This window comes from Haematobia irritans, chromosome 2 (genome assembly GCF_050003625.1).
Source record: "Haematobia irritans isolate KBUSLIRL chromosome 2, ASM5000362v1, whole genome shotgun sequence".
NCBI lineage: Eukaryota > Metazoa > Arthropoda > Insecta > Diptera > Muscidae > Haematobia > Haematobia irritans.
In genome coordinates this window covers 41724683-41868861 of record NC_134398.1, presented here as the reverse complement: position 1 = coordinate 41868861, position 144179 = coordinate 41724683, and the positions used below count along the sequence as shown (strand labels likewise).

The window sequence follows — 144179 nt, the reverse complement described above, 5'->3', positions numbered from 1 at the left end:
TTATTTTTAAAATTTTTTTCCTATAGAAAATTTTGTCAAAATGTCATTTCTATCTATAGAAAATTGTATAAAAATTTTATTTCTATATAAAATGTTAACAAAATTTTACTTCTGTAAAAAATTGTATCAATCTTATTTCTATAGAAAATTTTGTCGAAATTTTATTGCTTTGGAGAATTTTGTAAACATTTTATTTCTTTGGACAATTTTGTCAAAATTTTATTTCTATAGAAAATTTAGTCAAAATTTTATTTCTATAGAAAATTTTGTCAAAATTTTATTTCTATAGAAAATTTTGTCAAAATTTTATTTCTATAGAAAATTTGTGTTGTTCCTTTTAGTTGGATGGGAATATTTTGCAAAATCTACCAAAACATCAAGAATTCGGAAACGAAATCGTTTTTGAACCAATAATACCTATAAATTCCCAATTTCATGCAAATCGCATAAATATTGTGGTGTCTAGAAGCCCAGTAACTCAAATCGGGAGACCACGTTATATGGGGGCTACACAAATACATAAGCCAATATAGACCATCTACGAACTAGACAACAAATAAATCTGTACCAATCCATTGTTGAATACTATAGCGTGATTACAACAGACAGACGGACATAAATAATTCATCTTAGAGTAGTTGGAAGTCGAAATTTTGATGGAATTCACTCCGTTGGTAATATATAATTAGGCTAGGTATAATGACAGCTGCTTTTCTCCTTTATATCATTGAGTGCCAGTATTGTCAGTATTTGGGGATTTTTTTTTCATAAATGGGGATACATTTGTATACCCTAAAAAATATCTGGTAGGCCAAAAAATGTGCCTACCAGATATATTGATTTTAGACTCCGTAAAATATATACCGATCGACTTAGAATCACCTCCTGAGTCGATCTAGCCCTTGGTGTCTATCCGTCCCTCTGTCCATGCATTGTTTGTGCTTTCAATTACTTTAATGATAATGATTCAATTAATTTTTAATTGAAATTTTTTCAAGCACAGAAATTTTGTGATTTATGTTAATTTTATTTCAACTACAAAAATTGTTGAATCAATCAAATTTTTAATTGAACTCATTTAAAATTTTAATAAATTAAAAAATGTTCGTGATAAAAATCTATAATCAATTTCATAGGAAGGTTGCAAATTCCGTTGACTTTTACTGTATTTTTTAGATTTTTTTTATATGGTACATATACCCAAAGCAAAGGGCATCAGCTAGCATAAACAATTTAACGGAGATTGTGTTAAAAAGATACATTTTTTCCTACATTAAAAATAACTAAGGTGAACAAAAGTTGAAGACTTCAAAAAAACTAATTCACAAACACAACGAGATTTACATACGAGATGATGTTAAATTTAATGTCTTTAATTACGGCACTTTTCAAAAAAAAAAAAATCTAAAATAAATGTAGTCTCAGTACCATCGTGTATTTGTAGTTTGGTAGAAAATGTACAACACTTTTTTATGACCCTTCTTTCGTTTTTTTTTGGGAGTTGAAAAGTTTATGTGTGGAAAGTTTTTAACACAGCATCACAAGGGAATCAGTGAACCAAAAATAAATCACCTGTTAAAATGAGCTACATGCATGATTTTGTGTTCTTCGCCGTTGGTTTTTTTTTGTTTTCTTCTGCCATTTTTATGATATTCTGGCCATAGAATTGGCCACTTCTTTACGTTAACTTCTCTTTGTATTTTAAGCAATTTCTTAGAAAGTTGTGCAGGAAATAGACTGTAATTCCAGGAATACATAAGAGTGGGGGAAAATTTTTCTTCGAATTAAGATTTTGTTTTAAGTTAATTTACATTTTTTTTTAACAAATATGCAAATTTTCTTTTGAGTGAAATGTTTAGATGGTCAATGGTTAGAACACAAACCCGTGCTAAAACCGACATTCATCAGGAGAGTGATTATTAATTAATAGTAGCTTAAATATAAAAGAAGTAGATATCTTTCAGCGTTTTGCAGTTTGAAATTCTAAGAAATTAAAAAACAAAAATGAAAAAGAAAAAACTTCAATAAAATTAAATAGATTTATTAGAAATTGAAAATTGTGTCAAAAATTTATTTCTATAGAAAATTTTGTCACAAAATCATTTCTATAGAAAATTTTGTCACAATTTTATTTCTAAAGAAAATTGTGTAAAAATTTTATTTTTGAAGCAATATTTTTCAAAATTTTATTTTTATCGAAAACTTTTTTCAAACTTTTATTTCTAAAGATATTTGTGTCCAAATTGTATTTCTATAGAACATTTTGTCAAAAATTTATTATTTATTTATTTATACTCGTACACGGTTGCCACTCGAGCCAAAAATAATCTACCAAAATTTGGAGAAAATTTTACCACAAACCTACTCAACAAAATTTTTGTTTTGAAATATTATTTCTATAGAAAATCGTGCCAACATTTTATTTCTAAAGAGAGTTTTCTCACAAGTTTGTTTCTAAAGAAAAATTTTCCAAAATTTCATTGCTAACTAGCGTAACCCGGCCCGCTTCGCTGCGCCTTCCAAAGCGTATTTGGAGGAACATTTTGCGTTAACTTAGTCAACTATATCCTTCGTGCTGAAAACAAATTCGAAAAGATTTGAATTCTTTTAAACAAATCGGACTACTTGATTTTTCGTTTATAGGTACAAATACGGCGGGAGTGGGTGTACCCTTTCCTCCAAATTTGTTTAATAATGTTCTGTATTCAAGTAGTTGGACAATCTTCTATATTTCATGTGAATTTTAAGTGTAGTTTGTCAAGGAAAGGTATCCTTCTCCTCAACATATCTGAAAATTAAGCACTATATTATAACATACAAAGTATTACTGTTTCCCATCCAATAAATCGGAAAAATCAAAATTAGTAAAAAATTTTACCACATTAACATTTGCTAAAATGTTGGAAAATGATGCACCCTCTACGTTGGCTGCCAATTTCATGTAAATTTAAGTTCTTTACTAAAAAGAAGTCTGGCAGAAGCCTGTGCCAAAATCATCAAACTATGTACCGAGTTCCCATTTACGAACAACCCTCTACTTTCAATTTAAGAAAAAAAAAACGGACAAAAGGAACCCTCTCCCCACCATCGCTCCACTCCGACCTGATATCGGACTATCACGTGCCCTATATTAATTTCGCAACGACTCAATGGTCCCTATAAATTCTATCGAAGTAAATCGACAAATTTTATTTCAATCCCCAACCAGATATCGAGAAATCATATACTAATTTAAAAATCATGTATAAATTTAATCACCTCCTCCCACGTTCCCTGTAAATTTCAAGTAGATCGGCGATGTTTAAATTTTGCTCTATTGTTTTAAAGGGACGTCACTTTCCCCGATACAATATCGACAAACACCGTAGTGAATAGCACCCCTAACCTTCCCTGAAAATTCTTGAAACTTTCCTTCAAGTGTGGGGCAAGGAAGGGTGCCTCTTCGTTCATAAACTTCCCCCACTGCCTATGTCAATTTCAAGAAAACTTAAGAATTGTTGTTTTTTTGCAGTTTTAGAGGAGGACCTCCTCCCCGACTAAATATCGAAGAGTGATGTAGCGTATCTTTTGTAAACGTCCCAGAAAATGTCAAGCAAATTATAAGCCTAAAAGGGCGGCCTCTCCTCCGTCCAAATATCATAAAATCAGGTATCAACTATTAATATCGTAACCTCTCCCCAGTCCTCTGTAAACTTCAAGTAACTCGGTAAAAGTTTAATTGTTTCTCTGTATGTACTTAAGAGAAGCGGATGTCTCCCTATGCCCTTTAATTTTTATTAAAAAATCAAGAACCTGATATAAATTTCATAACCCATTTTTTCCGTAAAATTTCAGTCGGGGGAGTTTAGTTTTGTTTGTACTTTGAAACTAAAAAATTCGGCAAAGGGGTGGTCCCCCTCCCCGACCAAATATCGAAAAATAATGTAGCGGATTTTTGTCTAGATGCCAACCCCAACATTCAATGAAAATTTCAAGCAAATCGCATAATTTTGTTCCAAGTTTCAAAAAGTAGGGCAAGGGGGAGGTCCCCCTCCCCATCCACATATGAAATCATCGGGTACCCCATATTAATTCCATAACCTCACCACATGTTCTCTGTAAATCTCAGATAATTTAGAGAATTTTAGTTTTTTCACTGTACTTAAAAAAAAGAGTCGAACAAAGGGGAGGCCCCCTCCGCCGCCAAATATCGAAATAAAAAGTCGCGGATCTTTGTCTAGATGCCAACCCCAATCTTCAATGAAAATTTCAAGCAAATCGGTCAACTTTGGTCCAATTTTCAAAAAGTCCGACGAAGGGGAGGTCCCCCTCCGCGACCAGGTGTCAAAAATGAGGTACCCTATTTTCACCACATGAACGCCCCCTACGCAGAGAATGAAGCCGCCGAGTCGCGCCGCCGATTTTAGCCGTCGCCGACCCGTTTTTAGCAGTCGACGCCGCCGCCGAATATGTCGACTCATCTCGGCTCAAATTTAGCCGCCAATTAATCTAAAATATTGATTTATATCAGAAAAATTTAATAATATTTGTTATAGTTTTTGCCTAAATTTTTAACTTTCCACTTTCAATCAATTAGTATCAAGTTGCTATAATAGTTTTACAAAATGTTAGCTCAAAAAATTTTAATGAAATGTAAATTTGATTGTAAGATTGGTTGTACAACTAATCTCATTACAATTCGGAAAACTTCAAATTGATTTTTTAAAAGATAATTTTGCGCCGCCGAAGAGACAATTTTTTATCGGCTTAGCCGTCAAGCCGCCGCCGCAGGAGGCAAAAATGTAGTGTTAGCCGCCGCCGACAAAAATGCGTCGGCTTCATTCTCTGCCCCTACGATCTCTGAAAGTTTCAAGTAAATAGGTTCAGCCGTTTCAGAGCCAACTCGGAACATACAAACAAACAAACAAACAAATAAACAAACATAGATTGAATTTTATATATATAGATTCAAAATTTTAAAATTTTTGTTATACAGAAAATTGTGTTAAAATTTTATTTCTGAAGAAATTTTTTCAAAAATTTTATTTTTATACAAAATTTTGTTAAAATTTAATTTGTGTCAAAATTTTATTTCTATTGAAAGTTTTGTCAAAAGTTTGTCTCTATAGAAAATTTTGCAAAAATGTTATTACTAACGAAAATTGTGTCAAGTTTTTATTTCTAAAGATAATAAAGATAATAATTATTTCTAAAAATAATAATAATCTACCAAAATTTGGAGAAATTTTTACCACAAACCTACCCAACAAAAAAAAATAATTCTATTTCTATAGCAAATTGTGTCAAAATTTTATTTCTATAGAAAGTTTTGTCACAAGTTTGTTTCTAGAGAAAATTTTGCCGAAATTTTATTTCTAAAGAAAATTTTGCCAAAATTTTATTCTAGAAAATTGTGTCAAAATTTGTATTTCTAAAGAAAATTTTGCTAATTTTTTTCAATAGAAAATTGAGTCTAAATTTTATTTCTATAGAAATAAAACCGACATTCATCATGAGAGTGCTTATTAATTAATAGTAGCTTAAATATAAAAGAAGTAGATATCATTCAGCGTTTTGCAGTTTGAAATTCTAAGAAATTAAAAAAGAAAAATAGACAAGTATATACAGAAGTAAGTTCGGCCGGGCCGAATCTTAAACACCCACCACCATGAATCAAATATTAGGGTTTCCTTTGAAATTTCAGAGGGTTTGAGGACAGATCAAGCAGAGCAGTTCAACCAATACACTTCACGAGGATAAATTTAAAGATTTTACCTATGAAGACTATATCAGATTCTGGATTTATAAGAACCATTTTTGTTTGAGTTTTAGAGGAATCATTAACATCTCTTGTAAGTGTGCAAGAAAATTATAAAATAACGTCTTGATTTGAAATCTTAAATCTGTAGATTTTCATCCGAGAAATAAAATCTGTAAATTTTACATTGAGTTTCAAGCAATTTCCATGATCAGTGCGCCTTCTATACTCTCAAGAAGTGAAATCGGTCTATATGAATGCATTACCAAATGGACCGATAAAAACTTAATCCGATACACGCTTTTGAGAGCCTTAAATACCAGAATATTTACAATTTCAGGCAAATCAGATAAAAACTACGGTTTCTAGAAACCTAAGAAGTTAAATCGGGAGATCGTTCTTATGGGAGCTATACTAAAATATGGACCGATATTCACTGTTTTCGGCACACCTTTTTATGGCCCGAAAATACCTCCAGATTTCCAATTTCAGGCAAATTGGATAAAAACTACGGCTTCTATAAGCCCAAGAAGTAAAATCGGGAGATCGGTCTATATGGGGGCTATACCAAAACATGGGCCGATACTCAACATTTTTGGCACACCTCTTTATGGTCCTAAAATACCTCTAGATTTCCAATTTCAGGCAAATTGGATAAAAACTACGGTTTCTATAAGCCCAAGAAGTAAAATCGGGAGATCGGTCTATATGGGGGCTATACCAAAACATGGACCGATACTCACCATTTTTGGCACATCTCTTTATGGTCATAAAATACCTCTAGATTTCAAATTTCAGGCAAATTGGATAAAAACTACGATTTCTATAAGCCCAAGACCCCAAATCGGGAGGTCGGTTTATATGGGGACTATATCAAAACCTGGACCGATATAGCCCATCTTCGAACTTGACCTGCCTGCAGACAAAAGACGAGTTTGTGCAAAATTTAAGCACGATTGCTTCATTATTGAATACTGTAGCGTGATTACAACAGACAGACAGACGGACATCGTTATATCGTTTTAGAATTCCTCCCTGATCAAGAATATATATACTTTATATAGTCGGAAATCGATGTGTTACAAACGGAATGACAAACGTATTATATCCCCGTCACCATTCTATGGTGATGGGTATAAAAAGAAAAAACTTCAATAAAATTAAATAGATTTATTAGAAATTGTAAATTTTGTCAAAATTTTAGTTGTAAAGAAAATTGTGTCAAAATTTTATTTCTAAAGAAAATTTTTAAAAAATTTTATTTTTATACAAAATTTTGTTAAAATTTAATTTGTGTAGAAAATTGTGTCAACACTTTTCTATACTTCTATATTTCTATACAAAGTTTTGTCACAAGTTTACTCTATAGAAAATTTTGCAAAAATTTTATTTCTAACGAAAATTGTGTCAAGTTTTTATTTCTAAAGATAATTGTGTCAAAATTTTATTTCTACAGAAATATTTGTCAATAGTTTAGTTTTTTTTTTTTCAATAGAAAATTGATTCTAAATTTTATTTCTATAGAAAATTTTGTCCAAATTTTATTTCTGTAGACAATTTTGTCAAAATTTTACTTCTAAAGAAACTTTTTTTCAAAATTCTATTTCTATAGAAAATTGATTCAAAATTTTATTTCTATAGACAACTTTGTCAAAATTTTATTTCTATTAAAATTTTCGTCAAAATTGCATTTCTATAGAAAATTTTGTCGCAATTTTATTCCCATAGAAAATTTTTGTCAAAATTTTATTTCTATAAAAAAAATTACAAAACTTTATTTCTATAAAAGGGAGCCATTGTGGTGCAAAGGTTAGCATGCCTTGCATATACAGGGTCGTGGGATCAAAACCAGTTTCGAGCAAACACCGAAAAGTTTATCAGCGATGGATTATTCTACCTCAGTAATGCTGGTGACATTTCTGAGTGTTTCAAAGTTTCTTTAAGTGGTTTCACTACAATGTGGAACGACATTCGGACTCGGCTATAAAAAGGAGGTCCCTTTTCATTGAGCTTAACATAAACTCGGACAGCACTCAGTGATAAGAGAGAAGTTCACCACTTTGGTATCACAATGGACGGAATAGTCTACGTGAGTTTGAAATATCGGGCTGTCACTATATCTAACCTAACCTATTTCTATAGGTCAACATTTTATTTCTATAGAAAATTTTGTCAAAATTTTATTTCTATAGAAAATTTAGTCAAAATTTTATTCCTATAAAAAATTTTGTCAAAATTTTATTTCTATAGAACATTTTCTCAAAATTTTATTTCTATAGAATATTTTCTCAAAATTTTTTTCTATAGAAAATTTTGTCAAAATTTTATTTCTATAGAAAATTTTGTCAAAATGTTATTTCTATAGAAAAATTTAGTTCGATCGCAAAATTTTATTTCTAAAGAAAATTTTGTCAAAATTTTATTTCTATAGAAAATTTTGTCAAAATGTTATTTCTATAGAAACTTTTGTCAACATTTTATCTTTATAAAAATTTTGTCAAAATTTTATTTCTATAGAAAATATTGTCAACATTTTATTTCTACAGAAACTATTGTCAACATTTTATTTCTATGGAAAAATTTTTAAACTTTTTATTTCTATGGAACATTTCGTCAAAAGTTTATTTCTATAAAAAAATTTGTCAAAAGTTTATTTCTATAGAAAACTTTCTCAAAATTTTATTTCTTTAGATTATTTCATCACAGATATTGAATTTAAGAAAATTTTGTCAAAAATGTATTTCTATAGAAAATTTTGCCAAAATTTTAATTCTATGGAAAATTTTGCCAAATTTTATTTCTATAGAAAATTTTGTCAAAATTTCTACAGAAATTTTTTTCAAACTTTTATTTCTATAAAAATTTTGCCAAAATTTTTTTTCAATAGAAATTTTGTCGAAATTTTATTTCTATAGAAAATTTTGTCAAAATTTTATTTCTATAGAAAATTTTGTCAAAATTTTATTTCTATAAAAAAATGTTGTCAAAATTTTATGTCTATAGAAAATTTTGTCAAAATTTTATTTCTATAAAAAATGTTGTCAAAATTTTATTTCTCTAGAAAATTTTGTCAAAATTTTATTACTATCGAAAATTTTGTCAAAATTCTATTTCTATTGAAAATTTTGTCAAAATTTTATTTCCATTAAAAATTTTTGTTAAATTTTATGCCTATAGAAAATTTTTCAAAATTTTCTTTCTATAGAAAATTTTGTCAAAATTTTATTTCTATAGAAAATTTCGTCAAAATTTTATTTCCATAGAAAATTTTCAACATTTTATTTCTATAAAAAATTTTGTCAACATTTTATTTCTATAAAAAATTTTGTCAAAATTTTATTTCTATAAAAAATTTTGTCAAAATTTTATTTATATAGAAAATTTTGTCAAAATTTTATTTCTATAGAAAATTTTGTCAAAATTTTATTTCTATAGAAAATTTTGTCAAAATGTTATTTCTATAGAAAATTTTGTCAAAATGTTATTTCTATAGAAAATTTTGTAAAAATTATATTTCTATAGAATATGTTGTCAAAGTTTTATTTCTATTGAAAAATTTAGTTCGATCGCAAAATTTTATTTCTAAAGAAAGTTTTGTCAAAATTTTATTTCTATAGAAAATTTTGTCAAAATGTTATTTCTATAGAAACTTTTGTCAACATTTTATCTTTATAAAAATTTTGTCAAAATTTTATTTCTATAGAAAATATTGTCAACATTTTATTTCTACAGAAACTATTGTCAACATTTTATTTCTATGGAAAAATTTTTCAACTTTTTATTTCTATGGAACATTTCGTCAAAAGTTTATTTCTATAAAAAAATTTGTCAAACGTTTATTTCTATAAAAAACTTTCTTAAAATTTTATTTCTTTAGATTATTTCGTCAAAGATATTGAATTTAAGAAAATTTTGTCAAAATTGTATTTCTATAGAAAATTTTGCCAAAATTTTAATTCTATGGAAAATTTTGCCAAATTTTATTACTATAGAAAATTTTGTCAAAATTTCTACAGAAATTTTTTTCAAACTTTTATTTCTATAAAAATTTTGCCAAAATTTTTTTTCAATAGAAATTTTGTCAAAATTTTATTTCTATAGAAAATTTTGTCAAAATTTTATTTCTATAGCAAATTTTGTCAAAATTTTATTTCTATAAAAAAATGTTGTCAAAATTTTATGTCTATAGAAAATTTTGTCAAAATTTTATTTCTATAAAAAATGTTGTCAAAATTTTATTTCTCTAGAAAAGTTTGTCAAAATTTTATTACTATCGAAAATTTTGTCAAAATTCTATTTCTATTGAAAATTTTGTCAAAATTTTATTTCCATTAAAAATTTTTGTTAAATTTTATGCCTATAAAAAATTTTTCAAAATTTTCTTTCTATAGAAAATTTTGTCAAAATTTTATTTCTATAGAAAATTTCGTCAAAATTTTATTTCCATAGAAAATTTTGTCAAAATTTTATTTCTATAAAAAAAATTGTCAAAATTTTATTTCTATAGAAAATTTCGTCAAAATTTTATTTCCATAGAAAATTTTGTCAACATTTTATTTCTATAAAAAATTTTGTCAACATTTTATTTCTATAAAAAATTTTGTCAACATTTTATTTCTATAGAAAATGTTTTCAACATTTTATTTCTATAGACAATTTTGTCAAAATTCTATTTCTATTGAAAATTTTGTCAAAATTGTATTTCCATTAAAAATTTTGTTAAATTTTATTTCTATAGAACATTTTTTCAAAATTTTATTTCTATAGAACATTTTTTCAAAATTTTATTTCTATAATAAATTTTGGCAAAATTTTATTTCAAAAGAAATTGTTATCAAAATTCTATTTTTATAGAAAATGTTGTTAAATTTTTATTTCTATAGAAAATTGTGTCAATTTTTTTTCTCTAGACAACATTGTCAAAATATTATTACTATACAAAATTTTGCCAAAATTTTATTTCTATAGAAAATTTTGTTAAATTTTTATTTTTACTAAAAATACCTCTTACTGGTACCTCTTACTTGGAGAAGAATATTTTGTAAAATCGACAAAAAAAACATCAAGAATTCTATCAATCTACCAAACAGTACAAAACCTCCAATTTTTGGAAGAATTCTACCGACTGTGGAAACCATGATTGCCTATCAGCTTCCCATATATCAATGAATGAGGTAGCAAGTTAACGAGAGCTCGCGTTTAAGAACTTAATGAGAAGAAATTACAGATTTCTTTCAGCCTCAAAAGAAGTTCTTTTTAAAATTTTCATTACAATGTAAAGGCTTTAAAAACACACAAATATCACAAAATTTTCCCAATCGGTAAAAGTTAAGAACTCGAAAGTGCCCAAAGAGAAATTTTTCCCACAAAACAAACTAGATGTAATTCCAATTTTTCCAATTATTAATTAGCATCTGTAACAACTCAATGAAAACAAATAAATGCATAGCAATTTCACATGTCAAAAATCCAAAAATGATGGAAACTCCATTTATCTTAAAATGGTTTATATGCTTCATTCACAAAGCTCCATACAGCCATACTTCACAACATCAACTTGCCATGAAATTGGGTTTATGATCATGATAATTGTAGCCACTTTCAAAAATTGAGTTGAAAATTTTAAATTCTCCATAGAAATGTCACGAGTTTCAAATAAATACTTAATTTATTGGCACAACAATTGATTGGCCAAATAGAGATGAAAAATTACACATTAAAAAAAAAAACAACAAAACATATCAGTTTTCAGTTTAAATATTTCTTATTGAAATGTATCACAATTGTTGCCCATTGTTTAGATTGTGCGTTGAGGGCTCAATAGATATCATTTCACTGCAACGAAATTCATTAGCGATACAATAAAACTAAAATTTGTTTAAACAAAAATGTTTTGGAATCAATTTTGCTAAGTGTTTTAATGGATTCATATTTGTAGAAGCTAAATGAATACAGTGGGGTAAAAATTTCACTTTAAACCAAATATCCCGTTGAGTATCACAAAGTCAACTTTTTGACTTATTCAAAATTTTGTAAAAATTGACTTTGAGTTTTTGCGATTATTGAAAAGTCGATATTTCGTAAATAAGGTTAGGTTAGGTATAGTGGCAGATCGATATTTTAGGTTCACTTAGAACTTGACGTGGAAACTTTTGCTGCAGCTTTTGGTGATGAACTTGACAAAGAAACTTTTGCAGAATAAAAATAACAAACTCAAATTTACATTAACAAATAGCTGACCTCACCTTTTCGACTTTTTGGAAGCAAAATCATTTAGTCGAAAAGTCCATTTTCGACTGTTGTATCCCTACTTTCTAAAGAAAAATTTGCCAAAATTATATTTCTATAGAAAATTTTGTCAAAATTTTATACTATAGAATATTTTGTGAAAAATGTATTTCTATGAAAAATTTTGTCACAATTTTATTTCTATAGAAAATTTTTTCAAAGTTTTATTTCTATTGAAAATTTTATCAAAATTGTATTTCTATAGAAAATTATGTCGAAATTTTATTTCTATAAAAAATTTTGTTCTATCTAAAAATTTTATTTCTATAGCAAATATTGTCAACATTTTATTTCTATAGAAAATTTTGTCAGCTTTTTATTTCTATGGAAAATTTTGTCAAAAGTTTATTTTAAAATTTTGTCAAATTTATTTTGTCAAAATTTTATTTGTGTAGAAAATATTGTCAACATTTTATTTCTATAGAACATTTCGTCTAAATTTTATTTCTATAGAAAATTTTATCAAATTTTTATTTGAATAGAAAATTTTGTCAAAATTTTATTTGTATAGAAAATTTTGTCAAAATTTTTTTATATAGAATATTTTGTCAAAATTTTATTTGTAAAGAAAATTTTTTCAAAATTTTATTTCTATAGAAAATTTTGTCAAATTTTTATTTGAATATAAAATTTTGTCAATATTTTATTTGTATAGAAAATTTTGTCAAAATTTTATTTGTATAGAATATTTTGCCAAAATTTTATTTGTAAAGAAAATTTTGTCAAAATTTTATTTGTACAGAATATTTTGCCAAAATTTTATTTGTAAAGAAAATTTTGTCAAAATTTTATTTGTACAGAAAATGTTGTCAAAATTTCTATAGAAAATTTTCTCTAAAATTTGTTTTTATAAAAAATTTTGTCAAAATGTTGTATCTATAGAAAATGTTGTCAAAATTTTATTTCTATAGAAAAATTTCTGAAAATTTTATTTCTATAAAAAATTTTGCCAAATTTTATATCTATAGAAAATGTTCAGAATTTTATTTCTATAGAAAATTTTCTCCAAATTTTATTTCTATAGAACATTTTCTCCAAATTTTATTTCTATAGAACATTTTGTCAAAATTTTATTTCTATAGAAAATTTCCTCAAACTTTTGTTTCTATAGAAAATTTTCTCAAAATTTTGTTTCTATAGAAAATTTTTATTTCTATAGAAAAAATGTCAAAATTTTATTTCTATAAAAAATTTTGTCAAAATTTTATTTCTATAGAATTTTTTTTCAAACTTTTATTTCTATAGAAATTTTTTCCAAACAAAATAGAAAATTTTCTCAAAATTTTGTTTCTATAGAAAATTTTCCCAAAAATTTCTCACTATAGATTGATTATTTTGTCAAAGATATTGATTTTATTTTTCTTTTTCTCTTTATTTGCAATCTATTTAAAATACAATAATAAGCAAATTTATTAATAACTAGGTAACACAAAAATTTAGTTAATCACCATTGCAATTAACATTTCTATAACGTTTTACATTTTTAGCATATACTATACAATATTATATTATTTATTCAAAAAAAGGCAAATCAAGAATATGAGTGCGTTTGAGGCGTCTTTTTTCGTGTCATCTAATAAAGTTATAGCTAAAATATTTGGATGATAGCTAAGTCTGTTTAGATAATTGGTACTCTTAGTGGCTATTACATCTTTAAGAAAGGGGACACCAAGATCTTTGTGTATGTTGCTGTTTTTCATGTACCAAGGAGCGTTTGATATTGTTCGAAGTGTTTTCGATTGATATCTTTGTAAGATTTCTAGGTTGGAGTTGGCAGCAGTACCCCAAAGTTCGATTCCATAAGTCCATATGGGTTTTAAAATAGTTTTATATAGTAGAACTTTATTTTGCAATGACAGCTCGGAGCCAAAACATACTTTTAGTTTTGATATTTAATTGATTTCTTTTTGCTTCTATATGTTTTTTCCAAGTCAGACTGCTATCTATATGAAGCCCCAAGTATTTCACACTAGTGTGTTTAGGTATTAACTCTCCATGAATTTTTAACGTATACAATTCATCTGCTCTCAGGGTATAAGTAACGTGAATTGATTTTTCAGGATTAACTTTGATATTCCACCTTTTTAGCCATTTGCCAGTTGAATTGAGCTGCTTTTGAACACGTTTGGATGCTTTAAATGGAGAAGTATTAGATCCCAATATTGCAGTATCATCGGCGTAGGTGGCAACAGTTACATCATTATTTACAGACATATCTGATGTGTATATAGTGTAAAGAACTGGGCCCAGTACACTGCCTTGTGGTACTCCAGACTTAACAATCCCAATACCAGACTTGACATTATTAACATCAACATAAAAATGCCTATTATCAAGATATGATTTTTTTAAAAGATAGTAAGGAGATGGAAGCATAATCTTGATTTTGTAAAGTAATCCTTCGTGCCAAACACGGTCAAAAGCTTGTTTCACATCTAAGAAGGCGGCAACGCAGTACTCTTTATTTTCTAGACTGGAACGTATTTCTTTCACAACTCTGTGACATTGTTCAGGAGTCCCATGGGAAGTTCGAAATCCAAACTGGTGTTCTGGAATAATATTTAATTTTTCCAATACTGGTAGCAACCGTTTCTGAAAAAGTTTTTCAAACAATTTCGAAACTGTTAGTAGAAGACTTATAGGCCTGTAAGAGGAGACTTCATTTTCTTTTTTGCCGGGTTTTAACACCATGGTAATTTTTGCAAGCTTCCAATGACTGGGGAAGTAAGAGAGTCTTAATATGGAGTTAAATAGGAGAGTTATATAAATTAGCCCTTTTTTGGGTAGCATCTTTATCTCCTTGCCACCTATTAGATCAGCTCCTGGAGACTTTTTTGAATTGAGCTTTTTCACTTCATTCTTTACTTCACAAAATTTAATGGGTTTTATAGGTCGATGCATTTGGCATGCTACATCTAAAAAATCTATGGTTTCTTTTGATTCTGTTGGGTGGCAAAGATTAAATGGAGTAAATGTATCTTCTAAAAAAGTTTTGAATGCATCGGCTTTTTGCTCATCAGATCTGCACCACGATCCAAGAGATTTTCTTATAGGTGGATTGCGTTTTTTGGGCCTTTTCAAATATTTGGTGGCTCTCCATAAGTTACATTCATTCCTGTCACCAGGATTTAAGTTTCTTAAAAAATCATTCAAAGTACCGTTTTTATAATCCTTTATACATTTCTTTAGATGTTTGGTAGCACTATTCAGTGCCGATTTATCTTGAGGTCTACGTGTTCTAAACCAGATTTTTCTTAGTCGGCGCTTTTTTCGTATTAGTTGCCTTATTTCATTCGAAATATTAAATGATGAGCGGTTTTTAGGTTGTGATTGTGGTGTTGATATGAAAGTCGCTTCATGAATTAATGTGGTAAACTTTTCTACCGCTTCATCCAACTCCGAACAGCTCTTGATACTAATATTCAAATTTAAATTATCTTCTATCCACTTTTGAAACTGAGTTAGATCTGTTTGAGGAATACCCCCGTATATAAAGAAATCTAGGAAATCGGGTATTTTATTGGGATCGGTAGGCCAGAAGGTAGGAGTTCCGGTAGAAAGAGTATTGTATTTGTGTTTTATAATACATTTTAACAACTCCTTTCCTTTAGGATTGGCAAGCTGTGAGCCGCACCACTGATGCTTAGCATTAAAGTCTCCTCCTACAATAAACTTTTTTCCGAGTTTAGTGAAAAACCTCTCATACTGCTCACATTTCAGATTGAATTTAGGTGGAAAGTAAACTGAATAAATGGATGTGTTTGTATTGTCGCAAAATATTTTGACACCAGCTGCCTGTAGATAAGGCTGTGATATAGGATCTGCAACTTCGTATTTTATTGTCGATTTGATAATAACTGCAGCACCTCCATGCGCAGAGTTGTCAGGATGGTTAGAATACACTACATCATAACCTCTTATGTTGCAATACGATTTGTTGGTAAAATGTGTTTCCGAGACTAAGAGTATGTCTATAAAGTTATCTTTTAGAAAAATTTCGATTTCATTTAAATGATTTAGAATACCATTGGCATTCCATTCGACAATAACTAAGTCTAGTTGCATATTTTATTCATCAACAGTGACATCATATTCATTAATGTATTTGTTAGCTCAATTTGTTTAGCTAACATTGTTTCAATTTTTTTCTAAAATGCTTTGATTACTTATTGAAGGTTCTTCGCCCCTAACAGCTTGAGAATAAGTCCATGATTGATTTTGGTTCATACCATTGTTTGGTGGAATATATCTTAGATTATTTGTTTGAATTTGACCAAAGTTATTTGTATTTATTTTAGAAGATTTTTCTCTAACTCGTTTTTGGTATTCAATACAACCTTTGTAGTTGGCGGTACGAGACTCTGAGCAAAGAGCACACTTGGGTGGAATTTCAGGGGCTTTTTTACATTCTGTTGTGGGGTGGTCTTGTCCACATTTGACGCATCTAAATTTTTTTTCTGCAATAAGATTTAGTGTGTCCATATTCTTGACACCTGAAGCATTGAACAATATCTTCAAAAATTTTGGGGGGTTCAAATTTTATAATAGCGTTATCGAAAGAAGTTATCTTATAAATATCCTTATTGTTTTCTTTTGGATCCAAATCTATGAAGAACATTGGTAATGGTTGTTTAGATATTTTGCTGATAATGTTACGAATACTACGAACTTGGTGCCCCAAACTTAAAAGCATAGCTTTGATATCAGAGATAGGTGTGGAGTGATGGATTCCCTTTAGTACAACTCTAAACGCTCTCTCTTGTTTCAACTGAAAAGTATGATAGCTTATTTTAACATTATCTAAATGTCGCACTACAGCCCTATATGAATCAACAGTTTTTATCATAAGTCTGACTTGACCATCACGTAAAGATTTAAAGTTAAATTCTGTATTATTAATAACTTTACTTATACTGTTTATCATTTTAGTTATATCATGAACATGGGGAATGAATATTGGTGGGGGTTTAGGTACATTTCTGCTGACAATTTCCCAAAAAATTCTCACTATATATTGATTATTTTGTCAAAGATATTGAATTTGAGAAAATTTTGTCAAACTTTTATTTCTATAGAAAATTTTTCCAAACTTTTATTTCTATAAAGAATATGTCAAAATTTTATTTCTATAGAAAATTTTGTCAAAATTTTATTTCTATAGAAAATTTTCCCAAAAATTTCTCTCTATAGATTATTTTGTCAAAGATATTGAATTTGAGAAAATTTTGTCAAACTTTTATTTCTATAGAAAATTTTGTCTTAGTTCTATAGAACTTTTATTTCTATAGGAATTTTTGTCAAATTTTATTTCTATAGACAATTTTATCAAATTTTGTTTCTATAGAAAATTTTCCCAATAATTTCTTTCTATAGAAAATTTTCCCAAAAATTTCTTTCTATAGAAAATTTTCTCAAAATTTTATTTCTGTAGAAAATTTTCTCAGAATTTTATTTCTATAGAAAATTTTCTCAAAATTTTATTTCTATAAAAATTTTTGTCAAAATGTTATTTCTATAGAAAATTTTGTCAAAATTTTATTTCTATAGAAAATTTCTCAGAATTTTATTTCTATAGAAAATTTTGTCAAAATTTTATTTCTATAGAAAATTTTGTCAAAATTTTATGTCTATAGATAATTTTGTCAAGATATTGAATTTAACTTTTCTTATTTTTATAAAAAATTTTGTCAAAATTTTATTTCTATAGAAATTTTTTTCAAACTTTTATTTCTATAGAAATTTTTTCCAATCTTTTATTTCTATAAAAAATATGTCAAATTTTGTCAAAATTTTATTTCTATAGAAAATTTTCTCAAAATTTTATTTCTATAAAAAATTTTCTCAAAATTTTATTACTATAAAAATGTTTGTCAAAATATTATTTCTATAGAAAGTTTTGTCAAAATTTTATTTCTACAGAAAATTTTCTCAAAATTTTATTTCCATAAAAGATTTTCTCAAAATTTTATTACTATAAAAAAATTTTGTCAAAATATTATTTTTATAGAAAATTTTGTCAAAATTTTATTTTTACAGAAAATTTTCTCAAAATTTTATTTCCATAAAAAATTTTCTCAAAATTTTATTACTATAAAAAAATTTTGTCAAAATGTTATTTCTATAGAAAATTTTGTAAAAACTTTAATTCTTTAGAAATTTTTTTCCAAACTCTTATTTGTATAAAAAATATGTAAAATTTTCTCAAAATTTTATTTCTATAGACAATTTTCTCAAAATGTTGCTTCTATAGAAAATTTTCCCAAAAATTTCTTTCCATAGATAAATTTCTCAAAATTTTATTTCTATAGAAAATTTTGTCAAAACTTTATTTCTATAGAAAATTTTGTCAAAATTTTATTTCTATAGAAAATTTTCTCAAAATTTTATTTCTATAGATAATTTTGTCAAGATATTGAATTTAAGTTTTCTTTTCTTTATAAAGAAATTTTGTCAAAATTTTATTTCTATAGAAAATTTTTCCAAACTTTTATTTCTATAAAAAATATGTCAAAATTTTATTTCTATAGATAATTTTCTCAAAATTTTATTTCTGTAGACAATTTTCTCAAAATGTTGTTTCTGTAGAAAATTTTCCCAAAATTTTTTTCTATAGATAATTTTGTCAAAATTTTATTTCTATAGAAAATTTTGTCAAAATTTTATTTCTATAGAAAATTTTGTCAAAATTTTATTTCTATAGAAAATTTTGTCAAAATTTTATTTCTATAGAAAGTTTTCTCAAAATGTTATTTCTATAGAAAATTTTCTCAAAATTTTATTTTTATAGAAAATTTTTTCAAAAATTTATTTCTATAGAAATGTTTCTCAAAATTGTATTTCTATAACAAATTGAACTACCTCTTAGTTGGAGAGTATATTTGGCAAAATCTAGTTATGAATATCTACTGATATTCTTCACGATGCATTGATTCATAGATTTTCTACATCTGGAATCAAGCTCTTTACATTATGGTTGCTGTCGACTTGGGATTATGTGACCCGAAGGATTGTATAGACTGATGGATAGACAATAGGCCTTGCCTCAAGCTTTCTGATGACTTGGTGTTGCTGCAATTATTGAACAGTCATCTTTACATGTTACCAGGGATCCGGAGCGGTCCATTTTTTTCGCTCCGCTCCGCTCCCGCTCCGAAGAAAAAAAACCGCTCCGCTCCGCTCCTCTTCGAGAAAATTATAGTACAAACATTGTATTATTTGTTCAATTGAGTTTTATTTTATTTAGAAAATTTGGGCGGTACATATATGGGAGCTATAGCTAAATCTGAACCGATTTCGATGATTTTTTGCACATATAGTTAGTGCTATAGAAGATTACATTTCGCCAACTTTGAGCAAGATCGGTTGATAAATAAGGGTTTTATGACCTAATTTGACAAAATCGGGCGATACATATATATGGGACCTATATCTAAATCTGAACCGATTTCAATGAAATTTTCAGACTTAAAGGGTGATACAGAAGATTATTTTGTGCTAAATTTGACGACGATCGGTTAGTAAAAAAAGTGCAACGTGACCCCATTTGTCGAAATCGGGCAATACATATATATGGGAGCTATATCTAAATTTGATCCGATTTCTTCCAAATTCAATAACGTTCGTCCTTGTGCCCAAAAAAACTCCCTGTACCAAATTTCATCAAAATCGGTTAATAATTGCGACCGAAATCCTGTGAACAACAAATACATGGACAGACGGACGGACGCCAAGCGCTAGATCGACTCAGGAGGTGATTCTGAGTCGATCGGTATATATTTTATGGGGTCTAAAATCAATATTTCTTGTAGGCACATTTTTTGGCCGATCAAACTTATTATACCCTGACCACTATGTGGTTTAGGGTATAATGACTTTAAAACAATGTGTTGAAATATTTTATTAATTTTGAAGATTTTTTCAGAAATATTAAATCCATTTTGACTTCATTAAAGGAAGCATTCTAGGAAGCATATGTTAATTTTTCATTTTTTTAGATTTTTTTCGTCAGTTGTTATCAAAATCCTTTAAAAACGAGTTAACGAGTTATTTTTTTTTTCCATATTAAGACTCGACTTCCAGTAGAAATTATGCTATGTTTCAAGTAAAAAGCGTCTTTAAAATAAAGTGTTGAAAAACATGTCTTATTTTTTAACGATTTTTTGCTTTGTAGGCAAGATGCAAAAAGGAAACAAATTTAAAGACAATTTTATTAATTTTAAAGAATTTTTCTTAATTATTAAAGTCACGTTGACCTTACCTCAAAAATTTTATCTTTCATGTTATGATACACATTTTTAAGTAAAATCACTTAATTATAAGAACATTACAACTTCATTCAAAAGTTTATTGCCTTTTGGACAAGAAAACAAGTATATACAGCACTAAGTTCGGCCGGGCCGAACCTTAAATACCCACCACCATGAACCAAATATTAGGGTTTCCTTTGAAATTTTAGGAGGGCGTGAGGACTTGAGGACACTTCCCGAAGATAAATTTAAAGATTTCACCTATGAGGACTATATCAGATTCTGGATTTATAAGAACCATTTTTGTTTGAGTTTTAGAGGAATCATTAACATCTCTTGTAAGTGTGCAAGAAAATTATAAAATAGCGTCTTGATTTGAAATCTTAAATATGTAGAAGTAAAATCTGGAAATTTTACATTGAGTTTCAAGCAGTTCAAGTGAAGTCGGTCTATATGGAGGCATTACCAAATGGACCGAGCCTAAAATACCTGAATATTTACAATTTCAGGCAAATCAGATAAAAATTACGGTTTCTAGAAACCCAAGGAGTTAAATCGGGAGATCGTTCTTATGGGGGATATACTAAAACATGGACCGCTACTCACCGTTTTCGGCACACCTCTTTATGACCCGAAAATACCTCTAGATTTCCAATTTCAGGCAAATAGGATAAAAACTTCGGATTCTAGAAGCCCAAGAAGTAAAATCGGGAAATCGGTCTATATGGGGGCTATACCAAAATATGGACCGATACTCACCATTTTCAGCACACCTCTTTATGGTCCGAAAACACCCCTAGATTTCCACTTTCAGACAAATTGGATAAAAAATACGCTTTCTATAAGCCCAAGACCCCAAATCGGGAGGTCGTTTTATATGGGGACCATACCAAAACATGGACCGATACTCACAATTTTTGGCACACGTATTTGTGGTCCTACAATACCTCTAGATTTCCAATTTCAGGTAAATTGAATAAAAACTGCGGTTTCTATAAGCCCAAGAAGTAAAATCGGGAGATCGGTCTATATGGGGGCTATACCAAAATATGGACCGATACTCACCATTTTCAGCACACCTCTTTATGGTCCGAAAATACCCCTAGATTTCCAATTTCAGACAAATTGGAAAAAAAATACGCTTTCTATAAGCCCAAGACCCCAAATCGGGAGGTCGTTTTATATGGGGACCATACCAAAACATGGACCGATACTCAAATTTTTGGCACACGTATTTGTGGTCCTACAATACCTCTAGATTTCCAATTTCAGGTAAATTGAATAAAAACTGCGGTTTCTATAAGCCCAAGAAGTAAAATCGGGAGATCGGTCTATATGGGGGCTATACCAAAATATGGACCGATACTTACAATTTTTGGCACACGTATTTTTGGTCCTACAATACCTCTAGATTTCCAATTTCAGGTAAATTGAATAAAAACTGCGGTTTCTATAAGCCCAAGAAGTAAAATCGGGAGATCGGTCTATATGGGGGCTATACCAAAACATGGACCGATACTCGCCATTTTTGGCACACCTCTTTACGGTCATAAAATACCTCCAGATTTCAAATTTCAGGCAAATTGGATAAAAAATACGATTTATATAAGCCCAAGACCCCAAATCGGGAGGTCGGTTTATATGGGGACTATATCAAAACCTGGACCGATATAACCCATCTTCGAACTTGACCCGCCTGCAGACAAAAGACGAGGTTGTGCAAAATTTCAGCACGATTGCTTCATTATTGAAGACTGTAGCGTGATTACAACAGACAGACAGACAGACGGACAGACGGACATCGTTATATCGTCTTAGAATTTCTCCCTGATCAAGAATATATATACTTTATATAGTCGGAAATCGATATTTCGATGTGTTACAAACGGAATGACAAACTTATTATACCCCCGTCACCATTCTATGGTGATGGGTATAAAAAACTTTATTTTAGAGAAATGCGTCTTCCATGTTAAGCAAAATTTGCATTCTTATTCTAAGGACATGGAATCTTTGACTTCACGACAATATTTTTTTCAGTGTAGAAAACTAAAAAATTAAATATAAATAAGATCGTTTAATTGCATTTATTTGACGTTCATTACAAACATCTTTGTAGTAATACGGAATGAAATTGATCGAAAGTACTGTTGTTACTTTTACAACACATACTAGAGATATATTTTGACATTTGCCGTTTTTGAAAACAATTACTAAAAAACACGGTGTTTTCCCCAATGTACGTACGTACAAAACTACATATCGTACATTTTAAACGCTTACTCACACTACGCTAAGTACTAGCTAAATTTGAAATTACCTACACAGTGTAATTTCAAAGTTACATATTTCATTCAAGTAATATTTTATTCGGAGCGGAGCGGTTTTTCATTTGGAAACCGCTCCGCTCCCGCTCCGCTCCGGATTTTAGAAATGCCGCTCCCGCTCCGGCAAAAAAAGGGCTTGCTCCGCTCCGCTCCGGATCCCTGCATGTTACCAAGTAGAAATGTGGTAGTGCACGCAGCGAAGGAATATGATCACCTCAAACATGTTTCAAGAGCAAAATGTTATTTTTGTATGGTGACCATTTAACATGTTTGTCACTAAAATGTTATTTTCTCATCAAATATAACCTGCTTGCCGAAATCAGATACATGATTTCCGAAAAAAGAACATGGCTGCGAAAACCATGTTAAATGGTCACCACCCAAAAATAACATTTTGCTCTTAAAATATGTTTGAGGTGATCATATTCCTTCTCTGGGTGTGGAAGAGGAGGCTGAGTCACACAAATTCCGCCTAGAAGCACTCTTTCGAGAGAGTTGAAATGGGGCTTTAATTTTATTATTTTACATTTGTTATAGGCTTTGTGATTTCTTTAATTTTGTTTTTTGTTTGTTTTAATTTCCATCCACTGTTCCATATTTGAAAACGCCACGCGAAACTGGTCTACCGATAGCCACCAATTCATGTTATTTATAAACCGATTGATTTATTAAATTTACTCTGTTTTACTGGCTTCATGGTATTTTTTGAAAATAATTTGTGTGAGAACAAGTGATTCCATTCATTCGAATAAATAAGTTCCCCCACAAATTAAGTAATTAGCATAGTTAATATGGAATTTTTTTTTGGCAAGTGCAAATTTCATTTTACAATCATAAAATTCTCAAATTAATTGATAACATAAAAATATCAACATTTTGGCAAAATCAAAATCAATCGATGTATTATCAGTCTAAGGTGCAATACAAAAATTATTAATTTTAGTGTTGAACCACCATCATCATCCAAATGGATCTCATTTTCTTTGATTTATTAAATGATGTCTTCATAACTCATCCCTTGTGTCAATTTAGAAGACCATTAAACACTTTCAATAATGTTGATTAAAATAATTATAGTAAACGCTCCAATTATAACAACACTCACATTCTTGTCACTTTAATAAAAAAATGTATTGGATTGTGGTAAATATTAATATTCGTCGTGCAACAAATGCCCTATAAGGGATAAACAAAAATTTGTTCTCTGGGCATTTACTGGTTGATGGTATTCAATTTGGAAGAATTCTGGGATATTTTCAATTTGTTTTTTTTTATTGCACAGAAAAAATATTAACAAAATATTTGTAATTAAAAAGCTGATTAAAGACGAAAATGTAATCAATTAAATGAAAGCAAATCAAATAAATGAAAATCTTTACACTTAACGTAATTTCGGATGCCATAAATACATTTTTAATTTTTCTTAATAAATTTTTTAGAAAATTTCAATGTTTGAAATGTTTTATATAGTGAAACAAGTGAAATAAATCACTTCTCCAAGGAGGACATTTTTCATGAGACATTTGCTATATTATCACATTATAGTTAACCCCTGATAAGTACGCACCTATCAAATGTGAACAAAATTTAAACAACTATGGGTATCCACTTCTGAGCAGTTTCATGGTGGATACTCTTGATGTGTGATTTACCCACATTGGGGTTATTCAAGTTTTGATTTCCTAAAATACTAACATTTGATGTATTAAAGTTTGTATCTTAGGTCTTTCATTTCATACCAAACATCTACTAATAATGAATATCTTCAAGTTTGTGTCTTAAGTCTTTATTTTTTCGCCAAATATTTACTATCATTCGACATATTCAAGTTTGTGCCTTAAGTCTTTTGTTTTCCTACAATACTAACCTTGGACGAATTAAAGTTTGTGCCTTAAGTCTTTAGGTTTTCGCCAAAGATTTACTCTCATTTAATATATTCAAGTTTGTGCCTTAAATCTTTTGTTTTCCGACAATACTAACATTGGATTAAATTAAAGTTTGTGGCTTAAGTCTTTAGGTTTTCTCCAAAGATTTACTCACATTCGATATATTCAGGTTTTTTACTTAAGTCTTCGGATTTCCTACAATACTAACATTGGATGAATTCAAGTTTGTATCTCAAGTCTTTCGTTTTTCGTTTCTTAAGTCTTCTTCTTAAAATATCCACTCCAATTAAAAAAAAATAGTTTTGCTAGAAAAATCAATTAAATTTTTAATTAAAATAATTAAAAACAATTATTTCTAATTAATTCCCAAGGAATTAGGTATCCCAAATTCACAGCAGATACTACTCTCTACTATAAACTGAAAGAAAATTTCCAATAGTTGAGCTGATTTAAAAAATTAAAACAAGAATTACTATTGAGTTCCCAGAAGTTATCAATTAACCTGAGATATATGGTTTGGAAAATGAAGCGAGGGCAAGCTTTTGATATCATATTTACTAAAAAATCACAACTATTACCCCTCTTACAAGCAGGGCTGTGGAGTCGTGCCAATTTTTCTCGACTCCGACTGCGACTCAAGCACTTTTCATCAGCCTCGAATCCTACTCCGGGTAATATAACTAAATCTCATTTTAATACCACTAATTTGTAGTTGTATTGTGGGGGATACCGTAAATGCGAGCTATATAAAGGTTTATATTCCCATATGCATGAATTTGAATAACATTTTGACCAAAATATCTATAGAAATAAAATTTTGACAAATATTTTTTAATGGAAATAAAATGTTGACACAATTTTTTATAGAAATAAAATTTTAACAGAATTTTCTATAGACATTAGGTTAGGTTAGGTTAGGTTAGGTGGCAGCCCGATGTATCGGGCTCACCTAGACTATTCAGTCCATTGTGATACCACATAGGTGAAATTCTCTCTTATCACTGAGTGCTGCCCGATTCCATGTTAAGCTCTATCGACATAAAATTTTGACAAAATTTTCCATAGAAATAATTTTTTGAAAAAAAATTATCAATACAAATAAAATTTTACAATATATAGAAATACAACTTTGCAAAATTTTCTATAGAAATAAAATTTTGCAAAATTTTTTATAGAATTAAATTTTACAAATTTTGCAAAAATTGTTATTTCTATAGAAATAAAATTTTAACAGAATTTTCTATAGAACTAAAATTTTGACAAAATTTTCTACAGATATAAAATTTTGCTAAATTTTTTTTGGAATTAAATTTTGCACAATTTTCTATAGAAATAAAATTTTAACTAATTTTTTATAGAAATAAAATTTTTACAAAATTTTCTACAGAAATAAATTTTTTACAAAATTTTCTATAGAAAAAAAAATTTTGACAAAATTATCAATAGAAATAAAATTTTAACAGAATTTTCTATAGAAATACAATTAAATAAAATTTTTACAAAATTTTCTATAGAAATAAATTTTTTACAAAATTTTCTATAGAAATAAAATTTTTACAAAATTTGTTATTTCTATAGAAATAAAATTTTAACAGAATTTTCTATAGAACTAAAATTTTGACAAAATTTTCTACAGATATAAAATTTTGCTAAAAATTTTTTTTGGAATTAAATTTTGCAAAATTTTCTATAGAAATAAAATTTTAACTAATTTTTTATAGAAATAAAATTTTTACAAAATTTTCTACAGAAATAAATTTTTTACAAAATTTTCTATAGAAAAAAAATGTTGACAAAATTATCAATAGAAATAAAATTTTTACAAAATTTTCTATAGAAATAAAGTTTTTACAAAATTTTCTATAGAAAAAAAATTTGACCAAATTACCAATAGAAATAAAATTTTAACAGAATTTTCTATAAAAATAAAATTTAGAAAAAATTTTCTATAGAAATAAAATCTTGAAAAAATTTTCTATAGAAACAACATTATGCAAATATTTCTATAGAAATAAAATTTTGACTAAATTTTTTATAGGAATTAAATGTTTACAAAATTTTCCATAGAAATAAAATTTTGACAAAATTTTTCTATAAAATAAAAATTTGAAAAAAAAGCCTTTCTATAGAAATAAAATTTTAACAGAATTTTCTATAGAAATGAAATTTTTACAAAATTATCTATAGAAATAATTTTTTGAAAAAATTATCAATAGAAATAAAATTTTGCAAAATTTTATATAGAAATAAAAAATTGCAAATTTCCTACAGAAATAAAAATTTGCAAAATTTTCTATAGTAACAAAATTTTGACTAAATTTTATATAGAAATAAAATTTTTCCATAGAAATAAAATGTTGACAAAATTTTCTATAGAAATAAAATTTTGAAAAAACTTTCTGTAGAAATAACATTTTGAAAAAACTTTCCATAGAAATAAAGTTTTGACAAAATTTTGCATAGAAATAAAATTTTGAAAACATTTTGTATAGAAATAAAATGTTGACAAAATTTTGTATAGAAATAAGACTTTGAAAAAATTTTCAATAGAAATAGCATTTTGAAAAAATTTTCTATAGAAATAAAATTTTGAAAAAATTTCTATAGAAATAACATTTTGAAAAAATTTCCTATAGGAATAAAAGTTTGAAAAAAATTTCTATAGAAATAAAATTTTGACAAAATTTTCTACAGAAAAAAAATTGACAAAATTTTCTATAGAAATAAAATGTTGACAAAAAGAAATAAAATTTTTACAAAATTTTCTATAAAAATAAAATTTTTACAAAATTTTCTATAGAAATAAAATTTTTACAAAATTTTCCATAGAAGTAAAATTTTGACAAAATGTTCTATAGAAATAAAATATTGACAAAATTTTTTATAGAAATAAAATGTTGACAAACTTTTTTATAGAAATAAAATTTTGACAAAATTTTCTACAGAAATAAAATGTTGACTAAATTTTTTATAGAAATAAAATTTTGACAAAATTTTCTATAGAAAAAAATTGGACAAAATTTTCCATAGAAATAAAATTTTGACAAAATTTTCTATAGAAATAAAATTTTGACAAAATTTTTTATAGAAATAACATTTTGAAAACATTTTCTATAGAAATAAAATTTTGACAAAATTTTCTATAGAAATAAAATGTTGACAAAATTTTCTATATAAATAAAAGTTAGCAAAATTTTTTATAGCAATAAAATTTTGACTAAATTTTATATAGAAATAAAATTTTTCTATAGAAATAAAATTTTGAAAAAAACTTTTCATAGAAATAAAGTTTTGAAAACATTTTGTATAGAAATAAAATTTTGAAAAAATTTTCTATAAAAAAAATGTTGAGAAAATTTTCTATAGAAATAAAATGTTGACAAAATTTTCTATAGAAATAAGACTTTGAAAAAATTTTCTACAGAAATAACATTTTGAAAAATTTTTATATAGAAATAAAATTTTGACTAAATATTTTATAGAAATAAATTTTTGACAACATGTTTTTTTTTGGAAAAAAATGTTGACAAAATTTTCTATAGAAATAAAATTTTGAAAAAAATTTTCTATAGAAATAACATTTTGAAAAAATTTCATATTGGAATAAAAGTTTAAAAAAAATTTGTATAGAAATAAAATTTTGACAAAATTTTCTATAGAAATAAGACTTTGAAAAAATTTTCTTTAGAAATAACATTTTGAAAAAAAATTTCTATAGAAATAAAATTTTAAAAAAATTTTCTATAGAAATGAAATTTTGACTAAATATTTTATAGAAATAAATTTTTGACATTTTTTTTTGGAAAAAAATGTTGACAAAATTTTCTATAGAAATAAAATTTTGAAAAAATTTTCTATAGAAATAACATTTTGAAAAAATTTCCTATAGGAATAAAAGTTTAAAAAAATTTTGTATAGAAATAAAATTTTGTCAAAATTTTCTATAGTAAGAAAATTTTGCCAAAATTTTCTATAGAAATAAAATTTTGACAAAATTTTCTATAGAACTAAAATGTTGACTAAATTTTTTATAGAAATAAAATTTTGACAAAATTTTTTATAAAAAAAAAAATGTTGACAAAATTTTCTATAGAAAAAAATTTGACAAAATTTTCTATAGATATAAAATTTTGACTAAATTTTCTATAGAAATAAAATTTAGACTTAATTTTTTATAGAAATAAAATTTTGACAAAATTGTCTATAGAAAAAAAAATGACAAAATTGTCTTTAGAAATAAAATTTTGAAAAAATTTTCTATAGAAAAACAAATTTTGACAAAATTTTCTATAGAAATAAAATTTTGAAAAAATTTTCTATAGAAATAAAATTTTTAAAAAATTTTTTATAGAAATTACATTTTGAAAAAATTTTCTATAGAAATAAAATGTTGACACATTTTTCTATAGAAATAAAATTTTGACAAATTTTTCTATAGAAATAAAATTTTAACTAAATTTTTTATAGAGATGAAATTTTGACAAAATTTTCTATAGAAATAAAATGTTGATAAAATTTTCTATAGAAATAAAATTAAAAATAAAAATCTTTCAATATTCAACATATGTATATAAGTATATGGTCTTAAAATAAAATTAAAAAAAATAAAATCGGTTGTTCGAAATATTTCAAATAAATTGTTATGGTGGCGGGTATTAAAATGGATCGATTCAACCCATCTGCTAGTCTAACATTCTAGGAAACATAAAATGATCTCCGTAATTGGAAGTTGCTTTTCATTTATAGTCATACTGTAAATTGATCGAATGAATAACTTAATGGAAACTAATTTGCGTAAAATCTTTACAAAAATGTGAAGCGTTTTAAAACATTTAGTTTATCCGGAGTCGGATTCGAGCAAAATTTTTACGACTCCGACTCCAGCAAAATCTTCAGACTCCGACTCCACAGCCCTGCTTACAATCAATCAAAATGTCATTTTCCCAAGAGACCAACCAAAATGCTCCTCTTTTCTCATATAGTGTACCATTTACTTTGGCTACAATAGAAAAAAAAACTCTGTAAATCCTTTTCTAGCCATAAATCCTCTTAATTCTATAATTGTCAATTAAAACGAATATGAGGAAATATTCCCATTTTTGTTACGAATCAGCACACTCCCCAATGACATGAATGTATTAAGCCCAGCATTTTGTAGACCAAGAAGACCAATTCTTTAGACAAACCAACTAACCCTCACAAATGAGTATGTTTTAAGGCTCGCATGCATCAAAAGGGGGCGAGCGGAAAAAACAAATCGAACGAAAAATGCCGCAACACAAACGTGTTCATAAATATTGACAATTTATAAAGCGTTCGACAGTTAATTGACAAGTGACAAAAATTGCAATCAAACAAATGCTCACACGCCTCAATAACAAGCGCAGCAGCCAAAACGAGCCATGCCGAAACGAAACGAATTGATTGCCTTTGATTCGAATCAATGAGCTTAGCAATTGCAGCAAGGCAGTGTAAGGAAGGGAAAAAAACTCCAGCCTCCAACTACAACAAATTGCGCACGTGATGCCAAAACAACTGTCATTATGACATTCTTTTCTCTTTGACCGGCACTTAACACATCCACTCATCACTTCACATTGGGTACAAACGGAAGCTTCACAAGGTTCGGTTAAAACTGAGAAATACACTGAGACAGACACTGAGAAATATTAAAGGCAGAGTCGGAACGTTGTGCCCTACAATTTTAGGCATTAGTATTAGGTTGTGAACATTACAAAACAAGTAAGTGAAGTAGAAAGTCGGGCGGGGCCGTCTATATAATACCCTAAATCACCCTACACACCTAATACACACTGAATTAGTAAACATAAGCATTTGTGGGTTAATACATACAGGGCAATATAGGGCGATACATATACAAGAGAGCTATATCTAAATTTGATCCGATATTTTCCAAATTTAATAGCAAAAACACGACATATACCAAATTCATTAAAATCGGTTAATAATAGCGACTGGAATCTTGCGAACAACAAATACATGGACAGACGGACGAACGGAAACCAAGAGCTTGATCGACTCTGGAGGCGCCTCTGAGTCTATCTGTAAATATTTTTTGGGGGCTAAAATCAATATTTCTGGTAGGCACATGTTTTGGTAGATTTTACAAACTACTCCTCTCTAACTAAGAGGTACTTCATTAATTTTCAATAGAAATACAATTTTGACAAAATTTTCTATAGAAATAAAATTTTGGCCAAATTTTCCATGGAAATAAAATTTTGACAAAATTTTAGAAATAGAAATTAAAAAAAAAAAAACAAGTAAGGAAAGTCTAAAGCAGGGCGGTGCCGACTATATTATACCCTGCACCACTTCGTAGATCTAAAATTTCGAGACCATATCACATCCGTCAAATGTGTTGGGGGCTATATATAAAGGTTTCTCCCAAATACATACATTTATATATCACACGATCTGGACAGAATTTGATAGACTTCTACAAAATCTATAGGCTCAAAATTTAAGTCGGCTAATGCACCACGGTGGAACACAATGTTAGTAAAAAACAAGTAAGTAAAGTCTAAAGTCGGGCGGAGCCGACTATATTATACCCTTTACCACTATGTAGACAAACATTTGTGTTACCATCTCAACTACTTAAAATTTGCTGGGAGCTATATAAAGGTTTGCACTTCCAGATACAAATACTTTTAATGGAAACATTTTCTTGCACTTCTACAAAAACTCTATAATTAAAATGTAAATCGGCTAACGCCCTGGGATGAAACACAATGTTAGTAAAAAATATGGGAAATATGAAGAGAGAGAAATTTTAATGCAATTGTACAAAAGAGATTTATGATTTTTCAGGCGATACATATGTATTCGAGATATAGGGCAATTAGAGTAATATTTACAAGTTTTGCTACTCAACAGTGGCGATTTTATAAGGATATTGGTTAGATCTCGCCAAGATATGTGGTTAAGTGTGGATTGTGATATATTATTTGGTTTAGTCGGGCGACTTGGAGCCTTATTTAAAACTCATCCGTTCTGTGGAAATTTTGGCATTGCAGTGTGTTGGATATAGCTAAGATATGAGGATATCATCACAGAATTTTGTGTAAAGTGTGAGAATTTTGGCCATATTTGTATTCTCTGTGGAAACTATGCAGTCAATTGGAGGAAAATCCCATTGAAATGGGTCTAAAATATGAAACAGTCTACCATATTTCTCCAACTCTGGTGTACGTATATATGGGAGCTTTATACAATCTGAACCGATTTTGACATGCATAGTTAGAACAATAATTCTGCTATCTATGCGAAATTTCACGTAAATGGGAGTATAACTTTGGCCCCCCTGGTCATATGAGTGCAAATCGGACGGGAGATATATATGGGAGCCATATCTAAATCTTAACCGATTTCAACCAAATTTGCCACAATTAACTGTACTACTAAACGTACTCCTTGTGCGAAATTTGAAGCAAATCACGGCAAAACCCTGGATTTTGAGGCCATATAAGTTCAAATCGGACGAAAGATATATATGGGAGCTATATCTAAATCTGAATCGATTTTGACCATATTTGGCACATACAATAGTATCGTAAAAAGTACCGCTTGTGCAAAATTTGAAGTAAGTCAGGACAAAACTCTGGCTTTTGAGGCCATATAAGTCCAAATCGGGCGAAAGATATATACGTGAGCTATATCTAAATCTGAACCGATTTTAACAAACTTTGACACACTTAACGATACTATTAAACGTACCTCTTGTGCAAAATTTGAAGCAAATCACGGCAAAACTCTGGCTTTTGTGGCCATATAAGTTCAAATCGGACGAAAGATATATATGGGAGCTATATCTAAATTTGAACCGATTTCAATCACATTTACCAAGCATTGACAGAATGTCAATTCTACCCTCTGTGCAAAATTTCACGAAGATCGGTAGTAAACTTTGGCCTCTGTGGTCATGTGAGTCTAAATCGGACGAAAGATATATATGGGAGCTATATCTAAATTTGAACCGATTTGGCTGATATTTTGCAAGATTTTCGAGATTCATAAAATATTTGGATGTACGGTATTTCAAGAAAATCGGTTGATAAACACGCTAACTATGTCCACATCGGGGATAAATATATATGGCAGCTATATCTACATCTGAACCGATTTTTTCCAAAACCAATAGCGATTGTTTCTGTCCCAAGAAACGGCCCAATGCCAAATTTGAGGACGATCGGACTTAAATTGCGAGCTGTACTTTGTGCACAAAATTACATATACAGACAGACGGACGGACAGACAGACGGACATCGCTAAATCGACTCAGAATTTAATTTTAAGCCGATCGGTATACTAAAAGATGGGTCTATGACTACTATTTCTTGGCGTTACATACAAATGCACAAACTTATTATACCCTGTACCACAGTAGTGGTGAAGGGTATGAATATTAAATCTGAAGCAATTTAAAGAAACTTCGCAAAAGTTTATTTATGATTTATCGCTCGATATATATGTATTAGAAGATTAGGAAAATTAGAGTTATTTTTACAACTTTTCGACTAAACAGTGGCGATTTTATAAGGAAAATTTTGATATTTTGACCATTTTTGTCGAAATCAGAAAAACATATATATGGAAGCTATATCTAAATCTGAACCGATTTCAGCCAAATTTGGCACGCATAGCTACAATGCTAATTCTACTCCCTGTGCAAAATTTCAACTAAATCGGAGCAAAAAATTGGCCTCTGTGGTCATATGAGTGTAAATCGGGCGAACGATATATATGGGAGCTATATCTAAATCTGAACCGATTTCAATAAAATTTGGCACACTTGACTACACTACTAATTGTACTCTCTGTGCAAAATTTCAACCAAATTGGGGTAAAACTCTGGCTTCTGGGACCGTATTAGTCCATATCGGGCGAAATATATATATAGGAGCTATATCTAAATCTGAACCTATTTCAATAAAATTTGGCACACTTGACTATAGCACTAATTGTTCTTCTTGTGCAAAATTGTAAGCAAATTAGGGTAAAACTCTGGCTTTTGGGGCCATATAAGTCCATATCGGGCGAAATATATATATGGGAGCTATATCTAAATCTGAACCGATTTCTTCCAAAATCAATAGGGTTCTATTCTGAGCCAAAACACATACTTGTGTCAAATTTGAAGTCGATTGGACTAAAACTGCGACCGAGACTTTGATTACAAAAATGTTTTCACAGACAAACGGAGAGACGGACATGGCTATATCGACTCAGGAGCCCACCCTGAGCATTTTTGCCAAAGACATCATGTGTCTATCTCGTCTCCTTCTGGGTGTTGCAAATATATGCACTAACTTATAATACCCTGTTCCACAGCGTGGCGCCGGGTATACAAATTATGACAAAATTTTCTTTAGAAAAAAAGTTATGACAAAATTTTTATAGAAATAAAATTTTGACAAAATTTTCTATGGAAATAAAATTTTGATAAAATTGTCTATAGAAATAAAATTTTGACAAAATTTTCTATAGAAAAAAAATATGACAAAATTTTCTTTAGAAATAAGATTTTGATAAAATTTTCTATAGAAATAAAATTTTGACTAAATTTTCTTTAGAAATAAAATTTTGACAAAATTTTCTATAGAAATAAATTTTTTACCAAATTTTCTATAGAAATAAAATGTTGACCAAATTTTCTATAGAAATAAAATTTTGACCAAATTTTCTATAGAAATAAAATTTTGACAAAATTTTCTATAGAAGTAAAATTTTGACAAAATTTTCTATAGAAATAAAATTTTGACCAAATTTTCTATAGAAATAAAATTTTGACAAAATTTTTTATAGAAATAAAATGTTGGCCAAATTTTCTGTAGAAAGAAAATTTTGACAAAATTTTCTATAGAAATAAAATGTTGACAAAATTTTCTATAGAAAGAAAGTTTTGACCAAATTTTCTATAAAAATAAAATTTTGACAAAATTTTTGTATTTGGTAGTTTTTGGTAAAATGTTCTCCAAATATTGGTAGATTATCTATGGCTCAAGTAGCAAAGGTATAAAAATTATGACAAAATTTTCTTTAGAAAAAAAGTTATGACAAAATTTTTATAGAAATAAAATTTTGACAAAATAAATAAAATTTTGATAAAATTTTCTATAGAAATAAAATTTTAACAAAATTTGCTATAGAAAAAAATATGACAAAATTTTCTTTCGAAATAAAATTTTGACCAAATTTTCTATAGAAATAAAATTTTGACCAAAATATGATGTAATTTTTTATAGAAATAACATTTTGACAAAATTTTCTATAGAAATAAAATTTTGACCAAATTTTCTATAGAAATAAAATTTTGACAAAATTTTTTATAGAAATAAAATGTTGGCCAAATTTTCTGTAGAAAGAAAATTTTGACAAAATTTTCTATAGAAATAAAATGTTGACAAAATTTTCTATAGAAATAAAATTTTGACCAAATTTTCTATAGAAATAAAATTTTGACTAAATTTTCTATAAAATAAAATTTTGACAAAATTTTTTATAGAAATAAAATGTTGGCCAAATTTTCTAATCAAAGAAAAAATGTAAAATGTTCCCCAACAGTGGCAACACTCTGCATACAAGGTGCAACCCTTTTTTAACAGTTTTTGTCAGTGTATAGTAGAATAGCTCCTTTAACGTCTTCGTTTCCCCCTCTTTTTTTAAAGTAAACCAGATTGATTGGAATTTTTTGTCCCTTTTTTCGTAGCCTTAATAACCAAATCCTTACAAAAAAAAGCGGAGCAGAATCGCTGCAACAAAATAGCAAGTTCTCTTTAAACAAGTTTAATCTTGTTAGCCAACAGTGTGCAGCCAACTGGCCAAATACCAAGCCAAGTTGGCTGTATGGTTAAAATTGCGCCAGCTCAACATCCATAACCAGAGATGTAAGGAAACTGACCATTTGGTCTTCTCTCAACCTACTGATACACACAATAATTGTGTGTGAAGTTAGTAAATTTAATCGATTGCTCCTTTGGGTATTTGATTTGCGGGTTTTAAGCTTCCCAAGAGTGTTTTTGCTTTGCTTTTTTTTTTGTCAATGCAGCTCACTAAACTCTTCACGCCGATAGCCGTTGACGAATGGATGTCTGACTGGCTGATTGTTAAGTTAGCTAGTGGATGATGACTTTTTATTGCAATCGATGATTATTAGTAGCCGTCACAGCATCTAAATGGTGAGAGAATATTTTTCTTAATTGGCTCAATTATTTGTGGTATCTGAAAATGTATGAATGATTGTTGATGATTATGGAGGAGGAGAACGCATGGTACTGCACATAGCCACTTGGTGAAATGACTTGACTGACCATGCCATGAATGGTGTTAGTGGCGTTGGAACTTTAGCACAAAAGTGAAGGTGTGAGTTGGCGCATATTTAAACTTGGCACATACTTGAAATATTCCCACTGCATGGAATGTTTAAGAGAAAAAAACTATCTGTTGTTTCTTTTGAATGTAAGGAGAATTGTTCGAAAGAGAAATGCCCATTGCTATGTGAAAGTCTAAGATATGGTGGAGAATTATGCAGAAAATCTAAGGTAAAGTGACAACAGAGCTAAGGAAAATTAGGTATAAATGAGACCGTTAAGCAATCCAGGGGGAAGAGATTATATCTATGCAGCGTTGCCGCAGACTTTTTTGAAAAAGAGACAAATTTATTAAAAACAAGTATCCTTACTGAATTAGTAATCTTTAGCATTTGTGGGGTAACATATTGCATATATAAGAAAATTAAGGGGTACATGTTTATGGGTGCATTGTCTCAATCTGACTATAGCTCATAGTCAGTGTTGCCGGGGAAAATGTTCGGTTTACCGTACAAGGAAAAAAAAAGTTCCCTACTTTCCCATACATTCCCAAACAATTTTTCCTATAATATTTTTCGTTAAATTTAAACAAATTTTACAAAACAAAAATGGTAAATTTGTATTACCACCACGGTTGCCACAGTTGGTAGAATTCTACCAAAAAATAGTATTTTTGTTGTTGTTAAATCTCTACAGAAATAAAATTTTGGAAAATTTTTTTTCAGAAATTTTTCTATAGAAACAAAAAGTTGGTAATAAATTCTATAGAAATAAAATTTTGAGAAAAAAATCCATAAAAATAAAATTTTGAGAAAATGTTTAATAGAAATAATATTTTGAAAAAAATTTCTATAGAAATACAATTTTGATAAAACTTTCTATAGAAAAACAAGTATATACGGCCGTAAGTTCGGCCAGGCCGAAGCTTATGTACCCTCCATCATGGATTGTGTAGAAACTTCATCTAAACACTGCCATCCACAATCGAATTACTTAAGTTGCGGTAACGCTTGCCGATGGCAAGGTATCTTAAAACTTCCTAACACCATCTTCTAAATTGTATGTAAGTCCATACGTGGTATATATTAAATCAAAAAAGATCGATCCAATACGTATATAATTCAGTTTGACAAAGTAGACATAAAATTTTGACAAAAATTTCTACAGAAATAAAATTTTAACAAAATTTTCTATAGAAATAAACTTTTGACAAAATTTTCTATAGAAATAAAATCTTGGTAGATTATTTTTGCCTCGAGTGACAACCATGATTATGAACCGAATAAAATTTGAACAAAATATTCTATAGAAATAAAATTTTGAAAAAATTTTCTATAGAAATAAAATTTTGACAATGATGAACATTTTATTATGAACCGAATAAAATTTTAAAAACATTTTCTCTAGAAATACAATTTTGACAAAATTTTCTATAGAAATAAAATTTTGAAAAAATTTTCTATAGAAATAAAATTTTGGTAGATTATTTTTGGCTCTAGTGGCAACCATGATTATGAACCGATATGGACCAATTTTTGTGTGATTGGACCAATTTTGGTATGGTTGTTAGCGACCATATACTAACACCACGTTCCTAATTTGAACCGGATCGGACGAATTTTGCTCCTCCAAGAGGCTCCGGAGGTCAAATCTGGAGAATGTTTTATATGGGGGCTATATATAATTATGGACCGATATGAACCAATTCTGGCACGGTTGTTAAAGATCATATACTAACACCATGTTCCAAATTACAACCGGATTGGATGAAATTTGCTTCTCTTGGAGACTTCGCAAGCCAAATCTGGGGATCGGTTTATATGGGGCTATATATAATTATGAACCGATGTGGACCAGTTTTTGCATGGTTATTAGAGACCATATACCAATATCATGTACCAAATTTCAGGCGGATCGGATGAAATTTGCTCCTCTTTGAGGCTCCGCAACCCAAATCTGGAGATCGGTTTATATGGGGTCTATATATAATTATTGACCGATGTGGACCAATTTTTGCATGGTTGTTAGAGACCATATACCAACATCATGTACCAAATTTCAGCCGGATCGGATGAAATTTGCCTCTCTTTGAGGCTTCGCAAGCCAAATCTGGAGATTGGTTTATATGGGGTCTATATATAATTATGGACCGATGTGGACCAATTATTGCATGGTTGTTAGAGACCATGTACCAAATTTCAGCCGGATCGGATGAACTTTGCTTCTCTTTGAGGCTCCGCAAGCCAAATCTGGGGATCGGTTTATATGGGGGCTATATATAATTATGGACCGATGTGGACCAATTTTTGCATGATTGTTAGAGACCATATACCAACACCATGTACCAAATTTCAGCCGGATCGGATGAAATATGCTTCTCTTAGAGGCTCCACTAGCCAAATCTGGGGATCGGTTTATATGGGGGCTATATATAATTAAGGACCGATATGGACCAATTTTTGCATGGTTGTTAGAGACCATATACCAACATCATGTACCAAATTTCAGCCGAATCGGATGAAATTTGCTTCTCTTTGAGGCTCCGCAAGCCAAATCTGGGGATCGGTTTATATGGGGGCTATATATACTTATGGACCGATGTGGACCAATTTTTGCATGATTGTTAGAGACCATATACCAACACCATGTACCAAATTTCAGCCGGATCGGATGAAATATGCTTCTCTTAGAGGCTCCACTAGCCAAATCTGGGGATCGGTTTATATGGGGGCTATATATAATTATGGACCGATGTGGACTAATTTTTGCATGGCTGTTAGATACCATATACCAACACCATATACCAAATTTCAGCCGGATCGGATGAAATATGCTTCTGTTAGGGGCTCCACAAGCCAAATCTGAGGGTCCCTTTATATGGGGGCTATACGTAAAAGTGGACCGATATGGCCCATTTTCAATACCATCCGACCTACATCGATAACAACTACTTGTGCCAAGTTTCAAGTCGATAGCTTGTTTCGTTCGGAAGTTAGCGTGATTTCAACAGACGGACGGACATGCTTAGATCGACTCAGAATTTCACCACGACCCAGAATATATATACTTTATGGGGTCTTAGAGCAATATTTCGATGTGTTACAAACGGAATGACAAAGTTAACATACCCCCATCCTATGATGGAGGCTATAAAAATGTTGATAAAATTTTCTGCAGGAATAAAGTTTTGACAAAACTTTCTATAGAAATATTTGCTTGGTAGATTTGTGGTAATCTGCAAATTTTGTTTGATTTTTTTGGCACGAGTGGTAGCTGTTATTACCACACATTGTTAAAGAACAAGCCTTGCCGGCTTCTAGTTTTCTCCTCTAGAGCCACCAAAATGTAAAAATTATTACAAATTGTGTTGAGTGTTGGTAATAAATCCAAATTTGTAAAAGTCGAGCAATATTCTTATATAGTAGCTACAAGTACGTATAAATACAATCGGCTAGTACAACAAAATTTGAAATTTGAGTAACATTGGTTAATAAATAAGAGTATTATGACCAAATTTGGAAAAATCGAGCAATGCATATATATGGAAGCTATATGTAAATCTGAACCAATTTGCACAATATTTTTCGGATTTGATTAATACCACAAAAGGTTACCTTGTGCAAAGTTTGAGTAAGATCAGTTAATAAATGAGGCATCTATGGTCAAACATAAGGTTATTAGGGGAACTTTTTCAAAATCGGGCGATACATATATGGGAGCTATATCTCAATCTGAATCGATTTCGATGAAATTTTGCGCACACCGTTAGTGCTATAGAAGATTGTATTTGGCTAACTTTGAGTACTATCGGTTGATAAATAAGGGTTTTATAGCCAAATTTACAAAAATCGGGCGGTACATATATATGGGAGCTATAGCTAATTCTGAACCGATTTCTATAATTTTTTGAACATATAGTTAGTGCTATAGGAGATTACATTTAGCCAACTTTGAGTAAGATCGGTTGATAAATAAGGGTTTTATTGCCAAATTTAGAAAAATCGGGCGATACATATATATGGGAGCTATAGCTAAATCTGAACCGATTTCGATGATTCATTGCACATATAGTTAGTGCTATAGAATATTACATTTAGCCAAATTTGAGTAAGATCGGTTGATAAATAAGGGTTTCTTGGCCACATTTGTCGAAATCGGGCGATACATCCAAATTCAATAGTGTTCGTCCTTGTCCCCAAAAACCTCCCTGTACCAAATTTCATCAAAATCGGTTAATAATTGCTACCGGAATCCTGTGAACAACAAATACATGGACAGGCGGACGGACACCAAGCGCTAGATCGACTCAGGAGGTGATTCTGAGTCGATCGGTATATATTTTATGGGGTCTACAATCAATATATCTGGTAGGCACATTTTTTGGCGGATCAAACTTAACATATTATACCCTGACCACTATGTGGTTTAGGGTATAAAAAGCCAACGAAAGAGACAAAAAAGGGAAAAAGAGCCAAACTGAAAAATATGGTGGTGGGTATAAAAACAGTGAACCCACCAGGAGGATAATTTTTAGTTAATTTTAGAAAATTTCGATTATTTGATTTTATATTAGAAAAAATTAGCTAAACAGTAATACAAACGCCTAACATATATCACAAATATTTTTCGTGATATATGAAAAATACAAGAAAATTTATTAGACATAATTATTTTTTTTTTTCACTTGTTAAACAAAATTTTGTAGTTTGAAGGAAAAATTTGGAGTTCAAAATTGCAAGAAGTTCAAGATAGGCGGATTTGTAGTAAAATGTAGAAATTGAAAAAAATAATGAACTATTCTGTGAGAAGTACGAATTTAGAAAATGCTTCATTTGTGTATAATTTTCCCCCGTTTTTTAGTTTATTTAACTAACGTACGCAAAAAAATTATTAAAGTAAATAACACTTTCTCCAAAGCTAATAATTACATTGGTTTAGTGAAATAGAGAGTTAACTTTTTTTAAGTGTAGATACTTGATGTGTAATTTACTCACATTGGGTATATTCAAGTTTGTGTCCTAAGTTGTTTGTTTTCCTTCAAACACTTATGCTATGGTCACACTGGGCGAATATTTGACTGAAATCAAAAAAGAATCCGTCGCCACAGCCAAGCCAAGCTAACATTTTAACTTCATATTGGATATATTACAACATGGTAGGATTATTTTCCAAAAATGGTATTCAGATATTTGGAAAATGGCTCTGGAAAAATGTTTGACACTAATTTTGGTCAAATATTTGCCTGGTGTGACCATAGCCTTACTAATATTGTGAGCATTAAAGTTTGTTTCTTAAGTCTTTCATTTTATACCAAACATCTCAACTCACATTGGATAATCTCAAGTATATGTCTTAAGTCTTTAGTATTCCTCCAAAGGTTTACTCTCATTAGATATATTCAAGTTTGTGTCTTAAGTCTATAGATTTTCTGCAAATTTTTAGTCACATATGCTATACTCAAGTTTGTGTCTTCAGTCTTTAGTTTCCCTTCACACACATAAAAACTACATTTCGTAATAAAAATAATTACCCCGCCTTTTAAATCAAACTACTGCATTTGCCTTTAAACATACGTCTCTTTGATCCTGAAAAAATGTGCGTCCACCTTTTTAGATGTTGATCTCATTTTTTTTTGCTTCGCCTAAATTCTTCATACATGTAATTGTCATAAGCCTTTTACATTTTCTTCTTAAAATATCCATTCCAGTTTCGTTTCGTAGTAATAATTTCGTAATTACACACACCCATAGTAAACTCTATCAAAAAGCGTTAAATGTAAACCTATTTAATCCCTGAGTACTTTGTCTAGCTATGAAAAACAAGAAGAAGGAATGTTAACAAAGCAGCTAAATTGTCGCCGAGATTTAAAAGTTTTGCTCTGAGATGTGGGGTTTTAAATGTTTGTTTCTTCTGAAGGTTTCTTAAAAAAATGTGGCAACAGGTGAACGATTAAAAAAACAATAGAGTTACACAGAAATGAATGAAATGAATTAAAATTATAGTTAAATAAAGAAAAAACAAAAATTTCGCAATATAAAAAAAAAACTTGCGGGTAATTTAGTTGAGAGTTGTTTTAAAAGGAACCATAAGCCAAATAACAAAAGTAGAAAACAAATATGTAGATCAAGGTAGAATTTTATAGATACCCTATATTTTAGATGATCTGATAATGAAGTGGCCTTTTCCATTTCTTTTTTCTTATCATGTTATCAACTACTAGTCCCAACGTCTTCATCGAATAGGAAAGCTGAAAATTTTCATATCGGTCCACCTACTTATTACACTCATACTGTACTCTACGAGCATAGTTATCCAGCTGAAATTCAGCACAAAATCTTTGTGCTAAATTTCAATAAAATGCCCAATTTTGTCATTCAATCATTGTGACCACCGTTGGCACGCGAGATAAAAATAATCTACCAAAATTTCGAGAAAGTTTTACCAAAAAACTACCAAATAAAAAAATCTTATTTTGTAAAATTTCACTTCTATAGAAAATTTCATTTCTATAGATAATTTTGTCAAAATTTTATTTCTATCGAAAAGTATGTCAATATTTTATTTCTATAGAAAATGTTGTCAAAATTTTATTTCTATAGAAAGTTTTGCAAATTTTATTTCTATAGAAAATTTTCTAAAAATTTTCTTTCTATAGAAAAATTTCTCAAAATTTTATTTCTATAGAAATTTTGGTCCAAATTTTAGAAAATTTTGTCAAAGTTTTATTTCTATAGAATATGTTGTCATAATTATATTTCTATAGAACATTTTTTTAAAATTTCATTTCTACATTTTTCCGACAGAAAATTTTGTAAAAATTTGATTTCTATAGAAGATGTTCTCAAAATTTTATTTCTATAGAAAATGTTGTCACAATCTTATTTTTAAAGAAAAGTTTGTCAAAATTCTATTTCTATAGAAAAGTTTACCAAAATTTTATTTCTATAGCAAATTTTGCCAACATTTCATTTATATAGAAAATGTTGTCACAATTCTATTTCTATAGAAAAGTTTGTCAAAATTAGATTTCTATAAAAAATTTTGTCAAAATTTGTTTTCTATAGAAAATTTTGTCGAATTTTTATTTCTATAGACAATTTAGTCAAAATTTTATTTCTTTCGAAATTTTCGTACTAATTTTATTTCTATCGAAAATTTTGTCAAAATTTTATTTTTATAGAATATTTTCTCAAAATTTCATTTCTATATTTTTCCTATAAAAAATTTTGTAAAAATTTTATTTCTATAGAATTTATTCTCAAAATGTTATTTCTATAGAAAAATTTTAAAGAAAAGTTTGTAAAAAAACTATTTCTATAGAAAAGTTTATCAAAATTTTATTTCTATAGAAAATGCTGTCAACATTTTATTTCTACAGAAAATGTTGTCACAATTTTATTTCTATAGAAAATTTTGTCAAAATTTTATTTTTATAAAATACTAGCGTAACCCGGCCCGCTTCGTTGCGCCTTCCGAAGCGTATTTGTAGGAACATTTTGCGTTAACTTAGTCAACCATATCCTTCGTGCTGAAAACAAATTCGAAAAGATTTGAATTCTTTCAAACAAATCGGACTACTTGCTCTTTCGTATATAGGTACAAATACGGCGGATATGCATATGTAAGACGGTTCGTCTTAAAAAATGTTCTGTATTGAAGTAGTTGGACAAACTTCTACATTTCTTGTGAATTTTAAGTGTGGTTTGTCAAGGAAAGGTATCCTTCTCTTCAACATATCTGAAAATTAAGCACTATATTATAATAACATACAAAGAATTACTGTTTCCCATCTAATAAATCGGAAAAAGCAAAAGTAGTAAACAATTTTACCACATTAACATTTGCTAAAATGTTGGAAAATGATGCATCCTCTGCCAATTTCATGTAAATTTAAGTTCTTTACTAAAAAGAAGTCTGGCAGAAGCCTGTGCAAAAATCATAAAATTCCCACTTACGGACACCCCTCTACTTTCGATTTAAGAAAAAAAAAAACGGATAAAAGGGAACCTTCTCCCCACCTTCGCTCCACTCTGACCTGATATCGGACTATCACGTACAATATATTAACATAATTTCATAACTACTCAATGGTCGCTATAAATTCAATCGAAGTAAATCGACAAAGTTTATTTCAATTTTCCCCTTCCCCAACCAGATATCGAAAAATCATATACTAATTTAAAAATCATGTATAAATTTAATCACCTCCTCCCACGTTCCCTGTAAATTTCAAGTAGATCGGAGATGTTTAAATTTTGCTTATTGTTTTAAAGGGACGTCACTTTCCCCGATACAATATCGACAAACACCGTAGTGAGTAGCACCCCTAACCTTCCCTGAAAATTCTTGAAACTTTCCTTCGTTCATAACCTTCCTCCACTGCCTTTGTAAATTTCAAGAAAACTTAAGAATTTTTGTTTTTTTTTTTGCAGTTTTAGAGGAGGACCTACTCCCCGACCAAATATCGAAAAGTGATGTAGCGTATCTTTTGTAAACGTCCCAGAAAATGTCAAGCAAATTATAAGCCTAAAGGGGCGGCCTCTCTTCCACTATTAATATCGTAACCTCTCCCCAGTCCTCTGTAAATTTCAAGTAACTCGGTAAAGTTTAATTGTTTCTCTGTATGTAGTTACTTAAAAGAAGCGGATGTCTCCCTATGTCCTTTTATTTTTATTAAAAAATCAGGAACCTGACATAAATATCATAACCTCACTCATTTTTCCATAAAATTTCAGTCGGGGGAGTTTAGTTTTGTTTTCACTGTACTTTAAAAAAAAAGTCGGGCAAAGGGGTGGTCCCCCTCCCCGACCAAATATCGAAAAAAATGTAGCGGATTTTTGTCTAGATGCCAACCCCAACATTCAATGAAAATTTCAAGCAAATCGCATAATTTTGTTGTAAGTTTACAAAAGTAGGGCAAGGGGGAGGTCTCCCTCCCCGTCCACATATGAAACCATCAGGTACCCCATATTAATTCCATAACCTCACCGAATGTTCTCTGTAAATCTCAGATAATTTAGAGAATTTTAGTTTTTTCACTGTACTTTAAAAAAAGTCGAACAAAGGGGAGGTCCCCCTCCACCACCAAATATCGAAATATAAAGTAGCGGATCTTTGTCAAGATATCAAACCCAACCTTCAATGAAAATTTCAAGCAAATCGGTCAACTTTGGTCCAATTTTCAAAAAGTCCGACAAAGGGGAGGTCCCCCTCCGCGACCAGTTGTCAAAAAATGAGGTACCCTTGTTCACCACATGAACGCCCCCTACGATCTCTGAAAGTTTCAAGTAAATCGGCTCAGCCGTTTCGGAGCCAACTCGGAACATACAAACAAACAAATAAACAAACATAGATTGAATTTTATATATATAGATTTTCTAAAAATTTCATTTCTACATTTCTTCTATAGACCATTTTGTAAAAATTTTATTTCTATAGAAGATGTTCTCAAAATTTATTTCTATAGAAAATTTTGTCACAATCTTATTTTTAAAGAAAAGTTTGTCAAAATTCTATTTCTATAGAAAATTTTATCAAAACGTTATTTCTATAAAAAATTTTGTCGACATTTCATTTGTATAGAAAATGTTGTCAAAATTTTATTTCTGTAGAAAATTTCATCAAAATTTTATTTCAATACAAAATTTTGTGAAAATTTCATTTCTATAAAAAAATTTTGTCAAAATGTCAGTTCTATAGAAAATTTTGTCAAAATTTTGTTAAAATGTTATTTCTATAGAAAATTATTTCAAAATGTTATTTCTATTTTAAAATTTTTTTCTATAGAACATTTTGTCACAATCTTATTTTTAAAGAAAAGTTTGTCAAAATTAAATTTCTATAGAAGATTTTATCAAAATTTTTTTTCTATAGCAAATTTTGTCAACGTTTTATTTCTATAGAAAATTTTGTCAAAATTTTATTTCTATAGAAAATTTTGTCAAAATTTTATTTCTATAGAAAATTTTGTCAAAATTGTATTTCTATAAAAATTTTGTCAAGATTTCATTTCTATAAAAATTTTTCTGAAAATTCTATTTATACCCTGCGCCACTCTGTGGAACAGGGTATTATAAGTTAGTGCATATGTTTGTAACACCCAGAAGGAGACGAGATAGACACATGTTGTCTTTGGCAAAAATGCTCAGGGTGGGTCCCTGAGTCGATATAACCATGTCCGTCTGTCTGTCCGTCCGTCCGTCTGTCTGTGAACACATTTTTGTGATCAAAGTCTAGGTCGCAATTTAAGTCCAATCGCCTTCAAATTTGGCACATGTTCCTAATTTGGGTCAGAATAGAACCCTATTGCTTTTGGAAGAAATCGGTTCAGATTTAGATATAGCTCCCATATATATCTTTCGCCCGATATGCACTAATATGGACCAGGTAGCCAGAATTTTATACCGATTTGCTTGAAATTTTGTACACACATAACATTTAGTCGTATAGTGTAGTGTGCAAAATTTGATTGAAATCGGTTCAGATTTAGATATAGCTCCCTTATATATCTTTCGCCCGATATATATATATGGCCCCAGAAGCCAGATTTTTGGCTGAATTTGGTTGAAATTTTGCACTAGGCGTACAATAAGTAACATAGTCATGTGTGCCCAATTCGATTGAAATCGGTTCAGATTTAGATATAGCTTCCATATATATTTTTCGCCCGATATGGATTTATATGGCCCCAGAAGCCAGATTTTTGGCCCAATTTGGTTGAAATTTTGCACTAGGTGTACAACTAGTAATATAGTCATGTGTGCCAAATTTGATTGGAATCGGTTCAGATTTAGATATAGCTCCCATATATATGTTTTTCTGATTTCGACAAAAAGGTCAAAATACCAACATTGTCCTTGTTAAATCGCCACTGCTTAGTCGAAAAGTTGTAAAAATGACTCTAATTTTCCTAAACTTCTAATACATATATATCGAGCGATAAATAAATGAACTTTTGCGAAGTTTCCTTAAAATTGCTTCAGATTTAAATGTTTCCCATACTTTTTACTAAAATGGTGTTCCAGCCTAGTGCATTAGCCGACTTAAATTTTGAGCCTATAGATTTTGTAAAAGTCTATCAAATTCTGTCCAAATCGAGTGATATTTACATGTATGTCAGCCGGATCGGATGAAATTTGTTTGTGGGACAAACCTTCATATATAGCATCCAACACATTTGACGGATGTGATATGGTATCGAAAATTTAGATCTACAAAGTGGTGCAGGGTATAATATAGTCGGCCCCGCCCGACTTTAGACTTTCCTTACTTGTTTTATACAAAATTTTGTCAAGATTTTATTTCTACAGAAAATTTTGTAAAAATTTTATTTCAATAGAAAATTTTGTCAATATTTCAGTTCTATAAAAAATTTTGTCAAAATTTCATTTCTATAAAAATTTTTCTGAAAATTCTATTTTTATAGAAAATTTTGTGAAAATTTTATTTTCTCAAAATGTTATTTCTATAGAAAATTTTCTCAAAATTTCATTTCTATAGAAAATTGTGTCAAAATTTCAGATCTATAGAAAATTTTGTCAAAATTTCATTTTATAGAAAATGTCAAGATTTTATTTTTATAAATTTTTTTTTAAAATTTTATTTTTATAAAAAATTTTATCAAAATTTTATTTCTATATAAATTTTTGTCAAAATTATATTTCTGTAGAAAACTTCGTCAAAATTTTAATTCTATAGAAAATTTTGTTAAAATGTTATTTCTATCAAAAAGTTTGTCAACATTTTATATCTATAGATTTCTCAAAATTTTATTTCTGTAGAAAGTTTCGTCAAAATGTTATTTCTGTAGAAAATTTTGTCAAAATTTTATTTTTATAGAAAATTTATGTATCTCCTGATCCTAATCCTGATCTCCTGAACTTGTTGATGCATAAAATACTGGTCATCATAACATATAGGGTACATTATTTCAAGTGATATCACATCTAGATGAGTTAAACAAGTGACCAGGCGTTGATGAATTTAATTGAAAAAATTGTTTAAATAAAAATCAACATCATATGGCCCTTCAATACAAGAGAGACATAAAACAAATTGACGCTTTCTATTAATACATCAACAAGTAATAAATTATGCATACATACTTATATACGAATTTACCTACCAACTAGTATGTATTGGAAACTGTTTAATTTTGAGTTATTACACTCTAATAGAATTGATATCATATGAATGGACATCTTGCAGGCAGAAAACCAATGTATGAATGGTGCTAGTACTCTTTGGTGCCTATACGATTGCAGTCGTAAAACGCTAGATCGCAATTCGAAAAATTGCTTTACCTAAGTGTAATTAGGTTCAAACGACAAACAAGTAGTAAATGAAGACAGTATCCTAATGAGGAACAATTGGACCTGATGTGAAGAGAAAAGTTGTTTCCTTAAGTCTTTTGTTTTTGTACAGTCTACTAGTAAATGGGAGTAAAACAAAGTTTTGCAATACGGTTGTAACACATCAAAATCTTGGTTATCGACCCTGTACAGCAAATTTTACTGACGGGGTGAATTCACTAGCTATAGTTAAAAAAATGATTTTTTTTTTTAATTTATTTATAGGCAAATGAAAGTTTTCCCCATTATGGTTGTAATGAGAATCAAAAGATTGACTTCCGACTTTTTAAAATTGTTGACTTTTATTATTTTTTCAAAATTTCACAAAAGCTGACGTTCGACTTTTGCAAAAGTTAACTTTTGCAAAAGTCGAACTTTTTCAATTATTGAAATGTCGACTTTTGGCGACTAACCTTATGTTTTTTTCATTGAATTTTAAGCTGCAATGAACTAAATCCAATTGCTCTTTAAAATATTTCGCCTTTTTCTTTAACTGACTAATCGAACTAGTCGATTCAGTTCAGTACAAAAGTCTATCGACTAGTCGATCTAACTCAATTTAAAATAAATCAAAACTCGATTCTTTATTATGAAAATTACAAAAAGTCAACTTCGAATTCAATCAGTTGATTTTTGACTTTTTTAAACAAACAGTCGATTTTCGCTTTTGTATAACGGTTGCCACAGTTGTTAGAATTCTAGCCAAAGTTGTTGATGTTTAGATTTGCAAAATATATATCTCCAAATAAGTGGTACATCAGTTTTCAAAGAAAAATTTTGACCAAATTCTCTATAGAAATAAAATTTTGACAAAATTCTTTTTGGAAATAAAATTTTGACAAAATTCTCTATAGAAATAAAATGTTGACAAAATTTCTATTGAAATAAAATTTTGACAAAGTTTTCTATAGAAATGTTGACAAAATTTTCTATAGAAGTAAAATAACGACAAAATTTTCTATGGAAATAAAATTTTGTTAAAATTTTGTATAGAAATAAAATTATGACAAAATTTTCTGTAGAAATCAAATTTTGACAAAATTTTCTAAAGAAAAAAATTTTGAAAAAAATTTATATAGAAATAACATATTTACAAAACTTTCTATAGAAATAATATATTGACAAAATTTTCTATAGAAATAAAATTTTGACAAAATTTTTTGTAGAAATAAAATTTTGACAAAATTTTCTAAAGAAAAAATATTTTGAAAAAAAATCTATAGAAATAAAATTTTTACAAAATTTTCTATAGAAATAATATATTGACAACATTTTCCATAGAAATAAAATTTGGACAAAATTTTCTTACAAATACAATAAAAACAAAATTTTCTATAAAAATTAAAATTTTGACAAAATTTTCTTTTGAAATAAAATTTTGACAAAGTTTTCTATAGAAATAAAGTTTTGACAAAATTTTTTATATAAATAAAATTTTGACAAAATTTTCTATAGAAGTAAAATAACGACAAAATTTTCTATAGAAATAAAATTCTGACAAAATTTTCTAAAGAAAAAATATTTTGAAAAAAAAAATTCTATAGAAATAACATATTTACAAATTTTTCTATAGAAATAATATATTGACAAAATTTTCTATAGAAATAAAATTTTGACAAAATTTCTTGTAAAAATAAAATTTTGACAAAATTTTCTATAGAAATAAAGTTTTGACAAAATTTTCTAAAAAAAAAATATTTTGAAAAAAAATTCTATAGAAATAAAATATTTTCAAATTTTTCTATAGAAATAATATATTGACAACATTTTCTATAGAAATAAAATTTTGACAAAATTTTTTATAGAAATAAAATTTTCATGTTAGCCTGATACCGAAACAGGCAATTAACGTCCAAATGCATTATATCTAATTTTACTATTATTAATCGAGCTTTATGGACAGATATAGATTAAGGAACATGAAAAATAGAGTCATTGAAAAGAAAACGCCAGATACAAATCTATACACGCCTCTGCTAAAGACTGTGGAAAGATTCATTCGCCCGATACGAAACATGTACAGTCCAGACGTATATAGATTTGTATCTGGCGTTTTCATTTCAATGTCTCTATTATTCATGTTCCTTAATCTAAATCTGTCCATAAAGCTCGATTAATAATTGTAAAATTAGAAATAAAATTTTGACAAAATTTTCTATAGAAATAAAATGTTAACAAAATTTTCTATAGAAATAAAATTGTGACAAAATTTTCTATAGAAATAAAATTTTGTTACAATTTTCTATAGAAATAAAATTATGATGAATTTTTCTGTAGAAATCAAATTTTGACAAGATTTTCTAAAAAAAAAATATTTAGAAAAAATTTTCTATAGAAATAAAATTTTGACTATATATTCTATAGAAATATAATTTTGACAAAATTTTCTATTGAAATAAAATTTTGACAAAATTTTTGTGTAAATAAAATTTTAACAACATTTTCTATAGAAATAAAATTTTGACAAAATTTTCTATAAAAATGAAATTTTCTATAGAAATAAAATTTTGTTAAAATTTTCTCTAGAAATAAAATTATGACAAAATTTTCTGTAGAAATCAAACTTTGACAAAATTTTCTAAAGAAAAAATATTTTGAAAAAAAATTCTATAAAAATAAAATTTTGACTATATATTCTATAGAAATATAATTTTGACAAAATTTTCTATAGAAATAAAATTTTGACAAAAATTTCTATCGAAATACAATTTTGACAAAATTTTCTATAGAAATAAAATATTGACAAAATTTTATATAGAAATAAAATTTTGATAAAATCACTTATAGAAATAAAACATTGACATAATTTTCTATAGAAATCAAATTTAACAAGATTTTCTATTGAAATAAAATTTTGACAAAATTTTCTATAGAAATAAAATTTTGACAAAATGTTCTATAGAAATAAAATTTTGACAAAATGTTCTATAGAAATAAAATTTTGACAAAATTTTCTATAGAAATAAAATTTTGACAAAATTTTCTATAGAAATAAAATATTGACATGACATGGTCTACGCCACTATATAGTCAATTTATAATTTCTTCGATTGTTTGGGATTTATAATCCTAAAACAACACAAGGTAAACAAAAGTTATGTGACCAGACCCTCATCGTCATCACTTTAACTTGGCTTACCTTCCCATAACTCAACCCACAAGTGTATTTGTTATGCTGCTTTTTCTCCCTTTTTTCCACATAATTTGCTCAGAAAATGTAGCTGAAAAAATATTTATAATAGTTTGTTGTAAAAAATGTTCAGTGATAAGTGAGCGAACTGTCGGCATCAGACGCTATGGGCAATTATATGTATTTTAAGGTAATGTTTCAGAATTTTTATGTCAATCATAATAATTGCTCCTATAAAACAATTTAACAAACATAAAAACTAATTTCAGTATACTTGAAACATACTTGCAACATAAATAGAGAAAGAGAGGCAACATTAAAATAAAAGTGATTCCGATAAAATTCAAAATCCTATTCCACATGAGATCTGTAGCACTTCAATACAAATCCAAGCTCATATGAACGCCATGAATTTGCTGACTTGAAAAACATAATCTAAATATTAAAAACTGAAATAACTAAATTTGAACATCTTCGACCTGATTGGTTTATGGGCCCAACTAAAATTTCAGTCATGTCCGCTCTCTATGAACCGAAGAATCGAGAGATCCGCAAATCGGATCAAAATTTCACCTTCCTTGAGAAGGCGAAATTTCAAGAAGTCAAATTAGGTCTACTAGGGGGCTATACCAGAATATTGACCGATTACAACCAACTGTACCACAGTTCTTTATGAACCTAAAATACGTGTGTATTGTTCTAAAGCTAAAAATGTCAGAAATAACCTCAACTGGTACAATCAGTTTAGATTTGTTAGAATTGGCTAACCTGAGAACTGGCTTTCATATGGCTTTCAAACAATCGACAAAGACACTACACGTTCAGCGAAGATGATTTAGCGTCTTGAAATGATTTACACTCTGGTATTAGTGCCAACCTTACCACGGTTACCACTCGTGCCAAAAATAATCTACCAAAATTTTACCAACAATCTATCAAATTAAATAATGGTGTTTTTGTAGTTAGTATAAAAAATTTTGTTTTATTCGAAAGAAATGTTTTATATTGAATTTAAAGAAAAGTTTGTTAAAATTTTATTTCTATAGAAATTTTGTCAAGATATTATTTCCATAGAAAATTTTGTCAAAATTTTATTTTTATAGAAAATTTTGTCAAAATTTAACTTCTAATGAAAATTTTGTCAAAATTTTATTTCTATAAAAAATGTTGTCAAAATTTTATTTCTATAGAAAATTTGCCAAGTATTCTTTCTATAGAAGATTTTGTCAAAATTTTATTTCTATCGAAAATTTTGTCAAAATATTATTTCTACAGAAATTTTTGTCAAAATTTTATTTCTATAGAAAATTTTTGCAATTTTATTCCTATAGAAATTTATTTCAAAATGTTATTACCATAGAAAATTTTATTTCTATTAAAAATTTTGTCAAAATTTTATTTCTATAGAAAATTTGCCAAATTTTCTTTCTATAGAAGATTATGTCAACATTTTATTTCTATCGAAAATTTTGTCAAAATATTATTTCTATAGAAATTTTTGTCAAAATTTTATATCTATCGAAAATTTTGTCAAAATTTTATTTCTATAGAAAATTTTGTCAAAATTTTATTTCTATAGAAAATTTTTGCAATTTTATTCCTATAGAAATTTATTTCAAAATGTTATTACCATAGAAAATTTTATTTCTATTAAAAATTTTGTCAAAATTTTATTTCTTTAGAAAATTTACCAAATTTTCTTTCTATAGAAGATTTTGTCAACATTTTATTTCTATCGAAATTTTTGTCAAAATATTATTTCTATAGAAATTTTTGTCAAAATTTTATATCTATCGAAAATTTTGTCAAAATTTTATTTCTATAGAAAATTTTGTCAAAATTTTATTTCTAAGAAAATTTTTGCAATTTTATTCCTATAGAAATTTATTTCAAAATGTTATTACCATAGAAAATTTTATTTCTATTAAAAATTTTGTCAAAATTTTATTTCTTTAGAAAATTTGCCAAATTTTCTATCTATAGAAGATTTTGTCAAAATTTTATTTCTATAGAAAATTTTGTCAAAATATTATTTCTATAGAAATTTTTGTCAAAATTTTATTTCTATAGAAAATTTTGTCAAAATTTTATTTCTATAGAACATTTTTTCAACATTTTATTTCTATAAAAACTTTTGCAATTTTTTTCCTATAGAAATTTATTTCAAAATGTTATTACCATAGAAAATTTTATTTCTATTAAAAATTTTGTCAAAATTTTATTTCTCTTTCTGGATGATTATCGTTGACCTTTTTGTTTATGTTTAAGAATTATTTTTCATAGTTTCGGCTATAGGTCGATTAAAAAACATAGATATGATGTTTTTTTTACAGTGTAAAACAGAGTGTGAAGCTGTGTACACCAGAACAAATCCTTGAAAACGGTTTTGACGAAGTCAACCGAAATATTGTAAATAAAAATAAAAGAAAAACATCATATCTATGTTTTTTAATCGACCTATAGCCGAAACTATGAAAAATAATTGTTAAAAATTTTATTTCTATAGAAAATTTTGTCAAAATTTTATTTCTATAGAAAATTTTGTCAACATTTTATTTCTATAGAAGATTTTGTCAAATTTTGTTATACCCTGCGCCACACTGTGGAACAGGGTATTATAAGTTAGTGCATATGTTTGCAACACCCAGAAGGAGACGAGATAGACACATTGGGTCTTTGCCAATAATGCTCAGGATGGGTCCCTGAGTAGATCTAGCCACGTCCGTCTGTCCGTCCGTCCGTCTGTCTGTGAACACATTTTTGTGATCAAAATAGAACCCTATTGATTTTGGAAGAAATCGGTTCAGATTTAGATATAGCTCCCATATATATCTTTCGCCCGATGTGGACTTATATGGACCCAGAAGTCAGAGTTTTACCCTGATTTGCTTGAAATTTTGCACAAACATAACACTTGGTCGTATAGTCAAGTGTGCAAAATTTGATTGAAATCGGTTCAGATTGAGATATAGCTTTCATATATATCTTTCGCCCGATATGGACTTATATGGCGCCAGAAGCCAGAGTTTTTGCCCAACTTGGTTGAAATTTTGCACTAGGAGTACAATTAGTAGTGTAGTCAAGTGTGCTAAATTTTATTGAAATTGGTTCAGATTTAGATATAGCTCTCATATAGCGAAAGATATCGCCCGATTTTCCGTCATGACCACAGAGGTTAAAGTTGTAGTCCGATTTATGTGAAATTTTGCACAAGGAGTAGAATTAAAATACTAAATATGCATGTCAAATTTTGTTGAAATCGGTTCAGATTTCTATATAGCTTCCATATATATGATTTTCCTTATAAAATCGCACTGCGTAGTCGAAAACTTGTAAAAAATACTCAAATTTTCCTTTATTTCTAATACATATCTATCGACCGATAAATCATAAATACACTTTTGCGAAGTTGCTTCAAAATTGGTTCAGATTAAAATATTTCCCATTTTTATACCCACCACCATAGAATGGTGATGGGGTATAATAAGTTTGTCATTCCGTTTGTAACACATCGAAATATCGATTTCCGACTATATAAAGTATATATATTCTTGATCAGGGAGAAATTCTAAGACGATATAACGATGTCCGTCTGTCTGTCTGTCTGTTGTAATCACGCTACAGTCTTCAATAATGAAGCAATCGTGCTGAAGTTTTGCACAAACTCGTCTTTTGTCTGCAGGCAGGTCAAGTTCGAAGATGGGCTATATCGGTCCAGGTTTTGATATAGTCCCCATATAAACCGACCTCCCGATTTGGGGTCTTGGGCTTATAGAAATCGTAGTTTTTATCCAATTTGCCTGAAATTTGAAATCTAGAGGTATTTTATGACCATAAAGAGGTGTGCCAAAAATGGTGAGTATCGGTCCATGTTTTGGTATAGCCCCCATAAAGACCGATTTCCCGATTTTACTTCTTGGGCTTCTAGAATCCGAAGTTTTTATCCTATTTGCCTGAAATTGGAAATCTAGAGGTATTTTCGGGTCATAAAGAGGTGTGCCGAAAACGGTGAGTATGGGTCCATATTTTAGTATAGCCCCCATAAAAACGATCTCCCGATTTAACTCCTTGGGTTTCTAGAAACCGTAGTTTTTATCTGATTTGCCTGAAATTGTAAATATTGTGGTATTTTAGGCTCACAAAAACGTGTATCGGATTAAGTTTTTATCGGTCCATTTGGTAATGCCTTCATAGAGACCGACTTCACTTCTTGAGGGTGTAGAAGGCGCACTGATCATGAAAATTGCTTGAAACTCAATGTAAAATTTCCAGATTTTGCTTCTACAGATTTAAGATTTCAAATCAAGACGTTATTTTATAATATTCTTGCACATTTACAAGAGATGTTAATGATTCCTCTAAAACAAAAATGGTTCTTATAAATCTAGAATCCTCATAGCTGAAATCTTTAAATTTATCTTCGGGAAGTGTCCTCAAGCCCTCCTGAAATTTCAAAGGAAACCCTAATATTTGGTTCATGGTGGTGGGTATTTAAGATTCGGCCCGGCCGAACTTAGTGCTGTATATACTTGTTTTTACTAACATAGTGTACCATCCCAGGGCGTTAGCCGACTTAAATTTTAAGTCTATAGATTATAAATTTTGTTCAGATGGAGTCAGATTTAACTGTATGTATTTGGGACAAAAACTTTTATATATAGCACCCAACACATTTGACGGATTTGATATAGTATCGAAAATGTGGATTTACAAAGTGGTGCAGGGTATAATATAGTCGGCCCCTCCCGACTTTAGACTTTCCTTACTTATTTTTCTCTAGAAAATTTTGTCAAAATTTTATTTCTCTAGAAAATTTTGTCAAAATTTAAATTCTATAAAAAATTTCAAAATTGTTTTTCTATAGATAGGTTAGGTTAGGTTCAGGAAGGTCAAGTTCGAAGATGGGATATATCGGTCCAAGTTTCCATATAGTCCCCATATAAACCGACTTCCCGATTCGGGGTCTTGGGCTTATAAAAACCGTAGTTTTTATCCAATTTGCCTGAAATTGAAAATCTAGAGGTGTTTTAGGACCATAAAGAGGTATGTCGAAAATGGTCCGTATCGGTCCATGTTATGGTATAGCCGCCATATAGACCGATCATCCGATTTTTATTCTTGGGCTTCTATAAACTGTCTTTTCTATCCGATTTGCCTGAAATTTAAAATCTGGAAGTATTTTTGAACCATAAAGAGATGTGTCGAAAATTGTCCGTCCGTATCGGTCCATGTTTTGGTGTAGCCCCCATATAGACCGATCTCCCGATTTTGCTTCTTGGGCGTCTAGAAATTGTATTTTCTATCCGATTTGCCTGAAATTGAAAATCTGGAAGTATTTTTGGACCATAAAGTGGTGTGTCGAAAATGGTCCGTATCGGTCCATGTTTTGGTATAGCCACCATATAGACTGATCTCCCGAGTTTATTTCTAGGACTTCTGGAAACCGGCTGACCACAAATAGGTCAGCCGAATATGGTGTGTGTCGACCCATGTTTTAATATAGCCTCCACATAGACCGATCTCCAGATTTAACTCCTTGGGCTTCTAGAAACCGTAGTTTTTATTCGATTTGCACAAAAATGTAAATATACTGGAATTTCAGACCCTCAAACCTCTGTATCGCATTTACTTTTACCGATCCGTTTGTTAAGGCATCGATATAGACCGATCTCAAAGAAAAAATATTTTTCTCCGGAATGAAATTTTAGACAATGATCATGAAAATTGCTTGAAACTGAAAGTAAAATTTGTAAATACTTGTTTTTTCTTTGCGTGCATATTAGTGGGAGAGGAATATTTTGCAAGAATTCTACCTATCTACCAAACAGTAAAAAATCTACCATTTTTGGTAGAAATCTACCAAAGGTGGCAACCGTGCTCAGGGGCCGACCCTGAGCATTATTGCCAAAGACACCATGTGTCTATCTCGTCTCCTTTTCGGTATTGCAAACATGTGCACTAACTTATAATACCACGTTCCACAGTGTGGCGCAGGGTATAAAAACAAGAAGGTCAATCGGGGGACTTTTCTATTAATCCCAAATGTTTGAGGCTATAAAAAATGTGCTTTAAGTAACGTCATGCCCAACTCAGTGAGTCTACATGCAAAATTATGGGATCATAAGCTATTGTAGGTCGAATAATTTACCGTGTATACTTGTTCAGTTTTTCGTTATAACCACTATAAATTTAATTATGTATATATACATCTGTTATAGAAAGTTTTTTTATTTAAGTATAGTTATCTTTGTTATAATTAAACAACAACAAACACAGCTTAACACCTTTTCAAGAAAGGGTGGAGCTAGTGCTACATTACCATTTCTCACTCTCTCTCTCTCTCTCTTTCTATTCGAAGCCTAGTCTATTTTCATGCTCTCACTTCTCTGTACCAAATCATGTACACAAATACTGACTAACATTCATCTTGCTCTCTGTCTCCCTCTTTTGGTTTTCTTCGCTACAGCAAACATTTTCCATCTCTATTTGTATGTTGGGTTTTTAAAGATTTCTACAGCACCTACCTGCTGGTTAATTTCATGGTAACAGCGCACCTTATATGCGGCTGTATGCAAATCACGTTAAGTTTAAGCGGCACTTGTGTTTCATTCCACCACAACACTCAAAAACAAAGATGGAGAGCTTTGTTTTAAACTGGTTTCGTTATGGCTTGTTTGAATTTCAATTTTCTTCAAACCGCATATACATGAAGTAGCACCTAATGATTTCAGACAATGAGAGGTGGTAATAATCTTTTCATTGGTATAGATTTGAATTGAGAAAACAATAAAACATGGATGATAACTACGATAATGTAGATGTGGTCGTGCAACAATGACCTGGTGAGTAGAGAGTGTATAGATGCAAATGCTTATTTCTATTGGAAGGTAATGTGGCACAAGGGATGAGATTAAAAATGAGGTAAGTATAGGACATTCAATTAACAGGCAAATTGAAGACTCTCCGGCCTTACACATAGAGAGCGGAACTACAATTCAATCCATACACGTATAGAAAATAAATATTTGGGAAACGATTATCACAACCGCTGTTCTTTTGATATTGAAAGTTCAAATTTTTATCACCAAAAATATACTTCAACATTTTTATTCTACCCTTCACCACTACTTTGGTACAAGTTTGTGCGTTTATATGTAACACCAAGAAGGAGCTGTCTGGGACCCATCGTTTAGTATACCGATCGGCTTAGAATTAAATTTTGAAACGATTTTGTGCGCAATTTAAGTCCGTTGATCGTCAAATTTGGCATGGAGTCTATCTTCGGGTCAAAGAAAGTCGCTATTGATTTGGGAAAAGATCGGTTTAGATTTAGATATAGCTGTAATATACATATATTTATCACCGATTTGATCATAACTAACGTGTTTCTGAAGCGATCTTCTTCAAATTTCGTACATCAGAATATTTTGCAAGTCTACAGGACTTGCAAAATAAAAGCTAAATCGGTATGCATATGCATTTATGAGACCCTAGAGGCCGGGATTTTCATACATACACAAGGAGTAAAACTAATAGTATCGCAAGTATGCCAAATTTATTTGATATATATATATATATATATATAATAATCTACATAATTTTATTTCCATAAAAATTTTGTCACAATTTTATTTCTATAAAAATTTTGTCAAAATTTTATTACTATAGAAAATTTTGTCAAAATTTTATTTCTATAGGAAGTTTTGTCAAAATTTTATTACTATAAAAAATTTTGTCAAAATATTGACAAAATTTTTATGGAAATAAAATTATGTAGATTATTTTTGGGAATCGGCTATATGTAACTATAGACCGATTTGGACCAATTTTGGCATGGTTGTTAGCGGCCATATACTAGCGCAATGTACCAAATTTCACCACGTACCAAATTTCAATCGGGTGAATTTTCCTCTTCCAAGGGGCTCCGAAGGTCAAATCTGGGGATCGGTTTATATGGGGGCTACATATAATTATGGAACGATATGGACCAATTCCTGCATGGTTGTTAGAGACCATATACTAACACCACGTACCAAATTTCAACCGAATCGGATGAATTTTGCTCATCCATGAGGCTCCGGAGGTCAAATCTGGGGATCGGTTTATATGGGGGCTACATATAATTATGGAACGATATGGACCAATTCCTGCATGGTTGTTAGAGACCATATACTAACACCACGTACCAAATTTCAACCGAATCATCCATGAGGCTCCGCAAGCCAAATCTGGGGATCGGTTTATATGGGGGCTATATATAATTATGGACCGATGTAGACCAATTTTCGCATGATTGTTAAAGACCATATACTAACACCATGTACCAAATTTCAGCCGGATCGGATGAAATTTGCCTCTCTTAGAGGCTCCGCAGGCCAAATCTGGGGATCGGTTTATATGGGGGCTATATATAATTATGAACCGATGTGAACCAATTTTTGCATGGTTGTTAGAGACCATATACTAACACCATGTACCAAATTTCAACTGGATCGGATGAATTTGGCTCCTCCAAGAGGCTCCCCAAGCCAAATCGTATAGCCCCCATGGTTTATATGGGGGCTATACGTAAAAGTGGTCCGATGTGGTACATTTGCAATACCATCCGACCTACATCAATAAGAACTACTTGTGGCAAATTTCAAGTCGATAGTTTGTTTCGTTCGGAAGTTAGCGTGATTTCAACAGACGGACGGACGGACAGGCTTAGATCGACTCAGAATTTCACCACTACCCAGAATATATGTACTTTATGGAGTCTTAGAGCAATATTTCGATGTGTTACAAACGGAATGACAAAGTTAAAATACCCCCCATCCTATGGTGGAGGGTATAATAATTCTCGTATGTAAATTTCATAAGAAATTAACGTAAAAGAACCAGATTAAATCATCTCACCCGGACAGATCTCGCTAAAGACTATGGAAATGTGTAGTGGCCAACACTGAAACATATATGTATAGTCAGGCTTGCGAGATGGGTATCTGGCATTTTCTTTTCAGTAACTTAATAATACCAATTCCCTTAATCTTCCTGTCCAATAAGCTCGAATAAATATTGTTATAATTTCTAGTTTAAATGATTTGGACATTGAACCGGTCTGCATTGATATGAGGCTAACATAAAAATAAACAGTTTTTAATCCGATACAATAGAACATTACTGGTAACGACCTCCGAATATTACTGGTAATGTCCTGGTAATAACAAAGTCTCCAAAAACACCTCATCACACAAACCGTAAAACATAGAGGGGGAAGATTCATGACATGAGGATGGTGACACACTTGGTCGTTGGTAAGTGAAAAGGAATCATGAAAAAAGGAGACTACCTTAACGATGTGCAATCAATGCAATTTGCCTGAGTTTGTAGAGGTTTGCGCCTACCTTGAGGATCAAGTTGCTTTTCAAAAAGATGGCATAGTTTGTCGGAGCACAGTTCTCAAATTCGCAACCACATTCTCAAATTCTCTACCACAAAGCCCCGATTTCAATCCCATTGCGAATTTATGGTCTCTGGTTAAAATGTGTTTGAGAGCATCAAAAAATAGCGATGAGATCTAGAGCCAAGTTCACCACAATTAGTCGGATATTCAAAAAAAAAAAAAAAAAAAAAAACAAGTAAGGAAAGTCTAAAGTCGGGCGGGGCCGACTATATTATACCCTGCACCACTTTGTAGATCTAAATTTTCGATACCATATCACATCTGTCAAATGTGTTGGGTACTATATATAAAGGTTTGTCCCAATTACATACATTTAAATATCACTCGATTTGGACAGAATTTGATAGACTTTTACAAAATCTATAAACTCAAAATTTAAGTTGGCTAATGCACTAGGGTGGAACACAATTTTAGTAAAAAAATATGGGAAACTTAAAATCTCAAGCAATTTTAAGGAAACTTCGCAAAGTTTATTTATGATATATATGTATATATATATATATATATATATATATATATATATATATATATATATATATATATATATATATATATATATATATATATATATATATATATATATATATATATATATATATATATATATATATATATATATATATATATATATATATATATATATATATATATATATATGTATTAGAAGTTTAGGAAAATTAGAGTCATTTTTACAACTTTTCGACTACACTGAAAAAAAAGCATACTCGGTTCCAAAGATTTTGTCTTTACTTTAAAAAATTTGGTATTGATTCCGAGCCAAAGAAGCGGAGAATACAAGTAAGGATACTTTTAAGACACAATTCTCTTTTAAATTTAGGTTTTGTGTACTTGCTTCTAGGAAGCAAATTTTAATTTTTCGCTTTCTCAACTTTTTTTCTTCATATGCTATCAAAGTCCTTTAAAGACGAGTTAACGACAACTTTATTTTCCAAATTAAGACTCGACTTTCAGTAGTAATTATGCTATGTTTCAAGTAAAAAACGTCTTTAAAATAAAGTGTTGAAAAACATGTCCTATATTTGAACGATTTTTTGCTTTGTAGTCAAGATGCAAAAAGACAACAAATTTTAAGACAATTTCATTAAATTTAAAGAATTTTTCTGAATTATTAAAGTCAAGTTGACCTTAGCTCAAAAATGTTTTCTTTCATGTTATGATCATTTAATTATAAGGACAAAACGACTTCATTGAAAATTTTATCGACTTTGGGACAAGGAAAAAAACTTTATATTAGAGAAATGCGTCAACTATGCAAAGAAAAATTTGCATTCGTATTTTAAAGACATGAAATCTTTTACCTCACGACAATATTTTTTTTCAGAGCAGAAATTAAAGTATACATGTAATACATTTTGTAGCAATTGGACATACTTCTAAGTGGTCAACATGCAACATAAGAAAACATTTTTTACTTTAAAAAATGCATTTGTTTGCATATGAGTACCTTTATTAATAAAACACGAAAAGAGAATTAAAATTTGATAAATGACATCTGTATCCTAATTTTAATTTTATTGGTCCTAGATTTAAAGCCAGATAGGTCTCTAAAAAAATGTCTTTATTTTAAAGAAGCCGCATCTTTGGCTGGGAATCAATACCAAAATCCTTAAGAGAAGGTCAAAATCTTTGAATCCGAGTAAGCTTTTTTTGAGTGTAGAATATTTCATATTTTATACCCATTTTCAACGGGATTCTACTCCAATTGTCTTGATATTTTACACAGAGAATAGATTTAACATTATATTTAAGTGTCTCGAATTTCATCCAATTGATTTCAGTTTTCTTTTTTCCTTAACGTAAAGAAGCATATTTTTCATTTAAAGAAATCGTCCTTAAATTAACTGAAAAATTGAGTCTTTAGATTTAAGATAAAAATGCTTCCAATATAGTCTTAGATTTATTTTGAGGATTTAGCATTTACAGTCTTTTGGAATTAAGAAAAGATTTTTTACTTTGAAGTGGCCGTTAGACTTTGGATTTTTAAACCAAAAAATTTTGACAAAACTTTCTAAAGAAATAACATTTTGACAAAATTTCGATAGAAATTAAATTTTGACAAAACTTTCTATAGAAATAAAATTTTGACACAATTTTCGATAGAAATAAAATGTTGACAAAATTTTCTATAGAAATAAAATGTTGACAAAATTTTTTATAGAAATAACATTTTGACAAAATTTTCTGTAAAAATAAAATTTTGACAAAATTTGCTATAGAAAAAAAAAATTTGAAAAATTTTCTATAGAAATAAAATTTTGAGAAAATTTTCTATAGAAATAAACTTTGGAGAAAAATGTCTATAGAAATAAAATTTTGACAAAATTTTCTATTGAAATAAAATTTTGACAAAATTTTCTATAGATATAAATTTTGATAAAATCCTCTATATAAATAAAATTTTGACAAAATTTTCTATAGAAATAAAATTTTAACAAAATTTTCTATAGAAATAAATTTTTGACAACATTTGTTATAGAAATAAAATGTTGACAAAATTTTTTATAGAAATAACATTTTGACAAAATTTTCTGTAAAAATAAAATTTTTACAAAATTTGCTATAGAAAAAAATTTTTCTATAGAAATAGAATTTTGAGAAAATTTTCTATAGAAATAAACTTTAGAGAAAAATTTCTATAGAAATTTGTCTATAGAAATAAAAATTTGACGAAATTTTTTATAGAAATAAAATTTTCTATAGAAAGAAAATTTTGACGAAATTTTTTATAGAAATAAAATTTTGACAAAATCTTCGATAGAAATAAAATTTTGGCAAAATGTTCTATAGAAATAAAATTTGGCAAAATTTTCTAAAAATATAAAATTTTGAGAAAATTTTCTATAGAAATAAACTTTAGAGAAAAATTTCTATAGAAAGTTGTCTATAGAAATAAAATTTTGACAACATTTTTTTATAGATATAAATTTTGATCAAATTTTCTATAGAAATAAAATTTTAACAAAATTTTCTATAGAAATAAAATAAAATATAGGAATAAAAAAAATTAGACAACTTTTTCTATAGAAATAAAATTTTGATAAAGTTTTCTATAAAAATAAAATTTTGATAAAATTTTCTATAGAAATTAAATTTTGAGACAATTTTCTATAGAAATAAACTTTAGAGAAAAATGTCTATAGAAATGAAATTTTTACAAAATTTTCTATTGAAATAAAATTTTGACTAAATTTTCTATAGAAATAAAATTTTAACAAAATTTCCTATAGAAATAAAGTTTTGACAAAAATTTCTATAGAACTAAAATTTTGACAAAATTTTCTATAGAAATTTTGACAAAATTTTCTATAGAAATAAAATTTTGACACAATTTTCGATAGAAATTAAATTTTGACACAATTTTTATAGAAATAAAATTTTTACACAATTTCCGATAGAAATAAAATTTTGGCACAATTTTCGATAGAAATAACATTTTGAGAAAATTTTCTATAGAAATAAACTTTAGAGAAAAATGTCTATAGAAATTTGTCTATAGAAATAAAATTTTGACAAAATTTTCTATAGAACTAAAATTTCGATAGATAGAATAGAAATTAAATTTTGACACAATTTTTATAGAAATAAAATTTTTACACAATTTCCGATAGAAATAAAATTTAGCAAAATTTTCTATAAAAATAAAATTTTGAGAAAATTTTCTATAGAAATAAACTTTAGAGAAAAATGTCTATAGAAATTTGTCTATAGAAATAAAATTTTGACAAAATTTTCTACTGAAATAAAATTTTGACAAAATTATCTATAGATTTAAATTTTGATAAAATTTTCTATTGAAATAAAATTTTGACAAAATTTTCTATAGATATAAATTTTGATAAAAGTTTCTATTGAAATAAAATTTTGACAAAATTTTCTTTATAAATAAAATTTTGACAAAAATTTCTATAGAAATAAAATTTTAACAAAATTTTCTATAGAAATAAAATTTTGACAACATTTGTTATAGAAATAAAATGTTGACAAAATTTTTTATAGAAATAAAATTTTGACAAAATTTTCTGTAGAAATAAAATTTTGGCCAAATTTTCTATAGAAATAAAATTTTGGCCAAATTTTCTATAGAAATAAAATTTTGACAAAAATTTTCTATAGAAATAAAGTTTAGAGAAAAATTTCTATAGAAATTTGTCTATAGAAATAAAATTTTGACCAAATTTTTTATTGAAATAAAATTTTATATAGAAAGAAATTTTTGACAAAATTTTCTATAGAAATAAAGTTTTGACAAAATCTTCTATAGAAATAAAATTTTGCCAACTGCTCTATAGAAATAAAATTTTTACAAAATGTTCTATAGAAATAAAATTTTGCAAAATTTTCTATAAAAATAATATTTTGAGAAAATTTTCTATAGAAAGTTGTCTATAGAAATAAAATTTTGACAAAATTTTCTTTAGAAATAAAATTTCGACAAAATTTTCTATAGATATAAATTTTGACAAAATTTTCTATAGAAATAAAATTTTGAGAAAATTTTCTATAGAAATAAAATTTTGACAAAATTTTCTATAGAAATAAAATTTTGACAAAATTTTCTATAGAAATAAAATCTTGATAAAGTTTTCTATAGAAATTAAATTTTGAGAAAATTTTCTATAGAAATAAAATTTTGACAAAATTTTTTATGAAAATGAAAATTTTGAGACAATTTTCTATAGAATTAAAATTTTGACAAAATTTTCTATAGAAATAAAATTTTGACAAAATTTTTTATTGAAAAGAAAATTATGAAAATGTTTCAGTAGAAAAGAACATTTTCTTTAGAAGTAAAAATTAAACAAAATAAAATTTTGACAAAATTTTCATTAAAGTCAATATTAAATAATAAAGCCTAAAAAGCATTTTTCAAACACTGCAAAATAAGATTTTTTTATTTGGTAGTTTTTTGGTAAAATATATTAACAACATTTTTGTTGGGCATCTCTAGCCGGAATATTGCTGACAATTCTATATATTTGGACATGGTGTTGTGGACAGCTGCTTGTGAAACACTACCTCTAATTGTTCCATCATTTTAAATTCCAATACAATATTGGAGTTCACATTTAACATGATCCTTTAAGGCATCCCTTTCCTTGGGCAATATATCCATAAAATCAACCATCATCCAACGTTTTTTCATATAAGAAGTTTCCTCGGTAAATTTCTTATTCCATTCTCGCATAGCTACAATTTCTGAATTCAATTGGGCATCATTGATGAATGTATCGATTTCAGTTGAAACCATCGAAAAATAATCATCAAAGGATTTTTTCAAAAGTTTTTGTGTAGCCCCAGCAAACTTAGAATATTTCTCGAGCCAAATATTACCAACTTCTTGATTTTCAGGAGAATTGAGCAAAGATCTAATCGCAGAATGTTCATTTCTTAAAGCCCATTGATTTTCACAATTTCCAGGATCTGCAATGAGTCGCTGTAAATAACTTAGACAATTGTCAATGTGCTCTGTAAGGCTTTCATAAATCTTCGATTCTTGAAGTTTTTCATCTGTGGACGACCAAGTTTTGATTTCATTTAAATAGTCCTTAATATTATCCACAACCTCATGGGACCAAAGAGTTTTTTGTAAATTTTCGTAAACTTTTTGCACAAGTTCCAAGGACATTTCATGACTCTCACTGTTTAGAGGAGCATTTAAGGCTAGCTGTAATAATAATTTTAATTAGAAATAAATATTCTTTTTTTAGAATATCCTTATAATTTACCTGAACAGCTAAGGCCAGTACTATGACTGCAGAAAATTTCCTCATTGCGCTCAGTAAACCGTTTCTCTTGATGTTTGTAACCACACTAATTTTCAACTGAGAGTAAGGAACATATTTATAGCACAATAAATTTTTGAATTTTCTTCTTATCAGTGATGATCTTATATTAATAAATAATAAATGCGCTCCAAACCTGGCCCTCAACCCGATTTTTGTAATGAGATTTTTCAGGTTCATCCCCGTCAATAATACAGTTAAAAAAATATGGCTTTAATAACCATACAATATTAATTTTTTATATTATATATTGCATTTCATGGAAAGGAAATTTCTTTAGTGTCGAAAGGCCAAAGAAAACTCATTGAGGACTAGGTTAGGTTAGGTTAGGTGGCAGCCCGATGTATCAGGCTCACTTAGACTATTCAGTCCATTGTGATACCACATTGGTGAACTTCTCTCTTATCACTGAGTGCTGCCCGATTCCATGTTAAGCTCAATGACAAGGGACCTCCTTTTTATAGCCGAGTCCGAACGGCGTTCCACTTTGCAGTGAAACCACTTAGAGAAGCTTTGAAATCCTCAGAAATGTCACCAGCATTACTGAGGTGGGATAATCCACCGCTGAAAAACTTTTTGGTGTTCGGTCGAAGCAGGAATCGAACCCACGACCTTGTGTATGCAAGGCGGGCATGCTAACCATTGCACCACGGTGGCTCCCTCATTGAGGACTAACGTGGGTATCATAAACTTTTCCATGGAAAAATTTGTAATTTAATAAAAAAATATAATAATACAATAATTAAAAACAAATTGGTTATTTAATCAAGGACATAGACTTTAAAACAACAAAAAGCTTTTTTTCAGTGTTTACATATTTGCTCTACTGAAAGATGGTCTGTGATTCCCATAACTGATGATTACGAGTGGATCGAAAGTACTGCTGTTGTTGTTTTTTTTTTTATTATGGCTTATCTGGTGTGTGGGAAGTACCAGTCACCGTTACCCGGTAAACAATTTGGAAGTTGTTCTAAAGGCACAACTTTAAAAGCACTTCCAAAAATCTCCTACCAAAGATCTTCTTTATTTTAACTACACAGGAAGTTCTTTTAATATAATTTTTTAGAAATAGCTTTTTTCATATTTTTAATGGGCAAATTAAACTTTTTTTATTTCAAAACAGAGAAAGAATTAATACAATGCTATAAATTATTTAAATTTTTGTCAAAAAAATGCTAAGTCCATTCAAACGTGTCAGACAAGCGCTAGAATGCATTAACCTTTAAATGCACAAAATCATCGATTCTTTCGAAAAAATTATATAATATCCCAGCCAGGGCTATGGAGTCGAGCAAAATTGAAGAAATTTTCTACAGAAACAAAATTTTGACAAAATTTTCTATAGAAATAAAATTTTGGAAAAATTTTCTATAGAAATCAAATTTTGACCTATATAAAATTTTGAATAAAATTTTTATAGAAATAAAATTTTGCAAAATATTATATAGAAACAAAATTTTGATTAAATTTTCTATAGAAATAAAATTTTGACTAAATGTTATATAGAAAAAATATTTCTATAGTAATAAAATTTTGAATACATTTTTTATAGCAGTGAGTATCAGTGAGCATCAGTAAGAAAAAAAATTTGAGAAAATTTGCTATAGAAATAAAATTTGACAATTTTTTCTTATAGAAATAAAATTTTGAAAAAAATTATCAATAAAAATACAATTTTAGAAAAATGTTTGTGTAGTAAATAAAATTTTGCAAAATATTCTACAGAAACAAAATTTTGACTAAATTTTCTATAGAAATAAAATTTTGACAAAATTTTCTATAGAAATAAGATTTTGACCAAATTTTCTAATAAAAAAATCTATTACTATACAATTTTGGCAAAATTTTCTATAGAAATAAAATTTTGACTTAAATTTTTATAGAAATAAAATTATCAAGAGAAATAAAATTTTAAAAAAATTTTTATGTAACAAACAAAATTTTGCAAAATTTTATATAGAAATAAAATTTTGCAAAATATTCAATAGAAACAAAATTTTGACTCAATTTTCTATAGAAATAAATTTTTGACTAAATTTTCTATAGAAAAAAATATTTCTATAGTAATACAATTTTGAGTAAATTTTTTATAGAAATAAAAATTTGATAAAATTTGCTATAGAAATAAAATTTTGACAAAACTTTTTATAGAAATAACATTTTGACAAAATTTTCTATAAAAAACAACTTTGGAAAAAATTTCTGTCAATATTCCACATATGTATATGGCCTTAAAATAAAATTAAAATAAAAATAATATCGATTGTTCGAAATATTTCAAATAAATTGATATGGGCATTAAAATGGATCGATTCAGCCCATCTGCCAGTCTAACATTCTAGGAAATATAAAAAGATAGCCGTAATTGGAAGTTGATTTTCATTTACAATCATGCCGTACATTGATCGAATGAATAACGCAATGGAAACTAATTTGCGTAAAAACTTGCTTAGTTACAAAAATGTGAAGTGTTTTAAAAAATTTGGTTCAGCCGGAGTCGAGCAAAATTTTTACGACTCCGACTCCAGTAAAATCCTCAGACTCCGACTCCAAGACTCCGACTCCGGCTCCACAGCCCTGATCCCAGCAAAAAAAGAGCTTCCAAAAAAGTAGTTTGGATCCCCAATTTGTGATACGGAAGTAGTGCAAAATTTGATCATCTCCAATGAATTTTACATGGGCTTGTCATAGGATGGAAGTACTCCATTTTTGTATCCTTTGCATTGCTTTAGAAGTTGTGCCTTGGAAGTTCATTTGGATGAAAACATTTTAAAAACTAACAAGTATATACGGCCGTAAGTTCGGCCAGGCCGAAGCTTATGTACCCTTCACCTTGGATTGCGTAGAAACTTCTAAAAACTTCTTAACATCGTTTTCTAAATTGTGAGTTAGTCCATACGTGGTATATATTAGACAAAAAGGTATGTATAGGTAAGTCTACAAATAATTACGAATCGATATGGACTTTTGCACGGCACGTAGAGAGCCAGAATTGAAATATGGGGGTCGCTTATATTATGAACTTGATATGGACCAATTTTTGTGTGATTGGTGATCGATTTATCTGAGGGCTATATATAGCTATAGACCGATATGGACCAATTTTTGTGTGATTGGGGATCGGCTATATATAACTATAGACCGATATGGACCAATTTTGGTATGGTTATTAGCGGCCTTATACTAACACCACGTTGCAAATTTCAACCGTATCGGATGAATTTTGCTCCTCCAAGAGACTCCGGAGATCAAATCTGGGGAACGGTTTATATGGGGGCTATATATAATTATGGACCGATATGGACCAATTCTTGCATGGTTGTTAGAGACCATATACTAACACCACGTACCAAATTTCAACCGGATCGGATGAATTTTGCTCCTCTAAGAGGCTCCGGAGCACAAATCTGGGGATCGGCTTATATGGGGGCTATATATAATTATGGGTCGATGTGGACCAATTCTTGAATGGTTGTTAGAGACCATATACTAACACCATGTACCAAATTTCAGCCGGATCGGATGAAATTTGCTTCTCTTAGAAGCTCCGCAAACCAAATCGGAGGATCGATTTATATGGGGGCAATATGTAATTATGGACCGATGTGGACCAATTTTTGCATGGTTGTTAGAGACCATATACGAACACCATGTACTAAATTTCAGCCGTATCGGATAAAATTTGCTTCCCTTAGAAGATCCGCAAGCCAAATTTGGGGTCCGTTTATATGGGGGCTATACGTAAAAGTGGACCGATATGGCCCATTTGCAATACCATCCGACCTACATCAATAACAACTACTTGTGCCAAGTTTCAAGTCGATAACTTGTTTCGTTCGGAAGTTAGCGTAATTTCAACAGACGGACAGACAGACGGACATGTTCAGATCGACTCAGAATTTCACCACGACCCAGAATATATATATATATATATATATATATATATATATATATATATATATATATATATATATATATATATATATATATATATATATATATATATATATATATATATATATATATATATATATATATATATATATATATATATATATATATATATATATATATATATATATATATATATATATATATATATATATATATAAATATATATACACCCCAAAAAATAATTCCTTCCTCCCAAACGAAATTTTAGATAAACAAAGTTCTTTTCTCATTTGCTTTTCGCTGTAAGGAAGTGTATTTGGAAGAAAAGTATATACTTTTTGTGATAAACGTTTATTCTTTTCCAGGATGTAAAAATAATTTCATAAAGACAAACTAAAAAAAAAATAGTTTTCTTGCTAATTGCATTTTCCCTCACATCCACGAGGTTTTTTAGTTCTTAACACCTTTTCCTGTAATACCAACAATGTAGAAGAAATTATACGATTTAATAAATTTTAAAATTTTTTTTACCTTTCGCCTGGACGGAGAATCGAACCGCGGACCATGCACTTTGTAAGCCAACACACTAACCACTGAGCTATGTACCTGCTATGGTCATCAATAGATAAATATCCATATAAGTTATATTTATATAGCATAGCTTGCGGCGCCCTCGAACCGAATAAACAAAGTTTATTTAACAGAAACAAACATTTAGTTGGGCACCGTGGAGCAGTGGTTGCTACGTCCGACTTGCAGCCAAGGGTCGTGGGTTCGATCCCTGCTTCGACCAGAGTTTTTTTATTTTTTTTTTAACATATATTCCAGATATGTTCGGAAGTTTTCGAAAAAATGTTCAACATTTTATTGTAGTATATTAAATTTTGAACTGTAAAATGTGTCTTATTAAAGACCTAAATTCAGAAAAGAACAGTGTTTGATATAAACGAAATGGACTGTGTTGTTGTTTCAAAAATATTTTTTTTTATTGAAAAAATAAAAATTTTGTAACAAACGAATTTTTTTGATCATAAAAGTTTAAAATTTTCGAAGCAATTCAAAAAACTCTAACAAATGAAAAACGTTTTCGGTACACGTTTTCCAAACGTTTTTATACCCTGCGCCACACTGTGGAACAGGGTATTATAAGTTAGTGCATATGTTTGTAACACCCAGAAGGAGACGAGATAGACACATGGTGTCTTTGGCAATAATGCTCAGGGTGGGTCCCTGAGTCGATATAACCATGTCCGTCTGTCCGTCCGTCCGTCCGTGAACACATTTTTGTGATCAAAGTCTAGGTCGCAATTTAAGTCCAATCGCCTTCAAATTTGGCACATGTTCCTACTTTGGGTCAGAATAGAACTCTATTGATTTTGGAAGAAATCGGTTCAGATTTAGATATAGCTCCCATATATATGTTTTTCTGATTTCGACAAAAATTGTCAAAATACCAACATTTTCCTTGTTAAATATCCACTGCTTAGTCGAAAAGTTGTAAAAATGACTCTAATTTTCCTAAACTTCTAATACATATATATATACATATATATCATAAATAAACTTTGTGAAGTTTCCTTAAAATTGCTTGAGAGTTAAATGTTTCCCATATTTTTATACCCTGCGCCACACTGTGGAACAGGGTATTATAAGTTAGTGCATATGTTTGTAACACCCAGAAGGAGACGAGATAGACACATGGTGTCTTTGGCAATAATGCTCGGGGTGGTTCCCTGAGTCGATATAACCATGTCCGTCTGTCCGTCTGTCAGTCTGTCCGTCTGTCAGTCTGTCCGTCCGTCCGTCCGTCGGTCCGTCCGTGAACACATTTTTGTGATCAAAGTCTAGGTCGCAATTTAAGTCCAATCGCCTTCAAATTTGGCACATGTTGCTACTTTGGGTCAGAATAGAACCCTATTGATTTTGGAAGAAATCAGTTCAGATTTAGATATAGCTCCCATATATATCTGTCGCCCGATATGCACTTATATGGACCCAGAAGCCAGAGTTTTATCCCGATTAGCTTGCAATTTTGCACAAGGAGTACAATTGGTAGTATAGTCATGTGCGACAAATTTGATTGAAATCGGTTCAGATTTAGATATAGCTTCCATATATATTTTTCGCCCGATATGGACTTATATGGCCCCAGAAGCAAGAGTTTTGGCCCAATTGGGTTGAAATTTTGCAGTAGGAGTAAATTAGTAATATAGTCATGTGTGCCAAATTTGAGTGAAATCGGTTCAGATTTAGATATAGCTCCCATATATATGTTTTTCTGATTTCGACAAAAATTGTCAAAATACCAACATTTTCCTTGTTAAATATCCACTGCTTAGTCGAAAAGTTGTAAAAATGACTCTAATTTTCCTAAACTTCTAATACATATATATACATATATATCATAAATAAACTTTGCGAAGTTTCCTTAAAATTGCTTGAGATTTAAATGTTTCCCATATTTTTATACCCTGCGCCACACTGTGGAACAGGGTATTATAAGTTAGTGCATATGTTTGTAACACCCAGAAGGAGACGAGATAGACACATGGTGTCTTTGGCAATAATGCTCGGGGTGGTTCCCTGAGTCGATATAACCATGTCCGTCTGTCCGTCTGTCAGTCTGTCCGTCCGTCCGTCCGTCGGTCCGTCCGTGAACACATTTTTGTGATCAAAGTCTAGGTCGCAATTTAAGTCCAATCGCCTTCAAATTTGGCACATGTTCCTACTTTGGGTCAGAATAGAACCCTATTGATTTTGGAAGAAATCGGTTCATATTTAGATATAGCTCCCATATATATCTTTCGCCCGATATGCACTTATATGGATCCAGAAGCCAGAGTTTAATCCCGATTTGCTTGAAATTTTGCACGAGGAGTACAATTAGTAGTGTAGTCAAGTGCGCTAAATATTATTGAAATCGGTTCAGATTTAAATATAGCTCCCATATATATCTTTCGCCCGATATTGACTAATATGGTCCTAGAAGCCAGAGTTTTGGCCCAATTTGGTTGAAATTTTGCACTAGAAGTACAATTAGTAGTGTAGTCATGTGTACCAAATTTGATTGAAATCGGTTTAGATTTTGATATAGCTTCCATATATATTTTTCGCCCGATATGGGCTTATATGGCCCCAGAAGCCAGAGTTTTGGCCCAATTTGGTTGAAATTTTGCACTAGGAGTACAATTGGTAATATAGTCATGTGTGCCAAATTTGGTTGAAGTCGTTTCAGATTTAGATATAACTCACATATATATTTTTTCTGATTTCGACAAAAATGGTCAAAATACCAAAATTTTCCTTGTAAAATCGCCACTGCTGAGTCGAAAAGTTGTAAAAATGACTCTAATTTTCCTAAACTTCTAATAAATATATATCGAGTGATAAATCATAAATAAACTTTTGCGAAGTTTCCTTAAAATTGCTTCAGATTTAAATGTTTTCCATATTTTTGTACTAACATTGTGTTCCACCCTAGTGCATTAGCCGACTTAAATTTTGAGTCTATAGATTTTGTACAAGTCTATCAAATCCTGTCCAGAGCGAGTGATATTTAAATGTATTTATTTGGGACAAACCTTTATATATAGCCCCCAACACGTTTGACGGATGTGATATGGTATCGAAAATTTAGATCTACTAAGTGGTGCAGGGTATAATATAGTCGGCCCGCCCGACTTTAGACTTTCCTTACTTGTTTTTACTAAAATTGTGTTCCACCCTAGTGCATTAGCCAACTTAAATTTTGAGTCTATAGATTTTGTAAAAGTCTATCAAATTCTGTCCAAATCGAGTGATATTTAAATGTATGTATTTGGGACAAACCCAACACATTTGACATATGTGATATGGTATCGAAAATTTAGATCTACAAAGTGGTGCAGGGTATAATATAGTCGGCCCCGCCCGACTTTAGACTTTCCTTACTTGTTTTTTTTTTTCTTTGCGTGTACTTTATGGGGTCTTAGAGCAATATTTCGATGTGTTGCAAACGGAATGACAAAGTTAATATACCCCCATCCTAAGGTGGAGGGTATAAAAATCAAAATCAAATAAACAAAGGTGTTTTAAATCAAAGATCAAAAAAGGCAAAGTGTGGTAAAAAATCGGACGGACATCAGTGACATTTACAGAGGTCAAAGTCGACCTCATATATATATATATAGTGAAAAATTGAAAGGTCTATACCGACCTAAATTCCAACCCCACAAAACCCCATATAAACTTAGTGGGAATTTACGCCCCCACTGAACAATTACAGCGTCACCAGAAGAGAATAATTCAATAGATCAAATCAGAGTTTTTAAGAATGTATTTTTATTTTCTTTCGCATGTAACAATTTTCTTTTTTGTTTTTTGCTACCACATTACACGGATGTATTTCGTTTTAATTTACAATCCATTTGAATATTGAACTTCACATTTGGCATCCAAAACTTGTCTCTCATTGGGAAATAGAGCCAATAATTCCATAACCAGCTTTTGTTTCTTGACATGATCAGTTTGCCTTTTGAATTTTCCAAGCCATTCGCGTAGCTCATCCTTTGAGGAAACATTTGCCGAAGATAAATAGCTTTCCACTTCACTGGTCAAATGTGAATAGAATTTCTCATAGGCGGATGTGACCTCCACACGTAAAGGTGTAACAAAATTCATGTATTTTTCCACCCATCCACGACGAAGTTTTGCATCATCGACCGAATCAAATAATTGCCGGATCTCATCATGTTCCTTTTTCAAAGACCATTGTTTCTTGCAATCCTCTGGATTGGCCGAAAGCTCTTTTAGAAGATTCAAACAGTTATCCAAGTGTTTTTGTAGATCACCATAAATCGAAGATTCCTTTAGTTTTTCATTTGATTGAGACCAAGATTTCACTCCTTGTAGATATTCAGAAGCTTGTTCATAGATGGCCTTAGACCATACAGTATTTTGTAGATTTTCATAGACATCTTCGACAAAGTCAAAACGTTGGTTACTATTCACATCTCCTGATTCGGGGGAAATGACATTTGATGTATGCACAGCGGTACGAGGGGCTCCCAAAGTCACCTGTGTTAAAAAAAAAAATATATGTGAATCGGGATTTCAAGTTATATAATTTAATCGAATGAATTACCTGTACGGCCAAGGCAAGCACTAAAATAATGAATGATTTATTCATGATTTTAATTTTTAAAATTTTCCGATTGTATTGCTGTTTAGTGTTTAAGATTTGCCAACGATGTGTTTGAAATTTCTGATTTGCTCGTTTTATTTATAGTGAGAAGAAATTTCGATGATTTTTCTTATCATCTTTCTCTCTGTACACAAATTAATCTCTCTTTTTGTGAACTGTATCACCTTAAAATTTCATTTTCATTCGAATATCAAAATTGAAAACAAACAAAAATGCATTCTTCTTATCACCATAAGCATGTACCCCCACCAATGGTCATCAGAATCAATCATTAAGAAGGGAATACCAAAAGATTTCTTTTCAGAATTTACGACGATTTTAATCGATCAATTCCAAAGAAATTTAAACGAATTAAGTATACATTTCGGACGAAAATTATTGAAAATAATTCTTGGAATATATAAAAGGTTTTTAATCCAAACAGTTAGATTGGTAATTTTTGTTGTATTAATCTCTGGGAATTGTTTGTTTTTAAGAATTTAGGAAATTACTAAATTCTAAGGATTTTTATTTGCATTACTCGAATGAGTTCGAGAACAAAAAACCGGGAACTTTTATGTAGATTTTGCAAAGAGGTACTTTATAAATATTTTATAGAAAAAAAATTTTCACAAAATTTTCTATAGAAATAAAATTTTTACAAAATTTTCTACATAAATAAAATTTTGACAACATTTTCTACAGAAATAAAATTTTGACAAAATTTTCTACAGAAATAAAATGTTGACAAAATTTTCTATAGAAATAAAATTTTGACAAAATTTTCTATAGAAATAACATTTTGACAAAATTTTCTATAGAAATAAAATTTTGACAAAATATTCTATAGAAATAAAATTTTGACAAAATTTTCTATAGAAATAAAATGTTGACAAATTTTTTTATAGAAATAAAATTTTGACAAAATTTTCTATCGAAATAAAATATTCGATATAGAAATAAAATTTTGACACAAGAAATAAAACTTTTTATAAGAATAAAATTTTGACAAAATTTTCTCTAGAAATAAAATTTTGACAAAATTTTCTATAGAAATAAAGTTTTGACAAAATTTTCTATAGAAATATAATTTTGACAATATTTGCTATAGAAATTAAATTTTGACAATATTTTCTATAGAGATAAAACTTTGACAAAATTTTCTACAAAAATAAAATGTTGACAAAATTTTCTATAGAAACAAAAATTTTGACAAAATTTTCTATAGAAATAAAATTTTGACAAAATTTTCTATTGAAACAAAAATGTTGACAAAATTGAAACAAAAATTTTGATAAAATTTTTTATAGAATTTTATTTTCTTAAGAAATAAAATGTTGACAAAATTTTCTATAGAAATAACATTTTGACAAAATTTTCTATAGAAGTAAAATTTTGACAAAATTTTCTATAGAAATAAAATTTTGACAAAATTTTCTATAGAAATAAATCACCTGATTCTATAAAAATAAAATTTTGACAAAATTTTCTACAGAAATAACATTTTCACATAATTTTCTATAGAAATAAAATTGTGACGCAATTTTCTATAGAAATAAAGTTTTGACAAAATTTTCTATAGAAATTAAATTTTGACAATATTTTCTACAGAGATAAAACTTTGACAAAATTTTCTATAGAAATAAAATTTTGACAAAATTTTCTATAGAAATAAAATTTTGACAAAATTTTCTATAGAAATAAAATTTTGACAAAATATTCCATATAGAAATAAAATTTTGACACAAGAAATAAAATTTTTTATAAAAATAAAATTTTGAAAAAATTTTCTATAGAAATAAAATTTTGACAAAATTTTCTATAGAAATAAAATTTTGAAAAAATTTTCTATAGAAATAAAATTTTGACAAAATTTTCTATAGAAATAAAATTTTGACAAAATTTTCTATCGAAATAAAATTTTGACAAAATATTCTATAGAAATAAAATTTTGACAAAATTTTCTATAGAAATAAAATTTTGACAAAATTTTCTATAGAAATAACATTTTGACAAAATTTTCTATCGAAATAAAATTTTGACTAAGTTTTCTATAAAAATAAAATTGTGACAAAATTTTCTACAGAAATAAAATTTTCACAAAATGTTCTATAGAAATAAAATTGTGACACAATTGTCTATAGAAATAAAGTTTTGACAAAATTTTCTATAGAAATTAAATTTTGACAATATTTTCTACAGATATAAAACTTTGACAAAATTTTCTATAGAAATAAAATTTTGACAAAATATTCCATATAGAAATAAAATTTTGACACAAGAAATAAATTTTTTATAAAAATAAAATTTTGACAAAATTTTCTCTAGAAATAAAATTTTGACAAAATTTTCTATAGAAATAAAGTTTTGACAAAATTTTCTATAGAAATATAATTTTGACAATATTTGCTATAGAAATTAAATTTTGACAATATTTTCTATAGAGATAAAACTTTGACAAAATTTTCTACAAAAATAAAATTTTGACAAAATTTTCTATAGAAACAAAAATTTTGACAAAATTTTCTATAGAAATAAAATTTTGACAAAATTTTCTATTGAAACAAAAATGTTGACAAAATTTTCTATTGAAACAAAAATTTTGATAAAATTTTTTATAGAATTTTATTTTCTTAAGAAATAAAATTTTGACAAAATTTTCTATAGAAATTAAATTTTGACAAAATTTTCTATAGAAGTAAAATTTTGACAAAATTTTCTGTAGAAATAAAATTTTGACAAAATTTTCTAAAGAAATAAATCACCTGATTCTATAAAAATAAAATTTTGACAAAATTTTCTACAGAAATAAAATTTTCACAAAATTTTCTATAGAAATAAAATTGTGACGCAATTTTCTATAGAAATAAAATTTTGACAAAATTTTCTATTGAAACAAAAATTTTGACAAAATTTTCTATTGAAACAAAAATGTTGACAAAATTTACTATTGAAACAAAAATTTTGATAAAATTTTTTATAGAATTTTATTTTCTTAAGAAATAAAATTTTGACAAAATTTTCTGTAGAAATAAAATTTTGACAAAATCTTCTATAGAAGTAAAATTTTGACAAAATTTTCTATAGAAATAAAATTTTGACAAAATTTTGTATAGAAATAAAATTTTGATAAAATTTTCTATAGAAATAAAATTTTGATAAAATTTTCTATAGAAATAAAATTTTGACTAAATTTTCTATGGAAATAAAATTTTCTATAGAAGCAAAAATTTTGACAAAATTTTCTATTGAAACAAAAATTTTGACAAAATTTTCTATTGAAACAAAAATGTTGACAAAATTTTTTATCTAGAAATAAAATTTTGACAAAATCTTCTATAGAAGTAAAATTTTGACAAAATTTTCTATAGAAATAAAATTTTGACAAAATTTTCTATAGAAATAAAATTTTGATAAAATTTTCTATTGAAATAAAATGTTGATAAAATTTTCTATAGAAATAAAATTTTGACAAAATTTTCTATAGAAATAAAATTTTGACAAAATTTTCTATAGAAATAAAATTTTCTATAGAAGCAACAATTTTGACAAAATTTTCTATTGAAACAAAAATGTTGACAAAATTTTCTATTGAAACAAAAATGTTGACAAAACTTTTTATCTAGAAATAAAATTTTGACAGAATTTTCTATAGAAATAAAATTTTGACAAAATTTTCTATTGAAACAAAAATGTTGACAAAATTTTGTATTGAAACAAAAATGTTGACAAAATTTTCTATTGAAACAAAAATTTTGATAAAATTTTTTATAGAATTTTATTTTCTTAAGAAATAAAATTTTGACAAAGTTTTCTATAGAAAAAATTTGACAATATTTTTTTTATAGAAAAAAATTTGAAACCTTTTTTTTACAAAAAAATGTCTATATAGAAATAAAACTTTGACAAAGTTTTCTATAGAACTAGATTAGGTTAGGTTAGGTGGCAGCCCGATGTATCAGGCTCACTTAGACTATTGCATTGTGATACCACATTGAACTTCTCTCTTATCACTGATTGCTGCCCGATTCCATGTTAAGCTCAATGACAAGAGACCTCCTTTTTATAGCCGAGTCCGAACGGCGTTCCACATTGCAGTGAAACCACTTAGAGCTTTGAAACCCTCAGAAATGTCACCAGCATTACTGAGGTGGGATAATCCACCGCTGAAAAACTTTTTGGTGTTCGGTCGAAGCAGGAATCGAACCCATGACCTTGTGTATGCAAGGCGGGCACCACGGTGGCTCTATAGAACTAAGATTTTGGCAAAATTTTCTATAGAAATAAAATTTTGGCTGAAATGTTTTTGTCTGCCGGCAGGTCACCTTCCTATCCCCTTTTGACTTCTTGAGCATTAACCCTCTAATGCCCCAATTTTTTCCCAGCTGATTAAATGTTCAATGTTAACGACACAAAAGCAAGAGAACTAAGCAAAAAAAAATTATACCGTAAAATTCAGCATATGCTGCAAAGCCTCTTGAATAGTTTCAAATAAATTTTCTTTTTATTTTGTCCATTTTTGTTGTCTTAAGGTGTATTTTACTAAAAGCTTCCTTATTAAATGAAGACCGCCTAAAGGCGGGCTTGGGCATTAGAGGGTTAAGTTGCCGCTACTTTTATTCCATGTTCGTGACATTGGAAATCTAGTATTTTCTGTCCGTAAAGAGATCAGCCATATTTTGGTATACATCCACGGTATAGAATTCTACCAAAAATGGTAGATTTTTTATTGGTAGAATTCTTGATGTTTTGGTAGATTTTTCAACTAAGAGGAAATAATATATTTACAAAACTTTCTATAGAAATAAAATTTTGAAAATTTTTTCTATAGAAAAAAAATTTGACAAAATTTTCTCTAGAAATAAAATTTTGACAAAATTTTCTCTAGAAATAAAATTTTGACAAAATTTTCTCTAGAAATAAAATTTTGACAAAATTTTCTCTAGAAATAAAATTTACAAAATTTTCTATGGAAATAAAATTTTGAGTAATATTTCTCTAGAAATAAAATTTTGACAAAATTTTCTTTTAGTAATTTTTTGATAAAATTTTCTCAAAATGTTGGTAGGTTACTTTTGGTTCGCATGGCAACCATGGTCTAGATGAATTCAAGAATTCAAACTGGCAAAGCTCATGAAACCAAATCAAGGTCACCTCGATTAGACGTAAATCGAGCTGATTGACTATCCCAAGGGGCTAGTAAGACTATCCCAAGAGGCTAGTAAGAAATTTGACATTTGTTGAAAATTTTTGATATTTACGAAATCACATGGTTTAGTTTTATTGTGAAAGAAATGAGTACAGCAAACTAGCAATTTTTTCTCACCATAGTAAATTTATATTTCACCATAATTATGTTAGGTTAGATATAGTGGCAGCCCGATGTATCAGGCTCACTTAGACTATTCAGTCCACAGTGGTGAACTTTTCTCCTATCACTGAGTGCTGCCCGTTTCTGTGTTGAGCTCAATGACAAGGTACCTAAAGTTGGATCCCTGGTTATGCCAGCCTTGTATGAAAACGGTCATGGGTTCAATCCCATTTCCGATCGAACACCAAAAAGTTTTATAGTTGTAGTTTATCCCCTCTCAGTGATACCAGATTATCACAATGGACTGAATATATCGGGCTGCCACTATACCTAACCTACCCATGGTGATTTTCCTTCCACTACAACACTGCACTGTTATTTATTGCTTTCTGATACACCGAAACGTATGCGTCGCCTCCAATGGCGCTCTTATTCTGTCATCACTGGTGTTCCTGATCAGGCGATGGACATTCATTTGGTATCCTTTCTAAAATCGAAGTGTGACATTAGCGCAATCAGAAGCTGTCCACTTTGAGGTTTGGCAGTAATATTAAAATTTTTGCAAAAAAAAATAAAATCTTTGCTGCAAATATAATATGTTTGTAGTAAAAATAACATGTTTGATGCAAAAAAAACAGGTTTGCTGAAAAATAATACGTTTGCAGTAAAAATAACATGTTTGGTGTAACGAAAACATTTTTGCAGTAAAAATAATATACTTGCTTTAACAATAAAATGGCGCTCTTATTCTCTCATCACCTGTGTTCCTGGTCAGGCGATGGACATTCATTTGTATCCTTTCTAAAATCGAAGTGTGACATTAGCGCAATCAGAAGCTGTCCACATTGAGGTTTGGCAGCAATAATAATAATAATAATATTTTTGCAAAACAAAATAACATATTTGCTGCAAACATAACATGTTTGTAGTAAAAATAACATGTTTGGTGCAACAAAAACAGGTTTGCTGAAAAATAATACGTTTGCAGTACAAAATAACATGTTTGGTGTAACTAAAATCTTTTTGCAGTAAAAATGATATACTTGCTTTAAAAAGAAATTTTTTGTAATAAAAATAGCATGTTTGTTGCAAACATGTTTGTAGTAAAAACAACATGTTTGGTGTAACAAAAATATTTTTGCAGTAAACATAATATGTTTGGCGTAAAAATAACATTTTTTTTATTTATAAAGCAAACATCTGAATCAATTGCTCTCTGCGGTCTTTATCGCCAGGAATTCATTCTCCTAATGACCATATGAAGGCTATCTTGTCTGAACTGAAGTACACGGAACATTCGCCTTCTGCTCGACCTGCAATCTGATAATGCTTGACAAATTGTCTGCAGAAGACATTGGCCGTTCGGATATCCGCCATCGGAGAAAGGGAGGGTGTTCTCCTTATGTTTTGGGTGTGAAAGACTCTGAATCATATTAATATGAGATCGAATCTCATATTGATAAATAGAACTTTTCAATTTCACAAACGTCTTAACGTTGTACGTTGTACTAAATAAAACCTAGACTATATAAATTTTGTGTATCAATATTTTTATTAAAAGAAAAATATCGATATTATAACCTAATTTATAAATAGCATTGCACTTATCTTTCCATTAAATTTAAATCATTGGCAATTGTTTTCACCTTATGATCCATTAAATGATCCGCTGGTAAAGATATATTAAATATGTATTTCTGTAACAAGAACCATGGTTTTTGCGATGCATAGGGATATTCTAGTTTTAGGGCTATGTATGCGGCTAGAGCTCCTTTCAAACAGGAACCAATGTCATTAAATGAATACTTAGTGGAACCGACGACAAGCCAAGAAATTGTCACTGGTGAGCCTATAAAAACGATGAAAGGTCTTAAACCTTCGGTTTGCTTGGATAAAATATTTGTAACTCCAATTTCTGCCGATTCAACGTCCTGTAAAAAAGTAAAACATATGAAATACATTAAATTTTTTTATTAACTAGTTTTTCAAATTCAATTAAGATTTTAAATGAAAAAATTTTGGTGATATTATTTTTTGTGTGTATAGAACATAAAGCAACAAATAATAATTTTAAACGATATGTTCTTATTGAACTGGAATATGGATTACTATTGTTAGAAATACAATACATACCTCAAAATGATTTATAAACGAATCCATGCACTCCGTTTTAGTCAATTTTAATGGACCATTTTGACATTTTACAATTGGCGGTGGGAATAGGAATGGTAATAGCGCAATAGATACCAAAGATTTTCTATATTCTGAAAGCGAAAAAAGGCATATGGTATATAGTAATCGTCGGAATTTTCAATTCCCATTTGTAACATACCGTTATCATCATCGGCGATAGCTTTCAATATGGCACTGAAAGACTCTCTTCGTGTCTTTACCAAACTAATCATGGTGGATACAAATGTAGGAGGTAAATCCAATATAAGTGGTTTATTAATGGAAAGTTGTACATCTAACATATACTAAAAAGTGAAAAAGAAAAAAAAAACAATAAATTATACTAAGAAGTGAAAAGAAAAAATTAAATTACCAACTCATAGCCATTTGGTTGTGCTAGCACTGGATATTTCTTAATATATAGTTCTGGCGATTTTAGGTCTTTTAGCTGCTGGCGTCTTTGTGAATAGGTTTCTCTCCATGATTCCTTACAATGATCGACATTTAGTTCGGTAGATAATAATTGTTCCGCCCTGCTAACTTCCCCGGTCTTCTCTTTGCAATGTGCTTTTTCAGAAACTGTAACAAAATTAATTTGTTTACTATTTGAATTTTTGTCAAATTTAAATACATTTGGGACCCCTATCACGGTTGCCACAGATGGTACAATTCTACCAAAGTAGATTTTTTTACTGTTCCGTATATTGGTAGAATTTTTGATGTTTTGATAGATTTTGCAAAATATTCCTCTCCAACAAAGAGGTACTTTATAAATTTTCTATAGAAATAAAATTATGAGAAAATAAATAGAAATAAAATGTTGACAAAAATTTTCATGGATGAAATTTTGACAAAATTTACTATAGAAATTAAATTTTGGCAAAATTTTCTATAGAAATGAAAATTTGAAAAAATTAAATTTTTACAAAATTTTCAATAGAAATGAAATTTTGACAAAATTTTTAAATTTTTATAAAATTTTCTATAGAAATAAAATTTTGACAAAATTTTCTATAGAAACAAAATTTTGACAAAAGTTTCTATAGAAATGAATTTTTACAAAATTTTCTATAGAAATGGAATTTTGACAAAATTTTCCATAGAAATGAAATTTTTACAAAATTTTCTATAGAAATGAAATTTTGACAAAATTTTCCATAGAAATGAAATTTTTATAAAATTTTCGATATTAATGAAATTTACTATAGAAATGAAAATTTGACAAAATTTTCGTTGGACATGAAATTTTGAAAAAATTTTTTATAGAAATGAAATTTTGACAAAATTTTCGATATTTATGAAATTTACTATAGAAATGAAAATTTGACAAAATTTTCCATGGAAATGAAATTTTTGAAATGAAATTTTTAAAAAATTTTTGTATAGAAATGAAGAAATAAAATTTTGACAAAAATTTTCATGGATGAAATTTTGACAAAATTTACTATAGAAATGAAATTTTGGCAAAATTTTCTATAGAAATGAAAATTTGAAAAAATTAAATTTTTACAGAATTTTCAATAGAAATGAAATTTTGACAAAATTTTTAAATTTTTATAAAATTTTCTGTAGAAATAAAATTTTGACAAAATTTTCTATAGAAATGAAATTTTGACAAAAGTTTCTATAGAAATGAAATTTTTACAAAATTTTCTATAGAAATGAAATTTTGACAAAAGTTTCTATAGAAATGAAATTTTTACAAAATTTTCTATAGAAATGAAATTGTGACACAATTTTCTATAGAAATGAAATTTTGACAAAATTTTCGATATTAATGAAATTTACTATAGAAATGAAAATTTGACAACATTTTCGATGGACATGAAATTTTGACAAAATTTTCTATAGAAATGAAATTTTGACAAAATTTTCGATATTTATGAAATTTACGATAGAAATGAAAATTTGACAAAATTTTCCATGGAAATGAAATTTTGATAAAATTTTCTATAGAAATTAAATTTTTATTGTTGTTTTTTTTTTTATCTCAGCTTAAAGCCAAGCATTGACTAAACTACAAGTGTAGCTTAACCAACAGAGGAAAAGTATGCTTGTCAAATTTATTTGGGCAAAGCCCTATAGACTGCAAGATGGTTGGATGTACAGCTGTTTCGGAATTACCAAATTCCTCATCAGCATCCTCTACTTGCAGCAAAACTATCAACCAATTATCAGAATAAATTCGGGTAATTCACTCAACCCAAAGTGAACTACACTTGAACCTCCCGAAAAAGGGTTTGATAGTCGGCTACTGCCTAAACAAATTTGCCAGCATATCTCTTTTCCTTTGCCAAACTCAAATCATCGATTTGAATATATTTGGCTGGGTTTGTTTTTGAGCGTGCTTCCTCTATCTTCATTCGTTTTGTTTGTTATTGTTGGCTTCTCTTCAATCGTTATTGTTTTTTTTTTTTTTTTTTTTTTTTTTGATCTCAGCTTAAAGCCATGCATTGACTAAACTACAAGTGTAGCTTAACCAACAGAGGAAAAGTATGCTTGTCAAATTTATTCGGGAGGTTCAAGTGTAGTTCACTTTGGGTTGAGTGAATTACCCGAATTTATTCTGATAATTGGTTGATAGTTTTGCTGCAAGTAGAGGATGCTGATGAGGAATGTGGTAATTCTGAAACAGTACATCCAAACATCTTGCAGTCTATAGGGCTTTGCCCAAATAAATTTGACAAGCATACTTTTCCTCTGTTGATTAAGCTACACTTGTAGTTTAGTCAATGCATGGCTTTAAGCTGAGATCAAAAAAAAAAAAAAAAAACAACAATAACGATTGGAGAGAAGCCAACAATAACAAACAAAACGAAATTAAATTTTGACAAAAGTTTCTATAGAAATGAAATTTTGATAAAATTTTCTATAGAAATTAAATTTTGACAAAAGTTTCTATAGAAATGAAATTTTTACAAAATTTTTGTATAGAAATGAAATTTTGACAAAATTTTCTATAGAATGAAATTTTGACAAAATTTTCTATAGAATGAAATTTTGACAAAATTTTCCATAGAAATGAAATTTTTCGATATTAATGAAATTTACTATAGAAATGAAAATTTGACAAAATTTTCGATAGACATGAAATTTTGACAAAATTTTCTATAGAAATTAAATTTTGACAAAAATTTCCCTGGAAATGAAAATTTGACAAAATTTTCGATAGACATGAAATTTTGACAAAATTTTCTATAGAAATGAAATTTTGACAAAATTTTCGATATTTATGAAATTTACTATAGAAATGAAATTTTGCCAAATTTTCCATGGAAATGAAACTTAGATAAAAATTTCAATAGAAATGAAAATTTGACAAAATTTTCCATGGAAATGAAACTGAGATAAAAATTTCAATAGAAATGAAAATTTGAAAAAAATCTCCATGGAAATGAAATTTTGATAAAATTTTCTATAGAAATAATGTTTGTCAAATTGATTTTTATTTTTTTTTTTATTTTTAAGCTGAGATCAAAACAACAAATGTGATTGAGGTATAAACCAACAATAAAAAAAACAATACGAAATAAAATTTTGACAAAATTTCTCTAGAAATGAAATTTTTACCAAATTTTCTAAGAAATGAAATTTTGACAAAATTTTCTATAGAAATAAAATTTTGCATGGATGAATTTTTTTCCATGGAAATGCAATTTTTATAAAATTTTCTATAGAAATAAAAATAAATTTTTCTATGAAATGAAATATCTGTAGTTTTGATTTCAGCTTAAAAACCATTGCGTTGACTAAACTATAGAAATAAAATTTTAACAAAATTATCTATAGAAATGAAATTTTGATAAAATTATCTATAGAAATAAAATTTTGCATGGATGCAATTTTGATACAATTTTCTATGGAAATAAAATTTTTGACAAAATTTTCCATGGATGAAATATTGACGAAATTTTCTATAGAAATAAAATTTTGCAAAATAAGTTTTTTTCTTTGGTAAAATTTTCTCCATATTTTGGCAAATTATTTTTGGCAACAGTGGACCCTATACTTCACTTACTTCAAGAGTGAATGTTTTACACAAAATTGGGTTCACTTGTAACGTAAATTTGTAAATTTCAAGAACATTTTTCCAATTAAAATTTTAATTGAGTTTTAAAACATATTCAATTAAAAATTTAATTGATTCAACAATTTTTTTAATTGAGACAAAAATCAATCACAAAGTTAATAGTATCAATTAATTTTTTAATTGGATCAATTAATTTTTTAATTGAACTTCAATTAATTTTGATACTATCATTTCCGTTCTTGAAAACATTTCAATTAAAAAATCAATTGATTGAATCAGATTGAATCAGAATTTTTTGTGTGTGTCAGAATCACAAAACTCATTAATGAACAATTAAAACAATTTTTAAACACATATCATTGTAACAGGGTAGCCTAAAAATTAAACAAAACAAATTCGATTTCATTTGAAGTGAAAAAGTTTCTTTTGAATTGAAAAAGTTTCATTTGAAATGAAAGATGCTTCATTTGATTTGAAAAAAAAAATTCATTTGATATGAAAAAGGTTATATTTGATTTTAAAGAGGTTTCATTTGAAGCGAAAAGGCTATAACCACACAGTTTCACTCTTGAAGTAATTTAATCTTTTACAGTAGTATATCTTAATTTTAATAATTACCACGATCCGAATCTGCTTCACTTTCGGAACTAGCTTTTACAGTCATGGTTTTTGAACGTCTTTGAATAATTCCCGATCGTGCCAAATGTGATCTATAGTTGTTATAAGCATCATGTATTTTTCCACTTGCGTGACGTCCTTGTGAGAATTTTCTATAGTACGTTGAGGGTATTTCTCCTTCAAATACCTCACAAATCAATTGGCTAATATGCTCCAGTTCTTTGGTTCTTAAACTAAAATATACAAAACATCTTATTGAGAATAGTGAATAGAAAGTTCTCGCGAGTAACCCATTATATTACAGAGAGATTATGATGGCCATCAGAGAACGGTTGCGATCTACCATATCCGACCAGTGTATTTAGTAAGAACCAATATTTGTAATCTTAAAATACCAATTGTTAAAGTGAATTTCAACCACAAATATTAAATTTTCTATAGACATAAAATTTTGAGAAAATATTCTATAGAAATAAAATTATGAGAAAATTTTCTACAGAAAAATAAATTGACAAAATTTTCTATAGAAATAAAATTTTGACAAAATTTTCTATAGAAATAAAATTTTGACAAAATTTTCTATAGAAATAAAATTTTGAAACAATTTTCTATAGAAATAAAATTTTGACAAAATTTTCTATAGAAATAAAATTTTGACAAAATTTTCTATAGAAATAAAATTTTGACAAAATTTTCTATAGAAATAAAAATTTGACAAAATTTTCTATAGAAATAAATTTTTGGCAAAATTTTCTATAGAAATAAACTTGTGACAAAATTTTCTATAGAAATAAAATTTTGACAAAATTTTCTATAGAAATAAAATTTTGACAAAATTTTCTATAGAAATAAAATTTTGACAAAATTTTCTATAGAAATAAAATTTTGACAAAATTTTCTATAGAAATAAAATTTTGAGAAAATTTTCTATAGAAATAAAATTTTGAGAAAATTTTCTATAGAAATAAAATTTTGACAAAATTTTCTATAGAAATAAAATTTTGACAAAATTTTCTATAGAAATAAAATTTTTACAAAATTTTCTATAGAAATAAAATATTGACAAAATTTTCTATAAATAAAAATTTGACAAAATTTTCTATAGAAATAAAAATTTGACACAAATTTCTATAGAAAGAAATTTTTGGCAAAATTTTCTATAGAAATAAAATTTTGACAAAATTTTCTATAGAAATAAATTTTTGACAAAATTTTCTATAGAAATAAAATTTTGACAAATTTTTTATAGAAATAAAATTTTGAGAAAATTTTCTATAGAAATAAAATTTTGAGAAAATTTTCTATAGAAATAAAATTTTGAGAACATTTCTATACAAATAAAATTTTAAGAAAATTTTCTATAGAAGTAAAATTTTAAGAAAATTTTCTATAGAAATAAAATTTTAAGAAAATTTTCAATAGAAATAAAATTTTAAGAAAATTTTCAATAGAAATAAACTTTTGAGAAAATTTTCTGAAGAAATAAATTTTAAAAAATTCAATATAAAACGTTTTGATCAACATCTTCCTAATAAGATTTTTTAGTTTGGGAAATTTGTGGTAAAATTTTCTTCAAATATTGGTAGATTATTTTTGGCACAAGTGGCAACCGTGATTGCAATATGAAAAAAACCATCAGTTGCAGTTCTCTGATGGCCACACTTCGCAAAAAAAAAATCATTAGAAAAAAATGTTATATGGAACTTATATCTAAAATGAAATCTTGGAAAAGTGGCCTTTCGAATTTTGTAAAGGTCAACTTTTTCAAGATTCGTCAAATGTTAAGATTCAATTATATTAAAATTTGGAAAATTTGGATTGTAATTTATCTTGCATCGGCCTTACGGCTTCAAATTACAAAATTGAGCAAATAAATGAATATGAAATGAAAAGTCGACTTCGCGCCTTTTTAAAATTTTGGAAAATCAACTATTTCTGTGTTAAAATTGTCTGACTGGCTTATTTTTAATTTTTCTTTCTTTACTTACATTCTGGTTGGGTTAGTCAACAAATACTGTACTATAGCTTTACTTAGTTTAACTCTTTCGATATTTGTCAGCTTCTTTTTTGCTTTAAAGCTTCCAATAATCACTTGATGATTATTTTCCAAAAATTCTTGTAACTCCTATAAAAAAGAAAAAAAAAACGAATTCGACATTTAGGCAAACATTTTTATTAACTGATTGAATGATAAGAAGAAAACACAAATTACTTACCTCTTTGGTGTAAAAGTTTTCATTTCCTGAGGAGTATGGCCATGCAACAAGATTTTGTTGAAACATTTCGGAAAGACCTGATGATGCCCTTGGGTGATATCTCTTCATGTCATAATCGTTCTTTTCTAAAATAATGAAAAAAATACTTTTATAGTTCGTGGCGAAAAATATTCGTGAGTTATATAATAGAGTCTATTAAATTTTTGGTCACAAGTTTTGAGTCACAACTAAACAAGATCTTGGCCACGTATTCGGGAAATATCTTGCAAATGATTGTAATAGCATCATACCGCTGGTGTCTATGACCGTGGCAGAGTCTGGTTCATAACCACGGTTGCCAATCGAGACAAAAATAATCTACGAAAATTTTTTGGAACTTTTTACCAAAAATTAAAAAAATTAAAAAAGTAAAAAAAAAACAAATTTTTGAAGTTTTTAATCAAAATTTCACCAAAATATTACAAAATATTAGAAAATGTTGTCGAATTGTTATATCTCTAGAAAATTTTGTCAAAAATTTTGCCAAAATCTTATTTCTCTAGAAAATTATGATAAAATTTTATTTCTCTAGAAAATTTTGTCAAAATTGTATTACTCTAGAAAGTTTTCTCAAAATTTTATTTCTATAGAAAATTTTATTTCTATAGAGAATTTTCTTAAAATTTTATTTCTATAGAAAATTTCTCAAAATTTTATTTCTATAGAAAACTTTGTCAAAATTTTATTTCTATAGAAAATTTTGTCAAAATTTTATTTCTATAGAAAATGTTGTCAAAAATTTATTTCTCTACAAAATTTTGTCAAAAATGTATTACTCTAGAAAATTTTATTTCTATACAACATTTTATTTCTCTAGAAATATTTGCCAAAATTTTATTTATATAGAAAATTTTGTCAAACCTTCATTTTTATAGAAAATTTTGTCAAAATTTTATTTTAACAGAAAATTGTGTCAAAATTTTATTTTTATAGAAAATTTTGTCAAAATTTCATTTTTTTAGAAAATTTTATCAAAAATTTATTTTTACAGAAAATTTTGTCAAAATTTTATTTTCATAGAAATTTTTGTCAAAATTTGATTTATATAGAAAATTTTGTCAACATTTTATTTTTATAGAAAATTTTGTCAAAATTTAATTTTTATAGAAAATTTTGTCAAAATTTAATTTTTATAGAAAATTTTGTTTTTATAGAAAATGCCAAATTTTATTTTTATAGAAAATTTTTTTATAGAAAATTTTGTCAAAAATGTATTTCTCTAGAAAATTTTGTCAAAAATGTATTACTCTATAAAATTTTGTTAAAATTTCATTTTTATAGAAAATTGTGTCAAAATTTTATTTTTATAAAAAAATTGTGTCAAAATTTTATTCATGTTGAAAATTTTGTCAAAATTTTATTTTTATAGAAAATGTTGTCAAAATTTTATTTTTATAGAAAATTTTGTCAACATTTCATTTATATAGGAAATTTTCTCAAAACTTTATTTTTATAGAAAATTTTGTCAAAACTTTTTTCTATAGAAAAATTTGTCAAAATTTTATTTCTATAGACAATTTTGTTAAAATTTTATTTTTATAGAAAATTTTGTCAAAATTTTATTTTTACAGAAAATTTTGTCAAAATTTTATTTCTATAGACAATTTTGTTAAAATTTTATTTTTATAGAAAATTTTTCAAAATTTTATTTTTATAGAAAATTTTGTCAAAATTTTATTTTTACAGAAAATTTTGTCAAAATTTTATTTTTATAGAAAATTTTATCAAAATTTTATTTTTATAAAAAATTTTGTCAAAATTTTATTTATATAGAAAATTTCGTAAAAATTTTATTTTTATAGAAATTTTTTTCAAAATTTTATTTTTATAGAAAATTTTTTCATAATTTTTGTTTTATAGAAAATTTTGTTAAAATTTTATTTTGATAGAAAATTTTGTCAAAATTTTATTTATATAGAAAATTTCGTCAAAATTTTATTTTTATAGAAAATTTTTTCAAAATTTTATTTTTATAGAAAATTTTTTCATAATTTTAGTTTTATAGAAAATTTTGTCAACATTTTATTTTTATAGAAAATTTTGTCAAAATTTTATTTCTATAGAAAATTATGAAGTACCTTTTAGTTGAAGAGGAATAGTTTTCAAAATCTACCAAAACAACAAGAATTCTACTGTTCTACCACACAGTAAAAAATGTACCATTTTTGGTAGAATTCTACCAACTGTGGTCACAATACGGATGTCCATAATTTCACTAGTCGTTGCACTGAATTCACAACATTATATATATATTTGTTTTTGCCAAATAAAAATGTTTATAATTTTTAATACATTCTAAAGCTTGTCTGAAACTTCGACCTCAAATATTTTCAAAAATTGGCAATTGTTCGGGAATGGAATTAGCATTTTTTCGACAACTTTTAAATAATTTCAGACATTTTATTAATTCTACTCTGTTTTTAACGTATATGAAACAAAATAAAAGATTTATAGTTAAAATAAAAAATAACTTTGGGAGGACATTTTTGGAAGTGCTTTTAATGTTGTGCCTTTAGAACAACTTCCAAATTTTTTGTGCTGGGATATAGAGGTGCCGAACTGTATTAACAGAATTTTTACATATTTTTCCCCCAGAGATTTTATTTTTAACCAAGTATATCAGGTAAAACCTAAGCTAAATTGGTGTTGCTCTTGCTCTTTTTATATACCATCCATAAGTTAACTTTATTTTTAATTTAGATGGGTGACATTCGCTTGAAGTCTTTGCCACATTTGCAATTCATCGCTCGTACATTCGCTTTTAAACAACCTCCTCACGCTCTACCTAAAGCCATACCATGAAATTCGAATTCTGCCCCTTGGAATATATAAGATAGATCCCAGCCTTCCTAAACGATCCGCTGTGCGGGTCTCTTATGTCTTGTCGTCAACATATCTTCGAAAGATATTTTAACTAAAACAATGAATTTTATTATAACTATAAATAAACTAATTATACCATTTTTTCTTTAAAGAAAATTAGGATATATTTGTACATTACCTAATGCGCAATTTAATATATGTTCATTCCAAAGATCAATATTTGCCAGTGTTTTTCCACAGACTTGACAAGGAATACTTCCATCTTCATTCGTATTAGCCGGATGTTCATCTAAAGCAATCGATCCTCTTTGATTGGATTTATTTTTATCGATAGTTTTCCGTTTTCTGCAAAGAAAAGAAAACACGAATAAGGATTTTTTTTTATCGACAAAAAAAAAGAAAAACTAAATGAGACACTTTGTCTATATCTAGATTTATATAAACTTCTGTACTTGGAGTATAATCCATTGTTATATATAAAAGATAAATGAATAATAGAAATTTTATTTTATTGAATGCAAATACATATACATACGAGGGCGGTTCGGAAACTTCTTAGCCTATCAATGAAAGAGAATATTTAGTTTTTCAAAAATATTTTTATTTTTCAATATAATCTCCTGAAACTTCAATACACTTAGTCCAACGCTTTTCTAGCAATTCTATCCCTTGATTAAAATAGTTTTCCTCAAGGTCTTCAAAATAGTGGTTTACATCTGTAATTTAAGGCAATTATTCATTTGAGGTAAAACGCTTGCCAGCAAGGATTTTTTTTAGATTTGGGAACAAGTAAAAGTCACTGGGAGGGAGAATAAGGTGGATGGTCATGCAATTCGTACCTTAATTCGTTGATTTTAGCCATTGTTAAAACACTCTTGTGCGCTGGTGCGTTGTCTTGATGAAAAATTATTTTTTTGTTTTGTAAGCCAGGACGTTTTTCTCGAATTTGTTCATTTAATTGATCCAAAAGGTTGCAATAGTACTCTGAATTTATTGTTTTACCCTTTTGCAGATAGTCAATCAACAAAATACCTTTTAAGTGCCAAAAAACCGTTGTCATAACCTTACCAGCCGATTAAATTCTTTTTGCCTTCTTTGGGGCACTTCCTCCAACTTCAGTCCATTGTTTGGATTGTTCTTTTGTCTCTGGAGTATAGTGGTGGATCCATGTCTCATCAACAGTTATGAAACGATGCTTAAAATCCATTTTACTCGCTTAAAATGATCCAAACAAGCTTGAGAAATGTTCATTCTTATGCGTTTTTGATCGACTGTTAACAAATGCGTCACCCATCTTGCAGAAAGCTTTTTCATCTGTAGTTCTTAAAATTAAATGGACTCGATCATTTGAGATGCCCTTGATATTAGCAATTTCACGCACTTTTTTTCGTCGATTTAATACCATATCATGCACTAAAATTTCTGTTGTTGTTGCTGTTTTTGGTTCATCTTCAATGCTTGTACGATCACGTTTAAATTCAGCAACCCAATTTTTTACTGTTGCATATGAAGGAGCACTTTCACCTAACACATTCACCATATCATTATGAATTTCTTGTCCCGATAAACCTTTTTTATGTAAATATTTAATGACAGCACGCATTTCTAATTTTTCCATTGTAAAAAAAATGCGGATGCGTCTTTTTTGGACACCTGTTTCTATATGAAGCAGTTGCCAGATCGAAACAAAATTTAACATATGTTCATAACAGAGATGGAAGTTTCCAAAACACTTAACTTTTTTCTGTTTATACCGCGCTTTTTGTGCTAGGCTAAGAAGTTTCCGAACTGCCCTCGTATATAACATTACGACTTTTTCCGAAATCTAAGGGCGTTTTCGTTTTGCAAAAAATATGTTTCCTTGGTGTTACACTACTTTTTTCCTCATTGTATTTTCGCTCAAATAATAGTGTCATTCCAAAGTTATTGTTAATTCATAATATTGGGAGGGATACAGGATCCAAATATGACCCCAGAAGCCAGATTTTTGGTTGAAATTTTGCACTAGGAGTACAATTAGTAGTATAGTCAAGTGTGCAAAATTTGATTGAAATCGGTTCAGATTTAGATATAGCTCCCATATATATCTTCCGCCCGATATGGACTAATATGGTCCTAAAAGCCAGAGTTTTGGCCCAATTTGGTTGAAATTTTGCACAGGGAGTAGATTTAGCATTGTAGCTATGCGTGCCAAATTTGGTTGAAATCGATTCAGATTTACATATAGCTCTTATATATATCTTTCTCCCGATATGCACTTATATGGACCCAGAAGCCAGAGTTTTATCCCGATTAGCTTGAAATTTTGCACAATTCAATTAAATTTGGCACACATAACTATACTACCAATTGTACTCCCTTGGTAGTATAGTCATGTGTGCCAAATTTAATTGAAATCGGTTCAAATTTAGATATAGCTTCCATATATATTTTTAGCCCGATATGGACTTATATGGCCCCAGAAGCCAGAGTTTTGGCCCAATTTGGTTGAAATTTTGCACTAGGAGTACAATTAGTATTATAGTCATGTGTGCCAAATTTGATTGAAATCGGTTCAGATTTAGATATTGCTCCCATATATATGTTTTTCTGATTTCGACAAAAATGGTCAAAATACCAACATTTTCCTTGTTAAATCGCCACGGCTTAGTCGAAAAGTTGTAAAAATTACTCTAATTTTCCTAAACTTCTAATACATATATATCGAGCGATAAATCATAAATAAACATTTGCGAAGTTTCCTTAAAATTGCTTCAGATTTAAATGTTTCCCATATTTATACCCTTCACCACACAGAAAAAAATTTCACGAAAAATTTTCCAATTAAAATTTTAATTGAGTTTTAAAAAATATTCAATTAAAAATTTAATTGAATCAACAAACTTTTTAATTGAAACAAAAATCAATCACAAAAATTAATAGTATCAATTAATTTTTTAATTGGATCAATTAATTTTTTAATTGACCTTCAATTAATTTTTTAATTGATACTATCATTTCTGTGATTGAAGACATTTCAATTAAAAAATTAATTGGATCGATTAATTTCGTGATTGAATCAGAAAAAAATTTTTTTGTGTGCACTACTGTGGTACAGGGTACAATAAGTTTGTGCATTTGTATGTAACGCCAAGAAGGAAAAGTCTGAGACCCATCGTTTAGTATACCGATAGTCTTAGAATTAAATTCTGAGTCGATTTAGCGATGTCCGTCTGTCTGTCCGTCTGTTGGTGTATTTTTGTGTGCAAAGTACAGCTCGCAGTTTTAGTCCGATTGTCCTAAAATTTGGTATAGGGTCCTGTTTCGGCTCAAAGACGATCCCTATTGATTTTGGAAAAAATCAGTTCAGATTTAGATAAAGCTGCCATATATATTTTTCACCGATCTGGTCATAATTGGCGTCTATATCAACCGATCTTCCTCAAATTCCGTACACCCGAATATTTTATGAGTCTCGAAAAACTTGCAAAATAACAGCCAAATCGGTTCAGATTTAGATATATCTCCCATATATAGCTTTCGCCCGATTTACACTCATTTGCCCACAGAGGCCAATTTTTTCTCCGATTTAGTTGAAATTTTGCATAGGGAGTAGAATTAGCATTGTAACTATGCCTGCCAAATTTGGTTGAAATCGATTCAGATTTGGATATTTCTCCCATATATAGCTTTCGCCCGATTTGTACTCATATGACCACAGAGGCCAATTTTTAACTCCGATTTAGTTGAAATTTTGCACAGGGAGTAGAATTAGCATTGTAGCTATACGTGCCAAATTTGGTTGAAATCGGTTCAGATTTAGATATATCTCCCATATATATTTTTCGCGCGATTTACATTCATATGACCACAGAGGCCAATTTTTAACTCCGATTTAGTTGAAATTTTGCACAGGGAGTAGAATTAGCATTGTAGCTATGCGTGCCAAATGTGGTTGAAATCGGTTCAGATTTAGATATAGCTCCCATATATATGTTTTTCTGATTTCGACAAAAATGGTCAAAATACCAACATTTTCATTGTAAAATCGCCACTGCTTAGTCGAAAAGTTGTAAAAATTACTCTAATTTTCCTAAACTTATAATACATATATATCGAGCGATAAATCATAAATAAACTTTTGCGAAGTTTCCTTAAAATTGCTTCAGATTTAAATGTTTCCCATATTTTGCTACTAAAATTGTGTTCCACCCTAGTGCATTAGGCAACTAAATTTCGAGTATATAGATTTTGTAAAAGTCTATCAATGTATGTATTTGGGACAAACCTTTATAAATAGCACCCAACACATTTGACGGATGTGATATGGTATCGAAAATTTAGATCTACAAAATGGTGCAGGGTATAATATAGTCGGCCCCGCCCGACTTTAGACTTTCCTTACATCTTAATATTTATAAATAATTAATTAAAGTATAGCTTATAAAATCATAGAATTAAATTAAAATTTTTTATAATCCGTTACTATTCCCTCGGTCGTTGATACTTTGATCGAGAATTTCTTTTGTAGCTAGTGCTATTAATTAATTCTCTGTATGGTATATATCAAATCGTTCACAAAATCTTCGTAAACCAATTAAAATTTCTTCGCTGTTTTTACATAAACAAAAGGAAAAATGGTTTATTAACAAGTAAATTATTAATTATTTATTTCAATTAAAACGAGTTATTGCAATTCAAATGAGTATTTTAATATTTCTATTATTATTATTTTTTACTCTAAGCCAACTTTGATCTGCAAAAAAATTATCTACCAGAAATATTAATTTTAGACCCCATAAAATATATACCGATCGACTCAGAATTAGTCGATATCTAATCCATGGTGTCTGTTGTTCGCAGGATTCAAGACGCAGTTATTAAAAGATTTTGTGAAATTTTGAACAGGGTGTTTTTTGGCACAAGAACAAACAAAACTAATATATACACACAAAAAATTATCACCAACATTTTTTCAATTAAAAACTTAACTAAATTTGGAAACGGATTCAATTAATATGTTAATTGATTCAATTAATTATTTAATCAAATCCGAATAAAAACCAATTAAAAAAAATGATTGATATTTGTTACGTTTCCAATTAAAATATTAATTGATTCAATCAATTTGTTAATCAATTCGGAAATAATTTTGAATTACAAACGTGATTGAAAATTTTCCCGTTTCCAATTACACATGTGATTGATCCAATCACCTTTGTGATTGAAATTGAATAATTTTGAGCAATGGAAAAAGCGAAAAGAGAACAAGAGAATGGGTATTTATTCAACAATGTATGATGGAGAGATCAGTCTGTGGAAGTAACTCGTAACGAACGGGTGGGTTTTTGTTTTTCGCGTAAATTGAAAAACATGATTGGCGACATTCTGTCTGCTGCATTCAAAATGTGTGCATAAATATTTTGAACGCAACAACAAATCATAGCAAAGGGTTGAAATAAATAAAGTGTGCAACAACAAACGTCCACGTGTTTTGTGGTATTGTAAAATGGAAAACAAACTACGTTTATTGGTAAGAAATTGTGAAATGTGAATACCGTTTTCCATTGAAGCCTGTTTACATTAAACGGACTAAAATAATATATTTTTTTATTCATTTCTTTTAGTGAAAAATATCCGAAAATAATAAAAATATGTATTTTCCATTTATATTTTTCCTATTTCCAGAATTTGCAAAGTATCATCAATATAATACCAAATATTACATTGCTTTCCCATTATTTTTGTCTTTGAGTGGTTCAAATTTTAATAGACGATTTCAATGTGTGGAAATTTTGGAAAGGAATTGTTACTAAAATTAAATTACCGAGCTCCTTAATACACCTTTTTATGCTAAAAGACTACCACTGTAAAAGAAGATTATAAATCTGCAACCTGGAACTAAGAATTGAACTTGATATTCTATGCAGGTAATGTTTAACAAAATTAACTTTTAATTGAACAAAATTAAATTCGAATTATTTTGTTTACTTTCAGAAAAACTAAGGCTGCTGATTTATTGGAAATCTAGGCGCATCTACATATTAGAAGGAACATGCTAACATGGTTATTATTATAAGGAAGATAGTGATTTATATAATTTATTTTTTTCACCCTATAGTTGTTATTGATAGTAATTGTATTTGTAAGTTATGTTAGAACAAAACACAAATGACAAGAACCAAATTTATTTGTCTATTGCATAATTCAAAAAATAATAAAATATTAAATATGTTTTATGAGAAACACACATTTTCTTTTATTTCAAATAAAACTAAATACGATTTTGGGGTCGCAATATATAAATTTGTTGATCGAAATTTATAGCCAATTTCAATTAATTATTTAATTAAATGAATCAAATAGTTGATTGATTTTTGTCGCGTAATTAATTAAAATTTTAATTGATTCAATTAAAACTGTGATTGAATTTTATGTTAAAAATCAATCACGTTTTTAATTGATTCAATCACACAATTAATTGATTCCGTGACAAAAGTCAATTAAATTTTTAATTAAAAATCGTGTTGGTTTTCAATCAAAATGGGTGATTGATACTATCATTTTCGTGATGGAAGACATTTCCATTAAAACAAGTATATACGGCCGTAAGTTCGGCCAGGCCGAATCTTATGTACCCTCCACCATGGATTGCGTAGGAACTTCTACTAAAGGCTGTCATCCACAATCGAATTACTTGGGTTGCAATAACACTTGCCGATGGCAAGTTATCGTAAAACTTTTTAACACTGTCTTCTAAATTGTAAGTTATCCCATACGGGGTATATATTAAACAAAAAAAGGCCGATTAAATACGTATATAATATAGTTTGACAAAAAAAAAAAAATTGACAAAATTTTCTATAGAAATAAAAACTTGACAAAATTTTCTATAGAAATAAACGTTTGACAAAACTTTCTATAGAAATGAAATTTTGACACAACTTTCTTTAGTAATAAAATTTGACAAAATTTTCTATGGAAATAAAGTTTTGGTAGATTATTTTTGGCGATATGGACCAATTTTTGTGTAATAAGTCATCGGCTATATATAACTAAAGACCGATATTGACCAATTTTTACATGGCTGTTAGAGGCCATATATTGACAAAATGTACCAAATTTCAACCGCATCGGATGACTTTTGCTATATATAATTATGGACCGATATGGACCAATTTTTGCATGGTTGTTAGATACCATATACCAAACACCATGTACCAAATTTCAACTGGATCGGATGAATTTCGCTCCTCCAAGAGGCTCCTGAGGTCAAATCTGGGGATCGGTTTATATGGGAGCTATATATAATTATGAACCGATATGGACCAATTTTTCCATGGTTGTTAGAGACTATATACTAACACCACGTACTAAATTTCAATTGGATCGGATGAATTTTGCTCCTCCAAGAGGCTCCGGAGTTCAAATCTGGGGATCGGTTTATATGGGAGCTATATATAATTATGAACCGATATGGACCAATTTTTGCATGGTTGTTAGAGGCCGTATACTAACATCAGGTACCAAATTTCAACAGGATCGGATGAATTTTGCCCCTCCAAGAGGCTCCGGAGGTCAAATCTGGGGATCGGTTTATATGGGGGCTATATATAATTATGGACCGATATGGACCAATTTTTGCATGGATGTTAGAGACCGTATACTAACATCGGGTACCACATTTCAACCGGATCGGATGAATTTTTCCCCTCCAAGAGGCTCCGGAGGTCAAATCTGGGGATCGGTTTATATGGGGGCTATATATAATTATGAACCGACATGGACCAATTTTTGCATGAGTGTTAGAGACCGTATACTAAGACCACGTACTAAATTTCAACCGGATCGGATGAATTTTGCTCCTCCAAGAGGCTCCGGAGGTCAAATCTGGGGATCGGTTTATATGGGAGCTATATATACTTATGGACCGATATGGACCAATTTTTGCATGGTTGTTAGAGGCCGTATACTAACATCAGGTACCAAATTTCAACCGGATCGGATGAATTTCGCTGCTCCGGGAGGCTCCCCAAGCCAAATTTGGGGATCGGTTTATATGGGGGCTATACGTAAACGTGGTCCGATATGGCCGATTTTCAATACCATCCGACCTACATCAATAACAACTACTTGTGCCAAGTTTCAAGTCGGACATGCTTAGATCGACTCAGAATTTCACCACGACCCAGAATATATATACTTTATGGGGTCTTAGAGCAATATTTCGATGTGTTACAAACGGAATGACAAAGTTAATATACCCCCATCCTATGGTGGAGGGTATAAAAATGATTGAATCCGCGATTTTCGTGATTGAAATCAAAAAAATTTTTTTTGTGTGTACAGCAGTAAGTTCGGCCGGGCCGAATCTTAAGTTCATGGTGGGGTTAATTACAAATGTCTTAAGCAGCACTGTATGTGTCCCCAAATTATCAAGAAACAGTCATGTAGTAACCGGTCTTATTGAAATTTAGCACAGGGTAATACTTTACAATACCACATGGATTTGAAAAATATCAAACATATCGTTTCCGATTTAGAAAAACTCCCATAAATATCTAACGCTTAATTTTCTTAAATACCGACATAGATAGAATTGCGAAGCACCACATCGTATACGATTTATTTTAATAATAGCTAATTCAGTAGGACTGGTTTAGGGTATGATATAGACGACTGTCTACTTTACTCACCTTCGATATAACTAAATATATTCCGCTATATAATAATAATTTTCTTTTTACGAAAAACTCTGTTTTGTTTTGTTGTCTAATAGATTTCACCATTTATTTCAATGTCAAATGGCAATGTTATAGAGTACTAAAACTTAAAACTACGAAAAATGTCATATACAATTCCTATAAATTAGTCAATTGTTAGGAATCGCTTAACAAGTCTTTGCCATTAGTTCTTTCCAATTAATTATTTACCATCGATCGAAATTGGGAGGTAGTTGTATTTGTTCATCACTATTTCGAATTAATGGCGAAATTTGTAAACTAAATTAAAAAATACTGATAAGTTCAATATATAAATTTTATATCAAATATCTCACTACTTTTGTCGTTTAATCTCGCCCAACCGTTGAGACATTGCACGTTCGATTTCTTTTAAATTTTGTGGCTCCCATCCTCTTTGTTGTGCCAATCTTATAGAGAAATCTAAAATTGTCAGTAAATAATTGAAGAATTATTTACAACATAGTTTGTCAAATTTACCTATAATAGCAGCCCTTGCTTTGTAACACAAAGGAATAACAGGTTCTTGCTGTCGCTCTAGACCCTGTGCCCTAGGTGATTGTCCGGTAAGTGTGGCTTTCAGAAGAAAATCTTTTTTGAATACACCCTCCAATAGTTTCCTTGCAATACGAGATGCTTTCTGGGTAGAACTTAATGCCATTTCATAGATTATCTTACGACAATACACATCTCCTCCAATACAAATCATCTGTAAACAGACCGACAAAGAAAAGTCATCTTAATCTAAAAGTGTGAAAAATATTTTCTTACATTTTCCTCATAATCTGGACCATACAATTGGTCGTCTGTCGAATTTAAGTTTTCTTCGCGTCTGGATGGTATTCGGGGTTCTGTGGCCAAATTGGGCCCTCTTACTAAATGTTGTTCAGGTGGTTCCTTTTTTATAGGACATTGCTGCAAAATTAATAGTGATATTATTACAGATTGTAAAGGTCCATTGACAGCACAAACACGTTCTGCGCAATAATTACCCAATTCCTAAACGCTTGTATTGTAGATTTCAACTAAAAACGACAGTTTTCTTTACGCGAAGTTTTCTATAGATATTTTACTAAAACAGAAAAAAAGTTTTTCTCTACCATCACTCTCAATTTCTTGGATGTCTATGAGTTATTTTTGCGCAGAACCAATTAAAATATGAACTTACCCCTGTATTAACAGTATTAGCCATTTGTTGCATTTGATTTTGAAGCAGCCACTGGTGATTCCTGTTATTTATTGAAATTTATTACTTAACTTGTTTTAATACACGTTTTATTATTTTTTCATTCTACTCATAATGTGAAATAAACTAAATATACGTCTCACTCTTAGTAAATATTTGAGAAACGAAACAAAATACGTCTTTTCCATTATTAAACCAATCGAATATGTTTTTGGTTATAATAAGCAGAGTATTTATTTATTTTGGGTTTAAAAATGGACACCGAAAATGTTTAATGATTTATATCAATCAAATATTTACCAGTGTGACAGGGAGTAACTCAAATTGTATGCCCTAAATAAAATTTTGATTTCCATTTTCATAAGTCTTTTCTAAAGAAACTATAATCCCACGTGTCTCTCGATTATGTGACAACACCTTCATCCTTCGGATATGAAAAATTATTAAAAAATTTCTATATAAATAAAATTTTGACAATATTTTCTATAAAATAAAATTTTAACCAAATTTTCTATATAAATAAAATTTTGACAAAATTTTCTATATAAATAAAATTTTGACAAAATTCCCCCAAGAAATAAAATTATTACAAAGTTTTCTATAGATATAAAATTTTGGCAAATGAAATTTTGACAAAATTTTCTATATATAAAATATATAGAAATAAAATATATATAGAAATAAAATTTTGACAAAATTTTCTATGGAAATAAAATTTTTACAAAGTTTTCTATAGAAATAAAATTTTGACAACATTTTCTATAGAAATAAAATTTTGACAAAATTTTCTATAGAAATAAAATTTTGACAAAATTTTCTATATAAATAAAATTTTGACAAAATATTCTATATAAATAAAATTTTGACAAAATTTTCTATATAAATAAAATTTTGACAAAATTTTCTATATAAATAAAATGTTGACAAAATTTTCTATATAAATAAAATTTTGACAAAATTCCCCCAAGAAATAAAATTTTTACAAAGTTTTCTATAGACATACAATTTTTAAAACATTTTCTATATAAATAAAATGTTTGCAAAATTTTCTATAGAAATAAAATTTTGACAAAATGTTCTTTAACGGCCATTTTCATGTAGCTCCGTTAGTGCTACGTTAGCTAACGAACTTTTAAACCGTACTATGGACATGTCTGTCATCTTGTCTATATATTCCATATGCCAGTTAGGAACTTAACTGCTAAAAATTTCTCAGTTAAAGTTAACCGGATAGAAGATATTTCGATTTTACTTTCTTTTAACTGAGAGTTAAATTCTAACGGAGATACATGAAAATGGCCGTAAATTAAATAAAATTTTAACCAAATTTTCTATATAAATAAAATTTTGACAAAATTTTCTATGGAAATAAAATTTTTACAAAGTTTTCTATAGAAATAAAATGTTGACAACATTTTCTATAGAAATAAAATTTTGACAACTTTTTCTATACCCGTGTAAAAATTGAGAGATCTAGTCATGTCTAATAATATCAAATTATATATAATTATATCTGCTCAGATATGGTTGTAGATATAAATAGATCTACGGAGATATGTTATGTATAGTGCTATATATGATTAGATCTGATTCAAGATCTCATTATATATGTTGTTATATCTATTTATATCAGTCATATCTGGTAAGATCTAATTATATATCTTCATATATGACATCATATCTAATTATATATACTATATATAGCTCCATATCTAATTATATATATCGCGTTAAATCATGAACCAGCTGTGTAACACGGATAAAAAAATATTTGAATATGTTTGTGTGTAAAAATAATGTGTTTGTTACGAGAATACTAACGTGATATACTTGGTTACAAGCACGTATGTTTCGCACATCAAACAAGTGGTGAACATAATCAAACAATCTTTATATGTTGTGACAGTTTCAAGAAACCCTTTTAAATATCATTTTGAAGTGTCTTCATAAAATGCTTAACTTTCAGACACAACTGTCTTTTTGTTTTCAAAAATGTAACCCCATAACTATCACCATTAGCAACGCCTGTTGTTATTAAATTTGGAAAAAAAAAATATATCAAATATTTGATAATGCGAGTTTCATATTTTTATTTCATATCAAAATCTCATTTTTCGAGGAAGATAAAGGAGTATGAGAAGGTAAGTTTATTGTTTTGTTCCTATTTTTATATATTGAATATTTTCTCTGTTTTAGGAGGATGAATTTGTGGTAGTCCAGGAAAAGATTAAAAGAAGACAGCGGAGCAATGTAAAGATTTGTGACCAGGCCATATCCGAAGTTGCGATAGAAGGAAGTATTATCCAATTTCAAAAGAATACAAATTTGGAGATGATTTCGATTGTGAACCGGATACATTCCCGTGCAATTATTCATAGTATGGTATTTGGAGCTTCGCACAAACCATTCAATACAGCGCTGGTTTAAATTATTGGGTACGAGAAGCATATTTTGGTAAGTATATGTATTATTTGCAAATATATCTTTAAATATGTTAGACTGATAATTCTTCTGTATATTTTATATTTTTCAGAGTTTTCATACCGAGTAGTCAAATAAAGGAATTGCGAGACTCATTTAAAGAAATGTTTGCAGAGAGCAATGTACTAACGCCTTGGGAAATTTAAATGCCAGAACCCTTGGTGGCTATGTATATATATTTTGTTTTTGCTGTTGTTGTTTTTTTTTTTAATTCGTAGACTTTTATAAAGGGTGATTTGTTAAGAGCTTGATAACTTTTTTTTTTAAAAAAAACGCATAAAATTTGCAAAATCTCATCGGTTCTTCATTTGAAACGTTAGATTGGTCCATGACATTTACTTTTTGAAGATAATTTCATTTAAATGTTGACCGCGGCTGCGTCTTAGGTGGTCCATTCGGAAAGTCCAATTTTGGGCAACTTTTTCGAGCATTTCGGCCGGAATAGCCCGAATTTCTTCGGAAATGTTGTCTTCCAAAGCTGGAATAGTTGCTGGCTTATTTCTGTAGACTTTAGACTTGACGTAGCCCCACAAAAAATAGTCTAAAGGCGTCAAATCGCATGATCTTGGTGGCCAACTTACCGGTCCATTTCTTGAGATGAATTGTTCTCCGAAGTTTTCCCTCAAAATGGCCATAGAATCGCGAGCTGTGTGGCATGTAGCGCCATCTTGTTGAAACCACATGTCAACCAAGTTCAGTTCTTCCATTTTTGGCAACAAAAAGTTTGTTAGCATCGAACGATAGCGATCGCCATTCACCGTAACGTTGCGTCCAACAGCATCTTTGAAAAAATACGGTCCAATGATTCCACCAGCGTACAAACCACACCAAACAGTGCATTTTTCGGGATGCATGGGCAGTTCTTGAACGGCTTCTGGTTGCTCTTCACTCCAAATGCGGCAATTTTGCTTATTTACGTAGCCATTCAACCAGAAATGAGCCTCATCGGTGAACAAAATTTGTCGATAAAAAAGCGGATTTTCTGCCACTGATTTTGGTAATAAAATTCAATGATTTGCAAGCGTTGCTCGTTAGTAAGTCTATTCATGATGAAATGTCAAAGCATACTGAGCATCTTTCTCTTTGACACCATGTCTGAAATCCCACGTGATCTGTCAAATACTAATTCATGAAAATCCTAACCTCAAAAGAATCACCCTTTACCTAGACTTACATATAATGTACATATGTTTGATCCAACTTATAATATTAAATACTCTTTCATTATAAAACCATTAAATAAATCTTTTTTATTAATTACTGTAATTTCACTAATTTTGGAAATTTGTAGATAAAATTATATATAATTAGATATATTAACATCTAATTATATCAAATTAGATATAATTAGATGTGGGCCAAATTTGAGATCTGGTCAGATCTAATTCCTTTAGAATTAGATCTGATCAGATATTACCATTTTTCGGATCTGTCCAGATCTGCCTACATATACTATCATATCTAATCAGATATGGCAGAAGATCTAATAATATCTGGCCAGATCCACCAATTTTTACACGGGTAGAAATAAAATTTTGACAAAATTTTCTACATAAATAAAATTTTGACAAAATTTTCTATAGAAATAAAATTTTGACAAAATATTCTATATAAATAAAATTTTGACAAAATTTTCTATATAAATAAAATTTTGACAAAATTTTCTATATAAATAAAATTTTGACAAAATTTTATATAGAAATAAAATTTTGACAAAATTCCCCCAAGAAATAAAATGTTTACAAAGTTTTCTATAGACATACAATTTTTAAAACATTTTCTATATAAATAAAATGTTTGCAAAATTTTCTATAGAAATAAAATTTTGACAAAATGTTCTTTAAATAAAATAAAATTTTAACCAAATTTTCTATATAAATAAAATTTTGAAAAAATTTTCTATAGAAATAAAATTTTGTCAAAGTTTTCTATAGAAATAAAATTTTGACCAAATTTTCTACAGAAATAAAATTTTGACAAACTTTTCTATAGAAATAAAATTTTGAAAAAATTTTCTATAGAAATAAAATTTTGACAAAGTTTTCTATAGAAATAAAATTATGACAAAATTTTCTATAGAAATAAAATTTTGACAAAATTTTCTATAGAAATAAAATTTTGACAATGTTTTCTATAGTAAAAAAATTTTGACGAAATTTTCCGTAGAATTACATTTTTCCAAAACTTTCAATAGAATTAAAATTTTGACAAAATTTTTTATAAAAATAAAATGTTGACAAAGTTTTCTATAGAAATAAAATTTTTACAAAATTTTCTATAGAAATAAAATTTTGACAAAATTTTCTATAGAAATAAAATATTGACATAATTTTCTATGAAAATAAAATTTTGACAAAATTTTCTATAGAAATAAAATGTTAACCAAAATTTCTATATAAATAAAATTTTGACAAAATTTCCCCAAGAAATAAAATTTTTACAAAATTTTCTTTAGAAATTAAATTTTGACAAAATTTTCTATAGAAATAAAATTTTGACAAAATTTTCTATAAAAATAAAATTTTGATAAAATTTTCTATAGAAATAAAATTTTGATAAAATTTTCTATAGCAATAAAATTTTGACATAATTTTCTAAGAAATAAAATTTTGACAAAATTTTCTATAGAAATAAAATTTTGACAAAATCTTCTATAAAAATAAAATGTTGACAAAGTTTTCTATAGAAATAAAATTTTTACAAAATTTTCTATAGAAATAAAATTTTGATAAAATTTTCTATAGAAATAAAATTTTGATAAAATTTTCTGTAGCAATAAAATTTTGACATAATTTTCTAAGAAATAAAATTTTGACAAAATTTTCTATAGAAATAAAATTTTGACAAAATTTTCTATAGAAATAAAGTTTTGACAAAATTTTCTTCCATTGGTAGAATTTTTAACGTTTTGGTAGATTTTGCAAAATATTCCTCTCGAACTAAGAGGTAAATTCATAACTAGAAATAAAATTTTGTCAAAATCTTCTGTAGAAATAAACGTTTGACAAATTTTCTATAGAAATAAAATTTTGACAAATTTTTCTATAGAAATAAAATTAAAAAAAAAATATAAAAATGAAATTTTGACAAATTTTTCTATAGAAGTAAAATTTTGACAAAATTTTCTATAGAAATAAAAATTTTCTATAGAAATAAAATTTTGACAAAATTTTCTATAGAAATAAAATTTTGACAAAATTTTCTATAGAAACAAAATTTTGACAAAATTTCCTATAGAAACAAAATTTTGACAAAATTTTCTATAGAGATAAAATTTTGACAAATAAATTTTTGAAATAAAATTTTGACAAAATTTCTATAAAAATAAAATTTTGACAAAATTATCTATAGAAATTAAATTTTGACAACATCTTCTATGGATATAAAATTTTGACAAAATTTTCTATAGAAATAAAATTTTGACAAAATTTTCTATAGAAATAATATTTTGACAAAATTGTCTATAGAAATAAAATTTTGACAAAATTTTCTATAGAAATAAAATTTTGACAAATTTTTCTATAGAAATAAAATGTTGACAAAATTTTCTATAGAAATAAAATTTTGACAAAATTTTCTATAGAAATAAAATTTTGACAAAATTTTCTATAGAAATAAAATTTTGACAAAATTTTCTATAGAAATAAAATTTTGACAAAATTTTCTATAGAAATAAAATTTTGACAAAATTTTCTATAGAAATAAAATTTTGACAAAATTTTCTATAGAAATAAAATTTTGACACAATTTTCTATAGAAATAAAATTTTGACAAAATTTTCTATAGAAATAAAATTTTGTCAAAATCTTCTGTAGAAATAAACGTTTCACAAAATTTTCTACAGAAATAAAATTTTGACAAATTTTTCTATAGAAATAAAATTAAAAAAAATATAAAAATGAAATTTTGACAAATTTTTCTATAGAAGTAAAATTTTGACAAAATTTTCTATAGAAATAGATTTTTGCATAATAAGAATTTTGTTTGTTAGCTTTTTCGAAAAATTTTCTCCAAATTTGAGTAGTTTATTTTTGGCTCGAGTGGCAACCGTGTGCAAAATACATTACTTTACGCTAAGTAAATACGAAGAAAAATCAACCTATATTGCTTCGTATTCGTGTGTAACTTTTCTAGTCTACCATAGGTGGCGTTGATGACGAAAATTTCTATACTGATTTATGTTCATATACATTTTTATACCCTGCGCCACACTGTGGAACAGGGAATTATAAGTTAGTACATATGTTTGCAACACCCAGAAGGGGACGAGATAGACATATGGTATCTTTGGCATTATTGCTCAGGGTCGGCCCCTGATCCTGCCATGTCAATCTGTCCATCTGTCTGTGAACACACTTTTGTGATCAAAGTCTAGGTCACAATTTTAGTCCAATCGACTTCAAATTTGGCAAAAATATGTGTTTGGGTCAGAATAGAACCCTATTGATTTTGGTATAAATCAGTTCTGTTTTAGATATAGCTCCCATATATATATTTCGTCCGATATCTACCAATATGGCCCCAGAAACCAGATCATATGCCTGATTTGCTTTAAATTAGGGACAAGGAGTGCAACTTATAGTGTGGTAAAGTGTGCCGAATTTGGTTGAAATCGGTTCAGATTTAGATATAGGTTCCATATATATCTTTCGCCAGATATACACTTATATGGCCCCTAAAAGTCCTTACTTGTTGATATTGCATTTATTCCAGTCTTCTTAGACAATTAGGATGCCATAAATCTAACTAATTGCAGTACTAATTACCTAATATTGACTTCATGTCTTACATTTATAATTTAGGATTCTCAGGACATTGCGAGTCCGTGATAGCAAACAATATATATTTGTTAGTACGCGACATTACATTTCCTTTTAATTAATTTATTTGTTTTATTCTATTATTAGGACTGAAAGCTGATTGAACAAAATAAGTTTAGATTTATGTTCCACGTAAAAGTTCGGATATACGGTTGGCAAAACTTTGAAGAACTTCGTTCACAAATATTCACATTCTTGATCAAATATTTTTGAATACAAGACTAAACACATACCTTTTTGCAGGTGGTCTCCAACTTTCATCGCCCCCGTCACCACCATCTTCGCTTTCCTCACTTTGGCCACATGAAGGAAATCTTTCATGATCATTCATACCACTAGTACTTGGTAACGATTCTTTATCCATTAGAGAATGTTCTCCTTTATCCATACTAATTTCAAACTGACTGTAGGCATTACAATCCATTGTTTCCTCTTTAACAACTGTAAGAGGATAGTCTACGTTAGCACTTATTACATGATGATCCGTTATGTATTCTTTTTCCGGTGGTGCTGCCCTGTGAACTGGAGTTGATGTCGCTGCCGTTGTTTTCGGTAACAAAAGTTTACGAAACTGTCGCTCAGATTCCTGACACATTTTTAGATACTCATGTGCGGCTTGTAATTGATCAATACACCTTAAGCACATTACTTGCGGCAATTTATCCTCATGCTGAGAATAAATATCGGGACGAACTGACTGCAAGAGTTCAAGCAATGAAAATTGGGATACCTTTCCCGCAGTAGGTTTCTCATACAGGTATTGTTTAAAAATTGATGTGTTCCTGGCTACATCAACGGTAGCATTTGCATTCATACAAGTCCTACACAGACTTCTTATAAATGCTGGTGATTGTTCACTTATATTCATTGTTAATCACTGAAAATATAAATTCGAGTGCGAAAAAAAGTGAAAAACGGTGATTTTCGTTCCCAACGGTGAGGAATTAAAATTTAAATGCAAGCTATATTTCCTCGATTTGTGTTTCAATTAATCACTCATGCATTTAAGTAGAATAAAGTCTTTTAAAACACTGGATTTGTTAATTTATTGTCGATGCCGTAGTAAAATTTTCCTTTTTTTGTTTACCAGGCAGCTGTAAATTAGTTCCGACAAATATTGGGTATTTACATTCACGATAGTGAATACCGGGTAATAGACTTTAGGGATGCCAGTTTCAGAATAATTGTTTAATTAGTTAGATATGTAAGGTAGCATATAATATTGCCAGCATCAACAATTTTATGTTATTTCCGAACAAATGACCGGGGTCAGTAACAAGTGGGTACTATCCCGACTAGAGCTGCAAAAATATCGATAGTTTTGTAAGTTAATGTAGGTAAAAATACACCAAAAATGAACAATTCCGATTTATTTAAATGTCTAAAAATTTATTCTTTTAAAAACAGATTATTTTTTTCGGTAGATGACGACTTATACTACTCCTCTTATTTTGTAGTATAATTTTATATTTTTTATACCCTCCACCAACCCTGCCAGCATTTCAAAGTTCCATTTCATCCTCATCGCTACCACAGACTCGTAAATGTCACCACAACCATCGCGAACTGTGATGGGGGAAGCATATCAAAAAGTACAAAATGTACATGAAAGTATTTTGCCATCACTACTGTTAGAAGAGCCATTTTATTTTTTGTGAAACGCCAAGCGCAACCAGCTTGTTATATTTTATTTAAATAAAAACGAAAATAAAGTTCTGAAAACATAGATATTACGCTTAAAATTGTGAAAGGTATATCGTGAACAATTTTCGACTTTCCAAATAGAATAAAGTGATCGTTTTTCAAATATTTTTCCAAGCACGCTGTCTTCATCGAAAATAAACAAACTGGGTGATAGACGCTGCAATATGTAACTTTCTACTTAAAACTCAACATCTTTCTTCTATTAATGCAAAAAATTATGTTAAATGTGACGAGATAAACCGAAAAATCTTATATTTATAAGAAATTATAAATGTTTAATCAAATCAATAAACATCTACACAATCGTGTTTTACGTGACCACAATGATTCTTCTACAATTACCTTAAAATGCACTTTTTCTGATAGTTTGCAGGGGTTCTTATTGGCGTCCTTCGAAATTGATCTAAATAGGCACCTAATAATTGCACTGATGAGAAACTTTTTCGTAGTAACTTGGCGTGGTACAACTTCTCAATAGTGACGCTTTTCCAACGAGTTTTTGATGTCGTATATGATTGTTTTCGACGTAGTGGGGATTCTCAGAAGCGCCCCCAAATTCAAAAAATGTTGGCAGGGTACAGACTACAAGTTTTTCCGGACGGAATGTATGTGTTTGTGAAGAATCCTTCAGTGTATCGAATCGATACCACAATTCGTTGATGACTAAATAATCGGTAAATGTGTTATCGATCCCATAAACATGCAGCAGTATCGATTATGCCTTCGGAGTTAATATGGCCAATATATGGGATATGTTCGACACGATCACTTTCGTCCGGATAAACTTATAGTCTGCGCGGCGCATACGATTTTTTACAAACACAGACATTCCGTCCGGAATAACTTATAGCCTGGTCGGCGCATTACTCTCTGGATATTTTTTTACTGGAACGCGAACAGTCCTAATTTAGCACTAAATTTTGAAGTGTGGCGTTCCCATTCGGTATGTTATCATTCCAATGTGCATGCAAATTTGCCACAGCATTCCATCTGTTGCTGTTTTGAATTTACACTTGTCCAGTGACCAAACACCGGTAACTATTATCCGAAATAAGACGATGAATTTATCACCACAGAAAAGTAAGTTCAACCGACGTTGCTCCGATCTTTGTAAAATATTAAAATAAATTGGCATATCTTGCGTTAAGAACTAGGCGCGAAAAAATGTAAAATTCCCTGCTACCGGTTTCCATCTATTCCCAGCAAAGTCGTTGTATTATTAACTTGGTTATTAACTTCTACTTACTTTGCGGAAAGCATGTACAATTCGATATTTTATTTTTAACTTAATTGATTTTTTTAGATGAATCTAAAAGGCTATTGGTGAAATGTGAGGATGAAGAAGAAGGCGACATTTATCCCCATTGTTCGCACGGACCAACGGTTTTATTTTACTATGAAAATAAAGGACCTCAATATGGCTACTATGCCTGTTCCGCTCATCGTGACAAGAGGCAATGTTCATTTCATGTAGCCGTTGAAGATTTGACCATGAAACATTTGCAAAGAAAATACAATGATGCTTCAACAATCTATCGCAATTTGAGACAAAAGGTTTGTATTGGAGGGGAATCATTATTCGATAATAATGTTGAATATTAAAGCCTATCATAATTTAGTTTCAGGAAGTGACTCAAAATAAACATTTTTGCCTCTCTTGTAATGTACTATTAAATGATAATGACGTAGAATCCCATTTTGGTCATAAGATGAAAAAACATTTAAACACAAAAGACATGAGGAACCCAACCAGTTTTTTACCACCACTCGATAATGATAAAGTTCAAGCTCAATATTTCTTTGATGAAAAATCTTTAAAATTTTTTGTAAATACTCTACACGATTTGCGAATAAGGTAAGTTTTACAATGGGATACCATTTAAGTTTTCGAGCATCGTGTACTATTTAGACATTAAAAAAACGAAACAAGTATATACGACCGTAAGTTCGGCTAGACCGACTCTTATGTACCCTCCACCATGGATTACTTGGGTTGCGGCCGATGGCAAGGCATCTTAAAGCTTCTTAACATCATCTTCTAAATTGTAAGGTAGTAAATGTGGAATATAAGAAATGTTTATTAAATACGTATATATTCAATTCTTGACCGGTATATACAGGAAAGAAATAATTACGAACCGATATGAACTTTTGTGCGGTAATTATAGAGCCAGAATTGAATAATGGGGGTCGCTTTATATTTATTTTATTTATTTATTTATTCAATCGTAAAGTAATACCAAGCCTTCCAGGCCAATAAATATATTACTCTTAGCAATTACCTGAGCATTAAATAATTCTGTAATAAATCTAATATTTAATGACTATTTTTAGTCTAATACTAAAACTAACGCGGCTCCCCAGCCATACAACAAAAGTTTATGATATTAAGATAAAAAGGGGTGAAGTCCCATAATTAGATGGCCCAATATAGTAACCAGTTCAATTAAGAGAATGGAAAGGTAGGCATACTAAAAAAAAAAAGACTTGAAACACATGTTTATCCACTGCTAGCGACGTTAAGTGACATTAGCTTCACACGAAAAACATTGCTACAATGTGAGAAAATCCTCAGTTCATGAGGCAGCACATTCCACATTCTAGCAATTCTCACAGTAAATGATCTAGAATATATACTCCTCCCAATTCGAGGAATGAATATTTGCACATTTCTCGTAGAACGTGAGAATGTAATTAAATGTCGCAAAACCAAGGGTCTAGATCTAACAATAACCTTGTAGAATGTTAAAAGGTTTCGACATACAACAAATTCCTTGAAGGAACAACCTAGAAAGCGTTTAACAGATGGAGATATAGATTGCCTACGGCGAATGCGGTACACAAATCGCGTGATCATATTGACAATGAGCTTCACTCTATTAAGATTCTGCATTGCCGTCCCGGAAAAAACCTCAATACCAAACAAAACTTGGGGCATGAGAAGAGTATGTGCCAGCATTCTTCTCACATGTAAATACAAATTCGATGCAAATATACGTCGCAAACTCGACAAAACTCTACCGGATATTATATCAATATGATGGCGAAAAGAAAGATCACTATCGATAAAAACACCCAAGCATTTATGATAATCAACAAATCGGATACCATGATTTCCGAGAAAATTTTCAAGTGGAGCTATATACAATTATGAACACGAGTCTACAAAAAATGGCAGATTTTTTACTGTTTGGTAGATTTGGTAGAATTCTTGATGTTTTGTAAGATTTTGCAAAATATTCATCTCCAACCAGGAGGTGTTTCATAAATTTTCTATAGAAATAACATTTTGACAAAATTTTCTACAGAAATAAAATTCTTCCGTTTTTGTTTTTATACCCTAAACCACATAGTGGTCAGGATATAATAAGTTTGATCGGCCAAAAAATGTGCCTACCAGAAATATTGATTTTAGACCCCATAAAATATATACCGACCGACTCAGAATCACCTCCTGAGTCGATCTAGCGCTTGGTGTCCGTCCGTCCGTCTGTCCATGTATTTGTTGTTCACAGGATTCCGGTCGCAATTATTAACCGATTTGGATGAAATTTGGTACAGGATGTTTTTTGGGCACAAGGACGAACGCTATTGAACTTGGAAGAAATCGGATCAAATTTAGATATAGCTCCCATATATATGTATCGCCCGATTTCGACAAAAGGAGTCACGTTGCGCTTTTTTTCAAACCGATCGTCATCAAATTTTGCACATAGTAAACTTTTTCATCACCATTTAAGTCTGCAAAATTTCATCGAAATCGGTTCAGATTTAGATATAGCTCCCATATATATGTATCGCCCGATTTTCCCAAATTTGGCCATAAAAACCACGGTAATGATAATATCTCTATCCGAACACGTATGAAAATCCTAGGAATTATCTTTACTACGAATCTGTTATGGAATGATGAGATAACATACTTAGTAAGTAAATTGACAAAGGTCAATAACTTATTGAGAATTATCTGCTCTAGAACCAAGGGTCCTCATATGGACGTTGCGATCCATATATGTAGGTCACTCGTATTAGGAATTCTCTCACATGGTATAACAATAATGGATGGACTTTGCGGTCCAACATTTCCAAACTTGATGTTTCCATTAATAAGTGTTATCGAACGGCTACTGGATACAAACGGTTCCTTTGATGGACTTCGTACTGGGTTTTCAGTCTTAAGCATATCTGATCAAGACTTCTGCATTATAAAGGAATGTCGACTACCAGACAAAGTGGACATATTCTCTGCTGAGTTAGCTGCTATTGCATCTGCTGTAGCATATACTCAGGGGCAACTCGGCAGAACACTAATCTGTGCCTTAGTGTGTTAAAAGCCATTCAATCCAACAAGGCTCAAGTTTTCGAGCACTTAATTTTCCACGCTTCTCGATCTGACATTGTAATAATGTGGATACCTTCCCACGTCGATATAAGCGGTAATGAATACGCGGACGATATTGCAAAGAGATCCTTGAATTCGAATCAAATTGTCACTCCACCTTGCTTCCACAAGGATATAACAACACCTTTTTTTTGTCCAAAAAGGACTTCATTAACACTCAGAACTAGTGCGATTCCAGTGTTTTTCTTAGATTGATAGACCCTACTGTAACTAGATCTAACTACAACTCCCGCCTTAGTAGATCGGAATGCATATTTCTTGCTCGTCTTAGGGTGAATAAAGCGCTTTTCAATACACAACACTATTATGATCAAACTGAACCCGCCAAATGTAGTTTTTGTGACGATTACCTCTCTGTGAAACATATTCTTTCCGAGTGTCCATCATCCAGAATAAATAAACCTATAAGAGCATCCTTGACAGCTCTTTAAAAGTAATGATCCCGAAAATACGAGAATCCCTTAGTATTCTCAAACATCTACACTTGTTTTCTTTTTATATTATAATCAAAAACCGTATTAATATCGTTATCAATTAAAGATTGTTCATATTATTTACATAAGTAAAATTTAAACCAATAATTCAACTATACAACATGCACAAATGATCTGTGCTATCCGGTGCTTATGGCAATAAAATTTTGTTAGATTATTTTATGGCTCGAGTGGCAATCGTGATTTTTCTGTAATTGGGGATCGGTTTATCTGGGGGCTATATGTAACTATAGATCGATACGGACCAATTTTTGTATGTTTGTTTGAGACCATATACTAACACCATGTACCAAATTTCAGCCAGATCGGATGAAATTTGCTTCTCTTTGAGGCTCCGCAAGCTAAATCTGGGGATCGGTTTATATGGGGGCTATATGTAATTATAGAACGATGTAGACCAATTTTTACATGGTGGTTAGAGACCATATACCAACACCATGTACCGAATTTCAGCCAGATCCGATGAAATATGCTTCTCTTAGAGGCTTTGCAAGCCAAATCTGGTGATCGGTTTATATGGCAGCTTTATATAATTTTGGGTCGATATGGACCAATTTTTACATGGTTGTTAGAGACCATATACCAACATCATGTACCAAATTTCAGCCAGATCGGATGAAATTTGCTTCTCTTTGAGGCTCCGCAAGCTAAATCTGGGGATCGGTTTATATGGGGGCTATATGTAATTATAGAACCATGTAGACCAATTTTTACATGGTGGTTAGAGACCATATACTAAAACCATGTACCAAATTTCAGCCAGATCGGATGAAATTTGCTTCTCTTTGAGGCTCCGCAAGCTAAATCTGGGGATCGGTTTATATGGGGCTATATAACATATAATTATGGGACGATATGGACCAAATTTTGCATGGTTGTTAGAGACCATTTATGAGAGCTACCGTGGTGCAATGGTTAGCATGCCCTCCTTGCATACACAAGGTCGTGGGTTCGATTCCTGCTTCGACCGAACACCAAACAGTTTTTCAGCGGTGGATTATCCCACCTCAGTAATGCTGGTGACATTTCTGAGGGTTTCAAAACGTCTCTAAGTGGTTTCACTGGAATGTGGAACGCCGTTCGGACTCGGCTATAAAAAGGAGGTCACTTGTCATTGAGCTTAACATGGAATCGGCCAGCACTCAGTGATTGTGGTATCACAATGGACTGAATAGTCTAAGTGAGCCTGATACATCGGGCTGCCACCTAACCTAACCTAGAGACCATATACCAACATCATGTACCAAATTTCAGCCAGATCGGATGAAATATGCTTCTCTTAGAGGCTCCGCAAGCCAAATCTGAGGGTCCGTTTATATGGCGGCTATATATAATTATGGGACGATATGGACCAATTTTTGTATGTTTGTTAGAGACCATGTACCAAATTTCAGCCGGATCGTATGAACTACGTTTCTCTTAGAGGCTCCGCAAGGCAAATCTGGGGGTCCGTTTATATGGGGCTATACGTAAAAGTGAACCGATATAGCCCATTTGCAATATCATCCGACCTACATCAGTAACAACTACTTGTGCCAAACTTCAAGTCGATAGCTTGTTTCGTACGGAAGTTAGTGTGATTTAAACAGACGGACGGACATGCTTAGATCGACTCAAAATTTCACCACGACCCAGAATATATATATACTTTATGGGGTCTTAGAGCAATATTTCAATGTGTTACAAACGGAATGACAAAGTTAATATATCTCCCATCCTATGGTGGAGGGTATAAAAATCGGCTAGTTGAAAAGATGACATTTCTAAAATCACAAAAATATCGGGGTCGCTATGGATCAATTTAAAATTTCCAATTTATTAACACATAGATTAGTACAGTTTGGCCAAAGTCAGCAGTAAGTTAGAAATCATAGAATGGAAAAATCGAATTTGAAAGCCATAAAAAGTTTATTATTCTATTTTTACTATTCCGAAAAGTCAATTGAGTCCTTTCTTCAAGGTATCCGATCTGTTTTTACCACCACTCGATTATGATAAAGTTCAAGCACAATATTTCTTAAATCGGCTTGTCGAAATATAGAGAATCGGGATCCTTAAAATCGCGGTAACGTCATGCATCGACCTGTATTTTATTAGAGATTATTGTTAAATTCTAAAAAGAAATAATAAAATTTTAAATATGTTTTAACCCATATTAAATGAATGGACATAATTTTTGTTAATTTTCAGTAAAGTTATTTGCATAGGCGCTCCCCGTTTACATGCCCATCTACTGAATCAATGGCCAAATAATATTAAAAGTTTTCTTTTGGATTTTGATCATCGCTTCTATTACTTTTATCCTGATACCCAGTTTTGTTGGTATAACATGTGTAATAATCATTTCTTCGATGACTTACAGAGACAAGAGTTTGTGAAATTCTTAAAATGCAAAAAGTGAGTTGACTTTGTAACAAAAAAAAATATAGCATTTCCTTACTAACAATTGTTCTCCATTACAGCAATGAAAGGTTACTGATTTTCACCGATCCCCCGTTCGGTTGTCGAACAGAACTAATAGCCAATACATTGCAGAAAATAACAAGACTCCATAATAGGATAAACGGATTGCCCTATCAACCTTTGCCCATATTTTGGATATTTCCCTATTTTTCAGTTCATTACTTGCAACAAGTATTACCCTCGCTTCAAATGTGTGATTACAAAATCAATTACACCAATCATGAGTCCTACACAGATATTGGAAAAATGGCACGCAAACAAGGGTCACCGGTTCGTTTATTTACAAATGTACCATTGGAACTGATAAAACTGCCAGTACAAGAGTTATACAAATATTGTTCGAAATGTGAAAAGTATACTGCGTTGGAAAATCGTCATTGTGATAAGTGTAAATGTTGTCCCTCGAAAAATGGATCCACATATGTACACTGTGAGCAATGTGGTTTGTGTGTAAAACCCACTTACGTCCATTGTCAGAATTGTCGTCGTTGTACCCAGAGTGAAGGGCATAATTGTATTGAATATCAATCGAAACAAAAATGTTTCATATGTCGTCGAATAGGTCATATTGAAACACGTTGTGAATTTTGGAAAAAGAAAACCATTTTATTTCCTACCGCCAACGAATATACCGCAGGTAAAAAAGCAATTATTTGCCTCCTGTGTAATGGTAAGGGTCACAATGAATTGCATTGTGACAAACGTTCCTTGTACTTGAAGGAATCTACATTTATGGGTGAGACACATTTATGCGAATATGTCAAATAAACTAATTGTAATACAAGCAAAAAAATTATGTAAGGATTATTTAATAAACATTAAGTTTAGCTAAATTTTTGGAAAAGTATATAAAGGGTATAAATAAATCTTTAGGACCTTAATTTGGTAAGGTAAAATAAATTGTAAGAATTTTATTTCCGTACAAAATATTATTCTGTAGAATATTTTGTCAATTTTTTTTTTCCTATAGAAAATTATGTCAAAATTTTATTTCTATATACAATTTTGTCAAAATTTTATTTCTATAGAAAATTTTGTCAAAATTTTATTTCTATAGAAAATTTTGTCAAAATTTTATTTCTATAGAAAATTTTGTCAAAATTTTATTTCTATAGAAAATTTTTGTCAAAATTTTATTTCTATAGAAAATGTTGTCAACATTTTATTTCTATAGAAAATTTTGTCAAAATTTTATTTCTATAGAAAATTTTGTCAAAATTTTATTTCTATAGAAAATTTTGTCAAAATTTTATTTTTATAGAAAATTTTGTCAAAATTTAATTTCTATAGAAAATTTTGTCAAAATGTTATTTCTATAGAAAATTTTGTCAAAATTTAATTTCTATAGAAAATTTTGTCAAAATGTTATTTCTATAGAAAATTTTGTCAAAATTTTATTTCTATAGAAAATTTTGTCAAAATGTTATTTCTATAGAAAATTTTGTCAAAATTTAATTTCTATAGAAAATTTTGTCAAAATTTTATTTCTATAGAAAATTTTGTCAAAATGTTATTTCTATAGAAAATTTCGTCAAAATTTTATTTCTATAGAAAATTTCGTCAAAATTTTATTTCTATAGAAAATTTTGTCAAAATTTTATTTCTATAGAACATTTTGTTAAAATTTTATTTCTATAAAAAATTTTGTAAAAATTTTATTTCTATAGAAATTTTTGTCGAAATTTTATTTCTATAGAAAATCTTGTCAAAATTTTATTTCTATAGAAAATTTTGTCAACATTTTATTTCTATAGAAAATTTTGTCAACATTTTATTTCTATAGAAAATTTTGTCAACATTTTATTTCTATACAAAATTTTGTCAACATTTTATTTCTATAGAAAATTTTGTCAACATTTTATTTCTATAGAAAAATGTGGAAAAATTTTTTTCTATAGAAAATTTTGTCAAAATTTTATTTCTATAGAAAATTTTGTCAAAATTTTATTTCTATAGAAAATTTTGTCAAAATTTTATTTCTATAGAAAATTTCGTCAAAATTTTATTTCAATAGAAAATTTTTGTCAAAATTTTATTTCTATAGAAAATGTTGTCAAAATTTTATTTCTATAGAAAATTTTGTCAAAATTTTATTTCTATAAAAAATTTTGTTAAAATTTTATTTCTACAGAAAATTTTGTCAAAATTTTATTTCTATAGATTTTTTTTCAAAATTTTATTTCCATAGAAAATGTTAACATTTTATTTCTACAGAAAATTTTGTCAACATTTTATTTCTATAGAAAATTTTGTCAACATTTTATTTCTATACAAAATTTTGTCAACATTTTATTTCTATAGAAATTTTTGTCGAAATTTTATTTCTATAGAAAATCTTGTCAAAATTTTATTTCTATAGAAAATTTTTTGTCAACATTTTATTTCTATAGAATTTTTTTTTCAAAATTTTATTTCCATAGAAAATGTTAACATTTTATTTCTACAGAAAATTTTGTCAACATTTTATTTCTATAGAAAATTTTGTCAACATTTTATTTCTATACAAAATTTTGTCAACATTTTATTTCTATAGAAAATTTTGTCAACATTTTATTTCTATAGAAAATTGTGGAAAAATTTTTTTCTATAGAAAATTTTGTCAAAATTTTATTTCTATAGAAAATTTTGTCAAAATTTTATTTCTATAGAAAATTTCGTCAAAATTTTATTTCAATAGAAAATTTTTGTCAAAATTTTATTTCTATAGAAAATTTTTGTCAAAATTTTATTTCTATAGAAAATTTTGTCAAAATTTTATTTCTATAGAAAATTTTGTCAAAATTTTATTTCTATAAAAAATTTTGTCAAAATTTTATTTCTATAGAAAATTGTATCAACATTTTATTTCTATAGAACAATTTGTCAAAATTTTATTTCTATAGAAAATTTTGTCAAAATTTTATTTTTATAGAAAATTTTGTCAAAATTTTATTTCTATAGAAAATTTTGTCAACATTTTATTTCTATAGAAAATTTTGTCAAAATTTTATTTCTATAGAAAATTTTGTCAAAATTTTATTTATATAGAAAATTTTGTTAAAATTTTTTTTCTATCGAAAATTTTGTCAAAATTTTATTTCTATAGAAAATTTTGTCAAAATGTTATTTCTATAGAAAATTTTGTCAAAATTTGATTTCTATAGAAAATTTTTGTCCAAATTTTATTTCTATAGAAAAATTTTGTCATTTTTTTTTCTATAGAAAATTTTGTCAAAATGTTATTTCAATAGAAAATTTGTTGTCAAAATTTTATTTATATAGAAAATTTTGTTAAAATTTTATTTCTATCGAAAATTTTGTATTTTATTTCAATAGAAAATTTTGTCAAAATTTTATTTCTATAGAAAATTGTATCAACATTTTATTTCTATAGAACAATTTGTCAAAATTTTATTTCTATAGAAAATTTTGTCAAAATTTTATTTTTATAGAAAATTTTGTCAAAATTTTATTTCTATACAAAATTTGTCAAAATTTTATTTCTATAGAAAATTTTGTCAACATTTTATTTCTATAGAAAATTTTGTCAAAATTTTTTTTCTATAGAAAATTTTGTCAAAATTTTATTTTTATAGAAAATTTTGTTAAAATTTTTTTTCTATCGAAAATTTTGTCAAAATTTTATTTCTATAGAAAATTTTGTCAAAATGTTATTTCTATAGAAAATTTTGTCAAAATTTGATTTCTATAGAAAATTTTTGTCCAAATTTTATTTCTATAGAAAAATTTTGTCATTTTTTTTCTATAGAAAATTTTGTCAAAATGTTATTTCAATAGAAAATTTTTTGTCAAAATTTTATTTATATAGAAAATTTTGTTAAAATTTTATTTCTATAGAAAATTTTGTAAAAATTTTATTTCTATAGAAATTTGTTGTCAAAATTTCATTTCTATACAAAAATTTGTCAAAATTGTATTTCTATAGAAAATTTTGTCAAGATTTTATTTCTATAGAAAATTTTGTCAAAATATTTCTATAGAAAATTTTTGTCAAAATTTTATTTCTATAGAAAATTTTGCTAAAATTTTATTTCTATAGACAATTTTGTCAAAATTGTATTTCTATAGAAAATTTTTGCTAAAATTTTAATTCTATAGAAAATGTTTGTTAAAATTTTATTTCTATCGAAAATTTTGTCAAAATTTTATTTCTATAGAAATTTTTTGTCAAAATTTTATTTCTATACAAAAATTTGTCAAAATGTTATTTCTATCGAAAATTTTTGTCAAAATTTTATTTCTATAGACAAATTTGTCAAAATTTTATTTCTATAAAAATTTTTGTCAAAATTTTTTATCTATAGAAAATTTTTGTTAAAATTTTATTTCTATAGAAAATTTTGTCAAAATTTTATTTCTATAGAAAATTTTGTCAAAATTTTATTTCTATAGAAAATTTTATCAAAATTTTATTATGTGAGTTTGACAGCAAATTTGTTGCTGTTTTTGCAGGGTTTTCTGCTGTGTGTAAGTGCAATAGATAACGTGTTCGGGGATGGGGAAATACATTTTCTATGTGAGTTATTACTTTCGCGACATTTCCGAGTGTCTTGCAATCTGAAATGTACAAAACTTTTCAGAGATGTATTTCCCAATCACATTACCTTTACCCCTGTATGGATCTCAAGGTCTCAGATAATTTGCTCAAGGATGACACGAACTGAAGTTCGCAAATAAAAAAAATTTGTTGATTTTAGGATCTTTATGTGTATTTTTTTGGAAAATAAGAAAAAATATGTTCCATGATTTGAATCAACAACTCGTTTTTAACGGCATATACGTAATATCTATCACTTAGTCTATCGGTAACTCATAAAGGACGATCTGAAATTGATAAGAAAAGAAAAAACATAGTAAAACATTTTTTTTCGGAATGAAAACCTAGAAACAACATACCCTCCAAAAGCAGGCTTTTGTTGATTGGGAGGTTGAGTCGATTGAGCTAAATTGCCAAATGACAAGCCAGAATCAGTCGAACCCAAAGTTTCAAATATATTGCCCTTGGGTGCTTGTGAGGCTGCAGCAGCATTACCAAAACCAACACTGGCTGCGGGTGATGTGGCCGCGGCGGCAAATGATCCGAAACCTTTAGGACTACCAAATGTTGGAGCCCCGCCAAATGTCGGTTGAGCCCCAAATGCGGGGGGACTACCAAATGTGGCTGGGCCTCCAAAAACAGGTTTGGCAAAAGCTGACTGTTGCTGTGGAGAGCCAAAGGCATTTGTAGGTTGTGCTGCCCCAAAAGCTCCTCCAGGAGATCCAAACGATGGGGCATTTGAGGGTTGTGAAAAAGATCCAAAGCCGGGCGAAGCAGCCGCCGAACCAAAGCCAGGAGTTGTCGATGCTCCACCAAATATGGAACCTCCTGATGTGTTATTTGCTGCTGCCCCACCAAATATGGACCCCCCTGATGGGGCTGGGGCTCCAAATGGACTTGATGCTGAACTTTGACCACCACCACCAAATATACTGCCCGTGGACGGTGCGGCTGATGTTTGACCAAATGTACTTTTGCCAAAAATGGAACCCCCACTTGAAGCGGATTGTTGAGTGGGAGAGCCGAAAATGTTGCCTCCCTCGGCGGGCTTAGCAGCGGCAGCCCCGCCAAATATTGAGCCAGATGTGTTTGCTGATGCGGGTGCACCAAATGGACTTGTGGGAGCAGCAGCTGAACCACCAAAAATAGAACCACCGCCAGCAGCAGCACCGAATCCACCTGTATTTGTTGCCGCTCCACCTCCAAATAAATTGGTCCCTGGTGGCTTCGTAGCTGCAGCCGCTGCCGCAAAAAGTCCAGTAGCTGGTGGTGAGGTACTACCGGAATTACCAAATACCGATTGATCGGGCTTGGGTATACCTCCAAAAATGCTACCACCAGTCGGTGGAGCTGGACTTGTTGCAGCTGTTGCCCCGAAAATGGATCCCGTATTGGGGACGGCAGGAGCTGTTGAACCAAACAATGATGGGCCCGATGTGGCTGCAGAACCTCCAAAGACATTAGGTGTTCCAGTTGCAGATGTAGTTGTGGAAGTGGCTGTGGCAGCAGCTTGAGCAAAAATAGAAGTTGCCGCACCAGCTCCACTAAAAACATTTCCAGCGGAAGTTGTATTGGTAGATGTAATAGAAGAGGCAGAGGTAGTAGTAGCTGCAAGTGACATTGAACCAAACATTGACGATGTATTCGTGGGAGCTGTAGCAGAGCCAAATGAAAACGTCGACGTTGTTGCAGCATTTGAGATGGTGGTCGAAGATACAGTTGTTGCTGTAGTTGTAGTACTTTCTGTTGTTGTTGCTGTTGCTTTTGCAAATATATTCGTTGTTGTGGTTGTTGGTGTGGACCCAAATGCAGCAGTTGGGGCTGATGTTGTTGTTGCTCCCGAAAATGGTGATGGCTTATCCCCAGCTCCACCAGTAGCAAACGAAAATGGCGAAGAAGCTGCCGAAGAGACGGCGGTAGCGGCACCAAATCCAGAGAAAATATTTGCTGAGGGTTTTGCTGCTTCACCTGAATCCTTGGTGTTTGGTTTGCATATGCTCAACGAACCAAACAGAGAATCTCCTGAAACAGTGGTAACAGATGATGAAGTAGTGGCAGGAGGAGGTTTTGGTGTTACAGCTGCTGTCGTACTTGGTATACCCGATGAGGTGACGGTTACATTTGGTGGAGCGGCACTACTGCTTTGTGTTGTTGTTGTTATTGGCTTGGATGCTGCACTTCCCAAACCAAAGCCTCCAAAACTAACACTATTTCCATATTGGGAGAAAGATAATTAGGTTTAGTAAAGAAGATTTTAGATTTCCGGATATTCATACCTTCCAGTGGAATTGCTTCCAGCCTTTACTTCAGATGATGTCGTTTTGTTATCGCTAAGTTTAGTGGCTTCTGCACCAGAGGCTGGCTCATTTCCTTTTGTCGTGCTTGTTGTCGTAGTACTCGTTCCACTTGTTGCTGCCGTGGAAGCGGCCAATGCACTATTAAAACTAAAAGGTGTCGATCCACTTCCAAAAGGAGTTGACGACGATGATGACAAAGTGGCAAAGGTATTCGTTGGGGCGTTGGTACTAGTCGCACTAGTCCCAAATATTGATGAAGAAAATATACCACCACCAGATGATGAAGACACTACTGGGGCAGCTGCAGATGTTCCTTTAGGTTTCGCAAGAGCACCGAAACCTCCAAATGTAGGAGTTTCCGACCCACCAAAGCCAAAGGTTTTTGAAGTCTCTTCAGATTTTTTATTATCCTTTTCGGTCGTACTTACCACAGGTGCTGGTTTGCTAGCACCCAAGGCAGCGAAACCTTGATTATTTGTATTGGCTTCAGGCTTTGAAGCCATAGATGAGGCTGTATTTGTTTTATTGCCAATATTTCCAAGGGGAGTTTTGGCATCATTACCTCCTACGACTTTAGCTGAAAATGAAATGGGCATTGTACCTGCTTGATTCTCCTTGCTCTCCATATTGGGATTGATATTTGTGACATTGGATTTATTCTGACCAAAAGTTAGACCACCCACAGGTGTAGATCCAAATGATGGAAAAGGTGTAGATGTTGAAGAGGAGGAGGATGAAGAGGGTGGTACAAATTTTGTGGCCTCATCATGTTTAGTACTAGCCATCGAAGTTTTTACAAAAGAGCTCTGATTTCCAAATGATAATGTACTGGGAGCTACCGTGGATGGGGTCATAAAAGTGGCCGGTTGACTTGTGCTAGGCAGTAATGGAGGTTTAGAAGCTGTGGGTTTGGCTAAAAATGTTTGCTGTTGCATTGGTTGTTGTTGCGCTGGCTGTATAGAGGGTATTTGCTGCTGTGAAGGAATTGTAGGTTTTTGTGAGGCAAATTGTGATTGTTGCGTCGGTATTACTTGCTGCTGCTTCTGTATTTGCTGTTTTTCCTTGGCCAATTCTTTCTGTTTACGTTCCGTTTTTAGTTTCGTTTCCAAAATCACTTCGGATTTGAGACCAATGCGATCCGGTCTCTTTGGTTTAATTATAGTTATCTGCTGTTGTTGTCTTGTGAAATTTCGAATAGCAGTCAATTTATTTTCCGAAAGTTTGGCATGCGTTTGAGCAACTACTTGCGATAAACTCATGGAGAGTATAGAGTCTGCCAATGATTCCATGGTACTAAAAAGGATAAAGAAGAATTAGCCAATGATCTGATCTAGGAGTTTTAAAAGCAAAATTCTTATTTTGATATAGAATATAGAAAATTTTATTGATATAGAAAATTTTATATCTATAGAAAATTTTGTCAAAATTTCATATCTATAGAAATAAAAAATAAAATTTTGAAAAATAAAATTTTGAAAAAATTTTCTGTAGAAATAAAATTTTGAAAAAAAATATATAGAAATAAATTTTTTATATGTAAAGTTTGTAAAGCTTGAGGCCATGTTGTTGTCATATCAGGGAAATTAAATAATTTAATAAGTCAAAGTGACTTGCTCCCCACTGCGTTTGAGTTTAAACTTGAGTTTAAAACTTGAGTTTAAACTCAAACGCAGTGGCGAGCAAGTCACTTTGTCTTATTAAATTATTTAATTTCCCTGACATGACAACATGACCTCAAACCTTACAAACTTTACATATCAAAATTTTATTTCTATAGAATATTTTGTCAAAATTTTATTTCTATAGATTTCTTTTTTCAAAATTTTATTTCTATAGATTTTTTTTTTTTCAAAATGTTATTACTACAGAAAATTTTTTCAAAATTTTTTTCAAAATTTAATTTTTTTTCTATAGAAAATTTTGTCAAAATTTAATTTTTATAGAAAATTTTGTCAAAATTTTATTTCTATAGAAAATTTTGTCAAAATTTTATTTTAATAGAAAATTTTGTCAAAATTTTATTTCTATAGAAAATTTTGTCAAAATTTTATTTCTATAGAAAATTTTGTCAAAAATTTATTTCTATAGAAAATTTTGTCAAAAATTTATTTCCATAGAAAATTTTGTCAAAAGCAGGTGCAATGCCCATTTCATTTTCAGCTAAAGTCGTAGAAATAAAATTTTGACAAAATTTTCTATAGAAATGAAATTTTGACAAAATATTCTATAGAAATAAAATTTTGACAAAATATTCTATAGAAATAAAATTTTGTCAAAATTTTATTTCTATAGAAAATTTTGTCAAAATTTTATTTCTATAGAAAATTTTGTCAAAAATTTATTTCCATGGAAAATTTTGTCAAAATTTTATTTCTATTTTCTATTTTGTCAAAATTTCATTTCTATAGAAAATTTTGTCAAAATTTTATTTCTACGACTTTAGCTGAAAATGAAATGGGCATTGCACCTGCTTTTGACAAAATTTTCTATGGAAATAAATTTTTGACAAAATTTTCTATAGAAATGAAATTTTGACTAAATATTCTATAGAAATAAAATTTTGACCAAATAGAAAATAGAAATAAAATTTTGACAAAATTAAAATAAAATTTAGACAAAATTTTATTTCTATTTTCTATTTGGTCAAAATTTTATTTCTATAGAATATTTTGTCAAAATTTCATTTCTATAGAAAATTTTGTCAAAATTTTATTTCTACGACTTTAGCTGAAAATGAAATGGGCATTGCACCTGCTTGATTCTCCTTGCTCTCTATATTGGGATTGATATTTGTGACATTGGATTCATTCTGTCCAAAAGTTAGACATTGGATTCATTCTGTCCACATTTTATTTTTTATTTCTATAGAAAATTTTGTCAAAATTTTATTTCTTTAGAAAATTTTGTCAAAATTTTATTTCTATAGAAAATTTTGTCAAAATGTTATTTCTATGGAAAAATTTTTAAAAATTTTATTTCGATAGAAAATTTTTTAAAAATTTTATTTCTATAGAAAATTTTGTCAAAATTTCATGTGTATAGAAAATTTTGTCAAAATTTTATTTCTATAGAAAATTTTGTCAAAATTTATTTCTATAGAAAATTTTGTCAAAATTTTATATCTATAGAAAATTTTGTCAAAATTTTATTTCTATAGAAAATTTTGTCAAAATTTTATTTCTATAGAAAATTTTAGCAAAATTTTATTTCTATAGCAAATTGTGGAAAAATTTTATTTTCATAGAAAATGTTGTCAAAATTTTATTTCTATAGAAAATTCTGTCAAAATTTCATATCTATAGAAAATTTTGTCAAAATTGTATTTCTATTGAATATTTTGTCAAAATTGTATTTCTATAGAAAATTTTGTCAAAATTTTATTTCTATAGAAAATTTTGTCAAAAATTTTATTTCTATCGCAAATTTTGTCAAAATTTTATTTCTATCGCAAATTTTGTCAAAATTTTATTTCTATAGAAAATTTTGTCAAAATTTTATTTCTATAGAAAATTTTGTCAACATTTTATTTCTATAGATTTTTTTTTTTAAATTTTATTTCTATAGAAAATTTTGTCAAAATTTTATTTCTATAGAAAATTTTGTCAAAATTTTATTTCTATAGAAAATTTTGTCAAAATTTTATTTCTATAGAAAATTTTGTCAAAATTTCATATCTATAGAAAATTTTGTCAAAATTTCAATCTATAGAAAATTTTATTTATATAGAATTTTTTTCCAAAATTTTATTTCTATAGAAATTTCTTTCAAAATTTTATTTCTATGGAAAATGTTGTCAAAATTTTATTTCTTTAGAAAATTCTGTGAAAATTTTATTTCTATAGAAAATTTTGTCAAAATTTTATTTCTATAGAAAATTTTGTCAAAATTTTATTTCTATAGAACAGTTTGTCAAAATTTCATATCTATAGAAAATTTTGTCAAAATTTTATTTCTAGAGAAAATTTTGTCATAATTTCAATCTATAGAAATTTTTATTTCTATAGAAAATTTTGTCAAAATTTTATTTCTATAGAAAATTTTGTCAAAATTCTAGAAAATGTTGTCAAAATTTCATATCTATAGAAAATTTTGTCAAAATTTCAATCTATAGAAAATTTTATTTCTATAGAAATTTTTTTCAAAATTTTATTTCTATAGAAAATGTCAAAAATTTATTTCTATAGAATATTTTGTCAAAATTTTATTTCTATAGGAAATTTTTGTCAAAATTTTACTTCTATAGAAAATTTTGTTAAAATTTTTTTTCTATAGAATATTTTGTTAAAATTTTACTTCTGTAGAAAATTATGTCAAAATTTTATTTCTATAGAAAATGTTGTCAAAATTTTATTTCTATAGAAAATTTTGTCAAAATTTTATTTCTATAGAAAATTTTTTAAAAATTTTATTTCTATAGAAAATTTTGTCAAAATTTTATATCTATAGAAAATTTTGTCAAAATTTTATTTCTATAGAAAATTTTGTCAAAATTTTATTTCTATAGCAAATTGTGGAAAAATTTTATTTTCATAGAAAATGACAAAATATTCTATAGAAATAAAATTTTGTCAAAATTTTATTTCTATAGAAAATTTTGTCAAAATTTTATTTCTATAGAAAATTTTGTCAAAAATTTATTTCCATGGAAAATTTTGTCAAAATTTTATTTCTATTTTCTATTTTGTCAAAATTTTATTTCTATAGACTATTTTGTCAAAATTTCATTTCTATAGAAAATTTTGTCAAAATTTTATTTCTACGACTTTAGCTGAAAATGAAATGGGCATTGCACCTGCTTTTGAGAAAATTTTATTTCTATAGAAATTTTTTCAAAATTTTATTTCTATAGAAAATGTCAAAAATTTATTTCTATAGAATATTTTGTCAAAATTTTATTTCTATAGGAATTTTTTGTCAAAATTTTACTTCTATAGAAAATTTTGTCAAAATTTTTTTCTATAGAATATTTTGTTAAAATTTTACTTTTGTAGAAAATTATGTCAAAATTTTATTTCTATAGAAAATTTCAAAATTTTATTTCTATAGAAAATTTTGTCAAAATTTTATTTCTATAGAAAATTTTTTAAAAATTTTATTTCTATAGAAAATTTTGTCAAAATTTTTTAGACAATTTGCAGAAGATAAATTTGCAAAATATATTAAAACTGTAAGAATTCTACCAAGTTTAACAATTCTATGAAGTTTAACAATAACATAAAATAGTCTTTCTTACTTTTGATTTTTTGTCAATGCTCCTATGGCTGCTGTTTTTACAGAGTCCGTGTCATTAACAGGATTGTAGTTCAAACCCTTTTGCCTTAATTTACTTTTGATGTGATTCATTTTGGTTCGTTGTCTTGACAGCATATCCTTTAATTTAGACATACGTTGATAGATACCATCCAAGCAGGGAATATGCATTTGATTTTTTGTATTGCGTCGCACAATATCCTGATACTGGGACCATTGGGCATCTATTAGATTATTAACTTGAGTCATTTGTGCCTGATTTGTGGCCAAATAAGCTTGTAATTTGGCTAATTGTCTACGACTTGTGGGATCCGATGTGCAGCCTGTGGTCAACCGTGAAAGGCTAGAGAAAAAGTTGGAAGAAAACAATTGTCAATTTTATGTAAGATTCTAATTGGCCTCGCTGGCATATTGTACGCACTTAGGATTGTTATACATTTCCAATTTTGTTCGACATTCAGCTAGCATAGCATATGACTCATTCATGGAATGTCTTAGACTTTGTACATCCTGTTCGAATTCATGATCATCAGCCTGTTCAATTATCTCTTGGAGATCATTGAGATGTTTTGTATACGATTTAATTTCTTCGGGGGAACCAATCTGGAAAACCATTAAAAATTGGTAAACAAAAGCAATTTTTTTGGAGTCACTTAGCCTACATTATCCATTAACTTTTTGGATTGTGCCTGTATGTGCCGCATTTCGGTTTCAAAGGCTTCTATTTGTATGGCTATCATTTGTTTAACCAATTCATCAATTTCTCCCGTATTCATATTTATTTTTGGCACATTCGTTGAAGATGTTTTTGTGGGTTGGACGGTTGGGGGAGGTTTAAAGGTTGGTGGTACTGTATATAGAGGCTTATTAGTATCAGCGGGTTTTTGAACAATTGCCGCTGATGCTGGAGTGGGACTATTACTGGCAACTGATTTTTCCGGAGCTTTAGCTGGAACAAAACAAAAGAAATTTACACAAAACAGATGGTCTCAACTTTGTCTTTACATACCTCCTACACCGAAATTTTGGTTTGCTCCAAATCCTCCAAATGCTGCCGACGTTTGTGGGGCCCCAAAACCTATGGAAGAGGTAGTAGGTGGGCCCATTTGATTAGATGCATTATTAGTGCCCAAACCAAACCCTGCTGCCGGCTTATTAGTGGTAGTAGGTACAGCTTGTGTTCCCATTCCAAAGCCACCAATATTTGGTTTTGCTGTACCCGCAGTAAGAGACCCAAACATTGGTACAGGTTTGTCCTTCTGAAAGAATATTAGTTTTCATTTAGATATGAGACATTGGGGCTTTTGGTTATTAACCAATCTTACAATAGCCGGTGTTGAGGTGACCATATTTGATCCCAGAGTAAATGTTGCATCACCAAATCCACTTGCAGTTGACTGTGGCAAAATTGTAGCCGCACTTTCTTGTTTCTTTTGTTGGTTTGTCCCATCATTAGCACCCGATGATGACAAAGTTTCATGTAAAGGCCTAAATTGGCCCGAAACATCATTTAGGGGAGGAGGAGGCGAACATACATCAACACGATTAGGAGACAAATTCAGAAAATTATATGATACCAAATGACCCTGCGTTGATAAAACATGAATCATAGGCATAACCGGTAATAGTTGTTCACCCATTTTCACTTGATGCGATGAGGCTGTATCGAAAACAAATCCCATGGGAAAAGTTTCATCTTTAGATTCGGTTAAAGGCATTTCGATACGTGCTTCATCCAACAAAGTATATTGAATCCAGGTGGGATTTTCTCCAGTCTCCTTTGTACCTAATACACCAACTTCAACCCCATTGGCCGAGGAAACCAAAAGGAGATTCCATGGAGATATATGATTAAATGTTAGCTGTTGTGTTCGAGGTCCTGAAGCACTATAACAAACATCATAATAGTTGATGTATGAAGGGTTGCCAGTTTTTGGTGCATTCACAATAAACATTGAAGGACACATTTCGTTGCCTCTCTGGAGAAATATTACAGCAAATTGATATGTGGATAACCATTGCACAGCAATACAATCGAATGGTCCTGGATGTATACCTGGTGGACATGGTATAGCACGGGCAGGTTGTAAATTTGGTTTAAATTGTTGCAATTTTCCTTCGGCAAAACCAAAAACAATTTGTTTTCCCTTTGGTGACCAACAGCCAGATTTCACTTGATTCTCTTTTCCCAAGGTAACCTTATCATATTGGCCTGCCGAGTTCAGGGTGAACATGGTAACTGAGCCATCGTTCAATATCAAAGCTATATTATTGGCTATAACCGGGTTCCATAATAATTGTAAAGCGAAAACATAGCTTTCGGGAGAAATGGGAACATTATAAGAAGGGTTGATGTTCTGGAAAATTAATGGAGACCATGGAAACAAATTAACCTATTGATCATCACAATTAAAAAAGACATTCTTACTGTTGTCAAAAAACAATCCACTGGATATATTTGAAGAAATCCTGTATTGTTTAGCAAGTAGTTGATCGCCAACATGGAACCATCACAACTACAGGCCAAAGCCTTGGGTTCACCTGGTAAGGATATTACACGTACCGGTAGGTCTTTAGGTGATCTCGAATCCACTGCATCTTTTAACTTTATAACTGCAATGGAGATGTTTATTCAAATCTAGATATTTATACAATTTGTTTATTTACTAACCTTTTATTTCTTTAGCATTGGGGTTACCGGCAAATAGCAGACCCTTCGACGAAGACACAGCCAATAAACTAACCAAACTTTTTGCCTCATTAGATTCTGGAAACAGCGCAAATTTTCCATGCAATTTAAATTGTATGTCCTGGACGATATTAATTATTATTTCAAATATACATAAATTAATTTAATCGGCAATGTTCGACATATCCTCACTATGCTTACCTGTACATCTATCGATGTTGGTGCATTTTGTGCCATTTTTAATCTCGGCTTTTAGCGTTTCAAAATATTTTACTTGACTAAACAATTGGATTTATGGTTCTTGGCCAAACATATGTAATACACAATTTACGAAAATTAACGCACAATAGACCTAAAAACTAGAATAGCTTCACCGATGTTGCTATAAATGTGAGCGCAAAATAAGATTGCAAAAGTATGCTTCTTCTTAATTGCCATTCACTTGTAATTGATATCCAGTATTTGCTTTGAAAGTGGTGGCAACTCTCATTTGATGAAATAATAAGGTAACAACACCTAAAAGAACCCCAACCCAATAAACACAGGATGAGCGTTTTTCAAATGCAACAACTTTTCAGTTTGAAGGCCGGTATGCACCTCTAGCGAAAAATTTCATTCCCATAAGAAATGCATTGCTATTTATGCTAACGAAATTTTCGGTAGCGTTCAATTTCGTAAGCTGGTACGCACCTCTAATGAAAATCACAGGGTTGTCAAAAGCATTTTTTGGCAGCAAACATTTAATTTATTACAATCATTGTGTGCGTAAAAGTTTTAAAAGGTCTGTAAATAATAAACAATTTATTTGAGGAATATTTGGTACATATATTAACAATTTTTAAAAGCGATTAGCAGGTTTAAAATTTATGTACACAGCCCTGTTTTTTTTTTGTAGACTTAAATAAATTTTTGCTACCGAAAATTTCGCTAGAGGTGCATACCGGCCTTGAGGGTAAATATAATTTTCAACATAAATTCAACTTGACTTGAAAAAGCTCATCTTCAATTCATCTTCAAATTGTTTGCGAATTACAACCAATTTGGCAAAATGTTGACGAAAACTTTGAAAATGTGTTGAAGATAATTGGAGAAAACTTTGACAAAACACTACCCTGAAATGCAACGAAAAAACCACATGGTTTTCAATACTACTTTGGACAACAAAGTTCGTAGAAGAAATACAAAAATGTGGAAATTTTTTAATAATCAATTGAAATTGCTTATAATAATTGGTAAGTAAAACTAAAACACGAAATGAAAACTTTAAGGAAGTCACTAAACTCAAATCTCTTTGCAGACAACTAAAATATTTGCATGCTGATTCTTGGACACATTAAGAGGCTGGCCGGTGAAAAATGGTAGTGGCTTATCGAGAAGAGAAAGTTTCCATAAATCAAAGTGCAACCAAAAAAACTTGGTATTTATGCTTTTCCATATCAACAACTACTGGATGATAATTCGCATCACATCGATAGTTTAATTTATATCGCATCATCGGTTTAATTTGTTATTTTGTGAATTGAAATTGCTGGAAATTTATTCCAATTATCTGGCCATCAAGTTCCTGAAAACTGCCAGTATTTTAATAACAACAATTTTGTAACACCAACGTTCTTGAGGAAATCACGAAGTACCTGGTCAGTTGGAAGAAATACAAATTGGTAAGTCAAAATAAAAAGTGAAATGAAAACATAATGGAAATCACAAAATTCGATTGTTTTGCAGAAAACTAAAATCATTGAATGGTATATTCTTGGAAGATGTTGGCCGATGAAAAACCGATGAAGGAAACAACAAAGAAAAGTTTTCAGAAAACTTACAAAGTGCAACCAACTAAAACAAAGTGCAACAATTCCTATATCAAGAACTTCTGGATGAAAATGTGCATCATCGGTTTAATTTGTTATTTTGTGAATTGAAATTGCTGGAAATTTATTCCAATTATCTGGTCATCAAGTTCCTGAAAATTGCCAGTATTTTAATAACAACAATTTTGTAACACCAACGTTCTTGAGGAAATCACGAAGTACGTGGTCAGTTGGAAGAAATACAAATTGGTAAGTCAAAATAAAAAGTGAAATGAAAACATAATGGAAATCACAAAACTCGATTGTTTTGCAGAAAACTAAAATCATTGAATGGTATATTCTTGGAAGATGTTGGCCGATGAAAAACCGATGAAGGAAACAACAAAGAAAAGTTTTCAGAAAACTTACAAAGTGCAACCAATTAAAACAAAGTGCAACAATTCCTATATCAAGAACTTCTGGATGAAAATGTGCATTACATCAATTTACATCCCGTCATCAGTTTGATATTTTGTGATTTCCTCTTGCTGGAATCTATTCTAACACACAAGCCAGCAAGTTCCTCGATAGTAATTATTTCAAATTGCCAGCATATTAATGACACCAACATTATGGATTAAATGGAATTATACATGTAAAAATGTTTAAGATATTTAAAGTTGTATTCATAGTTTTATTTATTAATACGTTTAATAAGATAATTACATTTTGATTGGTATAATATTATTATTTTTATATATTATTAATGTCATTTTTAAGATTATTATATTTGTTAACGAAAAAATAATAAAATTTACAAAATCCCTAGAAATTTAGTATTGACTTTCAGTTAGAACTAGGATTGACTTTCATACAAATTGTGGTTTGAAAGTATTCGCAACAATGCTAATTTTTTATTTTTCTCACATTGAAAACTGTTTGAGAAATTATTGAGTAGCGATGCATTTCAATTTGAGGATTACAATTGAGAAATTATTGCTATTGTGTTGAATTTTACTGTTGAGGGTAATGTCTGTTTTTTGTTGAGAACGCGATTTTCTCAACAATTTCTCAACTTGAATATTACCCTAATCCTTTGAAAAAATGTTTGAAAAATACTAAAATTCAATAATTTTTCAAACATTTTTTCAAAGGATTAGGGTAATATTCAAGTTGAGAAATTGTTGAGAAAATCGCGTTCTCAACAAAAAACAGACATTACCCTCAACAGTAAAATTCAACACAATAGCAATAATTTCTCAATTGTAATCCTCAAATTGAAATGCATCGCTACTCAATAATTTCTCAAACAGTTTTCAATGTGAGAAAAATAAAAAACTAGCATTGTTGCGAATACTTTCAAACCACAATTTGTATGAAAGTCAATCCTAGTTCTAACTGAAAGTCAATACTAAATTTCTAGGGATTTTGTAAATTTTATTATTTTTTCGTTAACAAATATAATAATCTTAAAAATAACATTAATAATAAAGGGTGATTCTTTTGAGGTTAGGATTTTCATGCATTAGTATTTGACAGATCACGTGGGATTTCAGACATGGTGTCAAAGAGAAAGATGCTCAGTATGCTTTGACATTTCATCATGAATAGACTTACTAACGAGCCACAACGTCGAATTTTCAGTGAATGGGCCCTAGAAAAGTTGGCAGAAAATCCGCTTTTTTATCGACAAATTTTGTTCAGCGATGAGGCTCATTTCTGGTTGAATGGCTACGTAAATAAGCAAAATTGCCGCATTTGGAGTGAAGAGCAACCAGAAGCCGTTCAAGAACTGCCCATGCATCCCGAAAAATGCACTGTTTGGTGTGGTTTGTACGCTGGTGGAATCATTGGACCGTATTTTTTCAAAGATGCTGTTGGACGCAACGTTACGGTGAATGGCGATCGCTATCGTTCGATGCTAACAAACTTTTTGTTGCCAAAAATGGAAGAACTGAACTTGGTTGACATGTGGTTTCAACAAGATGGCGCTACATGCCACACAGCTCGCGATTCTATGGCCATTTTGAGGGAAAACTTCGGAGAACAATTCATCTCAAGAAATGGACCGGTAAGTTGGCCACCAAGATCATGCGATTTGACGCCTTTAGACTATTTTTTGTGGGGCTACGTCAAGTCTAAAGTCTACAGAAATAAGCCAGCAACTATTCCAGCTTTGGAAGACAACATTTCCGAAGAAATTCGGGCTATTCCGGCCGAAATGCTCGAAAAAGTTGCCCAAAATTGGACTTTCCGAATGGACCACCTAAGACGCAGCCGCGGTCAACATTTAAATGAAATTATCTTCAAAAAGTAAATGTCATGGACCAATCTAACGTTTCAAATAAAGAACCGATGAGATTTTGCAAATTTTATGCGTTTTTTTTTTTTTAAGTTATCAAGCTCTTAACAAATCACCCTTTATATGAAAATAATAATATTATACCAATCAAAATGTAATTATCTTATTAAACGTATTAATAAATAAAACTATGAATACAACTTTAAATATCTTAAACATTTTTACATGTATAATTCCATTTCCTCCATAATGTTGGTGTCATTAATATGCTGGCAATTTGAAATAATTACTATCGAGGAACTTGCTGGCTTGTGTGTTAGAATAGATTCCAGCAAGAGGAAATCACAAAATATCAAACTGATGACGGGATGTAAATTGATGTAATGCACATTTTCATCCAGAAGTTCTTGATATAGGAATTGTTGCACTTTGTTTTAATTGATTGCACTTTGTAAGTTTTCTGAAAACTTTTCTTTGTTGTTTCCTTCATCGGTTTTTCATCGGCCAACATCTTCCAAGAATATACCATTCAATGATTTTAGTTTTCTGCAAAACAATCGAGTTTTGTGATTTCCATTATGTTTTCATTTCACTTTTTATTTTGACTTACCAATTTGTATTTCTTCCAACTGACCACGTACTTCGTGATTTCCTCAAGAACGTTGGTGTTACAAAATTGTTGTTATTAAAATACTGGCAATTTTCAGGAACTTGATGACCAGATAATTGGAATAAATTTCCAGCAATTTCAATTCACAAAATAACAAATTAAACCGATGATGCACATTTTCATCCAGAAGTTCTTGATATAGGAATTGTTGCACTTTGTTTTAGTTGGTTGCACTTTGTAAGTTTTCTGAAAACTTTTCTTTGTTGTTTCCTTCATCGGTTTTTCATCGGCCAACATCTTCCAAGAATATACCATTCAATGATTTTAGTTTTCTGCAAAACAATCGAGTTTTGTGATTTCCATTATGTTTTCATTTCACTTTTTATTTTGACTTACCAATTTGTATTTCTTCCAACTGACCAGGTACTTCGTGATTTCCTCAAGAACGTTGGTATTACAAAATTGTTGTTATTAAAATACTGGCAATTTTCAGGAACTTGATGGCCAGATAATTGGAATAAATTTCCAGCAATTTCAATTCACAAAATAACAAATTAAACCGATGATGCGATATAAATTAAACTATCGATGTGATGCGAATTATCATCCAGTAGTTGTTGATATGGAAAAGCATAAATACCAAGTTTTTTTGGTTGCACTTTGATTTATGGAAACTTTCTCTTCTCGATAAGCCACTACCATTTTTCATCGGCCAGCCTCTTAATGTGTCCAAGAATCAGCATCCAAATATTTTAGTTGTCTGAAAAGAGATTTGAGTTTAGTGACTTCCTTAAAGTTTTCATTTCGTGTTTTAGTTTTACTTACCAATTATTATAAGCAATTTCAATTGATTATTAAAAAATTTCCACATTTTTGTATTTCTTCCACGAACTTTGTTGTCCAAAGTAGTATTGAAAACCATGTGGTTTTTTCGTTGCATTTCAGGGTAGTGTTTTGTCAAAGTTTTCTCCAATTATCTTCAACACATTTTCAAAGTTTTCGTCAACATTTTGCCAAATTGGTTGTAATTCGCAAACAATTTGAAGATGAATTGAAGATGAGCTTTTTCAAGTCAAGTTGAATTTATGTTGAAAATGATATTTACCCTCAAACTGAAGAGGTGTTGCATTTGAAAAACGCTCATCCTGTGTTTATTGGGACGGAATGAAAATCGGCATATTCCATGCCAACATTTTTTGAATTTGGGGGCGCTTCTGAGAATCCCCACTACGTCGAAAACAGTCGTATACGATATCCAAAACTCCTCGGAAAAGCGCCGTCACTATTGAGAAGTTGTACCACGCCAAGTTACTACAAAAAAGTATCGCATGAGTGCAATTATTAGGAGCCCTTCTGGATACATTTAGAAGGACTCCAATAAGAGCCCCTTCAAACAATCAGACAAAGTGCATTTTAAGATAGTTGTAAAAGAATCATTGTGGTCAAGTAAAACACGATTGTATAGATGTTTATTAATTTTATGAAACATTTATAAATTCTCATAAATATAACATTTATACGGCTATCACATCACATTTAACACATTTTTATGCATTAATAGGAGATTGATGTTGAGTTACAAGTTGTAAGTTAAATGTTGTAGCGTCTATCAGCCATTACTTTTATTCCCAATGGAGACAGCGTGTCTGGAAAAATATTTGAAAAACTATCACTTTATTCCATTTCGAAAGACAAAAATTATTCACCAATTTACTTTTCACAATTTTAAGCGTAATAACTATGTTTTCAGCACTTTATTTTCGTTTTCGTTGAAATAAATTATAATAAGCCAGTTGCGCTTGGTGTTTCACAAAATATAAAATGGCTCTTGTAACAATAGTGATGGCAAAATACTTTCATGCGAATACCCTACCAAAATTTTTTGAATTTGGGGGCGCTTCTGAGAATCCCCACTACGTCGAAAACAGTCGTATACGATATCCAAAACTCCTCGGAAAAGCGCCGTCACTATTGAGAAGTTGTACCACGCCAAGTTACTACAAAAAAGTATCGCATGAGTGCAATTATTAGGTGCCTTTTTTAATAAATTTAGAACGACGCCAATAAGAGCCCCTTCAAACAATCAGAAAAAGTGAATTTTAAGATAGTTGTAAAAGAATCATTGTGGTCAAGTAAAACCCGATTGTTTAGATGATTATTAATTTTATTAAACATTTATAAATTCTCATAAATATAACATTTATACGACTATCACATCACATTTAACATATTTTTATGCATTAATAAAAGATTGATGTTGAGTAACAAGTTGCAAGTTACATGTTGTAGCGTCTATCAGTCAGTGCTTTTATTCCCAATGGAGGCAGCGTGTCTGGAAAAATATTTGAAAAACTATCACTTTATTCCATTTGGAAAGTCAAAAATTATTCACCAATATACCTTTCACAATTTTAAGCGAAATAACTATGTTTTTAGCACTTCATTATCATTTTTATTTAAATAAAATATAAGAAGCTAGTTGTGCTTGGTGTTTCACAAAATATAAAATGGCTCTTGTAACAATAGTGATGGCAAAATACTTCCATGTACATTTTGTACTTTTTGATATATTTACCCCCATCACAGTTGGCGATAGTTGCAGTGTCACTTACGAGTCTGTGATAGCGATGAGGATGAAATGGAACGTTGAAATGCTGGCAGGGTAGTGATGTCAAAATACTATCACAGTTGGCGATTGTTGCAGTGTCACTTACGAGTCTGTGGTAGCGATGAGGATGAAATGGAACATTGAAATGCTGGCAGGGTATGCACCTCTAGCGAAATTTTCGGTAGCAAAAATTTATTTAAGTCTACAACAAAAAAACAGGGCTGTGCACACAAATTTTAAACCAGCTAATCGCTTTTAAAAATTGTTAATATATGTTCCAAATATTCCTCAAATAAATTGTTTATTATTTACAGACCTTTTAAAACTTTTGCGCACACATATATAATAACAAATAATAATAATAAATTAACTGCCTGTTCATGGAATTTTCGTTCGCCTCGAGACGAACGATTCCCCAAAAATCACATATTGATATCTCGAAAACCAGGGCCTGTGGAATCACAGTTTTTTCGGTGTTTGATAGTAAATCATAAATAATGAGTTCAGGAAAAAATTCAGAATTTTCTAGAAAATATATCCAAAGTTATTTTAGTTTGAATCTAGACGAACGATTCGTCTCGAGTCGATTTTGTGTTTCATGAACAGCAGTAAATGTTTATGCTTTTGACAACCCTGTTATTTTCATTAGAGGTGCGTACCAGCTTACGAAATTGAACGCTACCGAAAATTTCGTTAGCATAAATAGCAATGCATTTCTTATGGGAATGAAATTTTTCGCTAGAGGTGCATACCGGCCTATAGTAGCAGTGTTGCCAACTCCCCATGTCAAAAAGTACCAAAAATATTTTATAAATTCTAACATACCATCTTCCACCACAAAATCGAAAATTAAATGCTCTACTAAAAAAAAAAAAAGCTTCCGAAGATGTATTATAGAACTTTTGTGAATCGAATTTTATGATGTTAAGGTGGATATTAAGATCGAGTTTACTTTTCTTTAATAGTTCATTTTAAGGAATACAAACTTTGTGAAAATTTGCTTTTGGCTATATCCCATCAAGTTATTGTGACGAATTTGATAATTATAGACATAAGTTTATTTAAATTAGTTTCCGTTAATTTAAAATTTCAAATTGTAACGATAAAATTTCGCTATCACTTCTTGGAATCATCTATTCATTTTCTAGTATTTTCCTGAATTTCTTTTATGTTCTTTTGTTTGCTTACCGAAATGTTAGTTCTTACTCTCTCATAGAATAACAACCCCTTTGCTTTGTTATTTTGCTTTCTCATTTCATCTCATTGTCTATTGTCATTGTTGTTGTAGTAATGCGAGCATATATCTATGTGAGTGTGTATGTGTTTGGCAGCCACCAGACGAATAACTTAATGGTCGTAGATCCTTCTAGCCTTGTCTAAGAATGTTATGGCGTTGCCAGAATATTGTAGTGCTACCAGAATGTTCTCGTATTGCCACACCGTCATATATAAAAGCGCTCACATGCTGCTAACGAGTCAGTCTTAATTAAAGCGTCAAACGAATAACTTCAGTGTGAACGAATTGTAAAGTGTGAAGTCATAGTAAATAAATTGTAGATTGTCGTTATTTAAAAGAACTGTGTTTTAATTGTCGGGTAATTAAAAACGCCTAAATATAAAAACGTAACAATTGGTGTCAGAAGTGGGATAACGAAAAAAAAAATCTACAATGAAGTTTAATGAGCTTCGTGTGGAAGACTTAAAAAAGGAATTGAGCAAACTGGAGCTGCCGACAACAGGCAATAAGGCCCAGCTTCAAAAGCGTCTACTGGAAGAGTTTGAACGGCGTAATATGGACATTGCGACGCATGAGTTTGATTATAAGGAAGACATTGATGAATCAATACTCGTCAATACAAGCAGTGTAGAAACTCCATCTGTGGCTTCGAGTGTTGTGGATTACACATCAATGCTCAATGTTTTGAGCAAAATGATGGAAGAAAACTCTAGAAAAATCATGGATGAGAATTCTAGAAAAATGGAAGAAAATTTTAGAAAATTGCTGAAAGAAAATGCCCTACAAATGGAAACAAATTCTAGAAAATTGGAAGAAAAATTCGACGAAAATTCTAGAATTCTCAACGAAAAATTACAACAAATTTCTGAAGGCATGGAGAAACGTGTGGACCATATAGAAAATCAAATTGTGGAATTGGATAAGAAAGTTCTTTCCGTGGATGAGAAAATTATGGTTCATGATGAGAAGTTTCTGCACATCGAGAAAAAAATGTCAGAGCTGGAAATTAAAGGTGGTCCAGTGCGCGTCATCGAGGGCTCAAAAATCAAAACTCCTGTTTTCGATGGCTCAACGTCATTTGATGTCTTCAAATTTCAATTCGAAATGGTTGCTTGTAGAAATTTGTGGAATGACGATGATAAAGCAATTGAACTTCTATTGGCATTAAAGGGCAATGCTGCTGATGTGATACAAAGCATTCCCGCTGCTTCTAGAAATAACTATAATGAAGTAATAGCGGCACTTCAACGCAAGTATGGTGGAGAGCACAAGCAGGACATCTTCAGAATGGAATTGAGAGGAAGAATCCAGAAATCGAATGAAACCCTACAAGATTTCGCAACAGAAGTTGAGCGGCTAGTGCTTTTGGCATACCCTGGAGAGAATCATCCTCTTATAGATCGTATCAAGATTGAGACATTTGTGAATGGCATTCGAGACCCTGAGATAAAATGTGCAACATATACCGCACAAAAAGCTACATTCACAGAAACAGTAACATTTGCACTTGTACAAGAGACTGCGAGATTGCTGGCACGGCCTCAAATTCACAAAGTACGCAGAGTAGAGACCGAGTGTGAAGAATTGAAATCGGTCATTGAATTGGTAAAAGAGGCTCTAAAGCAGATAATGCAAGAAATGAAGCAGCAAGCAAATAAATCTAGAATGAAATGCTATAACTGTGATAAGGCTGGACATCTTTCCCGGGAATGTAAAGCGTGGCGTAAAACGTCGGGGTCAATCTCGCCATCTCCATTAAACAATAATCAGAAGAAGGCGACC

The 144179-nt window shown here is 29.2% G+C and overlaps 6 protein-coding genes and 3 long non-coding RNA genes across 10 annotated transcripts; 2 read left to right on the top strand and 7 right to left on the bottom strand.

Moving 5' to 3' along the window:
• Positions 1-65625: 65625 nt before the first annotated feature.
• On the bottom strand, positions 65626-66632 carry LOC142224057 (uncharacterized). The gene is made up of 2 exons (XM_075293867.1): positions 66490-66632; positions 65626-66428 (listed from the first exon to the last, which is right to left on the bottom strand). The coding sequence occupies exons 1-2, from the start codon at positions 66532-66534 to the stop codon at positions 65799-65801; spliced, it is 675 nt and encodes a 224-aa protein (XP_075149982.1). The 5' UTR covers positions 66535-66632; the 3' UTR covers positions 65626-65798.
• An 8105-nt stretch (positions 66633-74737) lies between these two features.
• On the bottom strand, positions 74738-75720 carry LOC142224056 (uncharacterized). The gene is made up of 2 exons (XM_075293865.1): positions 75563-75720; positions 74738-75495 (listed from the first exon to the last, which is right to left on the bottom strand). Exons 1-2 carry the CDS (start codon positions 75605-75607, stop codon positions 74836-74838), a joined length of 705 nt encoding a protein of 234 aa, XP_075149980.1. The 5' UTR covers positions 75608-75720; the 3' UTR covers positions 74738-74835.
• A 6721-nt stretch (positions 75721-82441) lies between these two features.
• LOC142224054 (uncharacterized) lies at positions 82442-111127 on the bottom strand. Its single transcript, XM_075293863.1, has 9 exons — positions 110251-111127; positions 92989-93155; positions 89949-90073; positions 89721-89857; positions 87733-87965; positions 83458-83663; positions 83245-83389; positions 83046-83176; positions 82442-82843 (listed from the first exon to the last, which is right to left on the bottom strand). Exons 1-9 carry the CDS (start codon positions 110883-110885, stop codon positions 82517-82519), a joined length of 2106 nt encoding a protein of 701 aa, XP_075149978.1. The 5' UTR covers positions 110886-111127; the 3' UTR covers positions 82442-82516.
• Positions 101548-102648, bottom strand: LOC142224055 (uncharacterized). The gene is made up of 5 exons (XM_075293864.1): positions 102523-102648; positions 102302-102445; positions 102011-102239; positions 101848-101953; positions 101548-101791 (listed from the first exon to the last, which is right to left on the bottom strand). Exons 3-5 carry the CDS (start codon positions 102237-102239, stop codon positions 101719-101721), a joined length of 408 nt encoding a protein of 135 aa, XP_075149979.1. The 5' UTR covers positions 102302-102445; positions 102523-102648; the 3' UTR covers positions 101548-101718.
• A 1535-nt stretch (positions 111128-112662) lies between the features above and the next one.
• On the top strand, positions 112663-119913 carry LOC142224052 (rRNA N(6)-adenosine-methyltransferase ZCCHC4). The gene is made up of 5 exons (XM_075293862.1): positions 112663-112801; positions 113025-113275; positions 113341-113576; positions 118808-119014; positions 119080-119913. The coding sequence occupies exons 1-5, from the start codon at positions 112681-112683 to the stop codon at positions 119846-119848; spliced, it is 1584 nt and encodes a 527-aa protein (XP_075149977.1). The 5' UTR covers positions 112663-112680; the 3' UTR covers positions 119849-119913.
• A 3850-nt stretch (positions 119914-123763) lies between these two features.
• On the bottom strand, positions 123764-134254 carry Nup214 (nuclear pore complex protein Nup214). Its single transcript, XM_075293861.1, has 11 exons — positions 134055-134254; positions 133836-133974; positions 133593-133777; positions 132490-133521; positions 132174-132423; positions 131827-132113; positions 131586-131767; positions 131148-131507; positions 125894-127207; positions 123977-125824; positions 123764-123904 (listed from the first exon to the last, which is right to left on the bottom strand). The coding sequence occupies exons 1-11, from the start codon at positions 134088-134090 to the stop codon at positions 123880-123882; spliced, it is 5658 nt and encodes a 1885-aa protein (XP_075149976.1). The 5' UTR covers positions 134091-134254; the 3' UTR covers positions 123764-123879.
• A 546-nt stretch (positions 134255-134800) lies between these two features.
• On the top strand, positions 134801-136472 carry LOC142224050 (uncharacterized). The gene is made up of 4 exons (XR_012719010.1): positions 134801-135085; positions 135151-135514; positions 135579-135910; positions 135975-136472. It is a non-coding gene; the product is annotated as an uncharacterized LOC142224050 (long non-coding RNA).
• Positions 136473-138080: 1608 nt separating this feature from the next.
• On the bottom strand, positions 138081-139737 carry LOC142227496 (uncharacterized). 2 transcript variants are annotated; one of them, XR_012719863.1, is made up of 5 exons: positions 139658-139737; positions 139378-139529; positions 138949-139312; positions 138553-138884; positions 138081-138488 (listed from the first exon to the last, which is right to left on the bottom strand). It is a non-coding gene; the product is annotated as an uncharacterized LOC142227496 (long non-coding RNA). The 2 variants fall into 2 exon arrangements; XR_012719862.1 differs by having other exon boundaries at positions 139378-139724.
• Positions 139738-140674: 937 nt separating this feature from the next.
• LOC142227613 (uncharacterized) lies at positions 140675-141111 on the bottom strand. Its single transcript, XR_012719927.1, has 2 exons — positions 140953-141111; positions 140675-140884 (listed from the first exon to the last, which is right to left on the bottom strand). It is a non-coding gene; the product is annotated as an uncharacterized LOC142227613 (long non-coding RNA).
• Positions 141112-144179: the final 3068 nt, after the last annotated feature.

Excerpts from the sequence above, each read along its gene's own strand:
- Nup214 (XM_075293861.1), bottom strand. The coding sequence starts at position 134,090 with ATGGCACAAAATGCACCAACATCGATAGATGTACAG. Across the intron at positions 131,508-131,585 it reads GAAATGTATAACAATCCTAA|CCTTTCACGGTTGACCACAG; the intron begins GTGCGTACAATA and ends CTTTTTCTCTAG. Across the intron at positions 127,208-131,147 it reads GCATTGACAAAAAATCAAAA|TACCATGGAATCATTGGCAG; the intron begins GTAAGAAAGACT and ends TATCCTTTTTAG.
- LOC142224054 (XM_075293863.1), bottom strand. The coding sequence starts at position 110,885 with ATGAATATAAGTGAACAATCACCAGCATTTATAAGAAGTCTGTGTAGG. Across the intron at positions 83,664-87,732 it reads TGAAGCAGATTCGGATCGTG|TTTCTGAAAAAGCACATTGC; the intron begins GTAATTATTAAA and ends ATTTTGTTACAG. Across the intron at positions 83,390-83,457 it reads AACCAAATGGCTATGAGTTG|TATATGTTAGATGTACAACT; the intron begins GTAATTTAATTT and ends TTCACTTTTTAG.
- LOC142224055 (XM_075293864.1), bottom strand. The coding sequence starts at position 102,239 with ATGATTTGTATTGGAGGAGATGTGTATTGTCGTAAGATAATCTATGAA. Across the intron at positions 101,954-102,010 it reads AGCAAGGGCTGCTATTATAG|ATTTCTCTATAAGATTGGCA; the intron begins GTAAATTTGACA and ends TGACAATTTTAG. Across the intron at positions 101,792-101,847 it reads GAGATTAAACGACAAAAGTA|TTTACAAATTTCGCCATTAA; the intron begins GTGAGATATTTG and ends TTTTTAATTTAG.
- LOC142224056 (XM_075293865.1), bottom strand. The coding sequence starts at position 75,607 with ATGAATAAATCATTCATTATTTTAGTGCTTGCCTTGGCCGTACAG. Across the intron at positions 75,496-75,562 it reads TGCTTGCCTTGGCCGTACAG|GTGACTTTGGGAGCCCCTCG; the intron begins GTAATTCATTCG and ends TTTTTAACACAG.
- LOC142224057 (XM_075293867.1), bottom strand. The coding sequence starts at position 66,534 with ATGAGGAAATTTTCTGCAGTCATAGTACTGGCCTTAGCTGTTCAG. Across the intron at positions 66,429-66,489 it reads TACTGGCCTTAGCTGTTCAG|CTAGCCTTAAATGCTCCTCT; the intron begins GTAAATTATAAG and ends TTATTATTACAG.
- LOC142224052 (XM_075293862.1), top strand. The coding sequence starts at position 112,681 with ATGTGCATGCAAATTTGCCACAGCATTCCATCTGTTGCTGTTTTGAAT. Across the intron at positions 112,802-113,024 it reads GAATTTATCACCACAGAAAA|ATGAATCTAAAAGGCTATTG; the intron begins GTAAGTTCAACC and ends TGATTTTTTTAG. Across the intron at positions 113,577-118,807 it reads CTACACGATTTGCGAATAAG|TAAAGTTATTTGCATAGGCG; the intron begins GTAAGTTTTACA and ends GTTAATTTTCAG.